Source organism: Amborella trichopoda, chromosome 2, assembly GCF_054954075.1.
Source record: "Amborella trichopoda isolate Santa Cruz 75 chromosome 2, AtrichopodaSantaCruz75HAP2 v2.0, whole genome shotgun sequence".
In the NCBI taxonomy this organism is placed as follows: Eukaryota; Viridiplantae; Streptophyta; class Magnoliopsida; order Amborellales; family Amborellaceae; genus Amborella; species Amborella trichopoda.
The window spans coordinates 57934172-58052603 of NC_142337.1; the positions used below are offsets into that span (position 1 = coordinate 57934172).

Here is a 118432-nt window from a genome sequence, read left to right on the forward strand (position 1 = left end):
CTACTTTTATAATAGGACGCCCAAAATTTCATCCACAAAATTTGTGTAGAAAAATAATGAAAAATAAAATAGTGTTTCGCACGACATTGTGGTGTAAACAATCATAGCCCCTCGATTTAGATTGAACGTTGGGATCAAACAAACATTTCCCAAGATTCAAAGCCACAATATAATAAAGCAAGAAATTTTCTTTTCTTTTTTTTGGGAAAGAGCTAATAAGCAAAAACTACAAAATACAAGAACAAATTTGCCAATATTTACACGGCAAAAACTCCACATGTGAGGTAAATTTTATGGGAAGCTTTCAATGTTTCTATAACATAAAACTTATATACTTTCCCTTATTCAACCGTCCATTATGAATGGAGGGTTAAGATTGTCCCAATCACAATATCATGTCCCAACACTATTTTATTTTTAATTTTTTTCTATAAACTATTATAACACCAAATTTTTCACGTCCGATTCTCTATCAAACTCGCACTAGAGAAAAATATATAAAAAATATTTTTAAAAAAATAAAATGACCAAAATACCCCTAAAATTTTCAAGGGGTATTTTGATTATTATATTTTATCAAAAAATTATTTCTAATATTTTTAATAGGTGCGCCCCAATGAAAAGATGACGCGTATCAAATTTCATATTCATAAATTTTGTATAAGAAAAACTAAAAATAAAATACTTTGAGACGTCAGATCTAAGACCAAATGGTCTCTCTTGATCAAAATTGGACGGCTGGATGGTAGGAGAATGATAGTTCTTCTATGCTGTAGGGGAAGCATAGAAACCTTTCCCAAATTTCATTACAGGAAAATGAACTCTTTTGTTGATGGTGGGGTTTCTATGAGTCAACAGACTCATACTATACATATGCGGGCCCCCTTTTAAACCATCTTAGAAATGGGTTTTGATTCTAAAATTTTAGGGATTCATGATCTAAGTTAAGATTGTTATGAACATAAGAAAATAAAATAATTTTTTTTTATATTTAAAGTTTTTTTTGAAAAATTTTCTACATCGTATAACCCTTGTGATTTTATTACGACATCCATCTTTAAGATGGATGTTGGTGAATTAGGGAGTTATTGCGCTCCTCATGAAGGACTTTTTCCAAATTAGATTTAAGAAAATTGTTTCATGCGGTTGGACCGCATTTCTACTGGTCTAGAGATATAAAACATCAATCTTAAATATGGATGCAAATAGGTGGTCCATCTAAAAACAAGTGTAACCGATGGTTCAAATGTTTTTTTAATGTTATTATGATTTCTAATTTCTATTTTTTTTTTATCATATTCATGATCTCCATATTAAAGAATATATATTTTCTAAAAATTAAGATTAAATTCTATTTAAAAAATGTATTTATCGTCTACAATATGCAGGCTGGCCGTATAGAAAACGTCTCCTTATATTTAAGAGAACAATTCAATCAATGAATGTGAGTGACCAACAACTTTGGGCCATTTGCCATGTGTCTATTTTTGTTTCCTTTCCCTAATCTCTAATTTCTTACCTTCATGTGAGAGGGCGGCACATGGGCAAGCATGGAGCAGAGAGAGTATAAATCTTAACTACCAAGCTTTTTAATTTAGGAGTTCAAGCTTTGTAGCATGGGTGTGGTTTCTATAACGTTGCAATCTTAAACAATCCAATTAATGTGCACCTCCCAATTTTATCATAACATATATTTTTGGTATAAAATTTTTTTAGAAGTATCTGAAAATCTCTTTTCATATCTAATTATAAAATTTTAAACTTCAAAAATGGTTAAAATCAAGTAGATCTATAATGAATAAAATGTTGCAAGATGAACTATTTCTGAGACGCAAATTCATTTTTTTTTTCCATATTCACACATCTCGGTGTCAAGATGATCAATTAAAACGTTTTTCAATATTAAAACAACTTTTTTCCATGGATTTTTCAGGTGCATGTGTAATTCTACATTTTAAGGTTGCAACCTTGTATAAACTTTTTCCTTCTAACATTTATGTTTGTGTGTTAGATTTCGTCTGTCCTTATTCATAACTTTTCACATAAACTTTCAATAATAGATTTTTCTAAGCTGGAGATGTTTCCCCATTTACTTTTTTATTTAATACTTGAGATCATTGGCATTAATGCACAAGTCCTTTCATAATAGGAGTAAATTAAAAAAAGGTTGAGGTGATGATGATGATGCTTTGATTGGGAAAGTTTAAATTTAGATATAACCCACGGCTTGTATCCATCTTATAAAAAAAATGGTTTTGATGTCTCTCGGGGCATGATTGATTTAGGGTGTTGATGTCTTGATTTAAAGAACCCAATTAATTGAAAAAAAGTTGTGATGATGATGATGCAATAATTTCAAGAAGCGGTGGATTAGGAAGTGGCCACTTCATGATACTATACCACTTCTCATGTTTGAAAATAGATAGTTATGGGAAGTGCAACACTATAGTTATGGGAAGTGCAACACTAGTTTGGAAGCTGGAGCATCCGGCAGCCTCCAAAATCACGTTAAAAATGGGGGTGACAGCGGGTCCTGTCAGGCCGGACCCGGACCCGGACCCGGGCCCGAAAGAATGATATGAGATCCGAATTCATTGTACCCGGAGCCGACCCAAAATTAAAAATATGTATGTACTTAGCTAAATTTAAATATATCTCATATATTTGGACCTGAAAAACATTATGGGAGCCGGACCCATTGCATGCTGACCTTTGATTAATGCTCATATATGAAGGAGAGGACAATTGATTCGGTCATACGGCGAGATAGAGAGAGAATGGAGATCTACCAAAGCAAATCTAGGCCTGCGCTTACCCTTCTTCACCCATTGTTGCATCTTGAACGTTTAAATCAATGTAAAGAAGATAGCAGAGAGAGGATATATATATATATATATATATAGACCTAAGCCTTCTCCACAACTCCTTCCTTCTCTTGGGAGCCTCCAACGATCTTTTCCGCCTTCTTCTCCTCCGGGACCTCGAATGCCGACACCGGGAAGCTCCTGGAGAGACCAGCCGGCGTCTTAAACGTGAACTTTCCGGTGGGAGGATCATCCACATAAATCTCACTCAGCGTAATCCACAACATCAACTCCTTCACCTTCACCCCTGTGACCTTCTTCATCCTAAACTTCTCGACATATGCAGTCACCTCAGGAGCATAGGAAACAAGCTTCCCAACCTTATCAAAATGGTGCTGCTTACTCTTCTTCTGCTTAAGCCACACAAAACCAGTCTCCTCTATGTACCCACATTCAAACACATCCTCTAAAGGTAGGAGGCAATTGGGCATGCCCACTTCTCTGAGGAGTTCTAGGGACTTGGCCTGGCAAATTTCATCGCCATGATAGATTTGGGCCTTTTCTTTGAGTTCTTTAGAAAGCAGAGAAGACATGGTGGAGATAAGGGGTTTTCAGGGTGAATTTTGGGAGGGTGAGGGGTGGACTATTTGTAGAGGGCAGGGGGCATGGGGTAATAAATATGGGGGGTTGGCGTTGGGGTTTGAGTAGGGGAGGTGGGCCTATCAGTGCCTAACATGGTATGATTTGGAGTGGAAGTTAGAGAGAAAAGGTATGTGGGGGTAGCTGTCGGGACAGTGATGAGGTTTTATTAATGGGGGCTTGTTTTGGTTAGGGAACATCGACTGTTTAGCGTTGTAGGAAAAATCGAATCGGAACGGTTAATCGGATATAGTTCTTGAAGCGGTTTTAATTGAATAAGTCCTCGGCGTTCAAGAAATATTAAAATTTTTTTTAATGAAATATGAAAAGTATATTTAAAGAATGATTAAAAAAATTATTTAAATAAAGTTTAAAATTAATGAAAAAATTGATTGAAGTTGAAAATTAATGAAAGTTTTAATTTTAAAGAATCATATTGTGCGTATGGGTATTTTTAATTTTTTTTTTAAAAAAGATGAAAAAAATGTAAAAATGAATATTAATGACGAAAACAATTTTCAATCTCTTTGATGAAAACATTAAAAATACATCACAAATAAAATTTATTATTTTTTAAGATTTTATATATTTTTTTAATTTTTTTTTAAAAATACTAAGATAGTCACCAAAACGGCCACGGGTTCTGAAACCGACCTGATTTTTTCTTGAATGCGAAGTAGCGTTTGGACAGTCGGAGAGAATTTAGAGGGAGTTTACGGTTTACTATTTGAGTAGAGAGCTAGAGAGAGAAGGGATTTTATATATTATTGTTTGTTTGGAGAGAGAGTGTTACGTTCCCTTTACTATATGTTAGCAGAGTGCCTGAGGAAGAAAGTGGTAGTTTTAGAATGTGAATTTAAGCGGAGATGTATAAAAGTTTTTACATGTAAATGGCATTACTTCTTGGCGTTTGTGAGCGAGGAGACGCAGAGTCCTACCAAGAAAAAAGTGGGAAACCTACTTTTGGGAGAGAGATTTTCTGAGTGAATTTGGTAAGAGAGAGAGATTGAGATTTAAATTTATAGAGAGAGAGAGAGACTTTGGTTGTTTTAGACTAAATTCAGATACAAGGGAGGGGAGGGGTAAGGAATCGAACACTTGCAGCTTTTGTTTGAAATTAATATGGGAAAAGTGGAAAGAACGATAACGTTGTAACGCTAAAGATTCAAAGCCACCGTACGTATTGTAATAAAAGCTTTCTACGGATGGACACCTTTTTTTTTTTTTTAATTATTATTATCATTTAAATGTTATTTTCTTCTAAAATTATGAGAGCACCCCTCGATGCGACGCTTTTTTTGCCTTTTTTTTTTTTTTTTTTGAAGTTGTCCTTCTGAATACCAGGTAGTTGATGAACCCCAAATGCTATTTAAATGCAATGTGCTTAAATTAAAAAAGGGGGGTATATAAGTTTACTTGGTAAAAATACTTATTTGGGAGATTTTTTTTTTTTTAATTTAAAATTTTGGAACCAAATAATTATTATTAGATTATTTTTTTAGAAAAATTTCGTAATGAGCCTTAATTCCTCATATTATTTCATGGTAGACCCTCTTACCTTTTTTCTTTCAAGCGGCATAAAGAAACTCTTAAAGATTTCACAATGCCCTATTATCTCTTATCTCCATTTTTTATTGACTTTTTTATCATAAAAAATAACCTAAAAAAATCAATAAAATAGGAAAATAAGAGATGAGGGGGTGTGGTGAAATATTTAGTGCTTCCATATGCCGCTTGAAAGAAAAACAGAAGGATAGTCTACCATAAAATAATACGAGGAATAGGGTTCTATATGAAATTTTCCTTTATTTTTTTAAACGTTAAAATTTGAGTTTTCTAACACTTAGATTTCACCCTCTAAAAATTTGAGGGTCTCTGCTCAATCTTGAGACATTATGTTTTTCAAGTGTGTAGAGGGTGCAATTAGGAATTTTTTATTGAAGTAAATGGTTGAAGAGGTTATATCCTCACAATTTGGATTCTTTAAATTAATCCTGGTGGTTTTACAAGTGGGAGTAGATGAGCAGTATATTCCCAAGGGAGTATAAATTCCTTGTGTGATTAAAAAACAATATTTTCTCAAGATTGAATAGAGATCATCCAATTTTTAGAGGATGAGTTCTGAAAGATGGACTATGTGATAACGCTCGGTGTGTATATTTAAAAATTTATTTTTATTTCACCAACAAGGTCACTCACAATGTCCAATTACAATTAAATTTCACTTGAAATAAATAAATAAATAAAAATAGGATCTCACTTGCTACAATCTAAAACAAAACTTCCACAATAATAAAAAATACCTAGACTCTTTGCTTTATGGGAAAAGAAACATAACATGAATAGAACTTTAAAAAAAGTAAAATTGCCGGAGATTACCTCAACCGAGCTTAGTATACCCCACGTTGAGTCTTTTTCTTCCGATGGTGCTCCGGATCTTTGATCGGTCTATAGATTTTTCTTTTTTACGGTATAACCCAATCAATACATGTGGATCTCGATCTAGAACCACCCACATAAAGTGTCAATACTTTAATCTAATTCGAGCCCTGGCTTGACCCTTATGAGAGATAGAAATCAAAGAGATGAGAGAGAAAACTACTAGCTAAAGGAAGATCCCTTTGCTACCCAAAATCACAAACCAATTAGCTTGATGTAGAACCCAAGAGATAGATAATCAAGCTAACCTAGGGTGGGGCATGCCCTTTAGAGAGGTAAGAGAGTTCTTTCATAGATTTTTCATGCATTAGGGTTTGCCATAAAATCATAGGAGAAAATCTTGACCGTCGATCTAAAGAGACCTGTGTAGTGAGAGATGTGAGCCATCCATTTTCTAGATCCACCATCAAGATGCTAAGGTAGGTGCCAGAACCTTATCCCCCACTTCTTAAACCTAGTCCCATCAAATAAGTAAAATAAGGAAAGTATTTCTTTACTTTTTTTATTAGTAAATATGCATTCCTTATTTCACAATCAAAACTTTATTGATTATCAAGTTTTTTAAAACCACATATTTCATTCATTTAATGCAAGTAAGCTTCTCTCCACAAAAGAAAAGCCAACTAGCAAGCAATGTGTTTCTAAAATCTTTGGTAGCCACTCATGGGCCCCACCTAATTGTCCCATGTGATTAAATTGGTCTCCACTAATTATGGAGGGTCCCCATATTTTTCAAAAAAATTATTTTTAATTTTTAAGATTTTTTAAATAAAAACTTTAGAAATTGAATTTTTCTTTATTTATAAATCCAAATGACAAAATTAACATATCAATAGATTCACAAAAAATTCAAATAAACATTCTAAAAATAAAATAACATAAAATTAATTAAAAAAAATTAAAATTTTGATGGGAATCAAATCCGAATAGGTCTAGGATTTAATCAATACATATGAGCACTCCATCTTCAGCAGTAGACTATGATCCACATTAGCTTTCTCAAATTGACACAGCAGTTCTCATGACCCACTATCTACTGCAGGGGCTCAGGAATAGACTATCAAAGTTAATCAATGAGCTAGAGGACATAATCTCAGTATGTGGATTTCAGGTTCTCCCTTAGAGACAAATCATGTTCTGTCAGATCATGACACAACCATGACTCTATGGTGCATAAGGGTAATCTCTCACACATGTACATGCTTCACCCTCAATGGTGGATTACTATCTCAGTACGACTAAATACATTCTATGTACATACCATATGATGATATAACGATGATATTTTAGTCTGTCATTATAAATTATTCATCACACACAAAGGTCACACAGTCCATCGGTTATCATCTGAGCGTACTCGGACCTCATCAAAGACTAACTCACTAAACTCTCCTTGATTTTATCTCTATGCCTAAGTAATTTAGGTTTTCCAACTCGGCTGTCCTAGTATGTCAAGCCAAGTCCGAGTATCGACAAATTGCATTTGCCTAGTATGATCCACAAGAGAAACACACTATCACGGAATTTATGATTCATTTATTTAAATGTTTATAAAATCGCTTTCAAGGCTTTTAAGGGCTGCATAAACCCAATAAGCACTATGTATTAGAAAACTCAATTTTAAAATTTTAACTTGAAAAATAATCATCTAGTGATAAGAAGTGTGTGGTGTAGTGTGGTTATTGCTAAACAAGAGGGAAATATAAGGAAAGAGATAAACACCATGGTGGAATGGGTTCTCCTCGTAATTCCAAAAAAATTAATTTCAAGTGGTAATAAAAGTACACACACAGGTGTCTACCTAAAAATCTTTTATAATAAAGCAAGAATTCAAGAAAAATATTTTTTTTATGTGGAAGAACTAATAAGAGACAATTCAATCAATGAATTAAGGTAACCAACAACTTTGGCCATTTGCCATCTGTCCATCTGTATTTCCTTTCCCTAATCTCTAATTTCGTGCCATGTGACCTTTGTGTGATAGGGTTGCACAAGTGCAAGCATGGAGTAGAGAGAGAAGATATCTTAACGTCCAAGTTTTCTAATTTAGGAGCTCAGGCCTTTTGGCATATATGTTGGGTTGGCTTTCTAGCATTTATGTTGTATTAGATTTCACGTCTCCTTTTGTACAGCTTAAACTTTGAATAGCTTTTTCGAAGGTTGAGATGCTTCCCCAGTTTTTTCTTCACTTATTCTTGGGACCGGCGATTTAAAAAATGTTGGGTCGGCACGGAATCGTTCGGTTCATCCCGGGAATTGATCACCACGCGCTAATTCTATCAATATATAGGAAATCATCCAGGTATATAATAAAATTGGCAATTTGTTGAAGTAAAACGACGTTTTGCTACAGTAAAAAATACCGATTCACTGGTTCGGACCATTTTTTGGCCAGTTCACTATTTTTGCACGTGTTTTTCTACCAGTTCATTATTTTTTCCGCACAATAAAACGGCAATCCGGACCCCCGATTCCCTTATATGACCCAGTTTCTACTAAACCCGATCTGGATCACCGATCTATGTTTTAAACCATTGCTTGAGACCATTGGCATGAAGGCCCAAATCCCTTTACAAATGGGAGTTTGGAGGCTATCTCTTGGCTGGTCCTTTTTGCTTAATTGGAAATTGTAAATTTAGATCGAACTCCTAACTCATATCCATCCTACAAAATTTTTTTGGTGTTGATGTTTCTCAGGGAGTGATTGATTGAGGGTGTTGATGTCTCTCAGGGCGTGATTGATTTAAGGAAGCGGTGTATTAGGAAGTGGCCACTTCCTGATACTGTAGCACTCCAATAGATAGTGATAGGAAGTACAACACTATCTTGGAAGCTGCAGCATCCGACAGCAGGGAATGCTTTCATGCCCCAAATGGAAGCCGCCATTTTGGCAGTTGACGAAGATGCGGCTTCCAAAATTCTGTCTTCCTAAAATCAAACACACCTTAGTAGATAACTAGATGAATATGTTGAGTAAATCCGGTTTATGTGCATTGGTACCCCAGCTGTTAAATGGACTAGAACTTCAGTACTATGATTAAATGAGCAACTTGATTAACCTCTATTGTGCACAAGTCCAACTAGGAGACACTCCTAATCCGTTTCAGATTTTGAGCCTTCTAAAACAGTACAAAGCGGTGTTGGAAAGAGCGGGTCAGGCAGGGTGCTCAACACCCTAGGCACTAATTTCCAATCAGATAATTGGACTAGATAATCCGGTCCATTATTGAAAACTATAGTTTTAGGACCCCCAAATTTTGGAATCTGACTTACTCAATGTAGGAACCTAAAAAAAAGTTAAAAGAGTTGCATGGGCACTTTGGAAGTGCCTGAAAGATCTCACACCCCAAAAAAGGCATATGGTCCAACTTTTAGATGGTCAAATATGGGAATATAATTCAGTGATTATTTTTTGAATTACTTATCAAGTGATTCTAAAATGGATCCTAAAATCCCATATTAAAAAAATTCTACCGAGTGGGCCTTTTGCTCAATAGAGCAACTTCAAATTTTGCTCCAACTGGAACACGGGATAAGCGTTCCCCAAGTTTTGGGAGCAATAAATGTCATTGTTAATAGGTCCCAATTGACCCCTTCAAAAAAAACAAATGCAACGTTGATTGCCATCATGTAAGCCATCTTTCTAAATTTTTAACTAATCACTACTCTAGTATTGGGAAATTAATGTCACATCCCAAGAATTTACAATACTATTATTCCTGAGATGTGACGGACAAAACATATATACATCTATTGATAGGACAAATTTACAGTGGCGAGGTCTTACATAGTAAATAAAGAAAGCTAGCACAACAATAGTATCTTCCAAGGTTGATCTTGACTAGCACTCAAAATGAATCCGTAGTTATCCTGAAAAAATGTTTACCATAGTTTGATGAGTTTGGCTACTCAGTAAGTGATCATCATAATCCTAATAATCATGGTTGAAAGATATCAATATTTTTCAAAATGAGATCTATTAACAGAAATGCATCAACAGTTTCACTTTCAATAAATGCATAATTAAGTATAATCCGAGTAATTGAAATGCTTATAACACTTTTAACGGCAGTACATTATTCAAAGGATTTCACAAAATACCCTACTGACGTCCCAAGTAGGTCACCTATATACCCCATCAGCGTCCTGATGGGTCCACTTAATCCCTATCGGCGTCCCAGATAGGTCCACTTAATCCCTGCAGGTCCACTTATACCTCACCGGCGTACCGGATGAGTCCACTTAATCCCTACCGGCGTCCCAGATAGGTCCACTTATACCTCACCGGCGACCCGGATGAGTCCACTTGCATACTTAAATTATTTCTAAATCTCTTTAAACATTCGAAAGCAGCAATATCATGTACTCAACATATCACTGAAACCATTAATATGAATTTCACTTAAACCAGTAATAACAGTCACTCTCTATAATATTTCAAAAATAACCAATCAAATATTTTGGGCTCAAATTTAGAAAGGTAGCAGTTTATAAAGGCATTCTAGCATAATTGCCAATTTAATATGTATAGAAAAACTCTTATAAAAATTCAAGAATACGGAATTATCGCAATTTATGGAATATCAATTCACAAATAAACATTTCACAACAATACTATAATCAATTACAAAAATGTCAATTTTTAAATAATAAGGCAGTCATTTGCACATGAATTTTACAATGTCTAAATATTCAAAACAGTAGAAAGAAATATCACAATTTTACTAAAAGCAGAAATATCACATTTATTTCTAACAATAGACAAGAAAAATAAATAAATTTATTTTTCTAATTTACAGCATTCAAAATTTCTAACGTAGATAAAATATCACAATTTTTATTAAAAAGATTATTTTTCAAGATAATGAGGTCACGTGCGCATAAAATTTATCGCGCCTAAAATTCATGATAATAAGCAGAAATAATTATTTCATTTCATTTTTAAAAAGAATGGATTATTTTTCGAGACAATGGGGTCACTTACACACAAAACTTATAAAATAAAGATCCTGGACGGAAATATCACTATTTATTAAAAACAAACTATTATTCAGGAAGACGATGTCACTTACCCACAAATGTTTGAGAGGAAGCTTCCGATAAAAAAATTCGGTTCGAGAGAGGAGTTCACTGTGTTTCGACCAGAGAGAGAGAGATCTCAAAATTTTGTTTTAGGGTGGGAGTGCTCACATCCCCTATTTAAATTCTTATAACGTATTATTATATTATTTTATTACGCTCTACCTCATACCTGAGGTGTCGCGTTAAAAGTCTGTTTTTATCGTACGAAAACCACGTCCGCTAAAGGACGTTGCCAGCTGCAAGCAGCAGGAGGCAAAGCAAAAGTTAAACCAAAGTAAAAGTTTTGAAAATAGTGATGGTCCCCAAGGACCATCATACTCAATCAGACCATCACCTATTAAAAGCATTATTTCCCCCTTTTTTTTTTTTTTGAAATTTTAGGATTGTTACAATTAATCACATTACTTTATAAGAGATGAACAATTTAACACTTCATCCGTATAATTTCCCAATACTTTATAAGAGATGAACAATTTAACACTTTCTGTAATTTTTATTTAATTTCAAAATACCTCTATGAAAAACAATCTTGAGTTGGAATAGTTTCAGATAAGATAAATGTTTTCCCTTCTTATATATCATCGAAGAGGGCCTTGCAACATAATGTCACTCCTAAGAATCAATTTTAAGAAAAAGAAATCATCATCAGATGACAAATTTTCAAAATTCATGATAAGCAGTGACAAAGTTTTACGTTTGCTGTTTACTTAACACAATGCACCTCTTTTACTTTGGCTTGAATAGGTTAGGGGAAACATAAAAGTTCTCACCGTTCTTTTTTTAAAAAATAAATACAAAACATTTTGTCTGCCTAAGGTTGGACTGACTGTCTACCTTCTCCCCCATTTTTGGGGGCCTTGTAGTCACATCTGTTTTGCCCTAAATATGACAAACATGTCCTCTTAGATTTTTTCTCCAGCAATTCATGGCAGAGGTTCACCCCAGAGTAGATTGTTTTCTAAGGAGAAGCCAATGTAGGTTAGTATACAAGTAATTTTTCTTTTTCTTTTTAAATGAATCGCTCTGTAATGAATTCTATAGTTTATGTACATTTAAAATATATTGTTTAATACCAATGTCCAGAAACTCGGCTGAGTCCAAGTGAACATGCCAAGCCGAGTACTTGGTTAAAACTTAGGCTAATTAAAAAGACAAAACAATTATAAAAATTATTCAAAATTATGGAACCAATGTACAGATACTTAAGATGTAATTTGGATGTTTTTGACAATGATTTGTGAGCTGTACCCTATTTTTGTATTTTCCTCCCTTTTTGGAATTTTTGGAATAATCAACTTTTCTAAACTCATGTTGTACATAACATGCTATGAACTGCTGCAATGCCTCAAAACACAAAAACTGAAGTGAGAGATTGCAAGTTCTTGCAGCCTCAACAGAAGGATTCCTTAAATTCGAAAAGACTTGGACAGTTCTATCCATTCAAAGCTACAATTAAGTATTCACAAAGAAAAAAAGAAGAAGAAGAAACAAGTTGTGGACATATTTCAACATGATACTTATATATTGGAAAATTCAAAACTTAAACAAAACTTAGTAACAATTTGCTCTTCACTTAAACCATCTAGGTAAATACTGATGCATCATACCACCCAACAAAACCGCACCATCTTATGTCCAAGTAATTGGTTCAAGAACAAGATCATCTAATGTAAGGTTTGGGACATCAATTTCAAGTTGGTCATCAAGATCATAATCTTCTGTAGAAACATCCCAAAACTTGGTTGGCCCTTTCCTGCAAATACCATGAACATTAGGTTCCAAAAACAAGTTCTATGTAGAATTATACAAGGGAAAGCAAGCTATAATCCTATGGACAATAGGACACCCTATGAAGAATGGAACCATAGTTGTCGGGATCTCCCAATATAGCTAGGGCTACAACTATGAAATTTCACTTTGGTGCTGCAGAAAGGGACCTTCAAGGGATACTAATTTTTAAGTTTTGGAATCTCGATCCCCACTATTAGGGATCTTGATAACAACCTCAAAGAACAAGATAATAACCAAACTGATAATTTTCTTAATTTATAGCTAACTGATAACATAATTATACTCTTAATATAGTTGCATTGCTTTATTGGTTACAAATAAAGAGATCCCCACTTTAAAGGTTATAAATATAGTCTGAAACTATGGATACTCTTTAACGTTGGGATCAAGATTAGGATCTCGATCCTTAACATTTGGAGACCTAGACCCCTAAAATTGTAAGGTTTATGTGGCCTTTAAAGGCCTTATGAGTGCTTGTAAAGTGAAATGATATGGTGGAACATGAACTCAGTGGGAGTGTGGTCCCTCGTGGACCATACTAAGCAAACGATGGTTTGTTAATACCAATCTGTGCTTAACGATCTAAGCCAGTCGGTTGGAAAAAACCCATATTACTTGGGCATGTAGAATAAACCGATGAGGATTTATAGGTTAGCCGTTGATGAGGTCGGAGAACATGCCCGGATGAGTGAGCCGAGGGACTGTGTGACCCTTGTGTGATGGTGGCCTACAGAGACAGGGGTCAAAACCTCATTCATGTACCATCACACTGCATGTATATCAATAGATCGTTCAGGAAAGCCAGAAATCCACTTTTTAGAGTGAAGCGTATGCATGTACGAGAGATACCCCGATGCGCCATAAAGCTGTGGTCGCATAAAGCCTTGGTGACCTTGACTTGTCTCTACGGGAGGATCTGTAATCCACAGATTGAGATTGCAACCCTTTGGCTCATCCGTCAGACTTTGGTGGCTCACTAATGAGCCCCTACTTAGACTGTGGGTCATGAAAAACATTGGGTCTATTCGATAAAGCAAGTGTGGTCTGTAGTCCACATGTGAAGGTGGAGTGCCCCATGATTGCAAATTAAATTCCTTAACCATATGGATCCATTTCCCATCAAGTTAATTTAATTATGTTTGTTTTATGATAGAAATTATTTTAGAATTATTCTTTGAATTTTTATGAGCCAATTGATATTTTATTTATACTTTTTTTGGACTTATAAAAATGAAGCTATTGATTTTACAAAATTATAAAATTCAAGTGATGTTTAGAATTTTTTTTGATAATTTAAAATTATATAAAATATCTTGGAGGGGCCCATAGTGCACATGGGCCCACCATGTGTTAAGTGGGTGGCGCCCACATGTGCCACACATGGGTAGCACGCTCCACCTATTGTATTCTTTATTGAAATTTAAGTTCTTTTATGTTTTGGTAATATTATGTTATGGCATGTGATCAAATAATATATGAAATATTATGACCATATATTGACCAAATATTGAAAGTGTATATTGACTTAATATATCTTTGGAATATTTTGTAAAAGATTATGGAATGCATAATATTTTAATTAATTTATCTAATTTCTATTGATGGACAAATGGTTAAGGAAAGGGAGATAATAGTCCATACACCTTCCATAATGTTGATGACCCATCTATGAAATGGATGACTCAGATCTCTCACCCCACAAGTCACCCTTGATCGACGGTTTATGTTCAATCTCACAATAAGAGGTAAGCCAAGGGAAACCTTAAAAAACCCTAATCTTGTTCAAGCCTATAAACAAGAGATTGTCTCTACCCAAAATCTCTACACAGTATCTTTATATCTCTCTCTTAAGAAAGTTTATCTCTCTCATGTTTGATCTCTCTCTACCATATTGTGAAAGAACCTAAGGGTTTAGGTTATGAGTTATTCTCTCTCCTATCTCTCAAATATGGCTAAGAGTTTTAGGGTTTAGCAAAAAGAGAGTCCATCTCTCTCAAACAAGGTTGTTAAGAGAATTCAACTAGGGTTTGAGTTTGTGATCAAAAGGGTTCATGTTCCATTGATGTGACTTGGCCAAAATTTGGTTTCCTGGTTCGAGATTGAAGGTAGACTGTTGATACTGCGCCATCAGATGGTGGTGACTCGGTGTGGGGTGTAATAAGTCCAGTTGAGGTAATCTTCGGGACCCTTGCTTTTGTTTCTTGCAATCTTATCTTTTATTCTCAAGCATAGTGCATAGTTGTTTCAATGACATCAAGTTGTTAAGATCTTGGTTTTATTGTTATGTTGATTTTATTTTGAAATTTATTTTATTATAATAAAGACCACATGTAAGTGATCTTTTACCAAAAAAAAGGGGTGAAGAAAAAAATATATATATAGTCCCCAGTAAAAGATCACATAAGTCTTTCTTTCAAAAATATATGCATTGTAGGGAGGCACTCTGAACCCTAGGGATATACCAGCATGTCAAGATCCCCTACTCTCAATCCTAATCCAGCTCCAGGTCCATTGGATCACCACTCCCCAAAAAACTAATGGTGTACAAAGAATAGGAACACCATTGTGGCCATGTCTTAATCTAGTGAGCCCTACTCTCTATTCATGACCATCCATCATTTCATTGGACAGTAATGACCCACTGGCAATGGTTTTCCAGTGGCTTGTTGCATTATACTATACTTCCCCATGCCAAATTATTTAAATTTTAAAAAAAATCATCCAAAAATGTGCATACATGTATTCCTCCCTCCGCCTCGACATCAAATGTTTGGTTGCATGGACAAATATCAAGTCTTCCTTCCATCACCTTTTGGGTCCATTACTCACGAGCTCACAGATGAGTGAGTAGTTATACCAGCTTCTCTCACAACAAGATGAAAAGGCTTGGTGAGAGAGAAATCTGAATGCCAAAGATTGGAGCAGGGGCATAGAGTATCCATGCTTTGCCCACCAGTGAATGGGCTCATCATTATCTCGATCAGTCGGTATGAGTTAAAAGTTCTCCATCCACTAGCCAGTATGCCAAACTGTCCATGAACCTCAAGAAGCTTTTCAAGATCAGGAAATAGCCTCTTTAAGCATGCAATCCTATTCACTAATACATTGGCATCTTGATGAGGTGCTATCTTTTCCATGCATTTGCCTTCTTCCTTGAGCCATTTGAATCCATAGTATTTAGAATTCAATGAATAGGCATTTCCCATTTCTCTTCAAGGATTTCATTCACCACATTGAAAAAGTTCGGTTTATCGAGAAATGGGCCCTTCTTCTCATGTTCAAATGTAGCCATCTTCACGTTTTCAATTATTTCAGCCTTAGACTTGATGAAGAACCAGTTCATCTCCATTAACATAGTGAAGATAGGTGAACTGAAATCGGTAAGATAATCGATCCTAACCCATCAAGAATCATCCATTATCATGTCCTTGTGATTTGAGTAATTTCCAATTTGTCCTCCACATAAGACTCCCAATTCGGGTCAATCACCATAGGACATAGCACATCCAACTTAAATCGCTTTGCCATCATAGTCGTTGCTGCAAATCCAGTTTCAAGAACTCTTAAAAGGCTCAGTACAGGGTACCTGTTGTACATTATGCATCCATTTGGATTTTCCAGTGCAGAACCCCTAATTAATCTTCATGTCTTGCTCAATTTCCACAGCTTACTATTAGGTGATTTTACTTCCCCACTGGAAGTGCAACATATCCTTTTCAAACTGTACACCACATAAGGGGTCCAGAAAATATGAGGCTGGACTTTCACCGGTCCCAATCCTACAATTTTACAAGCCAATCATTAGCTCTGTTTTTTTTTTTTTTTGATAATGTTACATAGGAATGGAACTTGAGACGTAGTTATATGAAAACCCAACTATTGCCGCCTTGACCCAAGCCCGATTCCTATACAAGCCAAATCGTTATCGGTGATAACTTGCAAAACATTCTTCGCACGAATTTGGTTTATGACATCAACTGTTGGGTTTATATGACCTTTAAAGGCCTTAAGAGAGATTGTATAAACATTTGAATAAATGAATCATACACTTAATGGGAGTGTGGTCCTCTTGTGGACTATACTATGCAAGATACTCAGACTAGGCTTGACGTGCTAGGCCAGCCGAGTTGGAAAACCCAACATACCTGAGCATAGAGATGAAACCGATGAGAGTTTAGTAGGTTAACTATTGATGAGGTCGGAGCATGCCTAGATGAGAGCTGAGAGACTATGTGACCCTTGTGTGCGGTGAATAGCATATAGAGACATGACTAAAACATCATCATTGTATCATCACACGACATGTACATAGTTAGCCGTACGGAGATAGTAATCCACCATTGAGGGTGAAGCATGTACATGTACGAGAGATTACCCCTATGCACCGTAAAGTCATGGTTGCATTTGGCGGATCATGGTTTATCTCTAGGAGAGAACTTGAAATACACATACTAAGATTACGTCCCCTAATCCATTGATTGACTTTGACAGTCCAATCATGAGCCCCTGCAGTGAACTCTGGGTCATGGGAATTGCTGGGTCAATTTGAGAAAGCTAGTGTGGATCGTGGTCCACAGTTGAAGGTGGATTGCTTCTATGCGTTTATTAAATCCTAGATCTATTCGAATCTGATTCTCATCAAATTAATTTAATTTAATTAATTTTATGTTATTTGATTTTTAGAATGTTTGTTTGAATTTTTATAAATCTTTTGATATTTTAATTTTGTCATTTGGATTTATAAATCATGCGAAATTCATTTTTAAAGTTTTAAATAAACTAAGAGGTTTAAAAAAAATCTAAAAATCAATTTTTATTGTTTATAAAATTTGTGAGACCCTCCATAACTATTGGAGGCCTCATTTAAATCACATGGGACAAGTGGGTGGGGCCCATGAGTGGCCACCAAATGGTGGCACACCCCACCCATAGGGGATTGCATTTTCTTGGTAAATAATGTGAGAGGCATCTCATATTAGTTTGCTTTCTTTTTGTGGAGAGAAGCCTACTTACAATAAAAGAATGAAATATGTGGTTTTACAAAATCTTGAGAACCAAGAGGTTTGATTGAGAAATAAAGAATGAATATTTACTATTGGAGAAAGTAAAGAAATATTTTTCTTCTTTAATTTATTTGATGGGAATAAGTTTAGGAAGTGGGGGATAATGTTTTAGCACATTCCTTAGCATCTTGATAGTGGATCTAGGGAATGGATGACTCACATCTCTCACCCCACAAGTCTTTTTAGATTGACGGTCAAGATTTGCTCCTGCGATTTTATGATAAGCCCTAATGCATGAAAAATCTATAAAATAGTATTCTCCTCTCTTGTCTCTACACCTCTTAGTTACTCTCTCTTCTCTCTCTAAAATAGAATATCTCTCTAACTTCTCTAAGCGGCACGCCCCACATAGGTTTCTCTCTCTCTCTCTCTCTCTCACAAACTATCCTAAGGGAGGCATGAGCTTGAATCTCGCTCATGGATTTTAAATCAAGCTAGGTTTTGGTTATGTGATTTTTTGGGCAGCAAATGGATCATCCCTAGCTAGTAGTTTTTTCCCTTATTTCTTGGTTTCTATCTATATTGAATTAGGCCTAAGCATTGGGATCGATGTGTATTGTTTGGGTTTTGTCATAACAAGAAGAAATACCATCGGAAGGAGGATACTCGATGTAGGGTATATTAAACCCGATTGAGGTAATCTCCAACATCTTCTTTTGTTTCTTTCAATGTATCTTTTATTCTATTACTCAATTCCTTGAAATTATATTTCCACTACCAATCGTTTGCTCGCTCAAAAGGCAATGCATTAGCATAAAAACATCTGGGTACTGCCCGATCTTTTGCCTCACAAGAGATTGGGTCCAATTGCCTTGAGGAAGGGTCATCTATCCTTCTCTTGTTACTGACTACATCATGCTTTAATGCAGTTTCTTCAAACAAATTGTCCTTGAAACCCCCCAAAGTTTTTTTAAGAGTTACTTGGTATTTTCCTTTACAAGGCTCCTGCAGTGCCCTATGTTGATTAAGGTTATTTGTCGTAGGGTTTCACAAGCATATTGCAGTCCCCTAAGTTTTTCAAGGGTCACTTTGTCTACTCCTTTACAAGACTGAACCCCTTCTCCTCTGATCTTTAGAAGATGGACCCTCACTCTAGAATAACTTCCATGGAATTGTTTGTGCAAAATTTGCAGACCCAAAGTACTTGATCCACCTCTAAATCTTCGATTCTCTGTTATATTGACATAAGCCCACAAGGGTGTGGCATGGGATTGGAGACCAGCCAAAATAAAACCTACAAGAATTTTACTTTCTCAGAGCTTTAATCAACAACAACACTCAATGAACTTGCATCCTTAACAGAGGAAACATGAAAAAAAATCATACGATTGCGCCGTATTAGATTTCACTGATCAAGCTTATTAGTGACTAAGGGCACGCAAATTAACAGGAAAATTGGGGGAATGAAAATTCCTAGCCTTCTTGTTTGAAATTTCAGGGGTGTCTAGGCCCAAGAAAAGACTCAAAAGTATTGTACCATCAGAAAATGCATGATCATAGGCATTTGAAAGTCGACAAAATAACTCATCTTCTCCCTCTCAACTAGTTGAAGAAGAAAAGCCAGAGAAATCGAGAAAATATGGGGATTTGTTTTACCTGGTTAAGTCTACGGATGAGTTTTTGGCGAAGTTTCACTGAATTTAGTTTCGGCCCGAACTGAGGCCAACACCTCCCTCCGAGAGAAGAGATGTATATAAATAGCTACAGTTTTAAGGGGCTCTGTATGTTCGAAATGAAGGGTTCAATTCAGCATCAGTTGCAGTCGCACAGGCTTCCACTGCGTCATCGTCCCAGCTTCAAAACTTCTCGTGCGGTACAATCAAACCTAATTTTCTCTCTCTTAGTCTCTTCTCTGTTAATATGTACCAGAGAATCTCAATTATCTCTCTTCTTTCTCATGTTCTACTTTTATGGTGATCCATTTCCTCTGTTCTCACTAAAAAATCTGTGAGCTGGTATTGCATTTAGAGATTAAACCTTGGAGTGTCTCCTCCGATGGAAATTTTTCTTAGAAATTCTTCAAAAAGAGTGCTGATTATAGATAAACTTTTCGAATTTCCTCGAAAAGAGTACAGGCTTTCGTGTTATCCGGTGCTCTTGCGATCAAATTCCCTATTTTATTTCTTTCTGGTTTGTGTGATCCGATTCCTGAATATTTCGTTAGTTTTGTTCATTTTCCTCTTTTTTATTTGACATTTTTTATGCATCTTGCTATTGAACAATCTCGCTGTTTAGGATTAATACCTTAATGCAAGCCTTTATGTGTCTGTTTTTCTGTTGTTTTTCATTGTTAAAGAGAGAGAAACAAGAGCGAGAGGATAGAGCGAGGGGTAAAAAATGTTGTTTCCTTGATTTACAGAGAACTGAAATTTCGTTTTCATTATCAAACTAGAGAACTGAAAATCTAGTTTGCCTTGATCCAGAGAGAGACAAAGGTGGAAGCCTTATTTTCCTTGTGTGTGTGTGCGTGAGAGAGAGAGAGAGAGAGAGAGAGAGAGAGAGTCTGTTTCATTGTTGAGTTTCTCAAGATATCAGTTTCAACTTTCACTATTTAAATTTTTAAACCTTGACATTTCTCAGCCTTCTCCTGTGAAAGATGCGGGAAAATTCCAACCAGAGGAGGTCGCCATTAAAGATCATATCCCTGAAAATAACACTCTAGCTAGCTTCTTACCAGAAACCCCAGACCTCAGCCCAGAAACCAGCAAGATTGCAGGTCTACACAAGCAAGAGCGGCACATCTCTATTAACCACGAGAGCAAAGAAGAAGAGGAGGTAAAGGATTCAGAGGAGAAGCTCAAAGAAGAAGAGCAGGTAAAGGATTCAGAGGAGAAGCTCAAAGAAGAAGAGGAAGTCAAGGATTCAGAGGAGAAGCTCGCTTTTACTGCATTTCGTCTTTACAGAAAAATTGATGATGGAGAGTCAATGAGTAATTACAACACTGGTTTGGCCGTGGCACGCGATGCCCTAGCTTGTGCTTTCTGGATGATGGCTTGCTCCTGATGTTCTTCTTTTTCATCAAAAACCCTCATCCCTCTCAATCTGAGTCCTTTGATGGTCCCCCTCTCTCTTTCTCTTTCTCTTTCTCTGTGTGTGGGTGTATGAAAAAGCATCCACCACCTCCTTCCCTCACTTACTCAACGCGTATATTTTCAATATTTTCTTATTGATTTAAATCATTTTTGAAATTTTAAAGTTTTTAATTAAAGATAAAAGTAGACTGTCCGACGGTTATTCTAAAAAACATTTGACACTATCTACCTTTTACCTTGTTTGTTTAATGCTGCAGCCTTTTATAAACCGGAGTTGTATGCAGTGGGACTATTTATCTTTGAAGTTTGAGCTTTTATAAATATCTAATGAGATCACTTTTTATAAATGTTTACAGTGAGACAATTCCATTTTGAGCTTGGTTAATAGAAGAATTGCTGTCCACCTAATTTCACATTCAATGGTCGAGATTAATGTGACCACCTTGTATCAAAGGTTGTCTCATTCGATATTTTCCCGTATAAACCAAACCCTTTGGATAAATTGCCAAGTAACATATTATACTATACACGAGACCCGAATGATAATGTACAATTATACTAAATCTATGCTATGCACACTGCATGAACCGAGGACATTTCATATTTATCGTTAAGTCTGTATTTCTAAGCCGAAAGGAGTTTTTCCGCATCCAAACGATCTCATGCACTTGTGGGACCATACTATCCATTTCCTCCCTCAAACAAAACTCAATCTTAGAGTGTTTTAGGACCCCAATTTTTGGGGATGTAACCTTGTGAAACTTTTTCCAAATTACAATCTTTATGGGCTTGGATGATTAATGCTTCATTGAATAAAAATTATCCAAAATTTGAAGAGTGGCATCTAAGTATTAAAAAACTTAAAATCCTAATTTTTCTTATGAATATAATTATATGCTGATTTTAGGAGGTTCTCATAATTTCGTACCAAAAAATTCTTCCCAAGTTAGTCTTCTACCTAAGGGAGTAAGTGTGCAATATGCATGTGCCGGAACATAGTATACGTGCTTTTCTCCCCATTTCATCTTTAGGTACAATTGAAGTCTAATGCACGCTATATATATAGTTTGTGTAGCGTTCGTAAAACCGGCTGGTTAGAACCGGAACCGGCCGTTTAGATCGCTATAGATGGGGTGGCGAATTCGGTTACGGCTGGTTTTACGGCACACCTCATAAGAAGGCACTCTCAAAAAAAAAATCGGCACCAAAACCGGCCGTTTTGAGGTCGAAGCGGCAGGTTTTAGTATAAACCGACCGGTTTGAGGTCGAATCGGCAATTTTTAGTATAAACCAGCAGGTTTGAGGTCGAACCGGCAGTTTTTAATATGAACAGGCCGGTTTTTCCTAGCCGGTCCAGTTTACCGTTTTAACGCGGGATGTAACGGGGTTTTCAACGCAACAAATAACGGCCGTTATTTGATACATGCCCGTGATATTTCACAGAACAAGATTTTGCAGCTTTTTTTTTGTAGATTTTTTGTCTTTTTCGGTCAACTATTGATGTTATACACCGAAAAGTTTCTATAAATCGTCGATTATTGAATCAAAATTCCAAAAACAAAGAGTTCTTGGCTGATTGAAATGGGGATTTTTGAAAATTAGAAATTTCCGCCATTCTATCAAATGCAGCTTCAATATCTCATAGATTTTCATAAAAATGGAAGGCTTTGATTCATTGTTGAAGGATTCAATGTTCACATAGTTCAAATTTTCCAAAACGATGAAGATTTGAGGTTTTTTTGGGCCCGAAGTACTGCTGCTCGAAGAATTGTTTTTTATCGAAACAAATTGATTTTGGATCGATCAATTGATTGATTTTTATCGATCAATTGATTGATTTTTATCGATAAATTGATCGATTTTTGTCGAATTAATCGCTGAAGTTTGATCATAAAGGCCTCATGTATCAAATACACTAATTATTTTGATTTAATATTGATTAAATGTTTTTATATCAATTTTTTTTTGCTGCTTTTTTTTCTTGAAATTTTCTTGAAGTGAAAAATCCGCAATTTTTTGAATAAAGATCTCAATAGTGAATGAATCTTTATGAAATTTGGGGCATTTGAATCTTCATTAAAGTATCTAACATATCCCCATGTCAATTTGTTCAAAAAATAAAAGATTTGGGGTTGATTTTGACTCTAAAGTTTCTGTATTTTTGGGCTCGATTTTAGGGTTCTTAAAAAAAATTTGTTTTTCAATAAAATTACGTTTTGTTTTTATAAAAATATGTTATTTGTGATGAACATGAGAAAAAAAGAATATATTATTTTCTTTTTTTAATTTTATATATTTTTGGTGAGCATTTTGGATCGTTTTTTATGCTATTTATGTTTTTTACAAAATATGTCTTTTTTTTATGAATATGAGAAAAAAATATTTCCTCCTTTTTAATGTTATATATTTTTGGTGAACTTGTTGGATTGGTTTTAATGTTATATATGCTTTTTATAAAACTATTTTTTTTGTGATGAATATGAGAAAAAAATTTATTTCCTTTTAAGGTTATTTTTTGTGCATGTTTCTGTTGTCTTAGTTCTCAACTTCTTGTTTAGTTGTTATCCTAATTTGTTTTTTATTTGTTACAAGCTATCTATCATTTTTTACAACTTCATACTCCTTAAATTTGTTTATTAGCATCTATGAAGAAAAGAAGTAGAAACTAAAAAGTGTTTACTCATCTCTCATGTTTCCACATGCCGAAATGGACAAAAAATTAACCTTTTATTATTATTATTATTAATATGCATCTTAATTTTACATTTTAAAGTTGCCATCTTATATATAAAAAAATCATGTTAAAACCTAACTCAAAAGGTTACTGAGTAAATGAGATTTGGCCATTTTTAAAATCGATTTGGCTATTTGAAAATCGACTTGGCCATATTTTTTTAAAATATGTGATTTGGCCATTTGAAGCAATACTTAACACCTTGACCCACACCTTGGATTTGATAACCAAGTTACTGAGTAAATGAGGTGCTCTCTCTGACTACCTTGACTCACAACCATTCGAAAAATTGGGAACATCATGCTACAAAAAGATACGCTCTGAAATCCAATTCTAAACCCTATTAAAGGGTTTTTCAACATTAAAACAACATTTTTCATCATGAACATTAAAACATTATAGAAGCATATATTGTTGCATCATCCGTTGTTAGTTGGACTTTGTAACTTCATCAATTGAATTTATATGAAATTATAAGTTGTCTCGCATATCTCTATAATATTCAAATATTAAATTATATAAAAAAGTTGTTTCAATTTTTTTTATAAGATAAATGTAAGTAATATGATAGTGTATACTTAATCTAAGTTTTCTATTTTTTTCTGAGGGTTTTGACCCATTTTTTTTAAAAAAAATCTACTTGACTGGTTAGTCCGGTTAACCACTCCGGTTAGTCCTGTTCCGGTTCGAACCGCTCCTAGCCCCATGACCGATTAACCGTTCTGGTTCGATTTTGCAAACACTGGTCTATAGTGAATAATACTTGGAAAAAGAAGTATACTCCATCCCTAAAATCATAATACCAAATAACTCAAGGTCTATGGGGAATCTATAGACCCCTTTAGGTTAGAAGAAAACGACATTAATCCTCTATTTACCTTTTTTTTATTGTTTGAATTATAGCATTTACGGATTACCATCTTTTTTTTTCTCTAAGAGCATTAATATATAAGTGGAACTTGAGATGGCTCCTTTAACCCAACTTGAGGTTCAAGAGATGAGAGAGAAACGAGAGTTAAGGCGAGACTGTGAGAAAGAGAAAATGAGGAAGAGGTTTACAGGTGAGAAAGAACAAGAAAAAAAAAGGGGGAAATTCTCAAAGGCTTTGATGAACGGTTATTACAAAAAGTTAACAGGATAAATACAGCAATTTAGCCATGAAAAAGTTATAGAAAGCGCTGACTGCCCTTTTCCTGTTAACTTAGGAGGGGGCCATGCTCTTCATATGCTAAGGTGGTCATAAACATATAATTCATAGGAATCGGGCGAGGATCTCTAAGCACGCTGGGAACCAGATCAATTTCCAGTATTGACAAGGACCTAGGCTGGATCAGTGATTCTTGAAACACTGAATGATACATTTGTTTAGTTGGGCGAGAGATCCACCATTATTCGTCTTAAAGTTTTTAATTCATTTTAATGATGGAGTAATTCTTGAAAACAGAAAATGGGATATGGAGTTCTCGAATAACTTTATCTAGCAGTTGAAAAAATTTAATGTTTGTGTTCAATTCAGTGTTGTGAAATTTGCTTCGTTTCCGTCAAAGAGATCACAACGATTTTAGGCCTAGATCGATGCGAAGCTTGGTACCGTCACTTCGATCAACTTCGGGCCGATTTGACCGAAGCTTCAGTCTCTTCAGTCGAAACAAAGAAATATCTCTATTAAAGTATTTTTTTATATATTTTTAAATTTTTTATAATATATATATATATATTATTTATTGGAAAGGCGTTAAGAATAGTAAAGTGTCCGTAAGGAAGTAGGCGGATCCGGGAGATGTATAGTTAGAACTATAATGCCCTCCAATTGAGGCATCGTTGGGGATGTAGCTCACATGGTAGAGCGCTCGCTTTGCATGCGAGAGGTACGGGGTTCGATACCCCGCATCTCCAGAATGAGCCAACCGGACCGACAAGATTTTTGGACTTTTAGGGTTTCTATAAAGACGCAACCTTATGCGACATTAATCCCGACTTTTTTGGAGGGACTTTTTTGGAGGGTGCGGTTTCTATAAGGATGCACCTTACGTATCATTAATCCCAACTTTGGAGGGTGCGGTTTCTATAAAGATGCAACCTTATGTATGCAGCCTTGTGCCGACAGGGTTTTTGACTGATTTTTTTACTTTGGATGGTGCGTTTTTTATAAGGATGCAACCTTACGTATCATTAATCCCGGGTTTAGATGGTGCGTTTTTTATAAGGATGCAACCTTACGTATCATTAATCCCGGGTTTATATAAGGATGCAACCTTACGTATCATTAATCCCGGGTTTATATAAGGATGCAACCTTAGGTATCATTAATCCCGACTTTTGACTTTGGAAGGTGCGGTTTCTATAAGTATGCACCTTACGTATCATTAATCCCAACTTTGGAGGGTGCGGTTTCGATAAGGATGCAACCTTACGTATCATTAATCCCAACTTTGGAGGGTGCGGTTTTTATAAGGACGCAGCCTTTCTTACGTATCATTAATCCCGCATTCCTTATGTATCATTAATCCCGGTTTCTATATTGATGCAGCCTTACGTATCATTAATCCCTTGTGTCTCTTGTGCTGACAGGATTTTTTACTTTGGAGGGCGAGGATTATTTCTTTTCTTTTTCTATGAGGGTGCGATTTCTACAAGGATGCAACCTTACGTATCATTAGTCCCTTGTGTCTCTTTTGCCGACAAGATTTTTAACTTTGGAGGGTGAGGATTATTTCTTTTCTTTTTTTATAAGGGTGCAGTTTCGATAAGGTTAGAACCTTTAACAATCCAATCAAGGGTCACCTTAAAAATTTATCATAACATGTAATTTTGTTATAAAAAATTCTTAGTATTATCTTAAGAGTAATGATCCTACGGGATCCTCCTTCACCCATGTGTGTAGGACCCCAAATGATCACCATTAAAGTTGGCATGGATCTCTATAAAAGGTATCACATTGGTGTGAGACTTGACTTTTCTATAGATCTGTGCCAACTTTAATGGTGATCCTTTGGGGTTCTATACACATGGGTGGGGGAAAGTCCTATAAGATCATTTCTCATATCTTAAAATCTATTTTCATATGTAATTAGAAAATTTTAAATTTCAAAAATATCCAAAATCAAGTAGATCTATAAATATATGAAAATCTTGAAAATGGACAGTCTATATAATGTGTTGCTATATGCACTATTTTCGGGACTCAATTTTTTTTTTTTTTTTCATATTCATACATCCCAATGTCGAGATGATCAATTAGAGGGTGTTTTCAACATTAAAACCAATTTTTCGATAGATTTTTGAGGTCCATATGTGATTCTACATTTTAAGTATGCAACCTTATATAAACTTTTCTCTTTTTATAATCCCTAGGCCTTATAAAAACTATAAAAACTGCATCTTTTTTCAAAGGCAAATATTAATCTTTTGAGCAATGATCTAATGCATCGGTTGTATCATAGTATAATGCAACAATACTTCTAAAAAACCATGTTTGTGGCATTTATATGACCTAAAATTTTGCACACACACTCTCTTCATCTCAATAATCAATCCCCCCCCAAAAAAAAGGTTCAATTTGGATCATAGATATAGTCAAAATGAGTCCCCTCCAAAACAAATCTAGACTATTCATCTTGTGAATTTCAAGATCTTAGCCTTTATAAACTCAAAATCATTTTTTTTCCTTTTTAACATTGTTCAACTAGTGATAATAAAGCCATCCAAAAAAATTGGAAATGAAAAAATTCTTCTAATGCCTAGATCTAAGCATCTCACCAAAATGAACGGCCAGTATTAGTTGGGCTAAAAAAGTACTTTCTAGGTTGTGTTTTCAAATTTTTTTTTTTTTTTTGTGATTTTTTATTAGAATAAAAAAAATGTATATTTCAAAATTTGTATCAAACAAATATCCATAAGATGGTTTTTTAAGGTTGTTGCATCATATTACTATACAACGGTTGCATGAAATCATTGCCCTAATCTTTTGAGCAATGCCTATGCCTTGTAAAAACTGCATCTTTTTTCAAAGGCAAATATTAAAATCTTTTTTCAAAGGCAAATATTAAAATAAGGCTAAGGGTTGCATAAAAAAATAAAGCCTCAACTCAAAACTCATAAAAAATTATAGATTTGTTGTTGAAAAACCTTCAAATCAATCATCTCAGCCTTGATCACTATGAGTGTGAAAAGAAAATAGGATTTCACGCTCTGATTTCGGGTTGAGGCCTTTTTTTTTTTTTTTCATATGGCTTAGGCCTCATAAAAATTGCATATTTTTCTAGAGAAAAATATTAAAATCATAAAAATTGCATATTTTTCTAGAGAAAAATATTAAAATAAGGTACTTTATGGAAAAATAAATAAAGCTTCAACTCTACCAAAAAGTATAGTTTTATTATTGAAAAACCTTCAGATTAATCATCTTGACCTTGATTATCATGGTTGCAAAAACAAAACAAGGATTGCAAGCCCTAAAAGTAATGTAAATCGTAAGAAGCTGCATGGACAACCCATTCCCAATTGTTCATGGATTCACGAGATCTGCTATATTTTAAGCTGCAAATTTCATCCTCAAAAATAGATTATAGAGCCATTATAGGGATTTCCACGGCCCAAAGTGTTTCCAGACAAGATTTGAAAGTGAGACTTCATTTTCTTTTTTCATAAGTCCTAGACTTATTGAAACTGCATCCTTTGCCAAAACACGAGGCTCTGTAACGAGTGTTTGTGAGCGAGATATTCTCTGTAACGAGCGTTTGCGAGAGAGGGAGAGAGAAGGGAGGGAAGTGGTTGCATGATTATGGTTTGGTTGCAAGAGAATTGCCCGACAAGAATGAGTGAATAAGCGCGAGTGCTTCACCGGGCTTATTAAGCGGCACCAAATGACCCGCCCCTCTCACCGTCACAAACGTGAGCCCCTCGAATTCCACAATTCTTCCACCCACCTGCATCCATATCAATACTCTTAAGCTCGCTCCTTTTATGGGTGCAACCAACGGGTCAGTCCGACCCGACCTGATTCAAAATTAAAATATTTATATATTTAAATATATTTCATATTAGGATTCGAAAATATTACCAATGCATGTGACCGGACCGGGATTCAGACTTAGACTCAAATAGTATTCGGCTCTAAAATTTAAAATTGGACCTGACCCACCCGCCGGGTCCCATTTTTGAACCCATACCAAGACCATGATCCGATCTGACTCCTTTCCTCTTCACTTTACAACTATTATTTTTAAAAGAAACTAAAAGCTAGTGAACCTTGCGAGAAGAGATGATTAGGTTGATCCGCCAAGTGAGAGGGACGAGCTCATCCTAGCAGCGTTTAAAATACCGGATTCTTGAATGTTAAAAAAAAAAAAACAAATAAAATAAAATTTAAGAGCTAGGAGTAAGTCTTGGATTGGTCCTTTGGTGACCCGATCTCAATCCAGATTTGGCCAATTCTCAAAGGTCAAAAAATCATAAATAAGGTTTTGACAAGTCCATCGGCAAAATGTGATAATCATAACCTTGTTGGATGATTTATATGGAAAATAAATCAAAGAAGAATGTTTTAACTGAAAAATTACCTGATTGTTGTGGTACCAGGTGCGCCATGGTGTCTTAAGAGAGAGGGCCATGGACTCTAACCAGTATCTCGTCCCGATCACTGGCACTCGACCGTCAATATCCCCGCTGCCCAGACACAAATGTAATTAAATTATTTATTTAGGCATAAAAGTTCCAATAGTTTTCTTTTTATCAAATAAAATGGACCTGCATTAGCTTTGAACCTCTCCTTCTTAGAGTTGCAGCTATAGTCGTTTGATTTTGCATCGAATAGTTAAATTTAATTGTGATATCTTTCTATCAAAGGAAAATTGTTTCATATAACGGGGATCGCATTTCTACTTTTACGGTCCCCAAGCTATAAAGAATCCATCTTAATGATGGATGCAAATAGGTGGTCCATCTAAAAACAATTGAAATTAAGGGTTCAAATATTTTTTTAATAGAATTATTATTTGTAATTTTTAAAATTTATTTAGTTATTTATATTCATGATCCCGATGTTAAAGATTACATATCTTTAAAAAATAGGTCAAAAAATCCATCTCAAAAATAGAAACCGTGTCTTTTATCAAAAGCAAATAGTCTTAATTGTATACTCCAGTTTAAGAAAGGGAAAATATTTCCATACCTTTTATTTTTAAGTTTCATTTCACAATAGACCCAAAATTTTAAAAGATATTTTGGGGTAAAAAAATTGTAGATTTTATTTTTTCTAACCCTCTTGAGTTAATTTAAACTTGTTTTATTTATTTTTTGCTTCATTTCACAATAGACCCAAGGTTTTAAAAGATATTTTGAGACATAAATATTGTAGATTTTATTTCTTCTAACTTTCTGAGTTAATTTAAACTTGTTTTTTTAAGCGAAACAATTCTAAAAGACTTGTTTTTTCTAAAAGCCATCATCCCAAACTTCTAGAGAGAGACAGAAAGGCTTCATTGAGGTGAGAAATTACCGGGAGGGGAGAGAGGTTTTTGGAAAAACACAAGAGGAGAGAGAGAGTGAGAGACACAGGAAGAGAGCTATATAAGTGAAGAAAGAGAAATGATTGGGTTTAAAAAGAACATATCTTTCTCACATTTGTTTAGGTTAAAAAATAGGTTTAAAGTGCCAAGGGGTTAGAAGATATCTTTTGAAGCCTTAAGTTTATCAAGAAATGAAACCTAAAAATTGAATATATGGAGATATTTTTCCTTTAAAAAAAAAAGTCAAGCCGCCATTTAAATGGATCACATATATACTCAATATGGGCGGGTAGAGTTTATATAATAAACATTTCCTAATATCGCCAACGCCAAATATTGGCAAATTTGAGGTTTATAATGGTTGTTATTATCAGCATAACGCCGATATGTTTGTTGAAATTTGAGAACAAGAGGCGATATAAACCCCCTTATATACATATTTCTCAAGACATCACCCATCGTATAAATTTATTGCATGGATATATTAGTAAATAAAAATTAACACTACCATTGTCTCACTTATAACGTCTACCATCATTGCTATTTTTCCAAATACGGCCCCCTTTTTATGGGGCTCCCACTGCAACAAATCTTTAATGCCAATTTTGAGATTATTATTTCCTTTACATGTGAGATAGGGTTGACAATTTACTCGATCTGGATTTGAAATTCAAATTTTGAATTCTATTCCGATCATGGATCTAAAATTTGGATCCAAATCCAAATTTTAGATTTTAATAGTAATTTGGATCGGATTCAGATACAGGGGGATCAATTACAGATCTAGCCCAATTTTTAAAATAGTATATATTATATGGATCTGAATATTTTGAATCTGATCAGATCTGGATTTATATCCGGATTCCATATATACTTTTTTTGGATCCAGATCTGATCTATGTGTAACCGAATCCAATTACAAAAATTCTGAGCCCTAATGTGAGAGAGAAACATCTCCATGTCCATTAATATAGCAAATAGGGCCAATTTGGTTGGTTCCCTGTATATGGTTTGTATTTTCAGGCGAAACATTTGATTGATTTAGGAAACTCAAAACACTTGATGATTGGAAGTACCTGTAAACCCATATTTTGAGGCCGGCTTTGATCAGCTTGGTATAGATGGGTAGAACAGTAAGCACCACATAGTTGTACGCTTCAAATATCGAGTTGCTATAATGACCAAACTAACGGAATTAATTAGAAAATAGAAAGAGGATGTATATTTTTAGCACTATGATTGTTGCAATGAACCGAAATAAGTTAAACAAAAAATATTGTATACTATGAGACCATTTATTTTTGTTTCAAGTAAGTCACAATTGCTCCTAGTCATTACATGTTAAATTGGACGACTTGGGGTGTATCACAAAGTTTGAGAAAAAAAATTTGAACTTCAAATCTAGTGGGTGACATGCTCATAACCACTTGATTTGAAATTTGATTGACAATAGTGATTGTGACCTTCTTGTATTAGAAGTAATTGGTCTCTTTGATATTTTTTCTAAACAAAAAATATAACATATATATATATATATATATATATATATATATATATATATATATATATATATATATATATATATATATATATATATATATATATATATATATATATATATATATATATCACGTTTGGGACAAGAAGGTCACAATCACTACTCACAGTAGCGTCGGACATAAAATCAGGTGGCTAAAAATGTGTCACAAAATTTAAAATAGATTTTGTTGAACTTTGGGCACAGTTAATAGTACTTCTTTAACTGATAAGTGATTGTTGAAGTTTACATCTACCTAAGTAGAGGGTGACTGTAACCTTTTTGTTCTAAAAACTTTAATAGTCTTATTATATAGTTCACAATTACCTTAAATAAATAAATAAAAACCAGTTGTCTGTTTGCATGCATTATATTTGTATAGAATAACATTGGATGAGATTTACTTGCAAGACTGCCAATGTACACGGATAGGGGATTTGGAATGGAAAGCTTCTTGTACATCATCTCTGTTAAAATATGCTTCGGTGTGCACTTCGTAACATGGATCATACCCCCCCAATATCCTCATCCTCCTCAGCTTTACCTACATAGAGTATTAAAGCTATTATCCTCATTGCTTTTGTGAACAAAACATAACTTCTTGCCTATAGTGTATAATTTATGTTCCTTCATTCCATAATATTTATTTGTGGACCAAAAAAAAGGGAAAAAGTTTATATAAAGTTGAGGCCCTAAACAATCAAACTAAGGCATATATCAAAAAGTTCACTAGATGAAGTTGTTTCGATGTCAAAAAACCCTCAAATCTGAGCATTTCGATTTTGAAATGTATGTACATGATAAAAATAAATTTTAAGTCTTGGAAAAGGTGCATATTTCAATGTATTTTCCTGGACTGTCAATTTTCAAGATTTTCACTGTTTATAGATCTGCTCGGTCTACAATATTTTTGGATCTTAAAATTTTATAATTAAGATGAAAATAAACTTTCAAGCCATCACAAAGATTTCCAGTATTGAAACGACATCTTTGGATACTATTTGAAGGTGCACCTTACTTTGATTGTTTTGAGCCTTTTTTTTTTTTTTTTTGCATACAGATACAAATGAGAATAATTCGGATAACCATCATGATTGAAGTAATTTGGAAAAAAAATGTTAGAGAAGTAATAAATGATTAAAAATCCCAAAATACTCTCTCTCTCTCTCTCTCTCTCTCTCTCTCTCTCTCTCATTTTGAACAAAACATGCATATTAAGCCTATAATGGCTGAACTTCTTTTAATTAATTAACCCTTTTAACAAAAGTTTTTGAAGAGTCGGGCTTGGGCTTTAGTGGTTAGAAATTGATGATAGCAAGCTCATGTCAAAAGTTCGATTCTTACTATTAAACTACAGGAAAAGAAAAAAAAAAAAAAAGAACTAGAAAGTTCTCAACTATTTTTGAAAAAAAATATATTTAATTAGAACAAGTAATGTAGGCCCAGTTATAAATTTATAAGTAGCAATGTCTATTTGACAATGGAACCAAAAGTTACCTTATCATCACTACTTCGAGAGGAAGACGACGACGTTGGAAGTGATGATGTGCGGCTGAGAGTGCATTTTGGGGCATAGATGTTGTATATGTCAATCTCCTTGTACTGTTCGAAAAGCAGATTAATGGCATTTGCACACTCCCTCGTCCAATTGCTGAGCTTAAAATTGCAGGCATGGTTCACTTGTTGGTACAATTGGTCGGAGATCACTGAGTGGCTCCAGGCATACTCCACAAGCCCCTTGCTATCATAAAAGTCCTCAGTCTCAGGATTCCCCACCTGGACGTATGATTCATGAGTAATTTTCTATTGGGATTGTCTTTAAAAGAGACCATTTATTTTTTATAGTAGTGGTCATAATCATTTTTACTCATTACATGTCAAACTGGATGGTTTGGGGTAAGTTACGAAATTCGAAAAAAAAAATTTAGAACTTTATGTCTATTCAATGATACTCTTACAGCTATCCATATTGAAATTTAAAAGACAAGAATGATTGTGACGTCCATATACAAAAGATAGATGATTTCTTTGTAGACAATCTCTTTTCTATTTTTCGTTGGATCATAAGTTTTTGAGAAATTAACCAATTATTGGTATTTAAGAAATCTCCCCCAATTTTCCTAATTTATTATGTAAATGCCTTTTTTTCAAAAGTTTATATAAAGCTGCAAGTTGTAACTTTATTTGTAGCAATAAAGTTGCAGTAATTTACATTGTCTATTATATTTAGACGGTGTAGATTAGGTACTATATATATATATATATATATATGTCATATATTGATATTGTCTTAAAAGATATGTTAAATCAACATCATCCAAGTAAAATGGATGATGTATAGTACCGCAACCTTATTTCTACAAATAAAGTTGTAACCTTATACATTGCACTCTTTTTAAATACCATCTTAATTCGCAAATTACCACCACTTCAAATCTTTAAAATCCATGATGACTAAGCTATTTTAGGACTTTAGATCTTGTTCTAAGCGAGATTATGACTTTAGAACTTGTCAAGCCCCCATATACCCCTATCTACCTCAATCTTTTTCTTTTCCTAATTTGGCACCACTTCAAGATCCAAAGTCATGAATATGGGGCATGACTTTGAATCTTCAAGATAAAAAGTTATAGATGCCTTTAGATCTTAAGTGACAGCAAAATAGGCTTGATTTTAAATCTTCAAAATCTGAAGTCACATAACTGTTAGTCTTGACTTCACATCTTAAAGATCTAAACGGGTGTCTTTCCAAAATATAGTACACCGGTTAGTATAGTCCACTATATAACTTCACAACAATCCTCAAATTTGGAAAATCTACATAAATATGTCGGCACCAATATAGTGCAGTGCATTGGGGTCTCTCGGTCAATTTGATTTAATTCAAGGATCTCGCCATAGGAGATTTAAGTGTGGGCCTAATATTCATGAGGATTATTTGATAAGGGTTTGTACCATATACTAGATTTGGTGTTTACCCTTTTTTTGTGTGGAATATATAGGGACCCAAATGTCACAATGTATACTTTTTTATATATATTTTTGTGCGTGTGTTAGTTATATAGAAAGTGCATTTATATAAGGGTGCAGTTGGCATACGGATGCATCCGTAGCTGTAGAGGTAAGGAGCACCTTCAAATTTTATTTTGGTATATAATTTTGATATAAAATGTTCTTAGGATTATCTCAAAATCTATTTTTATATTTAATTATAAAATTTTAAATTTCAAAAATGGTTAAAATTAAGTAGATCTATAAAAATATGAAAATCTTGAAAATGGACGGTGTAGATAATATATTGTAAAATGCACTATTTCTAATACTTCAAATCTTTTTATTTTTCATGGTCACACATCTCAATGTCAAGATGATTAATCAAAGGGTTTTTCAATATTAAAACTACCTTTTCCGATAGAGTTTTTAGGTGCATTCGTAGTTCTACATTATAAGGTTGCATCTTTATATAAACTTTTTCCTTTATATAAAGTTGTCAATCTTAAAGTATCAAAATAAAGTTCACTTTTAAATTTTGTTAAGATACGATTCTGGTGTAAAAAAATCCTGTATACAGCATAAAAAATTATTTTCGCTGCTAATTATGAAATTTAAAGCTCCAAAGATGACCTTTGACAGGTTTAAATGGTAGAACATGATTCGTATAGATGATCATAAATTGTTGGATAAAACTCATATTATAATGATGATGATTACGATAAAAGCTCCAAAAATGGTATAGATCCAGTAGATCTCTAAACACTTAATAATTTTGAAAATGGACGGCCTAGATAATGTGTTACTAGATGTTTTTCCTTTTTGTCAACATTCATACATTTCGAGATCGAAACAATCAATTGTAAGGTTTCTTGGCATTGCAAGAACCTTTACGAGGTGAATTCTTGAGGTGCACCCTGCTTCTACACGGTTGACACCTTATACAAACTTACTTCCTCGTAAAAGATAAATTGGTTTTCTAGGTCAAACTTTAAGGGTTCGGATTTTTTGATGGAAGTCTTTTGTGCATCTATGGACTCATGCACCCCAAAATATTTTGCCAGAATTAGGACTCAAGATGCATCCCAAATCTTTGAAAATGTATCAATGCTTGAGACCCATGAATTTGGATATCCAAAAATATTGCGGATTTGATGAACTTTGCATAATTAAAGTTATCAAATGAAATAAACACAAATCAACTATACTTCCAAAAAAAGAAAAACACAAAATAGACTATTGGTAGGGCTGAAAATTCATTTTCTTTTCTATTTTTCCCTCAATCCATGACCAGGGAGCTTGAGATCCTAAATCTCTAGAGTTTTGGATAGTCAATCCATTTATAATATCAAATTAGGAAGGGTGGACCTATAAGTCCGCATGTGACCTTTGAGAAAGGGGTTGGGATGGTCGTGGTAGCCCCCGCACCCTAGTCACTATATTGTGGTTTTCATTCCCACCGCTAACAATTTCAAAATGTTTAACTCCTAAACCACTTGAAAAAATGGGTAAGGGCCTCTCTTTCCCACTGAGTTATCGCAAAAAAAAAACGACGACCCTTAGCTTTTGTGGCTCCCTCACCCAAGCCAACATGTCTACCATTAACATAAGACCAATGGGACATCTATGACCTACGACACTCAGAATACGAACTTCTTATATCATACATGTATATATATAATCTATTTTCAGGCATTTTCTAAAATAAGTCTTGAAAGAGAAATGCAGAGAAAGAGAAGAAGCTCACGATGAAGCCTTTGAGATTTATGAAATGATTTCTTTTATTTTTGTTGCCGTCATATATAAGGTCCGCCAGTTGAGGCACATAGTGACCTACAGTACCCGAAACACGAGTTTTATCGTAGACAACAAAAACAATAACAACAACAACAAAAATAATAATAATAAAACTCCATGAGGAAATAAGCGAAAAATGTGTACCTGCATAGCTTTCTCCCGAAATAAAAAAATCATGGCCTTGATATCGAGGAAACCTTTTCATCCACTTTAGCAGGAAACTGTAAGCATCTTTGGCTATGTCATGTACCGAACAGCGCAAAAAAAAAAAAAAAGAAAAAAAAAGAAAAAAAAGAAAGAAAGAAAGGAAGAAGATATCAATAACCCATTAAAAAATTCTTATGATTTTCTTTTAGAAAATTTTGTCTAATCGAATTAAATCTTAGAAAGAAAATATAATTAATGATAACGGGGAGCTTACCTACGAATTTGTCGTCCAAATTGATGAAATCGGAGGATGTGTTGCTGTAGGAAAACCCAACTCCAATGGGAGATTCCAAAAATAGCACATTTGCTTCTGCGATGATTATATAGGGGCACTATTGTCATTTTCTATAGAGGGGCAAAATAGTCATTCCTTTAGAGAGTGGGCATTTTCATGGGTTGGGTCCGGGTTCAGGTTCAGGTTGGGTCCAACTCAATTGGACCTAAACCCAACCCACTAGATTAGGTCTGGTCCAGGTCTATAAATATAGTAAGTGTAAAAATTATTTTATATATTTTATTCTATAAACTTCATATTATTTATAACCAATTTGTATTAGTATATGTGGATCAAGTTGGCCTTGACCTCGACCGAGACCCAATCAGGTCAAGGTCAAGTACGCCCAAACCCAACCTGGACCTTCTAACTCTCAACGACAACAAAAAAAAAAAAAAAGTCGAAGTGAAGAAAGAGAAACCTTCTCCCTAAGAATCCCTTTAAGCTTATATAATAAGTACATTATATTAAAAACTATATCATATAGCACACCTTAAACATACCTCCAAATTTTATTATAAATATAGTTTTGTATAAGGTTGCAACCTTAAACAATAAAATTAAGGGAAAATATCTTTTTATTTTTTATTTTTAACTTCCATATCTTATGAGATCCAAGAATAGAAAATATTACTTGTAAACAAAATATTTCCATCTTTTCTATCTTACAACCCCTTGGACTTTTTTGACTATAAATTTTTTACCCAAACAAATGACGCCCAATTCAAACTCCATCTCTCTCTCTTCATTTCTCGGTGAGTTTACCAGCCAAGAAGTTTAGCTTGAGCTCGAGCACGAGAACACCTTTTTAAGTGTGAGAGAGAGATGGATTTTGGGTTTTAGAGAGAGATGGAGTTTTAGAGAAAGATGGAGTTTTAGAGAGAGAGATGGAGTTTGAGTTTTAAAAAGAGAGATGAAGTTTAGAGAGAGACAATGATGTGAGTGTGAGAGATGGAGTTTGGGTTTTAGAGAGAGATGGAGTTTTGAGAGAGAGAGAGACGATCATGTAAGAGAAAGATGGAGTTTTAGAGAGAGAGAGAGATAGAGTCATTTCATAAGTTGTTAAGGTCACTAATATGTAGTCAAAAGGGTTTAGGGGGTTGGAAGATAGAAAAGATAGAGTCATTTTGCTTATAAGTAATATTTTCAATTCTTGAATCTAATGAGATATAAAAGTTAAAAATAGAGAATAATAGAATATTTTCCCAAAAATAAAAGCACACGTCCAAATTTTATCATAAATATAATTTTGATGTAAAAAATTCGTAGGATGGTTTGAGAATCTATTTTCATCTCTAATTATAAACTAAAAAAAACGGTATAAAGCAAGTAGATTTATAAACACTTAGAAAATATTGAAAATGAACGGTCTAGATAATATGTTGTAAGATACAATATTTTTAGGACTCAAAACCGTTTTTTCTTTTCATATTCATACATCTCGATTGAGATGATGAATTAGAGGTTTTTCCAACATTTAAAAAAAAAAAAAAACAAACAAACAAACCTTTTATGATGTATTTTTGAGGTGCGCTTTAAGGAAAATTATTTCATGTATGTACATGTATCCATCTTTATATGCAAGTATGTATTTCATCTAAAAACAATGGAACCTAACGGTCCAAATGCTTTCTTACTATAGTTATTATTTCTAGCTTTTTAAATTTACTTATTTTTTCATATTCATAATCTCCATGTTAAAGATTACATGTCTTTCAAAATTAAGTTAAAAAATCTATCTCAAAAATAGATTTCTTAATAGACCCGCATTTCTATACATGCGTGCTTGGCCACATAGAAACAGGGTTGCACTTTAATTCTACATTTTAAGATTGCAATCTTATATAAACTTTTTTCAATAAATAATGCATATCAAATATTCGGGTTGGGTAACCTAGACCCGGATCTGACCTAACCTGTCAGGTCCTTACTTTTGGACCCGGACCCCATCCATTGACTCCAGAATACGACCCAAACCCGGACCAAATCATGTCGACCCCGTCAAGTACGCGGGTCAACCCGATCGGTCACCCACCCCCTACTAACTGCTAACTACACATTCCCACAACACCGATGACAAAACTCTCTTGATAAAGAAATTTTGGTAAAAAGTAGTGAGCATAAAATGTATGTCAAATAAAAAAAGGATATATAAGCAAACCTTGAATCCAAGAGTATTTGTTGTGGTCAAGCCCATTTCCTTTGTTGTTAACCCTGAAAGGGCCCAATTCCACTGCCGCTCCATAACCAACAGAAGAACAACCCGGCCCTATCCAAATCATGTGAAATAAATAGATAAAATAAAATAAATGACAGATAATAATAATCATAGTCATTTATTGATAAAAAAAAGCGTCCTCGCTTAAAGAATTTTTAAGAGACCTAGGTGTTGTCAAAAGATTATATGGTCCCGACAGAGTATATTCTTCATTCACCAGCTTGGGTAAAACTATATCTACAAGTATTTTTAGAATCTCAAATTTTATAAAAGTAACTACCTTAATGCAGTGACCAAACATAAAAATCAAATGTACACACTGCGTGAAAAAATAATTCCTTAAGATTGAATACACAATACAAAGCGTCCAATTTTCAAAACAATCAAATCTAATTATTGAATAACTCAAAATCCAAATTTTTCTAGATATTATTCTAAAGTGGATATTGAAATTGAGAGCATAGAACCTCCTTTTAGGTAGCTCTCTTTTGCCCCCAAGCAAGTGCACAATACGCTCCCGCAATATCATGTTATATATACACACAAATTAAAAAATAAAACAAAATCATGCTATACACATGCTTGAGTGTTTAATAAATGTAGTTCAAGTATAAGGTCGCACCATGCTTTCCAATCTTGCTGACACCACTCACATACACCTTTAGAATAGCTAACTTTCTAATCTATACAAAAAAATGAGTAGGGAACTGTCTTTCTTACTGAATTACCCAATAAGCAAAAAAAAAGAAAAAGAAGAAGAACATGTAAGGGTCGGAACGGCTAGGCCAAGCCCATCAAACCGGGCCTGTACTAACCCTGGCCCGGCCATAGGCTACTCTTTGCAGCCCATGCCCTACCTTTTTAGGCCCGGGCCGGCTGCCCAGTCCATTGCTAGCCGTAATCAAGTAGAGGTAATAAATCCCATTGAAAAAGGTGGCTTAACCATGGCTCTGTTTATGAATAAATGAGATTTGCTTATATACAAAGAGAGGGGGAGAGAGAGAACCTCCATTGAGCCATAGGAGCAAGGGCTTGTGAGTGGGGTTCGATAAAGCTTGGAAAAACCAGTAAAAAAGAGCTCTCCCATGAGAAGCATTCACAGTGATGAAGCCTGAGAAGTGGCATATGGGTGGGGATATAGAAGGCTGACCAGGTAGCTTTATGACTTTGTCAGGATGTTGGGGGCATCCAACCAATTTTTCTTCTCCATGAGCTTCAATGGCAGTGGAGTGAAGAAGCACAAACACCCACAGGACAAATAATAAGCCATTGATAGATGCCATTCCTCCCTTCATTTGCTCACAACCACAATAATTCGCAGAGAATTTGGAATGAATACAAGATAAGACTCGGGGTATCTTTAGGTTTTATATTATATTTTATGTTGTATTTTAGTGTATTATGTTGTCACTTGTTTGGTTTGTACTTGCTGGCTTATAGCGCAAAAAATGTTTTTACCTTGTGGGGTTTTCTGCCCATACATAAACCTTCTTTTGATTTTTTTTTTTTTTTTTTTAATGCATTTTTGTTGGGATTTTCACAATGGATTTATAATGCAAATAAAATTAGGGTTATTTTATTATTCTTTTGTTTATTTTTCTTAAGAATAAGAAGTAAGTTGTGATAATTAACGGGAGGAAGGATTTTGGTAAGTATTGTTAAGTGAGAGGATTTTGTAGAACAAATTAAGAATAGTCAAAGATCATGTGAGAATAAAAGAACTATTTTGAGGAAGTTTGTGAGATGACGAGAGAAAATAGGGAGAAAACTTGTAATGAGATAGAGAGGAGATTTATGTGGAAATTGGAAAGAGAAAGAGATAGGAAAATGGTATCAGAACTTTAGAGAGATAAGAGAATTTATTTAGGGTGGGTTTTTTATTTGTTTATTTTTTTATAAAGTCTATTTAAAGAGAATAAATCCTTATTGTAAATAACATAGTGAATGAGTTCAGTAAAATTTAGTTTTAAAGATTATTTTTTGGGTAGATTTTTTTACAGACTTTGAGAGATAGTATATTATCTCAATCTTTTTTTTTCTTTTTATTGTTATTATTTTCATGTTATTATTTTCTTGTATTAATTTATTTATATAATTACCGGCTGTTCAAATATGTGAAATAGTTGGGTCTTGGGAGACAATGAAAGTGCACCTGGGTTTGCAAAAGAATTACGAAACTAACCACGTTGGGTTGAGGAGAAGCTCCCAAAGTTTGGGATGTGCGCCATCATCTCTCTGACGGAGAAAGAGAGTTAGAATCATTTAAGAGGAATTTGATTAGGGATTGTGTAGTATGATATTTATCTTTGTTAGAAGGAGATTGTAATTACTTTTAGCTACTAGACGTCAAAATAGATTGTTTAAGTTGTTTTACAATGTTTAGAAATTTTTTTTTGAATTTTGATTTTAGTTAATGGCATTTTTATCGCCATCTTAAAAATTTCACATACAAGAGTAATTTTGACCTCCTTGTATGAAAAGTAAAGCGTGCCCTTGTATTTCCAATCGGTTAATAAGGTATTTATACAATAATACAGTTAAAACTTGGGGAAATATATTTGCAGGCTTGCTTTTCAGGTTTCATTTCTCATCATACCTAAAGTTTCAAAATATAAGTGGCGGCATAGAGATCTTATGTATTATATCTTCTAACTCTTGTACCAACTTTACTCCATTTTTTTAGTTCAAACAAAATTTTAAAGGATATCATTCTTTCTATTTCTTTTCAAACTCCCTTTTTCTATTTGTTCCTGTATTTCTCTATAAACCTCTCTCTTTTTATTCAGAAAAAATATTATTTCAAAAGATATATATATATTTCAATTATTAAAAGATATTTTTTCAATATGAGGTTTAGAAAGGAATAAAAAAGTAAGAGATGTTTGAGAAGAAACACGGCAAGAAAGATGAAGTTTGGAAATGAATAAAATAGATGATGTCTTTTGAATTTTGTTTGGGCTAAATATATGAGGGTCTAGGGGTGAGGTTTAAAAAAAGAATAGAAAAGATGATCTTTTGAATTTTGTTTGGGCTAAATATATGAGGGTCTAGGGGTTAGAAGATATAATACGTAAGATTTCTATATTATAAAATATGTTTTGAAACCTTGGATTTTTTAACAAATATGGAGATATTTTCCCTTAGAACTAATAGATGATTACTAATAAAAGAAGGGAAATGTTTATACGATTTCCCTATAGCATAGAAGTTCTATCCTCCCCCTACCATCTAGCTGTCCAATTTTGATCAAGAGAGCTATTTACCGTTTGATCTTAGATCCGACGTCTTTATTTATAAAATTTAAAACTTCAAAGTATTGTAGATCGAGCAAATCTATAAAAACTTGTAAATCTTGAAAATTGACGGTCAAAAAATGTGCTACAAGATATATTATTTCCAAAACTTAAAATCCATTTTTTTCTCATGTCCATGCACCTGGATGTCAAGATGATAGGATATTCAGATATCAAAATAACATATTCTAATGAATTTTTGAGGAGGGCTTTAATTTAATTGTTTAGAGCCTCGGCTCTATATAAACTTTTCCCTTTAAAATAACACAAGTATCTTTCATTGGTGCGGTTTGCATAGAGCCTAAGCTGTAAACAATCAAATTAGAGCCTACCTTCAAATAGTATCGAGAAATGTGGCTTCAATATTGAAAATCGTTGTAATAGCCTTAAAATATATTTTCATCTTTATTTATAAAGTTTAAAGCTTAAAAAATAGTATAGATCGATAGATTTATGAAAACTTGTAAATTTTGAAAATTGACGGTTAAAAAATTTGATGATATTAAGGCATCAAAATAACTTCTTATGGTAAAAGTTTTGATGTAGGCTCAAATTTGATTGTTTAGAGCCTCGGCTCTTTATAAACTTTTCCCTTCATTTTTTTTACATCCCATCCTTGAGATTTAAAAAATGCACAAATAAATTGTTTATAAGTGCCATTTTGCATGAACGCTGTCCATGGAATGACCTGATCCATAGTAGATTTGGGTTTCTAAGTATCTAAAATCTTTTTTTCTCTTTACCTGGGACTTTTTTTTTTGACAATATTATTTATTTATTAAATAAAAAATAATTTACAAAATACAGCCCAAAAAATATCTAAAGATGGACATTTTAGCCTCACCTAAGACTTTTTTTTTTTGACAATATTATTTATTTATTAAATAAAAAATAATTTACAAAATACAACCCAAAAAATCTCTAAAGATGGCAACGGACTTGAAATGCAAGGCATGCCCCTTGGTCTATACAAGTGGGACTCAGTACGGATCCACTCAATTCAAAACTTAAATATCTATATATTTATGGGAAAAGTTTATATAGAGCCGAGGCTCTAAACAATTAAATTTAAGCCTACCTCAAATTTTCACTAGAAGAGATGGTTTTGATGCTCAAATATCCTCAAATCTATCATCTCAACATCAATATGCATAGACATGAGAAAAAAATGGATTTCAAGTTTTGGAAATAGTATATTTTGTAACGCACTTTTGAACAGTCAATTTTCAAGATTTTCAAGTTTTCATATATCTCTCGATCTACATTATTTTTGAAGCTTTAAACTTTATAAATAAAGATGAAAATATATTTTAAGGCTATAAAAAAGATTTTCAATATTGAAACCATATTTCTCGATACTATTTGAAGGTAGGCTCTAATTTGATTGTTTAGAGCTTAAGCTCTATACAAACCGCACCGTATATTTATTTACGTTTAAATATATTTCATATATTAAAACTCAAAAATATTACCCGACCCAGACCTAACTTGACCTGACCACGACCCGCAAGGTCCAATTTGGGGACCCACACCAGGATGGGATCTAAACCTCGGGTCCGGATCCATTGCCACCCCTACATTATTTTAACCCTTCCGTACATGATGATTTATCTCCAAAACTGTATGTTTTAGACGGTCATATATCACAGTGCCTGTTTATTTTGCATAAAAATAACAAGAGCTCCGCAGGCCGCACGTCAACAAGGAGTGTTGGCGAGACCAAGCAGAGCCGCTTGTTGACATGAGTTGATGAGATCTAACGGTTTAGAAAGCTGTTAGTATTGTGTGTTCAAAAGAACTGATACCATGTGATACTTCCCGTTTGAATAACACGCTTAATAGAGGACCTTTGTTAACCTCATTCTTATGCTTGCAGGCGATACAACCTGAGAGAGAGAGAGAGAGAGAGAGAAAGAGAGAGAGAGATGACCACCCTTCCTGGAAATGGGTTCTCAATGAAACCCATCTCTCACTTCCTCAAACCCTTCAAAACGCCTCCATTTTATTTTCTTCCTTTAACTTTAAGCCCTAAGAAAACCAGGTTTTCATGCTGCATGACCTCTGAAACTTCCACGGTTTCGTCCTCTGAGAAAGGGGCAGCAACTGCGTCTCCGGGGCTCTATTCTTCACAAACATTTGAGCTCACTGCAAAGAACGTGGATTTGGTATTGGAAGATGTTCGCCCTTATCTCATTTCAGATGGAGGGAATGTGCAAGTGGTCTCTGTCGAAGATGGGGTGATCTCATTGCGCCTTCAAGGTCTGAAATTGAAAATATTTTCCTTCTAAATATCCAATCTACTCCATTCTTGTGATCTCGGTTTTGTGGTTTTGTTATTTTGTTTGAGTTTCTGACTTTCTGTCGAAAATTCAGTGCTCTTGTTACGGATTTTCTTTATTTATGTTAATTCTAATTCCATGATGCGAATTGGGTTGTTTTAGGTTTTGGGTTTTTTTCTTTTACTTTTTGTGAAGAGTTGAAAGATCTCATTTGGCTCCATGGATGAAGTTTTCTCCTTTATATTAATTGTTTAATTCTACTTCTATGTTCCAGATTCAGTTTTTTTTTTCTCGTTTCTGCTTCATTGTTTGGAACCTTATAACTGAAATTTATTTTTGAGATGAGGCCTTGGGGCCAAAAGTTACATATTATCGTATTCCTGGATTTGGTTCTTTAGTGGGGTGGATAAAACTTGAATTGGAACTCTCACAAAACTTGAATGGGAACTCTTGAACTTGCCATGAACTTCGACTCCCTTTTGAGAAGAGTTGAACTTTGGTGCACTGCACTTGCAATTGCTGTTGGATGCATTTTGAATATTTGAAAACCCATGTAAAATGACAATAAACTAATGCAATAGCTTGGTCCACTGCCATATCCAAGCAGTGATGAAGGTGTTACCCGGGCTCTCTTTTTCATTGCGTATTTGTAATTCACAACTGAGTTCACAATGGTTTATTTTATTTAGACATAACTGATATGTGAGAAAGAACAACCATAAACTATAAATTATATGCTGTCATTTCATGTCATATGGAATTTTTACTGCTGATTTTGCAATTTTGGGCATCTTTGTTGATTAACTGTTATTAGATGACCATAAAAATTGCTCTATACATATTGAATAGATGTTATGTGGAGACAATAAAATTGCAAGTTTGTGCGCTAATAAACTGTTTAGTTATCTCAGTTTTAGGCAATTTAAATCTAAATACAGTAAATTTCTAGTTACTTGTTATTGTGCACATTGTCAATGCAATCATATTGAGAAATTGGCTATGATGTTGTTTTCAAATTCAAGAAGCAAATGGAAAACTCTGCTGTTTCTCTCTTGACTAGCATCGAAATTCCATGTTTCTGTACATGCTGCCTGATAAGGAGTCTTGCAAGTCAGTGACCTAACTTAGGCTCTCTCATGCCATTCTAGGGCTTATAGCTAATGGTATATATACTTTGTTATTCAGACAAAAGTTCCTATATCTCAGTTTATGTTATCTTCATTTTAAAAGTGAATGTGCCATTTATCCTGGATTATTTTGTTGCCTTATAAATTTTGTTGCCTTGTTTTAAGGCTTATGGCTATGTTATGGTCTATATATTTTTCTTATTCACGCACCAAAAGAGCCTCATATCTCAAGCAGTTCGTGTGTCTTCATTTGATGTATGGAATTTACCTTCTATTCATGGATTATTTTGTTACTTATACTAAGGCTTATGGCTGACGATGGTATTTTATCATTTGGATACCAAAAAGAATCCCAAATGTCATGTAGCTCATGCTATCTTTATTTTAAGTTGAATGTGTCTTCCATTCATGGATTATTTTGTTGCCTTATTTTATAACGTCTCATATGTTCTCTGTATTTATATTTTTTCAACTTACACAATCTACAACTCTCCACATCACCTAGAGTAACATGCTGACTGACCCATATCATCATTCTTTCTCTAGTTTATAATGAAAATCCTTTTATTAGTTAGTCTTCATGCTATCGACATTGCTAAGGGATTATGGTACAACTTTCAATGAATTGAACATTGTTTGAATTCATGTGAATTCATGGTTGGACAAAGGAACCTTAGTGTTTGCAATAGTATTTATATCAATATGGAACCTAGATGCCTACAGTGTGCAATTTGTCCTATGGATTATGCTGCCCATTTTTTATTTCTAATTGTACAAACTCCCACATTGTCTTTTGTCACATCAAGAGTTCCACCACTACTGGTGATTGCTATAATATCTAAGGTGCAGCCTTGGTAAATCAGGAATGGAGAATCAGCCTTCACTGTAGTATTTCCAGCAAGTTTCATAGCCAAGAAAGTGAGTGCTTAATACACTGCCAGGAACTAGGCAATTGCAATCTTGCCGCTTTTAAGCATCATGATAAATTTCTTGCCATGTTGGCTGATCTTCCTTTTTCTCGTTGTATTCAGAAGGTTTAATCAATGTTGATTATAGTTGGCAACCCTTTTAGTAGTTATCTTTCATCCCTTTATATTTTCCATAAGAAGGTTTGGTAATTTGCCTTGTACAGTGATAGACAATTGCTCTGATAACAAGTACCTGATAGTAAGTGAGTCCAGGAGGGTTAAACATAGCACTACACCATAATTTCTTCATAAATCTAGAAGATCAAAATCAGTGTTATAAGATTCACTTTGCGTTGACCAAAGTCTTCGGCTTGAGCACCTAAACCAAAGTGAAGCAAATACAATCCTGAAATTTGCAAAAGCATTGGTGAAAATTATGAAAATAGGCCCTATATATACAAAAGTACGGTAAATATGCCATATGTTTTTAAAAATATCGCGAGAATGACGTAGATTTTCACAATTTTGAAATATAAACCTTTTATGGTTGAAAATGTTTTTAAGAATGCCTGTCATATGTAATTTTTCTTTTCATTATTGAAAATACACCTGAAGACTTCCCCCGCATCAGCTGAAGAGCTGAAGACTTCCCCCAAATCAGCCAAAACCAAGACCCAAAACGAATCTGATAACATTCAATAAAATGTCAAATTGTGCACGGGATTCGGAATGGCCATCTTTATGGTACCTTGATGGGTCTGTTGAAGCCCCTCCCTCAAAGATTGAAGTTCTCCCTGCTAGGAAAATTGTCCAACAGCGTCAGACTGCACATTTCATCAAAGGGATTTAACTGAAAAAAGTAGTGATTTTGATATTATGACCCTTTGATAGAGCAGAAAGGCAAACCAGGATTTGTGTAGCCGACCCCAAATAGTTGGGATAGTTATGCTGAGTAATTTTAATATTGTTAAAAGAAATAAATAGGAAGCATGGAAATTATTGGAAGATAAACCATAATGAATGGGCAAGGAATTTCATAAATAAAGTTTTGTACATATTTCCCTTATAATTTTTAAACAACGGACATTCGAGAGTTGTTTACTTTTATAAGGGATATGTTGATCGCACCAAGAGATTTTTCATAACTACTATCATTTTGGTGTGACATGTTTTGCTTGTTTTGTCTAATTAATGTGAATATTTTAGGTAAAATGGATAAAGTAATCGACTGTTAACAAATATATGAGGTTTCATTTAGCGATATAGAATACTTAACATGATTTTGCTGCATTTGTCATTTCTGAGTGGGTTGGGAGAGGAGACCAGAAGGATTTATTGGATACTACTGGTGTGTGCACAATACAACTCACAAAACCCATGATTATTAAAACTAATAATGTGAAGCTTAGATACATAAATGTGGTTTTTTGTGTGTGTGTGTGTTGGCGGGGGGGGGGGGGATTTGGGTTAGTGCAATTGTACCTTTCATGACTTAAAAGTCATAAGGCAACTGTATTTTCCATGACTTCTTTCTTTTGCTACTTGGTTTTTTGATTGTGATTTAGAGTGTTGCAGATCCTTTCTGTTCACTTCTTCGCTTACCAAATCTATTATCGTCAACATTGTATAGAACCTTCATTTGGGTACAAAGTTGTTGCAGATACTGAAATGGATGTAGCAATAAAGACAGGTCATTTCTAAAAGCTTACCGGCATGCGAGCACTATATTTGTTGTGATCATTTTACCCTAAAAACATTTATTTAAGGTAGGAAGATATTGTGTGAGATCAGATTTTGACGGAGAAAGCAAAAAAAGAAAAATATTTCCTCTTGTCTATGGTCCTTTCATGATTCAATGATTTCCTCACATATTGTTTGTTATCACCACTGTTATACCTTCCACAATTACCTATTTGTCTAGAATGACTGAAAGGCCATGTTATGGTCATAGGATCATCACCATCCCTTCAAATTAGTGACATATTTGTCAGTGCCCTCTCTCCCACCAGCACTATTCAAATCAACGTTGTCCCTGTGATGGCTCCCTTTGGCTATACTATTTCTGAAGTTAAATATTTTTCCTATTTTTTGAGTTTGAATTACATACACTGAATTCTTATAAAACTGTATCCAATATATGCATATGCTTTAGACTGTTTATCTTCTTGTATTTTATTTCATTATCTTGGAAAAAACCCACTTTTTCCTGCATTATATGGTAATCTACTATATGATTTTCATTCTCTTGTTCTTTACTGTCTCCACTATGGGATAGAATTTCCATGATTTTCATTCTACCCTCTCTATAGTGGCTGAGTTTTCCCCACGTGCATTTTTGCAGGGGCTTGTGGGAGCTGTCCCAGTTCAACCACCACCATGAAAATGGGGATTGAGAGGGTTCTAAAGGAGAAGTTTGGTGAGGCAGTGCGAGATATATGCCAGGTTGAAGAACCCCAAGCTGGTGCCACGGTTGAGGTAAAAAAAAAGAACGAAAATTTGCTTTTGCTTTCATCATCAAGGAATAGAATTAATTTAGGATTAGTACTGTAAAGAGCAGATCATGAGTGTTATTAACTGGGTGAGTGTTATTAACTGGGTATATATTGCAGGCAGTTAATGGTCATCTAGACATATTGAGACCTGCTATAGAGAACTATGGTGGTAGTGTGGAAGTGATATCAGTCGAGGGTGGGGATTGTCATGTTGAATATGTTGGTCCGGAATCCATTGGGAGTGGAATCAAAGCTGCTATTAAGGAAAAATTTCCTGCTATAACAAATGTTGTATTTACTGCTTGATTTATAGTTTGCAATATATTCATAGTTGCCATTATACATGTGTATATATGAATGTATGTATGCATCCTGTATATTCATGCGCATCATGAGCTATCCTGTAATATGCATCTAATTTTTGGGTATCAAATGTCCTCTTGATACGCCCACTATTATGAGCCTGTGAATTGAGATGCATGTCGTATGCCTACATGCACGCTTTTCTGTGCATTCATGCATGCAAAGCTATGTATGGATATGCATTCATGCATATGCTATCTTAGATCTTTGAGCATCTCTTTAAATATCCAATTTTTATGTTTATGAAAAATGCAAGTTTTGTAATATTTTGCAAAGTGGCTTTTGGAAAGCAAACTCTATAAACAAGGCGAACAAACCATAATTAATAGGTTGTTTGCTGAGCCTTCATTTCAGCAGAATTGATATTACAGTGCCATTTAGAGTAACAACAGAGTATGTGAAAGTTGAAAGGAAGAAAATTCCAATTCAAATGTGTCTTAGCCATATTTCAAAATGAAAAAATGAGGAAAATGTCAATTCCAGGTACTAATCTACTAAGGAAAATTGTTTGGTGAGTCGACAAAATACATTTCAAATATGTATTTTCAATCTAAAATTTTAGGGTTTGATAATCTCAACTGTGACAACAATCTAAGTTAGGAATTTTCTTTTTCAAGAAGTTATTTTTTAAATTCCATTATTTACTGTCTATTTTAACTTAGTGGATCTAACATTTTTTTAATTTTTCTTTTTCAAAAATTTATTTTTTTAAATCCTTTATTTACCATATATTTCAACTTTTAGTGGATATAACATTTTTGGACAAGGGACTACATGGTAATAGGTGAGTCGGCTGACTCACCGAAACCATGTCCATCTACTAAACACTGGAAAACTGATGAAAAATAGGTTAGGTTTGTGTACATATGCTACGCTCATGTGGAAGTATATTATACATGTACTTCCTCGGACAGGGGACTAACTTGACAGGATTTTTTTATTTGAAATTTTGGGAACCACCCAAGAATCTCTAGATGATTTTTGAAAGAATATTTTGATTTTGAGTTATTTAACCTTTAAATTTCACCCTCCAAATATTGGATGGCCTCTATTCAATTTTTGAGATGTTATTCTTTTCCGAGTATATAAAGTGTTTTGTAATAAAAGTCGATGTGTTGAAGAAGTTACATTCTTAAAATTTGGGGTCGTAAAAGTATTCCTGGATTGGGTTTTACTCTAAGGAGTAAGTAGACAGTATCTCCTGCGGAAGCACACAATCTTTTGGCTCTAGATTTATTTCGAAAATCAAATGAAAATCAAGGATTGAAGATTTGAAGGTTGACGCTTTATTAATCCATTTTATTTAAGGGTGCAGTTTACGTAAGGTTGCAACCTAAAACAATTAAAGTAAGGCGCACCTTTAAATTCCATTACAAGATGTAATTTTGGTGTTAAATTTTTTTAGGATGGTCTGGAAAACTATTTTCATTTTTAATTATAAAATTTTAAATTTCAAAAATCGTTCAAATCATGCAGATCTATAAACAGATGAAAATTTTGAAATTGATATAATATATTGAAAGATTTACAATTTTTGGGTCTTGAAATCTTATTGTTTTTTTTTTTTTTGATATATCAAGATGTCGAGATGATCAATTAGATGATTTTGCACCCATTGAAAAGATCTATTAAAGGGATATTTGAAAATAGGGTGCAATTGGCATACGGACGCCTCCGTAGGTGTAGAGATAAGGTACTCTTCAAATTTTATCATGGTATATAATTTTAATGTAAAATGTTATTAGGATTATCTCAAAATTTATTTTTATATCTAATTATAAAATTAAAAATTTCAAAAATGGTTAAAATCAAATAGATCTATAAACATATGAAAATCTTGAAAATATATGGTGTAGATAATATGTTGTAAAATGCATTATTTCTGAGACTTAAAATCTTTTTATTTTTTATAGTCATACATCTCGATGTCGAGATGATCAATCAAAAGGTTTTTTAACATTAAAACGACATTTTCCGATGGATTTTTGAGACGCATTTGTTGTTCTACATTATGAGGTTGCATATATAAACTTTTTCATTGAAAATATATTGAGATTACTATCTCCTCCAAACTTTAGAATAACAACTTCAGAATAACAACTTCATAGAGTTTTATCAAACAATATCTTTACTCACAAAGCAATGTTATCATTTTTGCTTTGCTTTAGCTAAAGGGGCCAAACTTTTCGGAGTTTTGGTTTAGACTGAAGCGTAGTGATGCCGCTTTGGTGTATCTGCTTCGTCCCTACTTCATGTCGGTTTAATCCGCTTCGGTGTAATTCGGCCTCTCCGGTTGGAATTGTCCTTTTTATTAAATTTTGTATGATATAAATATGTAAATTTTGTATTATGTAAATTTATATTTTATTTATATTAATTTTTAAAAAGAATTTTGAACTTTTCATCGGAATCGGCCAAACCATCAAATTACTTCTTTTTCTAACCAAACTGAAAAAAGCTCTTAAACAGATATGACAACATTGATCCTCAAATTATTATTATTATTATTATTATTATTATTATTATTATTAAATCACCCATTACTACACTAAAAGAAGTCCCAATCCCATTGCAGCCCTTTTTATTTCCACCTTTTTATTTCCCAAGCCCTTCGCCACTCCTCTGCTTAACCTCTCTCTATCTTGCGCCTTCATCTTTCTCCGAATTTGTCAAGAAGGATTCAAACTTCGATATTCCGAATTTGTTCTATCTTTTGCGGCTTCTTTCACCCAACCGATTTCCAGAGCACCGATGAGAGAGAGAAAGTAAAAGGGGTGGGAATAAAAAAAAAAAAGGCTATAATTGGATTAGGATTTTTGTTAAGGGCATTAATGAGTATTTAAAATAAAGAAAAAAACCCTATGCCGTTCGATATTTTGAAGTTTGAAGAGGATACTAGGATGGTGATCCAAACTTTGAGAATCAAGACGCTGGGAGATATTTTCCTTTTTTATGAAGTTCAAAAGTTTAAAAAACTCGAACCTCTTTTTCACCTATCAATTCCTAGAAAAACTAGCCAAATTGCCAAGTTGTTGATGTTTTAAAAAAGATAAAAAAAAGAGAAAAAGGACAAATTTGAACAGTTTAAAATAAAAAAATCAAAACCAGCTATTTGATTCCATCTAGCAGGAGGTATAAATCAACATCAAAATCCAAATATTCAAATAAAGAAGATTCTTTTGAAAGGAAACAATAAAATAAAAGGGGATGAAAACCAATAGTTGGTCTTCAGATGTTTTAGGATCCGTTTAAACCAAGAAAAATTGTTTCATGCGGCGGGACCGTATTTCTACACATGCAGTCCTCGAGCTATAACCATCCATCTTAAAGATGGATTCAAATAGGTGGTTAATTTAAAAACAATTGAAACTAATGATCTAAACATTTTCTTAATAAAGTTATTATTTTTAATTTTAAAAAGTATTTATTTTTCATATTCATGATCTCCATTTTAGAGATTAAATGTCCATAAAAATTAAGTCTACAAATCTACCTAAAAAATATATTTTTAAGAGAACTCATTTCTACATGGACTCATAAAAACCGTGTACTAAAAATAATTTGTTGGAGCGTTTGGTGTAATGTAAACAAAATAGTTTGGTGAAATATGGGTGAAGGATCAAATATTTTTTAGTTTGTTTAAAAAATTTCCATTATTTAGACTCTCACTTTCTCCTGTTTTGATTTTCAAACAAACAAAAATGTTATAGAGGTAAAGCTTCAATACCAACATTTTGAAACAAATTTCAAATTATTTCATTAAAAAACAAAATGCAGGAGCAACAATTGGGCTTCTAGGGATTTTGATAAAAAAAAATCTCACTTCAATACAATTTTAGATTAAAATAAGTATTTGGAAGCTCGGCGTGAGTTTAACTAATGCATTGAAGTTTTTTTTTTTGACAATGAAATACACTGAGCTACTTGTTCATTTCGCATCTGTTCCATTGTCCGTTCAAGGTTTGAAAAAACAGTTTGATGACCTGGATTGTTCATGCAGATTTTTTATTAAGTTTAAATTGATCGAAGACTCAGATCGCCAATATGCTCGTTAACAAAAAAATCACAAGATTTTGGTGGAACCGGCTGGCTCCGGCGTTTAACATTAGCCGATTTGCCTGAATTGTTCCATGTCCGAATCGGAGAGGAACCAACAGCTACGGATCTGAGTTTCTTTAAAACACCCCCCACAAATATATGCTCCGCCCTGAAGCCCGTTTCATAAACCCTAGTTCAATCCCCTCTCTCCCTCTTCGCTGTTTTTGTGGGCCCCTACTGTTAAACCCGAAATACATTTCTCTTCTGCTTATAAGTTCACAGAAAACCCTAAGTTTTGTGGGTTACAGAATCCAATAGGTTTTGCTTACAAGTTCAACGAAAACCCTAATTTTTGTGGGTTGCAGAATCCAATAGGTTTTCCTGCATGATCAAACTTTCTGGCTTCCTCGATCAATGGCGTGGCTTCTGCGAGTGCGACGAACACCATTAATTTCCTCTGCAATTTCTCATGCTAAAACGCTAATTTCACAGCATCACCTCAACAATAACAATGCTTTAATCTATAGACCATTTGCCCCAAAACCCGTGTGTCGGATTCGCAATTACATAGCTGAGATGCACAAAACCGCATTTGAAGGCAACATGTTGCGGATGATTCGTAGGGAAATTCAATATGAGATGGAATATACTCCTCCAAATGAGGTATAGAATGATCTTTTCCAATGATATTTGGGTTTTTTCTTTCCATCTGTTTTTTTTTTCTTTTTTTGCAATTTCAATTATTATGTTTTGTTTTTATTTAGTTGGTATTGCTCCTCTCTCTCTCGCACAGACACACAGGAACCTCGGTGCTTTTACTTTGTTCTGTTATTTTACTTATTTCCTTTGTATTTCCTTCAAAGTTCAAACAATGGACTTGTCTTTTTGCATTTTGATCTTCTAGGTCGGTAATCTCTCTCTCTCTCTCGTGCACGCGAGCAGACACACAGGAACCTCAGTGCTGTTACTTAGTTCTCTTATTTTACTTATTTCCTTTATATTTCCTTCAAACTATGGACTTTTCTCTGGCCCTTCTGTTTCGCTCTCTCTCTCTCACTGTTCTCGATGGCATTCCCCTCAGAGCATTACTTAGTTTTCTTCTGTTCCTTTTATTCCCTTGTAATTAATTGCAGCACTTTTCTTTCAGGCCTCTCTCTCTCACACACACACTCCAGCATGCACACAGACACACTCTTTGGTTGGGATGCTGTTTTCTTCAAATAATTAATTGCAGCACTTTTTTTTCAGGCCTCTCTCTCTCACACACACACTCCACCATGCACACACACACACTCTTTGTCGAGTCTGCTTCTTCTTCTCTGCCTTCCGTCAGTCAATGTACATTGCAAATTCTCTTTGAACATGCTCCCAAATTCTTCTCATTCATGGTCACTTATCCTACAAAAAATCTTTAGTTTGTCAGTGGAATTTCTCTTTCAGCCTGTTGCCGAGTTGTCTTCATTTACAGTGGAGGACAGACCAGGTGAACAATGGATTCGATTGAGGGGAAAATATGGAGATAACGAAGACATTAAAATTGAGGTTACAATGTTTGACGGATCCATTCCCATTTCCAAATCCAACCAAAACACAGGCGCTGATTTCAAATTGCATATTAGCCTCATTGTTGACATATCAAAAGGAGAGGATTGTGATGTTTTGCAGTTTATATGCTCGGCTTGGCCTGACTCAATGGCAATTGAGAAGGTTTTCACTCTTAAGCGCAATGCATTGCCTGGACCACCTTATGTGGGACCTGATTTCAAGTGAGTCTTGGTTATTTATTTAGAAATTTTGATGAACGTTTAGATGACAATGAATTGGAAACTGGGGTCTTTGACTTGAAGGTTTTTCTTTGTTTCAGTTTGAATTTGATGGTTTTGCGTAATCTCATATTGTTTGTATGGGTTTTAATCTATTTTTGAGAATCATAGTGTATATTTGTTTCAATGGATCTCAACAACTTAGAAACCAGTGTTTTTTAGAAACTAAATATGAGATTAATGTTGGTGAAAGTTGTGGTTTCATTGTCTGTTCTTATGGTTTACTTCAAATTATGGTTCCCTGTGTTCTTGTGTCAGTTATATGGAATTTTTTTTCTTTATTCCTTCTTTTATTGATATGCTGGTTGTTTGGGTTTCCTAACTAGTGGGAAGGTTTTTTTGGTTAAAACTGAAAATCATTTAGGTTAAACTTATTATTGGCGGATGATTATAAGGTTACTGTGTATAAGAAATGCTGTGTATTTTGGTTTTGGTTTTAGGAGATTTTTGACAGCAGCTTAATTGCAGATTTTTGGCAACTCAGAAGCTTAGTTGTTCTGTGTATTTTGGTTTTGATTTAGAAGATTTTCAGCAACTTACAAGCTTAATTGTCGACCTGAACATTTGAATTGATGACCTCGGAGCGTAAGTTTGGTGAATGTTGCTCTAGTTTCTTTTTGAGTTCTTTTTCCCCCTGGAATAACAAAAAATTTTATTGATAAGTTCGATTGCTTATGAGTTTGTGATATTGGTTCTAAATTAGAAGTTGACAACTTACGAAAACCTTAATTAATGATTAATTTTAATATGGATTAGTATCTTCATTTGGCGCAAAGCTTGCTCTGTGTGTTTCAAGTTTTTTCTAAGAGGAAACAGGTTTCTTCTAATATCCATTGGTTGGCTCTTTCCTGACATGGCAGAACTTATTTGATTGTGAAAAAATTAAAATCGGTGGAGACCCATCCTAACGAAAGCTACTATACTCTGTTTTCATTTTAACAATGGTGGTTTTGTGTAATTTGAAATGATTGGTTTTAAAGATCGAACAACTTAGGAGCTTGGTTGCTGATTTAAATTTAAATTGGAAAACAGGGAGCCTAATGTTGGCATTCTAAACTCATATTCAATAACAAAGAGTTTAATTCTAAACTCATATTCAATAACAAAGAGTTTAATCTTAGCAAAAGTTACCTTGTTTCATTCAACTCATTTATAATTTCAGTTTGCGAAATGAGTTGCTTTATTTAGCCAAAGTTTCTACATTTTTGCATGGACATCGACAAGGGTGCCAGTGTCTCTGAGTTTCCCAAGTGTCTAGTACATCGGCCTAAAAGGCTGCTCAACTAGACTCATCTGCGTATCTATTATTTATAAATAAAATATATTTTTTCATAATATATAATGTGGTTCTCCTTTCTTCAACACCAACCTAGTGGCAGAGCTCAAAATGAAGTGAGATTGACATACACACGACACGAGGCCAGAGGCCACATGTCACTGTAACTAAGTTTCTCTGCATTAATTTGCTGTGCCATATTGGTTGTAATGGATTGCAACAATTTTTTTTTGAGAGAGTTAATATGTAATGGATTCCAACAATTCCAAAGCTTGATGGTTAAATCACATTAAATTAGATAGTCAAGGGTGAAGGGTCAAAAGTTCAAATAGTTTAATTCTGATATAGATGGTTTGATGTAATTTAATTTCAGCTTCTGATGATTGGAGGCTTGTTTTTGGCAGAGAACTGGATGATGAGCTTCAGGCCAGCCTTCAAGAGTTCCTGGAAGAGAGAGGCATAGATGAAGATCTTGCCATTTCCTTGCATGAATACATGTTGAACAAAGATAAAACTGAGTTGCTTGGATGGTTGGAGAAGGTAAAATCTTTTTTAGAGAGATGAAGCTCTTTTGCCTTCAGAGTCTCTATTGAACTTTTATTCGCCTTCTCTTTTTCCTTGGGATAATATCTGGTTGCACCATGGCAGCAGCACTGATTATTTTTTTCATTTCTTGAAATGTGAAAGTAACCAGAATGAATGTATCTATCTTCTTTTCCATGAAAATCAAGGTTTCTTATCAAAACTGAAAAACATAAATGAGAAAACAGTGTCCAAGGCCATATTAATCGGTGATGTTGAATCATCTATAGATGATTTAAGGTTTTCTCGTGCATGATTTAAAGCATGGTGTTCCTACCAATTTAGCGAACAGAAATGGCATCTTTAATTGCAGAGCCGGCGTGGGCTTTAAAGATATATAATTTAATTGCCTATACATTAAGGCCATAGAAATTGATGACCATTGGGGTTCTTTTGCTTATCCCTCTAGGATGTCTGCTGTCCTATCCCTTTTATTTCTCTGTGTCTCCAAAGTAGGCTGCCTTCTCTTTGCATTCATGAGTTCTCTGAAAATAAAGAAGGGAAATTTGTCACGATCCACCTAGGAAATTAACTATTTGACATCTTACTTGTATGTTTTGATTTAATTTCAAAATAACCATCAAATTACAGATGATTTTGAGTTGGGAGTAGTAAAATAGGGTAAAAGTGTTAGTTGAAATTTGAGTTGTATTTTGATAAATTTCCCCAAAGAAAAATTAGTGATAAAAAAAAAAATCAGCTTTATTTATGCTTATAGGCTAAGCTCGAGTCTAAAGACTTTCTATTGTAAAAGGTGTGGTTTGTATAAGGCTGAGGCCTTAAATGATCAAAGTAAGGTGCACCATCAAATAGTGTCGAAAGATGTCATTTCAGTATAAAAAAATCTTTATGATGGTTTGAAAATTTATTTTAATATCTAATTATAAAATTTAAAGCTTTTAAAATAGTGTAGATCAAGCAGATTTATGAACGTTTGAAAATCTTGAAAATTGGCAGCCTAGATAATGCATTACATGATGCAATATTTCCAATACTTGAAGTTCATTTTTTTTAAGTCCATGTATCTCAATATCTAGATGATCGGATTTGAGGGTTTTTCAACATCGAAACGACTTTTTCTAGTGAATTTTGGAGGTGCTTCTTGGGTTGATTGTTTAGGGCCTCTCAACTTGATCTAAACTTTACCTTATGTAAATGCAAATACATTATTATTCTATGGTGGGTGTGCGTTAAGGGTGAGGCATGTGGCATTCACCTAGAATAAGACCCTCTAGAGAAAAGGCTTTATAGTAGGATATATGCCTTCTCCTGTGGCAAGTATATTTGCCATCTCAATTAAAGGATTACTAATTTTTCCCACTTAAAAATTTTGGGATCCACTTTAAAATCACCCTACACTTACTCCCTTGATTAAGGGGCTTGCATATTTTCTCAATTAGACATGTTGGGATTCACTTTATGATCAGGGTACAAGTATTTTTTAAATAAAGGAAGGATATTTTTATTTTTTTAAAATTTAGGTTTATAATTTAAAAAAATCGACTAGTTTCTACTCAATTGCGGCTTAAATCTTAGCAAAAAATGTTGTCTCAATGCTTGAAATGTATCACATTGGTGATTGATCATCTTGACAGCAACGGTCATGAATCTAGAAAAAGAAATAGGATTCAAATCTTAAAAATATTATATTTTGCAAAGCTATTTGGATCATCTATTTTTGAGGAATTTTGGATTATATATATTAGAAAAGGTTTATACAAGGTTACAACTTTATACTGTTGAAGTAAGGTTCGCCTAAAAAATCCCGGGAGTGTTCCGGCATAGGAGAACTTTCCAACTGATCATCTTGACTTTGAGATGAATGGATATGAAGGAAAAAAAGAATTTTAAGTCTAAAAAATAGTGTATCTTGTAATCAGGTATCTGGATCGTCTATTTTCAAGTTTTTTTGATCTGCTCGATTTGTCCCATTTTTTAAATTTTAAATTTTATAATTGAGGATAAAAATGATTTGTAAGCTAGCATATAAGTGTTTGGACATGGAATGACATCTCTAAGTAAATTTTATTGGTGCACGTTACTTGTACAGTATAAGGAGGCAACCTTATACAAACCTCACCCGTATTCCTAAATTCGCAATATGTGCTATGTGGACGATCTCAGCCCAGATGGGGCATTTTTCCAGTTGCGTATAGGAGTTGGACTTCACTGTTTACCGCCTTGGCCTTGCACTAATCGCACAAAGTTAAAAGATTTTATTAGGATTTACAGTTGGGGTAAGATGGTGACCTTACACTATACAAGTAATGGGTGCGCTTTGTATAGAGCCGAGGCTCTAAACAATCAAAGTAAAGCGCACCTTCAATAGTGTCCAAAAATGTGATTTCAATATTGGGTGCACCTTAAGTAGTGTCGAGAAATGTGGTTTCAATACCGGAAATCTTTGTGATAGCTTTCAAATATATTTTCATCTTTAACTATAAAATATAAAGCTTAAAAAATAGTCTGGATCAAACAGATCTATAAAAACTTGAAAATCTTAAAAATTGATGGTTCAAAAAATGCTTTACTAGATGCAATATTTACAAAACTTGAAATCCATTTTTTTTCTCGTGTCCATGCATCTTGATATCGAGATGATCAATTTGAAGATATTTAGGCACCAAAACAACCTCTTCTAGTAAAATTTTTGAGGTGGGCTCTAATTTGATTGTTTAGAGCCTCGGCTCTATATAAACTTTTTTCTTTTATAAAATGATGTAGTAAATTTTTGAGATGGACTCTAATTTGATTGTTTAGAGCCTCGGCTCTATATAACCTTTTTTCCTTTATAAAATGATGTAGTTGCTGTGTACGTTATGATCTGAAACGAATGTTCAACTCTAATTATGAAATTTAGAATTGGAACAAGTTTATATAAGGTTTAAAATGTATAATTAAGGTGCATATCAAAAATCCATTAGAAAAAACTATTTTGATGTTGAAAAACCCTTTAATTGATCATTATGTTTGAATATATATAAAAAAAAACGATTTAAGTCTCAAAAATATTGCATCTTGTAACACATTATTTTGACCATCTATTTTCAAGATTTTCATGTGGTTATAGATTTACTTGATTTGAACCATTTTCGGAGTTTTAAATTTTTACAATTAGATATGAAAATGGATTCTCGCTCCATCCTAAGAATTTTTTACACCAAAATTATGTCTTATGAAAAATTTTGGAGACGCGCCTTAATTTGATTGTTTAAGATTGCAACCTTGTGCAAACATCCTTTAAAATTTTAGAAATGTTGTAGATTGAACATATTTATAAATAATTCAAAATCTTGAAAATACCGATCTAGGTAACTTGTTATATGATAAATTATTTTTGAGGCTTGAAATTCTTATTTTTTATACTATATATCTCAAGGTTGAGATGATTTGATGTGCATCTTATTTGATAAGGTTGCAACCTTATATGAGATGTTGCCATCCTCCATCTCTAAAGAAAACGGGCAAAAAACTTACCCAAAAAAAAAAACGACAGTGGTTAGCATGCGGCTAGCATATATATTGTAGTAATGCGGGCTTGGCAATAACTATATTTTTTAAATATAATTTGATTTTAATTTTTAGAAAATATCTAATCTTTAATATGGAGATCATGAATATAAAAAAATAAATAAAATTTAAAATTACAAATAATAATTATATTTAAAAAAATATTTTGACCATTAGTTATAGTTGATTTTAAATGGACCACTTATTTGCATTAAAGATGGATGCTTTATACCTCTGAATATTTTAGATGCTTTATACCTCTGAATATTGTAAAATGTGATCCAGCCCGCATGAAACGATTGTTCAAACTATATATATATATATATATATATATATATATATATATATATAAATAAAGGGGTAAAAGTTACGTCATTGTTAGAAAAGATTGGGGCTTAATGCCGAAATCTCCATCTACATAATACAGTGGAAACCCTAGCCCTGGAAGGTATTTGATCGGGGTGGTTGGTTTCTGTCGCGCGCGCCTATGTTCTCAAGTAAACGAGTCTCTCTCTCTCTCTCTTCTCTCTCTCTCTCTCTCTCCTGTTGCAGGAGGTGGGTGTGGCCTCCTTGAGTTTATTGTTTTAACTGACCGAGGGACTCCTAGGTTACAGTCCTTTTATGAAAGGTTTTATGAATTATTTTTGTTTTTTAATGGATTGGAGAATAAGTGCTGGTCCTGTGATGTGGTTATAATCTTTGAGACCTGATTTTTCTCGGATGAAATCTTAGCATGACTGAGGACCTCTCTTTTTCCTTTGCTCTATCTGCCATGTCTTTTCTTGAGGTATCTTGAGGCGAGAATTGGGAGTGGCACGATTTGATTTTTCTGGCTTAGTTTATTTTAACTTATTAATATTTTGTTAATATTCATCTATTTCTTTAGGTTCAGGCTTTTGTTGGTTTATTTTTGGCCCTAGGAATTTGGAATTCTCTGAATGAATGATGAGATGCACTGGGCTCTGAGCGATTTTCGCTTGCAAATTGATGGAAATGCATTTGCCTAGAAAGCATTGTCTGACTAATCCACACTTTCTTTGATTCTCCATTTATTTTGAGTTTTCCAAAACAAAATGTCTTTTTTTTTATTGATAAATCTGGGATTTTGGTCGATTATATCATGACTTATTTTTAAAGTCTTGTTTTCTTAAATCTTGGAAAAACGAAAAATATAAGTAAAGTTGGGCATGTTTGGTCTTTTTTTTAAAGTCAATTACTTGCTTAAATAACACAAATCAATCAATTTTTTATCCAAATCAAGTTTGATATCATCATATATTAATTTTTTATGAGATTTGATAAGTTCAATATCATCAAATTTGGATTTTTTATGAGATATAAAGCTCATGAATATACGCCATAAAAACTCAACCGCCCTTCTTTGATTTTCTCCCTCAAATCACAATGAAACAATTTAAGATTGGTTTTAAATTGTTCGTTTTCATCCCACTCATATTGTGATTTGTCGGATCAAAGCCCCTAGTGAAACGAATCTGGAGTTGAAAATTTTGGGTTCTTTTAACCCAAAATTGAGAAATGTCAAATTTTCATACTTTTTTTCACCAAATTTGCAAACTTGTCCAAACATGCAACATTTTTTAATTAAAATAAATTGTATTTAAGATTTATATTTAAGCTTCTCCAAGATAAATCCAATTCTAGGTTTTGATTTTTATCATCTTATTACTTGTTTGGTTTTTTGTTGTCCGAGTCAATCGTGATGAATCTAACTCGCCAATCAGTTCATTTGACTCGGACGTACGAGTTCCTCATGGTTGAGCTCGCTGAACCGGATTTTCAAACATTGGCTAAAATAACATATAATTTCCGTATTACGGGCTTTGGAAGATCAACGGGAAATGCTTAATGGAGAGAGATTAATGGTCCAATGAACCAAGTGGAAAAAATACATATACAAGGAATTCTACTGAAATTTAAAATAACTATAATTTTCCTTGTACTAATCTAATGGGGCTGAGATTAATGGTCCAATGAACCAAGTGGAAAAAATACATATACAAGGAATTCTACTGAAATTTAAAATAACTATAATTTTCCTTGTACTAATCTAATGGGGCTGTATTTGTTCAACAAAAGAAAAGGAGAGAGAGCTTCTTAAGGGGTATGTATATGTAATTCTACTGAAATTTAAAAGGACTGTAATTTTTCTCATACTAATCTAATGGTGTTGTACTTGGTTTTTTCTAAAAAAGAAAAAGAGAGAGAGAGCTTCTTAAGGAGTAGTTTGAAAATCACTCATTTTAGAACGTCTTTTAATTGCAGAATATTTTTAAAAAGTGGAATTTTCATAAGTTCCTCTATAATTTGTGATTTCATAAAATGTCCTGACTATTTCATATTTTGAACATGCTCGTTTTTGTCGTTTTTTTTTTTTTTTTTCTAGTGGTACTTTTTAAAGTTCCAATGACGCTCTTTTATATAAAAGTTTTAACAAGGGCAAGACACTAAACAATTAAATTGAGGTCTACTTCAAGAATTCATTAAAATAAGTTAGATTCGAAATCCAAAAATCCTCAAATTGATCATCTCGAAGATATATAGGCATTAGAAAAATTGGATTTCAAGATTAGAAATAGTGTATCTTGTAATGTATTTTCGATCCATCAATTTTTAAGTTTTTCAAGTGATCATAGATCTGTTTGATATATATTATTTTTGAAGTTTTAAATTTTATAATTAGAGATTGAAAATAAAATGTCAAGCTATCACAAAGATTTCTAGTATTGAAATGTTAACTATTTGAAGGTACGCTTTACTTTGATTTTTTAGTGCTTCGGCCTTATACAAATCACATCTTTTACATAAATGAGATCTATCGTGGGTTTATGTGGCCATTAAAGGTTTTATGAGAGCATGTGGTCATTATATAGTAGAACTTAAACTCGGTGGGATCGTGGGAGTGTGATTCTTTGTGGAACATGTTATACATGCTATTTGTCAATACTAATGTCGGAAAAATCAAACCGAAACGGTTAATTGGATATGGGGTCGAAAGCAGTTCAATTGGCCTAAGTGGTAAATCTATTGGTTCAATCAGGCAAGTCTCGAGCGGTTAAAAAAAGTGTTAAAATATACAAAAAAATATATTTAAATTTTTTAAAAAATATATATTAAATAAAGCAAATCCAAATGAAGTTAAAAATTAATGAAAAAAATTAGATTTTGAAGAATCGATTTGTGCTCAAGGGTATTGAAAATTTCCAAAACATATGGGAAAATGTAAAAATAAGTATTAATGGGCAAAACAATTTCTGATCTTTGTCAAAATGATGAAAAACATTTAAAAATGCATTACAAACAAAATCTCTTACTTTTTGGGATTTTATATAATTTTTTAAAATTTCCTTTAAAACACCCGACTGAGAATAAGCCAGTGGCTAGATCCGATTAATCGGGTGCTTAGAATTCTAACCGCACGCTTTTTTCCATGTTGGTCAATGCTTATACTTGACTTGATATTTTAGGCCAGTCGAGTTGGAAAACTCCTTACATGGGCATGGAACAAACTAAAGAAAGTTTATAGGTTATCCCTTGAGAAGGTTGGAGTTGCCCATGAGAGTGAGATTGTGTGACCCTCGTGTGTGATGGTTGGCCTTTAGAGATTAGAGCTACATTTCCATCACTGAACCATTGCATGGCATGTATATTGTCGTGTTAGAAAAATGAACCACCATTGAGGTTGTAGTGTATATATGTGTGAGAGATTACCCTATGCATTATATAGGTATAGTTGCATTCGGTCTAGATAACCATTAGTTCGTCTTTAGGGGAAAACATGTTCGTCTCTAAGAGAAAACCTGTTATCTATAGACTGGGATTGTGTTTCATTAACTATTGGCTAACTTTGGTGGTTTGTGATCAATTTAAGAAAGTAAGTATGGATTATATAGTCCACAATAAAAGATTGAGAATTGGAACGATATTATAAATTTTTAGACCTAGATAGATCTAATTTCCCTCAAAATTATTTGTTTTTAATTATTTTGGTGTTATGTCAAACTTTCAATACCAAATTGGATATTGAAAGCTCAAACCGATTTTTGTTTGGCAAACCAGTTTTGAATTAGCAGTTTTCAAACTAGTCCTTCGCTCTAAAATGGGACAAGTGGCCTAGTTTGGAACTTAATCTTCAAAACATGTCTCCTATCTTTTTTAGGAAAAACTTGTTATCTAGAGACTGAGATTGTGTTTCATTAACTGTTGATTAACTTTGGTGGTTTGTGGTCAATTTGAGAAAGTAAGTATGGATTATAGTCCACAATAAAGGATGGAGTATTTGAGCGATATTAGAAATTTCTAGACCTTGATAGATCTAATTCCTCTCAAAATTATTTGTTTTAAATTATTTTAGTGTTATGCCAAACTCTCAATATCAAATTGGATTTTGAAAGCTCGAACCAATTTTTTTTTTTTTGGCAACTAAACCAATTCTGAACTTGCAGTTTTCAAACTAGTCCTTTGCTCTAAAATGAGACAAGTGGCCTAGTTTGGAACTTAATCTTCAAAACATGTCACCTGTCTTTTTTAGGTGAATTGGCCAATTAGAATCGAGAATCGGGCATCCTGTGTTGGTTTTTATGTAAAGTAGGGAATCGTCTGGTTCTAATGAGAACTGGCGATTCTGCATAGTAAATCACTCGGTTTCTTCGTGTCATGACGCCAGGACCCGCACATTCTTCTACAGTCAAGGGCATTTTTGTAAAAATTCGAGAATTTCAAGGCAAAATTCGTCAGAGATCGGGAGCCCACAGGTCCGCATGCTTCATGGGGCCCTTCGCTCTAAAATGAAACAATTCTGTATAGTAAATCGCCCGGTTTCTTCGCGTCATGATATCATGACCCACTCATTCTTCTACAATCAAGGGCATTTTTATAAATTTTGAGAAATTTCGAGACAAAATTCATCAGAGATCGGGAACCCACGGGTTCGCACGCTTCGTGGGGCCCTTTGCTCTAAAATGAGACAAGTGGCATTGTTTGGAACTTAATCTTCAAAACATGTCACATGTCTTCTTTAGGTGAATCGAATGGGCCGAGTCGAATCGGGAATCGATCAAAATTCGTCAGAGATCGAGAGCCTACGGGGATCCCCGTTCCTTCACGCACATGTGCTCACGATCCACATGCTTCGCGTAATCTCGTTGCTTCACACGTGCTAAAAACATTGAGTATAAAGAACTATTTATTCACATAAATTTGCTTCCTCTCTTCGATGTGGGGCTATGTGAAAAGGTAATACCTTAAAATGTTCATATATTATATATTTTGTTAACGATTTTGTTAACACCAAGTTGCAAGCGTTATACCGGTTATTGCATGCGCTCATTGTGTGGACGAACGTGGATTCGATTCCTCTCGTTGAGGAATTGTTTTTTTTCTTCTTTTTTTGTGTCAAATTATTTTCTGATCAAACAAATTAAAGGTGTTTTGTAAAAAATTAAAATAAAAGGTTTTTATCAATTAAATACGATATGTATTTTTGTAAAAATAAGTTCATACAGAGAAAAAAACTCAAATTTTAATAATTTTTTTAGATTTTTTTAAAGCTTAGTCCGATCGATTTGGCCGATTTCCGATCCGGATCATCGATTCACTGGATAATTAAAGGTGTTTTGTAAAAAATAAAAATCAAAGGTTTTTATCAATTAAATACAACAAGTATTTTTGTTAAAACAAGTTCATGTAGAGAAAAAAAACTCGAATTCTAATAATTTTTTTAGATTTTTTTAAAACTTAATCCGACCAATTTGGCCGATTTTTTATCTGGATCGTCGATTCACCGATCCGGATGTGTTTTTGGGGTGCTCGATTCGGGACACCAATCTGTTTTTTAAACCACTGGGTGAAAGTGAAGTTTGGAATTGCAAATCATGGACTGATATTTGTCTTAAAAAAAGGAGATAAAAACACGTATGTGGATGTTTAAGTGTTTGAGATAGAGGAATTTTAGAGAGAGACTCTCTCCCTCTCAAATGCAAATACATTCGTCTATACGTTTGATTGTCAAAAAAATTAAAGGTGTTTTGTAAAAAATAAAAATAAAGAGTTATTATCAATTAAATAGAACAAGTATTTTTATTAAAATAAGTTCATACAGAGAAAAAAAACTGGAATTTTAATAATTTTTTTAGATTTTTTTAAAGCTTAATCCGACCGATTCGACCGATTTTCGATCCGGATAGTCAATTCACCGATCCGGATGGGTTTTTGGGATGCCTGATCCGAGGCACCGATCTGTTTTTTAAACCACTGGGTGAAAGTGAAGTTTAGAATTGCAAATCATGGACTGATATTTGGCTTAAAAAAAAGAGATAAAAACACATATATGGATGTTTAAGTGTTTGAGAGAGAGGAATTTTTAGAGAGAGACTCTCTCCCTCTCAAATGCAAATACATTGATCTATATGTTTGATTGTAATTTTTAAATGTAAGGATTATGTTACGATATTCATACATATGAGTATTTTATTAATATACTCAACTTTATTTTTGCACTTGTATACATTTGTTGTAATATAACTTTTTTTTAATAAAGGCACTTTTTGAAATTAGGGGAATAAGATAGATATTTGTATAAGAAAACTATAGAATAATATCATTTACCTTTGATATAAAGTGGTCACATTATTCTTGACCATTGGCTTGGATGTGAAATTGGGTGGCTGTATTTATTCCATTTACTAAGCTCAAACTTCAAATAATTTTTATCAAACTGTGTGACATATCCAAGCTATCAAATTTCACATCGAATGATTGTTAAATAATTGTGACCATATTGTATAAAAGGTAAATGGTCTCATGATATACAATCTTATTTCTATAAGAAAGTAATAACGGTCATTATTCCATGTGGGTGATGTTACGATGATGTCATATTCTATTATAGATAATAAATATTTTTTTTTTCTATTAAAAATTTTAATTTTACCTCTAGGAAAAAATGTTACTATGTAGAGTAAGGGTATTGAGTGTTTAAAAATATTGAATATGATCAAATATAAGTATTACTACTTTAACATAACCCTTTAGTGAAAGACTTGTTCGGAACTTAACGCCTTCACCGGAAAAAAAAAACAAACAGTGACTTAGTTTGAATCAGTGGCAAAAACTAGGTTCGTTCTTGTATTGTCCGAATTAATCTCTTGCTTAGAAAAACGAAACCCAAGTATCGAAAATGAGTATTTTAAAAATAAAAAATATTGATTATGTTTTTACAAATTATGAGGAATATTACAAGTATTTCCTTTTGAAAACAACCGTTGTTTTAAGTATTATATGCAAACTGCAATGCTATACTCCAATATTTATCTTTTAGAAAGCTAATGAAAAAGAAATGCAATTTTTTTGTAAAATTGAGTAAAAGGGATATTCAAAAGGGTTATGATATAGAGCAATGGTTTAATGCAACGGTTGAATCATAGTATAATGCAACGACGTTTCTAGAAAACCATGTGTTGTGGTATTTGTATGACTTTAAATTTTGTACACACATACGCTTCATCTCAATAATCAATCCCAAAAAAAAAAGTTCAATTTGAACCTGGTCAAAATGAGTCCCTTTCAAAAACGAATCTAGACCATTAATTTTGTGAATTTTAAGATCTTAGTATTTAGAAACTCAAAATCATGTTTTTCTTTTCTAAGATTGTTCATCTAGTGATAATAAATCCATCAAAAAAAATTAGAAATGGAAAATTCCTTCTAAGGCCTAGATCTAAGCATATCACCAAAATGAATAGCCTATGTTAAATTGGGCAAAAAAAATACTTTATAGGTTATGTTTTCAAAATTTCATTTTTTGTGATTGTTCATTAGAATGAAAAAAGTGTATATTTCAAATTCTGGATCAAACAAATGGCCATATAATGGTTTTTTAAGATTATTGCATCATATTACTATACAACGGTTATATGAAATCATTTGCCCTATGATATATGACCCATAGGATTTGGGAGGTGATTTCCATACTCATGGACCCTATACAAGAAATTAGTGCCGAAAAAAGTTCATGTAAGGCATAAATTTGTAAGGAGCACTTCAAAAATCAAAACTTAATGGGGGAAGGTTGTTCAAATGTTAGAAAAATTCCAATTGATCATATCGATCTTGACATATATAAATATAAAAAAATAAACATCCAATTGATCATCTTGATTTTATATTATATTGTCTAGATTATCAATTTTTTAGATTTTCATGTGCTTATAAATATGCTCGATAAGCTTGATCTACGTCAAGAGCTTTAAATTTTTATATCTAAGGGGTGAAAATAGATTTTCAGGCAATTGTAGGCATTTTTGGCACTGAAAATCGCCTTATGATAGAGTTTGTTCAAGGTTGAAGCCTTCTATCACTCACAACCACTAACATTCAAGGCATGTTTGATGCACATAAGATTATATTTGTGAAAGATTATTTACATAAAAGAATTCCCCCGTGTAATTAGGTGTGGATTTTTTTCGCACCCAGTGATCAAAGCGCATCTTGTCACATCAATCGTGAACTACCTGATATGAAAAAGGCTCCTATACCTAATCACACGAGAGAGTTCTTCCATGTAAAAATACTTTCATAAAAATATTTTTACGCGTACCAAATATGCCCCTAGACTCTCTTTTAATGATACAGGTGTGTATATAATGAGCACTAGGCAAAAATACCTCGATAAAGAGAGTTGGTGACCTAAAATTTTCTCAAAACATCTCAGTCCACCCTAAGATCGACTTAAATAAATCACAGGGATTAAAAGTTCTTACATTTATTATCCATCAAACAGGAAAGCAAATTTAATTTTGGAAGGGACTTGATTGGAATCATTTTTTGAAATGGGATTGTTGTTTTTTGAGGTGTGGTGTATATAGAGATTCAATCTTTAACAATCAAAAGTATGTGCATTCAAACCTCGGCAGAAGATCCGATTTTGATGTCAAAACCCTACGATGGCTTGAAATATTTCTGCTCCAAATTATTAAATTCAAAATTTTCAAAATTGGTACAAATCGAGAAGATCTATAAATATTTACAAATTTCTAATTATGTGTTATATAAGATGTATTATTTTTACGAATATAATTTTTTATCTTTTTTTTTAATTTATTTTTTTTCTCCTTTTTTTTTTTCATAGGACTCGAACCTGAGAATCCAACAACACGAATTTCATCATTCGTCGTGCTGGCCACTTTATACCGAGGCTTCTTGTTTAGAAATTTTTCTCTTCTTACTCATACATCTCTAAGTGGAGATCACCGATTTGAGGTTTTTAGTATAAAAATAATATTTTGACCAAAAAAAAAGTCTTTTCTTGGTTCACATAAATGCTTTGTGTGGCCGCAAACTTTCTTGGTTCACATAAAAGGCACCTGCAAGCGGGAAGGAGAAATAAAAAAGGATGCCGCAAACTTGACATCAAGATGATTGGACTTGAGAAAAAAATGGATTTCAAATTTTGGAAATAGTATATCTTGTAATGTATTTTTGGACAGTCAATTTTTAAGTTATTTTAAGTTTTTATAGATATGCTCGATCTATACTATTTTTTAAGCTTTAAATTTTATAATTAAATATAAAAATATATTTTTAAGTCTATTCAAATATTTCCAATATGGGAAAAATTTATATAGAGCCGAGGCTCGAAACAATCAAATTTCAGCTTATCTAAAAAATTTCACTAGAAGAGATTGTTTTGATGCCCAAATATTTTCAAATTGATCATCTCGACATCAAGATGCATGGACACGAGAAAAAAATAGATTACAAGTTTTGGAAATAGTGTATTTTGTAATGCATTTTTAGATCGTCAATTTTCAAGACTTTTCAGCTCTCGTAGATATGTCGATCTGTACTATTTTTGAAGTTTTAAATTTTATAAATAAATATAAAAATATATTTTAAGGCTATCACAAATATTTCCCATATTAAAACTACAGTTTTTTACACTATTTAAAGGTAGGCTCTGATTTAATTGTTTAGAGCCTAGGTTGTATACAAAGCCGCACACTTCCAATATTGAAACTACATTTTCCGACACTATTTAAAGGTCGGCTCTAATATTGATGGTTTAGAAACTAGGCCCTGTACAGACTGTGTGTCCAGGACAAGAAATCGGGGCATTTTCGTCATTTCATAGCCGCGTTTAAAAATTTAAAATCCCGTCCCCGCCCGTGCTCCGTGATTTTTAAACGACCGAAAAAAGTCCTTTCTTGTACTAAATGGCCAAAATATCCAATACCGTTCCATGTATGACAAGCAGGTGCCTCATAATATGAAAAAGTGAAAACTAAGAAAAAGTGCCTCAATTAAGGATCAAACATTTATTAAACCGCATTTTTCTACAGATATCAACTTCGGAAAATTCAGACAAAAAGAAATCTTCCTAAGTAGCTCTTTCTGTTTCGATTCGACCCATCTGAAAAAATTGGCCAGTTATTGTTTGAAGCCGATCATCAGCTCTAATAACCTTTTCTATAAGAATGTAGTTCCTTCGGTTCGGACCGATGGCCGCACTGTTGTTTTATTCTGAAGACCGACCGTCTGGTTCATTTCACAGCCTTCCTGCTGCTCTTCTTTTGTTTAATAGAGCTCGTAGACAAACATCTGTCCCTCACTTGGTAAAACCCGGCACGCTTTCTCTCTCATATTTCACCATGTTATTAATTTCCCTTTGGTTTGCAGTTTGCAATTTGAATTATGCATGATGCATACTAAACAAAATGAAAAAATCAAAAGATATTATATTCCTACGAGAATAGAATGTCCATTTGCTCTATCACGTCAAACCCCATCTAAAATTTATTTTAGGACCCAAAATTTGGGATATAACCTCTCCAATCTATATATTAACCTTAATAAAAAAAATTAAAATTTCTTAAATATACTCTCTATAGCCATTAAAAAAATATTGTTTCAAGATTGAATAAAGACTATCCAATTTTTAGATAGTGAAATCTAAATTTTAGAAAACTCAATTTTCAATTTTTATTATATCTTCTAATCCCTAGATTAACTTTACCCATTTTAATTCTATATTTTTATCCCAAACAAATGTACCCACTAACTCTATCTTTTTAGCCAAATAAATGTACCCACTTTAACTCCATCTTTTTAGCCCAAATGAATGTTAAAAGATATGCATTTCTAAACCCTCCTCTCTTTTTTCATGTTTTTCCTAAAACGTCTTTCTTTTTTTATCTTTTTTTTTTATGAATCTCCCCAAATCTCTCTTTACACATAAGATTTGATGAGAATTATGGAAAAAGAGAGAAGAGAGATCGGGGTTTAGAAAGTATGTCAAATAGATGTAAAATGACGGGATCAGAAGATATAATAGATGGATTATTTATATAGTTAGATATATTTTGTTAAGAAATAAAACTTAAAAACAAGATCTACCAAAATAATTTTTCCAATTAAAAATTATATTTTATTCATTGGCATGGTAAGTTGCTATTTGTTTCCTTCACGACTTCCGTGACACCTCAGCTCCCCTTGTTTGCAACATCCCCTCACAAAAAAAAATAGCCTTATTCTTTTGGGTGCAGTTTGTATACGGATGCATCTGTAGGTGTAGAAGTAAGTTGTACCTTCAAATTTTATCATGGTATATAATTTTGATGTAAAATGTTATAAGAATTATTTTAAAATCTATTTTTATATCTAATTATAAAATTTTAAATTTAAAAAAAAATTAAAATAAAGTAGATCTATAAACATATAAAAATCTTAAAAATAGATGGTGTAGATAATATCTTGTAAAATACACTATTTTTTAAACTTCAAATCTTTTTATTTTTCTTAGTCATACGAGATGATTAATCAAAGGGTTTTTCCCATGGATTTTTGAGGGGGGTAATATACTTTTATGAACTTTTTCATATTCTTTTACGTCATTTGAGTAGAAGATGATGGCTTTTACCTTAACTTTTTCTCTTACTACCGAGACTCATGAATGACTTACCTTTACGAGCGAAAAAACCAGGTGATTTCTGCAACCTTTGATCTTGCTTCTCGCTCTGAGGTTATCTCTCTCTCTACAAAATCTCACATTCATCTTATTTCTCTCTTTAATGTTATCTCTCTCTAGAAATTCTGCCATTTTTATTTCTCTCTTTAATGTTATCTCTCTCTAGAAATTCTCCCATTTTTCTCTTCCCAACTTTAGTTGTATTCTAGGGTTTTTTTACTCTCCTCTTGCTCTTTTCTACGCTTATGTTTTTCTCCACAGATTCCCTTTTTATTCATTTTCTCTCTCTAGTTTTGGTGTCAATCTAGGGTTTAGGTTTGTTTATTTTTGCTTCCTCTCTACACTTGGAGGGCTTTCATGGAAGGCCCTGCCATATCCCTGTTGATTGATAAAGGCCCTAGAAAGGGAATGACCCTAGAGGTTAAACCAGGATCTGACGTCAGAATAGGCAGAATCTTGAGAGAGAATACTTTTCAAATCAAAGATCCTGCGATTTCTCAGAAGCATTTGGTTGTGGAGTTTAGGGATAAGGAATGGATGATCACAGATTTAGATACCTCCAATGGAACAATGTTAAATGAAGTGAGAATCCCTTCAATGGAGCCTTGTACGCTAAAAAATGGTGATACCATCAAAATTGGTGTGAGAACAGCCATAACAGTTAGTATTTTAGAGAGAGAAAATGTTTTGCCTGCAACCAATCTTAGGAGAAACACCAGGAGGCAAGTGAATGCCAAAATTGATGTCAAAAAATGTGGAGGCGATGTTGCGGTGGTAGAAAGGGGTGTGCAAGCATTTGAAAACCCTAATTTTGATAAAGAAAAGGTTTTGCCTGAAACTAGGGTTAGGAGAAACCCTAGACGCCAACCGGCTGCTGCTTCTTCAAAGGTTAATGAGGTTTGTGATTTTAACCATGGAGTCAATACTGAGAAAGGAGGGGAAGACGATTTGGGTGAAAGATTGGAAGAACGAATGTCTGAAAACCCTAATTTTGACACTAATAAATCCCCTGCTAAAGAGAAAAATGAAAGAGGCAAAGAGAAAAATGAAAGAGACAAAGAAATTGTGGGGGAAAACTTGGGTGAACAAAAAGAAATTGCTTTGGAAATAGATGAAGGGGCATCTGATAAAATGCCTGAATCAAGCATTGATATGGAAAATATTACACTAGGGCAATGGTTAGATAGGATGGAGAGATGGTGGCCAAAGCATATACACAACATCACTGAAGGGGCAATTTCGAAGATGAGAGAGCAAGCTAAGGAAATTCGTGATCTTGAGTTGCAACAAGAGGGAAGAATAGCGTGAAGACCTCAGGTTAGTTTGTCAACTTAAAAAGAGAAAAGAGAAACCAAAAAACCTTTGGGTCTCTCAGGGCAAGGTTAATAAGGCCCAATAAATATTGGAATCTCACCGATGGGGGTGTAATGGCTGAGATTTGGCCAAGAGCCCAATATTTTGGGATATTGCCCATGCCTGTTTCCATTTCATTGCCCGATATTCCAGGCTTCCTGGCGGAGGGTTCAAACCTATGTTGGTTTTGAGTGGATTTTATGTGCTCATAGTGTTTTCCATTCAGAATTCACTCTTTACGATGTAAATTTTCCAAGGGAATGTAGATACCCATGCTAGCTTGGTAGCTTTGCTGTCGCTTCTGATTATTGTTGTTCTATATAATTTGAAGAAACTAGTGTTGGTTTGTTTTACATCAACAATTTTTCATTTTTGTATAATGGGCTGTTTAATGTATTCTAGGATGCATTTTTCAAAAATCTCTTGCATTGTTTGTGCCAACTATGAGGATATTCATCATTATAGTAAAGACATGCAGGGCCTCACAGATCTATGAATTTTCAAGTGGTCTTTTGACTTTCTCTACCCTTTTCCTATTATATGAATTAGCAGTGGTTAGACTGGAACTGTATATTCTTGTTTTTGCAGTCTAATTGGTAGATTCCTACCTCTTTGCTGCTCAGTTACTTTTATGGATTTCTATTTAATTTCTCTAGCTTTTTTTTAATGGTACATTTATAACAGTATGCCATGGGCTCAGTGTGTGAATAGTTGATGTGCATGGCTGGCACTCTCATGATTTGATACAATGATCTGCTGAAATGGGTTCAATTCTTGGATTTCGTGGTTCTGAATTATGTTTCTTGTCACTGATGTTTTTTGTATTTTTTGACTGCATAACTTGTGGTTAAGTGAAATACATAACTGGATGTAGTTGTGGTTAGGTTTGGTGATAGTCAAAATCACCACTCATATATTTCCTAAAAAAGAACAAGGGGGTTTTCTTGGAAAGCGAGAAAAAACTCCAATGATTTCTATACAAGGGATCAAAGAGATATAATATTTATTTTTCTTGGGGTCACGCTATTATGGGTTAGGGGAGGGGTTGGCTTCTAGGGAGAAGGTAGGGCCTCCAATAGAGAGAGGAAGGACTCCTTGTAAAGAGAAGCATGTCCTTCAAGTAACAGAGGTGGTATTTAGAGGGGTTTTGGGTTGGTTCATTCTCTACTTCTAGAGAGAATCATTACGTTTCTCTCAAGGTTCTCTTTCCAGTAGTGGTGCAACAATGAGAAATAGGACGATCGATGGTGTTGTTCAGTTAGGAGAGCGGGTTTAGAAGGAAAAACGGTAGGGTTTTTTTCCGATGTTTACAAATAGGGGTATAAAGCTTGTAACCCAAAACTATAGTACTTGTAAGTGTGGACTTGTCTCTCCAAGGACGTGGACATAGCCTATTTGAGGTGAACCACGTAAATCATGTGTTGTTGTGGTATACACTTCACTTTTGCTTTATTTTTCACACTTTTTTATTGTTGTTATATTCACCTATTTCCCATCTAGGCTACCATGTTCATTATTTTGGGTGGGATCCCATTATTTGGTATTCATAATTCTGCAACAGTATGGTTCCCAAGGACTCTGCAACAATAATATATTAAAAAAAGGACCCGCAACAATAACTCAGAAGGTTACAAATGTAAATTCATCTCCATGATTAAGTGAGAGCTTTCTTAGAGGATGGAAAGGTGGCTAATGAATAATTGTGTGCCCTTGTCTATTCCATAGGACATTGTTGGGATGCATCTGTCCATAGTTGGGGTATGGCCACTTTTTTAATCCAAGTAGATTTGCTCCTATTTCTTGGCATTGCTTGATTCCATTCATCAGTGCAGCAATGAGCATGGCTGTAGGTCCTTTGCTTGGATTGTTGGTTGGTGTGACTTGTATAAATTGGCGAATATTGGAACGTAATGTCCAAAGAATACAGAAGTTGTTAAGCCCTGTGCTTTCTTCGGTAGATAATTTGTGGGGCCAATAATCTGCGTTTAACTTGGATTCAGGTTTAATCTTCAACGTCTCCCCATTCTCCATCTTTGTGTGTTGGGTGCTATTTCATCTCCATTTTGTCAACTCCTTTCACTGCCTATAAGGAGTGTGTCCTTAACATACTCCAAAAATTGGTCAATACCTCCATAAAAGTGATCTCTAGTAGAAATCACTTTTGGGTGGGTGATCTTTTGTTTAAATGTTTTCATTCTGTTATTTGTCAAGTTGTTCTATTATTTGGAAATAAAGGAAGGCGCAGATTTGCATCGAGAAGTCATTCAATAAGAAACTCCCTTAGTCATATTTTCAATCTGGTGTTGCTTTTTACCACTGACTTTCTAGTTATTAGAGTGGCATTATCTCAATTCTTCACCAACTTATTCAAATTGACACAAGCTGTATACTTGTAGTGCCCAAAATGACTATATCATCGTCAGCTATATAAACAGTAAACAGTACCCCTGTGTATTGTCAGCCACTTTACAACAGCTGGAGAAGGAAAGGATTGGCTATGGTTATATAGAACTAAGGAATCGTTACAATGAAACAAGTATAATTTTTATACAAGTGTTACACTAGAAAAATAGTTAAAATAGTGTTGTGTCAAAATAACATTAGGTATACCACTTGTTGAGTAGTGGAACTTGGTTTGAATCTCTCTCAGGTTAGGCTCCTGAGTTAAGCTTGCGCAACTAAACACAAAAGGATGACTCCAGAAGAATCTTCATAATGTTGCTTGTAAGCCATAATGATGACATCTTTAACACTTCATTGCCAAAATAGTTTCCCACTATTATGTCTGGTAATGAGTGTTTCTGTAGATCCCTCAAGATCACCAATAATCCTTGCAAGAACACATTCCATCTTTGAAGTGATGGTAGCGAACCCGATCTCTCACAACTAATTCACGATTATAGACTCTTGAAATGATTTTTGTTGCAGAGTGGCAATCACCACACACACGAAGGTTCTTAACAATACGGATGGGCGTTCCTGGAGCAGTGCTAAGAAACCCAAAAGCAATTGCTAGTTTCTCACTGTGGTGACATAATGCACTTTCCTTATCTTCCTCATCTATATTAAACAAAACATGCTTAGTGTTTGGCACATAACCTTCCATTTTCAATTGCTCCATTATCTCCTTCAGCATTTCATGAATTTCCTTCATTTGTGGGTGCATGCCATCTCCCATGACAAATTCATGTATAACACCATCCAAGTCTATGATGCTACACCCAGGGGTTGTCTTGATACCCCTATCTTTCATCAATTTTCTTACATCTGATACCTCATCCCATCTACCAGCCGATGCATATATGTTCGATAGCAGAGCATAACGGCCACTATTTTGTGGCTCTAAGTCAAGCAAGAGCTTCCCCACTCTCTCCCCCAATTCCAAATTGCCATGAATCCTACAAGCCCCAAGTAGAGCTCCCCAAACACCTGAGCTTGGTTCTACAGGCATAGATCCAATGAACTCCTCAGCCTCGGCTAAGAGCCCCGCCCTACCTAAGAGATCGACTATACATCCATAATGCTCCATCATGGGTTGAATGTTGTGCTCTCGTTTCATGGACTCAAAGTATTGAAGTCCTTGCTCTACCAATCCTCCGTGAGCACATGCATTCAAGACACCAATAAAGGTGATGCCATCTGGCCTTACTTTCTCTCTCTTCATCCTTGAGAAGTGTCGGATTGCATCCATGCCATGCCCATGCATGGCAAGCCCTCCAATCATGGCATTCCATGGGGACACCTCTTGACATCGTGTCTCCGTAAAAACCTTTTGTGCCATATCCAAACACCCACACTTGGCATACATATCTATCAGTGAAGTTCCTAGAATTGTGTCTGTTTGAATCGAGTTCTTCTTGAGGTAAGCATGGATCCATCTCCCTTCTTCTACCGCCCCTACTTGAGCACAAGCAGCAAGCACACTTGAAAACACAAATTTCTTTGGTGATATTCCCCTGCCCATCATCTCTCTGAAGAGCATTAGTGCTTCCTTGCCATGCCCACATTGTACATATCCATCTATCATGGCACTCCATGAGACTTCATCCCTTGATGGCATTTCATCAAACAGGTCCCTTGCTTCATCAATCAACCCATTTCTCATGAACCCTGTGATCATAGCATTCCATGACCCAGTACTTCTAAATGGCATGTTCTGGAACAGCTCCTTGGCCTCCTCAAGCTCTCCATTTTTCAAGTGGGAGTCAATCAAACAATTCCAGGACACGACATCAGGTTCATGAATTCTATCAAATAATCGGCGAGCATTTGGAAGCTGCCCGCAAGAACCATACATCTGAATCATGGAGCTATGCACATGTCCATAACTCATGAGCCCATGTTTGATGACGTGGGTGTGCACCTGTTCACCTTCTTTTAGAGCTTTAATACCATTACATGCCTTAAATACAGAGGGAAAGGTGAAATTATTGGGTTGAACATCTTCTTGAACCATGGTGCAGTAGAATAGGATGGCTTCTTCCAAGGCATTGTTTTCTGAGCACCCTCTTATCATGGTGTTCCATATGAACGGGTGGGGGTCTTTCAATTGGTTGAAAACTGCGCGCGCATAGTTAAGGTTGCCTGATGTGGGTTCTGCACAGAATTTTACAAGGGAGGCCATGAGAAAGTTGTTTTGGCTGAGGCCATGTCTGGTTATTTGGGCGTGGATTTGCTTGAGGTGGTTCATGGAGGTGCATTTGGACTCCAAGAGTGTAATGAATTGGTGGGCGGTAGGTGTGGAAATTAGGGCTTGTTTAGTGGGTGAGGTCGATGGTTTGACTACCCCTAGAACACTCATCTTCATCTGAGAGTAGGCAAAGCCACAAGAGTTTGTATGACAAAGGAGATGGGAAGTAGGGATAAATGCACGCAAGGCTCCTCCAGTGTGTAAGATTTGAAGATATGGAGATCGTGATAACGATATTATTGCAATGGTTTTAATGAGTTGTTTGTTGTTTTGTCCCCGCATAGGCTGACAATACCTAACATATCCTTGCATTTTCTCTTAGGACTGTGCAGTGAGAAATTAGTAGAGGAGACTTTTCGTGGCTTGTTACCCAATTTTGCTTATGCCTTGTGGTTTCAAATGTATAATATATGAACTCTCAAGTGATATTTTACTGGTTTACTGCAAAAACAATGAACTAAGACCTACCTTTTCTCAATTCCATATTCAAAGGAGAGAAAATAATACAAAATTAATTACTGCAAAAACAATGAACTTAGACCTTTCTTTTCTCAATTCCATATTCAAATAAGAAAGAATACAACATTAATTACCAAAAGTATCAGTAAATAAATTACAATAATGGATATCTCACCAATTTATTAAAAAAGAAAACCATTAAATGAAATGATCTTTTGAAGCACTGCAACTTGTTTTTCCTATGGCATTATACATCAGTTGGGAGACATAATACTCGCTCCGTTCACGTAGCATGTGAGCTGAGATCTCAACCAAAATCTTGATTTGTATGAGCGAATTTCTATTTATGTCCAGTTCTTCGATTGGCCGAGTCTTAATTTGACCTATGCAGGAGATAAGTGAAATGCACCTAATAACATAAACCAATGCTCGCAATCAAAATATTTGAAATTTGGGGTTGAGATTCTCCTTCATTCTAACTCAAGATAACTTTTTCAGCATCAATGGTTAGGCAGCCATTAGTAGGTAGATGATCAAGTTTTTCGTTACTTGATCCTGTTTGATGATGGAGTTTTCTGTTGATCCATCTTATGTGATGATCGTCGAGTTTTTTGTGATCCCAGATGTTTCGAAGAAGAGAGAAAGAAAGATCATTTTCTTTTAGAGAGAAAAAGCCCCTAGATCGAAAAAAAGCCTTTGAGAAAAAATATTCAAAGAAGAAAATCCTAGAGAGAGTCTTTAGAAGAAAATAGAGAGTCCAATAAATGTTGTTTCTTGGAAGACCCTAAACAGAGAAAGTCTCTAGAAAAAGTAGAGCCCAAGAAAGGTTGTTTCTTGGAAGATCATTGTAACCTGCGAAATTTATCATGGATTTGATTACTATTCATTTTTTTGGCACCTTAGTCTTGTTCAAACTCTAGTTGTTTTGTGTCAAAGCATCTTAAGTTTGAGGGGGAGTGTTAGGATATGGATATCTCGGGTTCTCAAAGCATCTTGAGTTTGAGGGGAGTGTTAGGATATGGATATCTCGGGTTCATATTGATATATATCATTATAGATGTATAGGTATATATCTTGGTCATCAAGTTCGTTTGGTAATAAGGCCTCATATTATTTACATTTATCTCCAAGAATCATATCATATTTATTTCCTGGAATTGTGTGAATGTCCTCTATATATAGAGGTACTTATTGATATAAACATTTATCCAAAATAACGAAGATGTAGCCAGTTGGGCTTTGGATATGTGGACATAAAGCTTCAGCCTGAACCACGTAAATGTTGTGTTCTCTGTTCTATCACCGCCAATGCACCAACAATGTGGGGGGACCGAAGCCTCAAGATTCAGTTCTTCCCAAAACCGTAGTTTAATTGGAGAAGAGTTGGGACCATAAACAATAGTGAATTTCCAAGGAAAGGAATCGAAAACTCTGAAGAGGGAGATGGAAACCGACGATAACAAGTTGTGAAGGGTTGGATCCCATTATGACCCAAATGCCACCCGCTGACATGGTCTAGACCCCCAAACTTGTCGAATGAGGGAGAGGGAAGGCCTAGGGAGTTTAGTTTCAACTAGGGCTAGAACAGAGGGGAGTAGGATGAAGCGAAATTGTGGACGTGCTTGCGTTTGCTAGGGTCACCCAATCCCTTGATATTCCCAGTCAATATCTTCATGAGGGAGGTAGAGAGGAGGGGCCAGATCGGGAAGATTGTCGAGATGAGGGAAGATCCGAAGTAGTCCCCTGAATTGTTGCGACATTCTAATCGTAATTGATCCCAAATTCCATATTGACTAGTTCTCGTTTGCGTTTTGCCATAGTCTTGGGTTGGGTCTCTTGATCTGGAAAAACGTAAGTTTTAAGGACCTTTTGGGGTCCCTTGAAACCCATGCCCATGACCTTCATGACCGAGATCACCCTAAGCTTTATTATATGAAAAACGAGCTAACAGAGGCGGGAGAGTCATCGGAAACAGACTCAACTGATGATAGGTTAAGGCAGTTGGGAGTGGGAGAGCTGCGTGCATATTCTGAGGTGGGTAGGGGGTTATGAAGCTCCATTGGCATCATAGCCTGTCGCGAGACACATGGAAGGAGGTCTACTTCTATAGCAGGACGAGGGTGCCGGGGCTCGAAAGAAGCATGTATATAAACCGGCCAACACGTCTGACGATAGAATTTGTGGTGCCTGGATCCCCAGGCTCGAGTCTTACCAACGCTAAGGTAACGGGATCTTCCCCGCTACAAAGGAAAAAAAAGAGAAAATAAATAAAGTAGAAAGTTGAAGGTTGATGTTGAGAATTTGAGAGATTCCTCGTACTATAATACCTACACTTGTTCTTCCTATAGTTTTTGCATCAAAATTTAACGGTCTCTACCTATAGTTTTTGCAGCTCAAAATTTAACGGTCTCTAGACTCTTGACTGCCAAATCCAATTATGGAATTTCAAGCTTCCAAGCATTTGCAACACATTTTGAAATATTTTAACTAACGAATGAATATTGACAATATAAATATTGATGAGAAAGGGACACCACCCACTACATTGCTTCAGCTCAAAGTTCCCTAGCACAAACTGAAAATAAGGATCCTTATTGCCCTTGTTATTTGGATCGAGGCGGTTGGATAGAAGCAAAAGCAGCAAAACCACGAGGTCCTTCAAAGATTATCCATACATCACTATTCTCATTTTTTGGACTAAATATTCAGCAGCACTGCGTTTCCTTCAATGTATGTGAAGGAAGAAAATTTCTCAAGGTTACAATTACACTAGGATTGATGATCAAGTACATGAATCTCAATATTGATTATCACCTAAAAAGTTGAAGCCCTTGTGACTTCCAGTTAGTTGGATCCATACTTGCATGCCTTGCTTGCCATATGATTAATCCACAATATGGCCAGTCCCCATGATCTACATGATCCAATGTCTGGAAATGGGAACACAAAAGCAATCAATCCAAGACCAGTTTTCAAGCCGCAATTTTCAGAAAATAAATCTAAATCTTTACTGAAAAATAAAAAGAAACTGAAAACATTTAATGGGAAAAGCATCATACAAATACAGGCAGAGTCTTAATTCTCAATGCATGGATCAAGCAATAACTCACATATGCAACTTGGTTAAGTGAACTTGCCAAGAATGATGCAGTCAACGTTCAGGTGATGAGAAGAATATCACTAGGAAATAAACAACAAATCCTGCTATCAAAATTCCCCCATAGATAAATGCCTGGGAAGATTGCACAGGAGCCCTGTACTCAGTGTTACAGCATTTCATCTTCTGCTTCTCAGTTGCTAGAACGCGCTCCACATATCTGCAGAGGAAGTGGAAGAAAAGAAGGGTTGACAGACCAGAAAGGAAAGGAATTGGCCGCTACACATCGTTAGAAAGAGAGTCGTTCTATATGCGTGAAATATATTGATTAGCGTGCACACAAAAACTTTTTTTTTTTTTTCTTTTTGAAACTGTTAGCATTTGCACTCAAGAATACATCGGTACGACATTTACTTCCTTGCGACATAAACCTAATGCACAATGTTTGTGAACTTCAAGATTAATTGTTCTAAGAGAGGAAGTCACAAAAAGTATATGAAGATAGGAATAAAGCCTAAAATTTATGAGATGGCCGCCAATCTTTTATCGCCCTACTGCAATAATATTTCATAAAACATTGAAAAAGATTCACAGAGCCACTCACTGTTGTGTAAATAGAGTGCTTTGGAATATTTCTGAACTGTTGAGGTGCGCGTCTAATAAGCGGTGGTCATATAATAATGATGATAGATCCACAAGTTGCTCCTCAAGACTCTGATGGATGCCCAAACAAAAAATTACACATGGCACTCCAGTCAAAAGTTATGAAAGCGTGAGAGTTATCTTTATGAAGTTCAATTCATGAACATCTTTAACCTTTTCAAGTTTGAGGAACCACTTACATCCAGGTAGTGCTCCAAACGTTCCACCAATTCATGTGGGAAAGGCTCAGGTAAGTTGGTGGTCTTCTTGATAAACTTCTCTAACCATAGTTCTGTGCTTGACTTCTTCTTTCCGCCTTTGATTGGCTCACCAAGTGGAGTTTTTAGATGCTCCGCAGCAAATGATTGAACAATCTATTGAATGAGAAAAACCAAAAAGGATCAATATGACAAGAACGAGTACATTGTATTTGAATTGACCACCAAATTATCATCCATACTTCTGACGTATCCCGTATTCTGCGAAGTGCAGTGTCTACACGTGCATATATGGTGTTCCTCTGCAACAATAAAGTACTGTTAAATACAAAGGTCAACTTGTTGACAACCAATATGGTAGTTTACATTCTAATTCTTTCTTTTTACATTGTCATTCACAATAAGAAAATGTAAATTATATGTACCTACCATGAAAAGTAATGTTCGGTATGCAACTTGCATTATGTACAGAAAAGCAAAGATTAGAAGGATGCATACATCAACAAGACAATGACTACATGAATGTATCCCTCAACATCCATCCAATGTGGAAAGGAAATTTCTTCAAGAATGACACCCATAAAAATGAACAAATATAGTAACTCTGAACAATCAGAAAAATCTTATTGTCCATACTAATTTAATCCAAACCCTTAATTTTGCTTTACATGCAATGCCTCTCCAAGTCCTCCGCGTGTCCTTTTTCTGCGTGCCGTTTTTATTGGATGCAACTTTTTCTTTTCTATGGAGGAAAATATTGAATGACTGTACAAAATGTGTGCAGTAAGAATGAGGAACAACACTTTTCATTTTTATTTTGGAAACAGTAGTCTAGGAATTCTATGAATTCTCTCATAGCCATTTTCTTTTAAATGATTCTGTGTTACATCAAAGGGAATTGCTTGTATCAAGTCATAATTATTTCCCTTTTTGCCGCTGCCTTCTCTTAGCAAATAAAATTATTTGGTTTCTTTATATACTGTGCCAAAGATTCAATAATTTGCTTGTGATCTTAAATGAACTCTCAAGTGGACAGGCTTTTCAATCTCTTAAAGAGAATGGAACTGAAATGAGTTTTAACATACCAAAGCAATATCCTGAAGCAAAATACTAATCTGGGAGGCATTAGAAAATGGCCCAAATGGATGACACCCTGTTGCCCATAGCCAATTCAGCACTGGTCTTTCATGAACATGTGAGGCCTTTTCATAAGGTGCACTCAACCCACCCACTGTAGAAGCAAGTCCAGCCAAAATGTGTCGCTGTGCTAAAGAGGGAACAGCGTGTCTTCTCTCTGTTTCTGAGACATAGCTGTTCCAAGTACCCAAAAGAAATGACATGTGAGATTGCTATCGTAGAGTTTATCTAGTGCAGAGGAACAATATAACATGGAATGGATGCATAATGTGACTGTCTCAAACATGTACTCCCCCTTTCTAATCCATGCGTGTTCATGTTAAGAGATAAGACCACAAGGTAGAGTTTTAAAAGCAGGCTGCGTCATAATAGCTAAGCAGTGTTTATCAGAAAGCCCTGTTTTCATTTGATTGCTCGGGCTGACACACCCTGACATGAGCCTATCATTTGGGCCATGCATATCAGACCTGTCAGGATGCAGACACAACATACACTGTATCATATTTACTTTATGTTCAAAGAAAGTTAGTTGTGGGATTTGAGCATACAACCTCGAAATATGAGTGTCAAGACTCTACCACTATACTAAAAATGGTAGACATAGATCTTTTCAAAATCTTCTTATGATAAGGTTATTAAGAGAAGCATTCATTTGAAATCTAATAAAGAATATTTATTGTTCAATATACTTTATAGTATTATGTTCTCTTAAGATTAGGCACATATATATAGGGATTGTATACGACGAGACTTTATTTTTGGTACAATGAGGTCACAATCACTTTTGGCTATTGGATGTGAAATCCAATATAAATGATAATGCGTCACAGCATCCGAAAAATTTTATTTTGGACTTTGTGTCCAAACATTAACACATCCTCAACCACCCAATTTCAAATCTAATGGTCAATAATGATTGCATAATGTGCTATGCTAATGAAGAAAGTGATGCCCACCTCTTCTTATTATGCCCCCTTGCACAGGAACTTTGGGGTGCACTCCTTCAACTCTTCAAGTGGCAATGGGTCCCACCCCAGTCCATCCCACTCCTCTTTAGGTCCCTCCACCCCTTCCCATGGCCCAAAGCTAGTGTCCTCTTGTGGAAGGCTTCTGTTGCGGCTATTATCTAGGACATTTGGACAGAGAAACAGTAGAATCTTTAGGGTGAAACGTCCCTGCCGGCATCCCTTTTTGACAAGATGGAATCCTTGGTAATTTTCTAGGCGACCAACCACAAATACTTTAAAGGCCTATCCCATGCCGCCTTCTTCCAAGACTGGCAAGCCATAATCTTTTCAAGACGTGCTCGCATACCCTAGGCCTCTCTCTGGAGACCACCAGCTCAAAGGCAGATCAAATTAAACTTTTACAGCTACAACCTCGACAACCCTGGCCCCTCTAGGATCGGTGGCTTACTCAGGGATCACACTCTTGCTTTCTTCTCCAAAAATATCGGTCACTCGGGTTCCCACACAACTAAAGCCCTCTCTCTCCTCAAGGGCATCAGACTCTGCAACCCTCAGTGGAGCCTCTCGTTAGTGGTAGAGGGGGGTTCCAAGAACGTCATCAGCTGGGCCCTTGGGACCTCTCCTCACCCTTGTTCACCTACTCAAATATTTGACGAAATTGCGTACATCTGCAGGGATACAGACGTCTCTTGGAGGCATATTTGGCGTGAAGCCGACACTCTCGCTAAGCGCTGCATTAACAACACCATTTGGCCCTTACCCTTCTAACTAGCCCTTTTACTAGGGGGTTTTTTGTAACTAGCTTATCTTCTATCACCTGAATGGGGAATTTTTGTAACGAGCTTATCTTCTATCACCTGTATGGGGATTTTTTGTAACTAGCTTATCTTCTATCACCTGTAAGGAGATTTTTTATACAAGGTACCCTCTTTAGAGGTTGCCTTGATATTTTTGTATCGAGTTCCCGTTTTGTGGGAGGATTATTTTTTTGTTGAGCGCTCCCAAGTTGTGGGAAGCCCATTTTTGCCCTCTTGTATCTCTCTCTCTCTCTCTCTCTCTCTCTCTCTCTCTCTCTCTCTTAATACCATTGTTTCAAAAAGCGTTAGGCGGCACCTAGGCGGTCGGGGGGTACAGGCCGCCTAGCGCCTAGGCGGGCGCTCAGAACCTAAGCGGCCCAGTAAAAGTTTTTTTTTTTAGGTTTTTCTCTCTCTAAAATAGCCTCTAATGGGTTTTAGGTTAATTTGAAACCTAAAACCCACCATTTTGCACCTTTAGTATTAAAAAAAATGACCCAAAATGACCAAAAAATGGCCTCAACAAGCGGCATTTCCGCCCCTGGGCGGCCCGCCTAGGCAACCACCTAAGCGGGTTCTCGGGCGCATAGGCAGGCGCCCGAGGATACCCGCCTAGGCCTGGGTGATGCGCTCAGGCCTTCTGGACCGCCTAGGCGGTTGCCCAAACGCTGGGCGGTCCGCTTTTTGAAACACTGCTTAATACAAAAAGTTAACACTTCCTTGTATCAAAAGTAAATGGTCTATATCTCATCATCATCATCATAGTTTTTTCCTAATTAATTGGGGTTGGTTACACAATCCTGGTCTGCCATTCTACTCTATTTAAGGTCATACCCTCAATGAGGCCATATGTCCTCATAACTTTTTGGACTACTTCCAACCATGTCTTTTTGGGCCTACCCCTTGCCCTTTTCAATCCTTCCATTTGAACTAACTCACACCTCCTAACAGGTGTTGTACTGAGTTGACGCCACACATGGCTAGCCCACCCAAGTCTACTTTCTCTCATCTTATTGCTTATTGGTGCCACACCTAAAATTTCCTGAATGGATTCATTTCGGATTCTATCCCTTCTTGTCTTGCCACTCATCCATCATAACATCCTCATATCCACTACATTCATTTTATGGACATTGTTCTTTGTCAGCCCAACATTCCATCCCATAAAGCAAAGCTAGTCTCACAATTGTCCTGTAGAACTTACCCTTTAGTTTCATTGGTATGCGGTGATCACATAAAACTCCAGTTGCACATCTCCACTTCGCCTACCCAGCTCTAATTCTATGTGCACATCTTCCTCAATCTCTATTTTTATGGATTATTGACCCAAGATATCTAAAGTGCGGTCTTTTTTGTACTTCATGGCCGTCAATCTCAACTACTTCTTCATCTCTACTCCTATCACACACGCACGCACGAATGCACGCACACACACACAAATGACGTATAAATATATAACGTTTATGTTTTTTATGACGATTTCTATTTTTAATTTTTTCCCCTTTTTTTGGATATTTCTGAATTGTTTCAAGCTATAAATCAAACTTTTCCATAATCCATCTTCTATATATATATTTCCTTCTCTATTTTCATGGATTATTGACCCAAGATATCTAAAGTCCGGTCTTTTTTGTACTTCATAAAGTCCGGTCTTTTTTGTACTTCATGGCCGTCAATCTCAACTACTTCTTCATCTCTACTCCTATCACACACGCACGCACGAATGCACGCACACACACAAATATGATGTATAAATATATAATGTTTATGTTTTTTATGACGATTTCTATTTTTAATTTTTTCCCCTTTTTTTGGATATTTCTGAATTGTTTCAAGCTATAAATCAAACTTTTCCATAATCCATCTTCTATATATATATTGCCATATTTTGTAGACTTTTAATGTTGTTTATAACTTTTTTTTTTTGAAGTGTTGTTTATAACTTCTTCTTTTTTAGTGACTTTTCATTATTTTAACAAATTTGTTGTATTTATTTGGCGTTCTTTGTCTCTTTGAATGGGCTTGTACATGACTCGGGCAATTCCACTCACACTCGCCCAAGTTACACTTGGCTAGGGCAGGGACGAGTCCCGAGCCCGAACCAAGTTTTTGCACACTGCCAAAGACATATAGCAGACACTACCACCCATGTCTGGTTTGCCAGGCCAACCATGCCCGAAAAACTGAACCACAACCATGAATCCTATAGCCTGTGATAACATGGAGAGTAGGTGGAAAGCTTTTGTCAATTCAATCCTGACCTTGTAAAATAGCTGAAATTGTTTGTTGGGGGGGGGGGGCGCTCACAAAAAACCTCTATGAACAGTAACAAAAGGAAATTGTAGCCACAAGCCCACAAAAGGCATATGAAATGATCACACATCGCTTCTTGCAGGATATATTGTTCCTTTGGAACCCAATGGTAACATTGAGTGCAGGCAATGACCTGCAAAGGCATTCATTTTGCACTATGTACACACTTCGAGCAAATTGGACTGTATACTAACAGATTCTTGTACCTCTGGGTCTCCTAGTCTTTAAGGAATACATGTTATATGTGTTACCTGTCCTTGTGTTTTGACGAGTCCCTTGATGGATAGCTAGTGTTAGTATATAGTAAAGGATTCAACAAACGACTAATATATAGGGACAGGCCAATCAGCAGAGTATGTTAGTCATGTTCCTAGTATTTGGAATTTAATTCCAATGGTATGCTTCCATTGGAAGCCATATTTCCTTTTCATAACTTTCACAAATACAATATACAATTGTTAACCTTTCTCGAAAAAAGGTTCTATTCATGGTTCATGGGCCTAGATCCTACCTTACCATGGTTCCTCCATAAGAACTTCAGTGCCAAGGCTATATGTTAAACAACAATAGGTAAGAAAAGAAAAAAAAAAGGAAAAAGGCAAGAACAATAAGCTATTAAAAACGAACATTTCTCAAGTCTGCATACCTGTCTTCCTTTTTGTTTCTGAGAATTATATAATTTCCATTCTTTTCGAATCATCCATCATAAGTAAAATTCTCAGTTCTAGGAACCTAGTAGTTAAGGAGTTTGCCTGCACCCAAACTAACACCATGTTGGGAGATTCCTAAGCGATTCCTAATAGGAAATCCTATATCACCCCTTGCTCCTAAACGCACGGTTGTTTTCCCCGTGTTTCCAATATCCAAGGAAAATTCAAACAAGAATAAGCTATCGAAATGAATTATTTGCGCTAATGACAAGTTTGGTTTATGAATTATTTGCGACAATAACAAGTCTGGTTTTGCTTCATGCATAGTACAAATTATTCGCAGAATGAAGGACAAATAAATAAAAAAGGAAAACACGATTAGTTACCTGAGAGGTATCTTATCACCATCATGCTGAAGAACAATCACAACATCCTTACTTGCCCAAACAAGACTTTCATCCTCCATCAAGAGGTCCACATCCATTCCAGCCAAAGATAGCACAAACCTGCCAAAAGCGCAATTTAAATCACTGTTATTTGTTAGCAGCACGAACCTGCCAACAGCGCAATTTAAATCACTGTTATTTGTTAGCACAATAAATAAATGACCTAACATGCTGGCATCATGAACCTGACAAACCCCACAGTTATGATATGGTAAACGATGCTTGGCATATTTTAGATTGTATGCACTCATAAGATAAATACACATAACACACAATTCATATGATGGTATGCAACAGAGCAGAGGTCTGGTTATTACCAAGTATTGGATCAAATATGTGAAACAAATTCAGCCACCATTGCCGCATCACAGGCAACTAGAAATGCAACTTTAACAACAAATGATCCCTTTAACTTGCCGCGGTAGGCATGGTATTACCGCCTGCTGGTTTGAGTCAATGTAGTACATTCGAGTTCACCACAGGCCAGTTTTGCAAGTTAAAAGTACAAGTACTTAAACAGCATCTGATATAGCATTGGAAGTTCAATTAATTAGCCCTTAATAGCTTCACCAGTGAACCATGTGGCCTGGCTTGTCTCCAAGGAATTATGAGTAATTGTAATAGGCTTAGAACTGGATCAGGGAAACTGAACTTATGTGTGCAGCCATAGTGACTTGCCTCACAAAGAACCGGCTAAAATTCGAAGATCATCAATGCTTAATCTGCAAGGAGTTTTTGTGAATGTCTCTTCTATAACCTCTCATTATCATGGTCTAATGAAACATAAACCTTATCATACATGAAGTTTCTCGCAACATTATACAAGAGAACTTACAGAAAAGCTAGGAAGTTTCTTGTGAGAACAAATTTTGCCATTTTACGAAAAGTAATCTAATTGGAGGTAACAAAAGTGAAGCCATTGCATGCATTTCTGTAAGCAAATCATTAACTATATTTTCAATGGAAACTTGGCAGATACAACAACTAAGGAAAAGTAAACAGCAGTGCAAACTGTGTACGAACATAGCTAAACTATAAATTTGTTAAAAGTACACAAGGATATGATGATGCTCACACAGGAATTACTCTAGTCCCATAGGTTCGATACAGATTGCCTTGCTTTTTCCTTGCCATTTTCTTTTCCTTGGCATACGTAGGGCTGTGAGTTGCCCAAAGAGGACGGTGTTTAATTATGGAGTCCTGACCATCATCTGTTTCATCCATCCAATGCTGGAAACAATATGACTCAAAGTTATAGATCGACAATGCAGCAAGGGCATGATTCACTATAAAAGCTAGTAAGTAATAACTGATAGCATAAGCCAAATGACATGTCAAACAGAGGATAAAAAAAAGACTCTTAACTATATGGATCAAAAGTAGCACAGACCTGGCGAAGGAAAAACTTGCTTGAGAGTGTAGGATCAGAAACATCAAGTAAACCAGCAGCCAGTACATCAGCTGAACGTTCCATTTCCTGAAGATGACATCACATTAAGACAGTATTACAACATACCCAAAATTATCATCAGCCAATCAGCGACAGATGCATAGGTGGAAGAGAATGTGCAGTCAGGCATGCAGAGATCTGGTGTAAGTGAAACAGTGACCTGGCGTGAGAAGGAACATTTCAAGTCACATTTTGAGGATAAGAAGGGTAGCGACAAATTAGGATTCTTGTCCGGGGACCACTTCCAGACACAGTTAGATAACCATTATGGTAACCATGGTTTAGAAGGGATTTACAGAAGGTGGGCACGAACCTACCATGCAGAGAAACAAATAAGGAGGTCTTCTCATCCTGGTGCTTATCAGTATAACTAAAGGGGTCCTGAACGAGAAGGAACAACAAGAATTATGGGTTCATCTCTTCTGCATCAGAAGGTGATACTCAGAGGATCAACTTGATGATAATTTTGTTTGTTTTGGCATGGAAGGAACTAACATTTCCTTCAGCAGAATGAGGTGCATGTGTCATGCCAACTGCCTCATAAAATCTTCACGCAGAGTCAAATATCAACAACTTCTGATCCAGATGCATAGCAGGAAAACGGTAAATAAGCTGCCATGGCATTAGGATCTAAAAAACCTAACATGCACGCTAAAATGAAAAGGCAAACATGGCCTATAATGCAACAGTAATTTAAATCTCTCAACTACTGAGTCAATAAGGGATGATGGTAAACCAACACATAGCAATGATTCCACCACACACCCCCAATGGAGAAAAAAAAATTGCTACTTGAATCTTCAACCTCACATCAGCCAGAAGTGTCAAAGGATGAACTCTAGAATGTAAATGTAAGTTCAAATGAACTTTCTAGAAATAATTGCTCTATCAACAAGTAATGGATGCAAGCATAATCCCCTTGTTCTAGTGAACTGACAAGAAGGGTAGAATCATTTCCATCAGCACAACAGTTTCAGTGAACTATAGAAGGCTGCTATATATACTATAGTACTCAACTTTACTTATGGCCACTCAAAATAATTACTTCTACAACCAGTTCAATGGACAGAAAGTTGATACGGGCATTCAGAGTCTTTGGTTCCAGTAAAACTGCCACTTGAACTGCTAAACTGCACCAGCCAGTATAATCTAGGTGTTGAGGCTTTCTCATAGAATGGCGATATTTGATCCCCTGATATGTATAAACTTGTCCAAACTTGGAGGGTGTGCGGCAAGATGCTGAGGTGCTGGTGCGAGTTCTGGCAAAGAATATTTCGAGCCTAAAATGCATGAACATCTATAAGATAAGGTTACTAGGTATTGCAATTCCTGAGGGTGAGTTGGTAGACTTGGCAAAACCCTAGGGTATGGTACTGATAGACTTCCCGGCACTTATCTTGGCCCACCACTACGTAGAGTTAAACCATTTAAATTTGAAAAGGATGCGATAAGTGTTGAATGTCAAGGAGTCTGGTGGGACTCGCTAGGGTACAGAGACCAAGTCAGGTCCGACAGACTCTTCCAAGTTTGTCAAAAACTCGTTTGCATCCAACCAAAAAAATATTAATATAGGGAACTGGCTAAACACTGTGAGTTCTTATATGTTTGGTTCGGGTTCCAAAAGATGTTAATAAGCTCAAGTGATTCAGGCCGAAATGGAATCCCCCAATTTTTTTTCAACACTGGATGCGACAATAGAAAGAATTGTTAGAAAGTCGGATTGTTAGGAGAAGTTGATATCTATCTTTTGGAATAGCCCTGCTAAAATCTACATAACAAACTCTTGATTTAATCAATGCCCCTATCCTCACTCCTAATATCTATTGTTAAGAATCTTGAGAAACTTACAAAAACTTCATGTGGAATGGTTCGACAGAAAGGAAAGAACTCATTCAGCTAGCTGCGAAAAGGTTTGTAAGTCAAAGTGTAAGGGAGGCTTGGGTACGGAATCAACGATACAACCATAACACTATTGGGTTAGTGGTTCTGGAGATTCAGGGATGGATCCAACCAGTTATGGCAAAGTGTTGTGGCTTGAATATATGGGATAAAGGAAAACGGGTGGCTTCTGAAGGCAAGACAGAGGGTTTCATATTTCTGAAATCTCGAAAAGTATCAATTAGGTGAAAGAAAATTTCATCTAGGGTATGGGTGGGGAACAGAAGGAGAACCAAATTGCATGATCTGTGATTGAATAGGGGAACCATTAAAAACACCTTCCCAGGCATGTTTGCATCTGGAGCAAAACCGAGTAGTACTGTTGCACAAATTGTCAATGACATGGGGAGGGAAGAATTGTAGAACAACAATTTGCATAGAGATTTCGAAAGATGAAGTTGGAGCACCAATAAATCTCTTGAATGAATTACCATCCTTCTTCTTCCCATCTAAATGCGAGGATCAAATATTTTCGATCTGTAAGCACATGCGTTTTTCTGGTGAACTCATTCGGTTCGCCACAAGGGATACCATCCCTTCATCTCAAAGAATTTGGAGCAAGCGCCCAAAACCCCTCCTACCCCATGCCCCCAAGTACAGGCTTTTGGATTGTTGGTTGCCTTGGATAAGGTTATCATAACAGATAACTTTGCAACAGGGGTATGGTTATACCAAATAGATGCACAATGGGTAGCAAGATAGCAAAAATGATATGGTCAGAGGTAGTTTGGTCTACATGGGCAAATCCACAATCTATTGACATACTAATCAGTCAGCCAATCGTACTCCCAACCCCTCCCAAAATCTGGTCTAATCCTGTGGCAGTTAACCATTATTTGGTATGCCAAAAGATTATAACCTCCCCCCTAGAGCATATCATCCATTCATTCCCTTGGGTAAAACCCTATCTTGAAGTGTTTTTGGGACCCCAAAATTCGGGGATGTAACCACCAAAATCTTGCAACAAATCTCAAAATAAAAAAATAAAAAATAAAAATAAAAAAATAAAAATAAAAATCCTTATGTTCTTTCCCTCGATTTAAAATCGAAAAAGTCCTCCTAAGTAGCTCTTTTGCCTAAGGGAGTAAGGGTACAATATGCTCCAATGGTAGTACATGCTATACAAGCTCTTTCGGTTTATATGGCGAGAAAGAAATAGTGAATTGTTCAAGGCTACACATTATGGTATATTTTGGATGAAAGAATGGATCAAGTCTAATAAGGGGCTGTCACTCGATGTGACGGTAAAAGGCTTAGGTAACCAGCGCAAGAGCACGGGCTCGAGTCCTGAGAGCGGCCACTTTGTGCAACAAAAGCCAAAGGTTAGGACCGTTTCCAGCTCACCCCTCCCGGGACCCTGCATAGGCAGGACCAGGACCGGGTTACGGCCCTTTCCTAATGGATCAAGTCTAATATTATTTCCTGGTAAAGGGTGAGAACAGAATTATGGGGTTTTTGAATGTTTCATTTAAACACAGTGACAATCCATAGTGAGAACCACCTTACCTCATTGGACAGGATATGCACATTGGGTTCCCCAACCGAAGTGTGGCCTATGCTGAACTTCGATGGAAGTGAACCCAGATCATCTGGAGTAGGCGGACTAATAAGTGAGCATAGTGGAAGATCACTACTAACTCTCTCAGGACCCTTCCTCAACATGACTCTAAGCAAGGCAGAGGAGAGTGTTGCTTGCACGAATTTGGTGCATGCATCCTGACTGGATGCAAATTCAGGAGGTGATTCATGCGAAGTTGTAACGTGGAGTAGTAGGAAAAAATGAATCTGCAGAGGTTGCTTAACACTTTGGAGGAAATGTGGGATTTCAAGAAACAATCTCACGGTGGTTTTCCACCAAATATGGAGGGATGCAAGTAAAGAGGCTCACCTTTCAGCGAAAGAATAGAAAATCAAGTCTTGTGAACACCAATTTTTGCACGATTTTCACTTTTTGTTTATGGAAACTAGACTTTGTAAAGAAAGTATATGCATAAAATCATTATTTCTATCAATGAAGTTGACAACAAAGCATCACATACTTCTTTGAGAATAGCACCATCTAGATATGTTCTTGTGCGGACATGGAAGCGACCATCGTTCTTCGTCTCTTGAATTGAGTGACCACGCAATGATTTAGAAACAGCAATTGCTAGCTTTTCATGGAGATGAAGTGCATGGGAACCTCCAATAATAACTACTTCTTGGCCAGAATGAACCATTTTTTTCACCTGATAAATATAAAGTATGATAAAATTATTGACAATAAAAAAAAACATGGTAACTTGGACAAAGAATGAGATTAGACAAATAAGAAAAATCATTGCAGCCTAAACTAAGCTACATATATCAACAATTTTCTTATCCCTAAACCAAATCACTGACCATATAAAATAAGAAAGAGGAGGAAAAGAAATGATAAATTCGTCAAACTTTTCAACCAAGTATTGTGTAAACTGTAAACTGAAGATAATAGTATAGTGTCCTAATAGCAAGTATATCATTAGTAGAATCACACGCAGTTTTCTAAATCACGTCATCAAACTGTCAATCACGAATCTCTTTTGTGCTTCATATCAGCAAATTTCCTTCATTTAAAATGGTGAAGTGGTATTTTGACATATACTATTTCTTTGCACATTGATTTGCAATTTTAATCAACACAAGCACAGACAATAGGCCCTAACCAATAAATAAATTGTGGCTAAATTGGCTCTCTTGGATAAATGGTGGTGGAGATTTGCAACCCAACAGGACCAACTTTGGCAGTCAGCAATCGGCCACCAGTACTGCATGGATGATTCACAATAGTTCCCAAGAGCTTCACCACTGCCCAGGCCTCGGGTGCCCGTAATAGCTTCAGACAGCTCCAAGTTCATGGAGCACATGAGATTCAAAGTCGAATCTCGATAGGTGCATTTTCGGAAGAATGTTTGGATACAGGAGACCTTGAATCGGGGATGGCCAAACGTCTTGAGGATTGCTTCCACCCCGAATGCAACTCTTTCCCATGTTTCAAGATCACCAATAACAGAACGGTGGAATCCAACCTTTAGAAACACACTTGATGACAATGAGGCACAGGAGATTGCCCAGATGCTCAAACTCCACTGCTTCCCACGAGAAGACCATGACAGCATCATATGGGCCCCAACAAACTCCTGCAAGTTCATAGTATCCTTCTACAAAGCCCTTAACCCTGAGAGCCCATTCAATCATAACCAACTAGTGTGGTACGTCCCTGTTCCATAAAATTCCAGCATTCAACTTCTTGGTGCCATCTAATAGAACTCTCACCATGAATCACGACTAATGGAGAGCTTCCACCTCACACACAGATGGATTATGTGCAATGAGAATGAAGAATCTAATGATCACCTCTTTCTTAATTGTGCGGTTGTGTCCCAGCCGTCGGCAGATTAGTGCAAACCATTGACTGGGGATGGCCAACATCAAGTATTGACCAGCAACTGTTCCAAGCTCTCCTCTCTCCTCCATACCCTGTGGGAGCGACTTCAAGTATAATGAGCCTCATTGCTCGCAACAATTTGGTCCATCTGGAGGAAAAGGAATCCCAGCATCTTTGGGAGAAAAGAATTGGGCGTACAGGCCCTTTGAGACCTCATCAGGTCGACCACCATTTTCTGGGCATAAAGAACAAGAGGCTCTGCAATTTTTCCAGGAGCTACTTCCTCACCAATTGGAGGAATATCCTACTCTTCAACCCTATTCCCATCCAATGAACGAGCCTGTGGCGACCACCAGAATGGGACCCAACAAACAAGCTCAATATTGACAGCTGCTCCCTCAGCAACCTAGGATCCGTTTGCCCATGAAGCAATCCTTAGAGACAGTTATCGAACACCCTCTTTTTGTGCTCTAGGTATATCAGCATGGTTGATTAAACAATGGCTGAGATCATTCCAGACAGGGAATACTGCTAGGCCACTCACTGTTAAGGGCTTAAGGGAGACTCCAAGAATGTCATGCTCTAGGCTTCCAAAGAGCTCAATGCCCATGGATATTGCTTTCCCTATTCAACCTCATTTTTTATCTTCACAGGCAGTTGAGGATCACCTTCACACACGTCTGGCAGCTACCATGCAGCTGATGCCTGGGCCAGCGAGGACACAGCAGAAGGACCGATGGGGAGACCCACCTCTAATCCCACGAGTTTTTGCAGTTTGTAGCACTTCCATAGGCATCATGTTGTTTATTCTTTATCGATGATCAGCAGATCCCACTTTTTCTACTTTGGGTTCAGTTTATACCCAACTTTTTGATGACTATGTAACGAGCATCTGAAATGTGGGTAGCAAACTTTATCTTAGCTAGTACAAGTCAAATAATTCTCAAAAGAAAAAAAAGGTTATGGCCAAAGAGGAGTGATAAGGATCAGCACTCTTTGCCTAATCACTGCTATTCCAGAAGGTGAGGACACTTGATTCTAGAATTAGCTACAAGCATTTGAGTGATAAATCATACTCGTACTGAACACTAATTATCAGCACAAGGCGGAACAGATCTAACTGCAAATGCAAAAGGACTGCCACGCAACCAGTTATACCCAATATACCCACTCATGCCCACAATTTAGGCTACCTTCTCTTGGTCTAAGAAGGGTGAGGAACTTAAACTTCCCCTTAACTTGTCCCAGACCCGCATAAAGGAGGTGAGTTGTGTTAAGTAAGCAACCAACATAAAACTTTGTCAAAACTTTTCATGTATCCTGAATCTACACTTCTGATGTTTTGGGTTAATAATCCAGGAAAATTGAGATATTGAGGAAAATATCACATATAGAATTAGAGTTGGATAGGCGAAGTAGAGATATGCAACCAGAGTTTTATGCGATTGACGCATACCAAAGAAGCTAAAAGGGAAATTCTATAGGACATCTGTGAGACCACCCCTGCTTTATGGGGTAAAATGTTGGGCGGTCAAGAACAACATACCCATCGAATAAGTGTAACTGAGATGGACTAGCGGCAAGACAAAAAGAGATAGAATTCGAAATGGACAAATTCGGAAGAACTTAGGTGTGGCTCAAATTGGCAGTAAGATGAGAGAAAGTAGACTTAAGTGGGTTGTCTATGTGCAGCAAACCCAGTACAACACATGTAAGGAGGTGTCAGTTGGTTCTAGTAGAAGGTTAAAAAAAGGCAAGGGTTAACTCCAAAAGGCCATGGTTGGAAGTAATGAGAAAAGATATGCGGACTTATGGCCTCACTGAGGGTATAGCCCTTGATAGACCACCATTGTGGATAAAGATTCGTGTAGCGGACCCCAAATAGTTGGGAAAAGGCCCTGTTGTTGTTGCTCTGCTGCTGCTGCTGATCATGATGATCATGATGATGATGATGGTGATGATGACATTGAGGCAGCTAATTTGGCAAACCCTTAAAATAGTATTAGTGTTCTAAGGAGCCATAGACTAAACCAACAGTGCACTTCTACTTTGTAACATCGCATTAACATATCTCACTAACAAAAGCATTCAGAGTGAGACACTACAGGGGTTCAGGCTATTGTACTGGCAATTAGGAGTAAGCGCAATTCAACAAAGTCCAAGGTTCAAATATCAGCTAACCAAACATCAAAAGAAGGAAGAAAATACCTCACACCCAAAGCCCCAAACCCTAGAGACCCTCCATCCTTTCCCAACAAATCAGACACTTCATGAGCTCCTCTATGTACAAGCTCAAAGAAGGCACCAAACGGGCCAATAATCCCAAGAATATCCAGTAAATATCTGCTTACGACCATGGAGTAGAACTGTAAAATTCTCTATAGAAACAATTCTGTTGATGAAAATATATGATGCTTTGTTGTGTATAGATTTAGCAACATATATACATCCACAACTGTTCCAAGCACCCTCAAGGATGCATAGATTTAATAACACACATAAGAACTGTTTCAAACAACCAGAAAGACATAGTTACCACAAAACCAAACATATATCAGGTGAAATGATGTAGAATTGGGCCCAAACATGATATATCATTAGAAGCAATGGCAGAAATGAGGCTTCTCCTTAAAGACATGAAAAGCAAGTCTTTTGCTCTAGCTCTAGCTCTAGCTCTAGCAGACTTGCATCTCACGAATATGCAAAGGTAGGTGCATAATGCAATCGTATTAACCAATAAAAGCAGTTGGCACAGAGTACAGATTCAATGTTCAAAATTTGGAACAAAAAAAAAAAAAAGCCCATATACGAAGAGGTTGCATTCCTCAGTATTGTGAACACAACTATCATCAACAAGAGCTACCTATGAAAAAGGACTATCTTTTATTCTGAAAGAATAAAAGGGACTACATAAATGAGAGTTAAAAGAAAGGGGCATAGACAATGTAAAAGTTCTTTACAATCAGACTATTACCATTAAATTATCACAACGATTAGTAAAGATAAAAACACATCACAGAAAATCTCACCTCCCTTTCAATAGCCAGCATATCAATGCTATAGTTATGCCCGCCTTCAAGGATATTATAGCGATTATGATTCTGGAGAACAATTATAGGTATAAGCAGCCGAGTAGCTAGATCAACAGTTTCAAACCTGCATCCAAACCAGTAGAACAACAAAAATGCCATATTCAACATGGGAAGGGTATCCTATTTACTAATCAAAGAAAAACTTCAACATAGCATAACCAAAAAATAATTCAATCAATAAATGCATTGTTTAACAATATTCTTTATTCTTATCAAAGAAGATATTTCAAAAAACTTTTAAATAGAACACAAAACTCTCAGAGAAACCAATGAACGGTAACCCTGCAAAAATGCTATACAAATTATTTTCTGAGAAATATACTAATTTTCTGGTATCAATGAATACGTCTTTTTCTGACAAATGAGAACATCAATGAATAATGGAAGTAAAAGGTCCTGCAAGCCGAAAAGCCCTTACTAGATCTAGAACAGAGAGCACCCACCATCTAACATATGGAAACAGAATAAAGATTGTCAAATAAATTACCATTCCTCAAATGCATCAAATGTTAACAGGTTTTAATGGTGTATGCTGGTATGAAACACTAATCAAAGTGCAGTTAAGTAAATTGTGCAGAGAATGGAGACTAGTGAGGACATATGGTGCTCAGTTAGAATGCCGGACAAATTAAAGGAAGGGTGCTAAGGTTGCAATTTAGACAATTGTAAAGGTGGCTGCATAGTAGCTCAATTTTGAACAGTAATCAATTCTTTGTCAGATCCTTCATTGTTCTCCAACGAGATGGCAGTAGGCTCCTCAAATCCCCCGTGAACTTTATTTCAAACAAAAGGAGCTCCTCAGTCATGCCTGCTCTGCCTAGGTAAGCAGGGTTTAATCCTGAGGTTCTAATTACAAACATTTTATTCATGAAAGGAAAGCTTGAGGATATTGTCAATTACATGGCCTTGCATAGTGCCTAGGTAAGCTGGGTTTAATCCTTCATGATCACTTCCGAAATGTATTGTGTGATACTGGGATAGTGTCCAACGCACCATTCCCCAAGAAAGGGAAGTTTTCCTGTTATTAGAAGTAAATGCAAATTGCAAAGATCTCTTAGCCAAGTTTGAACGCCAGAAAGAGGCTGAATTAGAGAATTTAAGCATGTAAAATTGGCGCCCTTCGCTCCCTTCTTACCTCATTCAGAGACATAGTAGCAAAAACATTTCTCATAACAACGTCACTATGTAAAAAGTGTTTATCATCATCTGCTTCAAAATTTCAACTCCCACATTGATGACAGATGATAAATTTGAAGGAAGCGACGCACAAAGTGTAAACCATTATTTATTTACTGATTTTGATAAATTTGACTCTGTGAACAATTTTTTATTTAAATATGCTGCAAGCATCCAACCATGTTGTATTGTGGAACTTCACATATTACCCATATTACAAACGTATACATGATTTCCAGAAGGAAATTTGATAAAAAAACAGAAAGAATAAATATGCCCTACGAAATAAGAAAAAAGGCACAGAAACATACCTCACATCTGGAGCTATAACATGCTCAATGGTAATTGAAATCAAAGCTGCAAGTTGCCCGAGGAAAGCATCCTGTGTAGAAGCAGCACTCACGGCATCATGGCCTCTTGGTAATAATAAATTCCGCAATCTTGGGATTGTTCTATAACTGACACTTCCTTCCTCTGTTTCTATTTTTCCATACGTGCAAGGGCCCGCAGAGAGATCGATGACAACAAATCTGCATTGAAGCAACAAAAAAAGAAAAAAGCAGCCAAGATTCTAAGAAAAAGGCAACACAGGGATAGATGATGTAGCAGTCTCTATAAAGTTGGACTGAACAAAAGAAATCATATCACAGCGATATGATCACCTAAAAAACAACTTGCACAAGTTCTGGTCAAAGTAGTGAATAACAACTGATCAGATGAAGTACCTTTTTTGATAGAATTTAGAGAGAACTTATGTACTCAGCAAAAGAAAGATCGGCCGCACACAAAAGAAGAGAGAAAATCAATGTTTATTCTATCAAGAAACAGCAACCAAAAGTATGGCTCTGATTCCAAAAGAGACGTAATAGAGAAACCGGAAAGACTGATAATTAATTTGAGGATAAATTAGAGTGCAGAAATGGCATTTGCTCGGAGCATATCTATAGAGCACGACTTACTTTGACTAAGATGTTAAGATCCGAGGAGCTAATGCACACATAAACAGAAAAGGAACATAAACTAGTTACACAAAAGTTAGAACTTAAAATAACACATAATACTTTGTTTTCCACATAACTCACTTCCAAACGAAAGAAGTTCTTGTGAATTTTTATATGACTAGAAATTTATACACCCGGATAGCAACTCCATGTACAAACTGAACAGTAACTAAGGGTTCAAATTCTACAAAAACAAGTGACCATATGAAACTACCAGAACTTCCATAACATATTATTGACTCTCAAGAAGCTTATCTCAAGATAACTGAAATGCAAATAAAAAAGCTTTTCCTTATGTCTAGATGCAAATAAACAAGAGAAAATAGTTTAATCGATCCACAATATGGTCATTAGCTGTCCACATACTTTTATGAAGAGCTTTAATGAGGCATCATGCAAAATGCTCGTTAACTAATATTACTGTATTGTATGGGAATTCAGGAATATATTTTCTACAAATTTGTATGATTAGATTTAAATTAGAGACACAAAAGGCCTATCAAAAGACAAAAGCATGAAATGACAACCGGAAATCAAAACAGCTCAACTTCTTTTTGGTTTTTTATCTAAGGTCAAATTCAGAATTCTTCTCAAAAAAAAAAAAGGTCAAATTCAGAATTTGATTCTTAAGACCATATCCTACTAATATTTCAGATGTACCACAACAGAATCACCAATCTTTCAAACACATGTTTTATGTGTACGGAGCATGCAGAGACCATGTGAAGTAACCTAAGATCAGCTACTCACTAATCTTCCATTGCAATCCTCTAAAACGCATTTTGGAGGACACTTTAAATAACTAAGGCTAATAATCCACAAGTCCAGCAGGTTTTCATCAACAGAATTAAGTAGAGAAACTTGCAAAATCAGTGTGCAATTTTGGAAATGTATTTTAAAGTCTGGTTGATGAGATTTCAAATCTGTAATTGATTGAAATCTATCCATAAACAAAATCAGCAAAATAAAAGATCATCCCCAGCAAATTTAAAACCAAACTACACAAGAGAGAAGAAATGGGTGTAGTATAATTTTAAATCGATTCCGGAAGCTTTCTACCACCATTTCTAGGGTTTTGGAAATTAATGGGATATAAAAAATTTAGGTTTACTCTAATGATGTAAGAAAATATCAGAGGCTCCATGATTTCATGGGATTTGGTCCAAAACACGTCCCAATGGACTTAACATAATGTTGCAGCCACTTCTGACGCCATTAACATCAGCCAGAGGACCAATAAGCCGCTTGGAAACCAGACCCATGTCCTTCAGTTTACATGTATAACAAATTCATGGAAAACAAGGTGTACAAAAAATAAAGAGCTCAATCCAGATCCAAGACCAGGCTGCCACACAGAACACTCGGTAAGTCCCAGGAACTTTGGGAATGAAAAAATTATTACCCTTGCCCTTCACTTCTATATAGACATAAAAAAGTTGACATAGATTCAGCACTCAAGATAGGCCATATCATCCAGAGATCTTGCCAAGCAGTTCAGAGAACACTACCTATTTAAAGACCTTCATTTTTCAATTTTTCAAAATCTAAGTGGGAATCTATAATCTTATTCGAACTTCTAGGGATATCCCTGATTATTCTTTCTGGTTATAAGTTCAAAATTCCTTTATGAGAAAGACAAGAAGCTTTAAATCTTGTAGCTTTAAATGCTTTAAATAATTTATTCTTGGATTCAGTATTTCGCAAAACTTATCAGGTGACAAGAGTCACAAGACAAACTGGGAGCCAAGGCAACTAAAAAAGATTTAAGTAGATGGAATCCATTAACTTGATTCTTATTACCCACTTATATACACTACATTACAATAGTCTAACTCTAAAGATTCCTAGCTTCACATGTAAAATTTTGTTCCAAATTGGTAATGGAACATCATTATCATCATCCGTGCCTTATCCCAGCTATAAACTGGTAACGCACTATGATATCTGCAAATACTCTACACATTCTGGAAATCATGTAAAACTCACCTGCTAGAACCCAACCAAACTTGAGATGCCCCTCCTCCATGGTAGCGGTAGCGATAAATGTACCCTCCTTCCTGTTTCTTCAACTCTTCACTTGTGAGCTCACTGATTTTGCCATACATAAAATTCTCGAGGTTGGTTTCATTATTGCTAGGATCCATTCTAACCTGTAAAAGTAAAAGCAATGGAACATTTCTCTGTTAGCGGTTAGAAAGAGGAAACCAACAACTGATTCCATTTTAAACAAGTTAAAAAGTTGCAGTAACAAGACTAAATTTTTCTGGTGAAAATTTCCACAAGTTTTGGAGAAATAAAATACATAACAAGATTCCTAGGCTCCTAGCTATCAACATTCCGACATAGTTTAGAATAAGCAAGATATGAAACTCCAGATAGTCCTCAAGTATAAGAAAAATATAATGTAGAAAGACAATGTGATGAAAGATGAATACCTTGTCAAAGTTCACAAGGAATATTGCAGTTGGTACAGGCCTATCCATTTCAGCTGCAGAATATGCACCATGGTCTGTATCAAAAATGAAGTCATATAATTTCTGAAATGTTGGCTCCACAACAGCTGCATCTACCTCGTATAGAGGAACCTCCCTCCCATATTCACTCTAATAGCAAACAGAAGCAGACATTCAGAGTTGCATCCTAGAAATATGAGACTCCAAAGTTTCATGAATCACTACATGTTGTTTATTATCTAAAACGCAAACATAGCCTACCTCCCTAGCAGCTCCTGCTGGAACCATAGCCTCTTTCATTACTTTCTCAAGGGTGATTAATTCTGGTTGTCCTGCCTGGCATCAACACATTTTCCTGTTAAGCATTTGCGCACAAATATGGGAAAATGAAAAGCATGTGATAAGAAACAAAAACTGTGATAAAGTAAGCAATTTTTTCTTACACAGGTGACAAAATAATTCACATGTTTAATCTCATACAGGTCAAAGTAAGCAATACTCAGTGATATAGATGATACAAAATGCAAAATCTGGTCAAGGCATTACAACAGATACCCCATCTGGTCAACCAGGCTTTTTGGTCTAATGTAAGATGCCTGGTTGCAAGAGGAAGGTCTAGAATTGGAACCACCATCATGCAAACAGATCTACCCCTCCAAAAGAAATACATCCTGCATCTGCTATTGACAACTTCTCTTTTTTCCGATAAGAAATAAATATCTTATAAAGAAAACAAAAATAGCATAGAAGGGCACTCTCCACCAAATGCCATGGGTAAGACAAAGCTCCCAACCAAATCCCAAGCAGTTCAAAAAGCTCCTTTTATCTTTTTTGAATGTTAAGCAGCCCAATACGCTGCTGCACCTAAACATTGATCTCTTCCATCTCTCCCTATCCATGTCCATACATTCTGTGCATGCTAAATGTCATAAAGTGAATCATCTATGAAATGCTTTGCACCTCTACCCTAGAAATGTCATTCAGAAACTTCAAAAAAGTATCAGAGTGAGGGCAATCGCCAGTCCCTCAAAGGACAACTAGGTTGGGCATTACTAAAGACTTCTTCATGACCCAGGGGAAAAACATTGTTACTCATCTTCCCTTCGCAAGCAACACTTTGGTCTTCAGTGGAGTGTCTTTGGAGTTGATTGTGAATCTTCCTCGGTGCTCCATACCTTTAAAATCACTTCAAATAAAACTTTGAAATCACTTTAAGCAAAGGATAAATTGGAGAGAATGCTTGGTCATGGGGATTGAAGTTCACAATGCCCAGTTGAAGTTTGCCTCTAGTTTGGTGTGCAATATAGAAGCACTTCTGATCGAGTACTTAGGCAGCCTCTGGATGTGGGAAAGCCAAAGAAAAGAAAAAGACTGAATGATAATAAATTTTGGAAAAGATTCCATGGATGAGCCAATATCTGTCTTTCGCAAGCAAGCTGACCTTGACTAGAAACTTAGTACTTCATGTTATTTGCCTAGATCCAGGTTGTTTTGGCTCATGAGTCAGGGGTAAAATCAAAGAGAATACGATGTCAAGGAACCAGTGGGTACTACAGATTCCATCAAGTAAATGGGGAAAATGATTGTTGATCATAAGTAGAGGGAGAACAGGAGATCAAGAGATTTTTTATGGTAATAAGGCATTAGTGGATATGTTGCACTCGCAGTTTGGGAACAAGGTATGATGGTTGCTGAGTGGAAATATGGCAGTAGCAGGGAGGGAGGTGTAAGAGAGCTGGGAGTATGCCACAGTCTCAGGCTTGTGAGGTATATCATCCATTAGATTTAAGTTCTAGAAGAAATTAAAGTTGAAGCTTTACCTGGAAGTACACTGGGCTTTCTCTGCATATAGGTTATCCCACTAATCTCCTAATACAAGTGAAATACTGTCGTGGAACAGCCAATTCCTATCTATTGGAGGAAGAGCTTATCAAATCTATTGTGAAACATATCATGGATTACCATATGTCTGTTTCCTTATTCTGGCAAGGATGGCAGAGAATCTCAAGAGAAATCAAAAAATGAAAACTAATATAGGTGATTATTAAATCTTACTCCATACGATACTTAGGAGTAGAGGGACTACATGGCCTAGATGAGCGAAAGTGTAAATGTGAAGAAATGAAAGTAAGGATGCTTGATCCGTATAAGAAGAAAAGTATTAAGGCAAGAAAAAGGGAAGTGAATATTCTAATCCTTATTATCATTGTGGAAAATTTATGAACTATATGCTTTTAATGAAACATTACTTATATAACATATTGATATATCAGAGGATCATTTTGGGCCTTTTCTATTGTGGTGGACTCATCTTCAACAAAAAGTAGTGGAACTCACAATTTACTCTTTGAAAATGGTACAATGCATCTCAAAAGTACACTTGATAAAAAAGGAAAAAGTTTATAAAAGGTTGAGGCCCTAAACAATCAAACGAAGGCACACCTCAAAAATTCACTAGAAGAAGTTGCTTTGATGCCGAAAAACCCTCAAATTCGATCATCGCAACCTTGAGATACATGGACACAAAAAAAAGACTTCAAATCTTGGAAATAGTACATCTAGTAATGCATTATTTAGACCATCAATTTTCAAGATTTTTAAGTGTTCATAGATCAGCTTGATCTACACTATTTTTGAAGCTTTAAATTTTAAATCAGCCATCATAAAGATTTTCGGTACTGAAACGACATCTTTCGACACTATTTGAAGGTGCACCTTACTCTGATTGTTTAGGCCTCAGCCTTATACAAGCCACATCCAATAAAAAATACAACAATATACCCCATCCAAGTTTCATGGCAACAAATGCAAAAGATAACGAGATATTTATAAAAATTTTAAGTAAAATATAATCCAACCAAAAAAATTCATAATCTAATATAGAAGTAAGTTAATTGTCTAAGACAATAGTAATCTGGTTCACTAGGGAAAAGCAGATGGTAGATGAGCATGCATATTGTATTTCATAGAAGGCGTGACCACGTTAGCATAAAAAGAAAAACCATGCCTTTTGAACTTAACGTCTCATTTCCTTTGACTTAATGCAGAAGCTACAAGTAGACACACCTAAACATCATTGTTTTTCATTCAGTTATCAATGTTCATATTCAAAAAAAATAAAAATAAAAAAAAATCCAAATGATAAATGTAATCTTACAGGGTAAGTCTTATAGAAAAGATGGTGCTCAATGTCAATTGGTTCACCAGTCTCTAGGCACGCAGGCCTATGTGTTGGAAAGTTGCTCTTCATAAAGTCTTCCAATTTGTTTGCGTCAAGAGAATATCTATAGCCACCATCACCATTGAAACCAATAAGGACTATGTTAACGTCTAGTGGGACTTGGAATGGGACCTGGATAACACCAAAACCAACATTCAGATGCACTCCAATTTATATGTAAAAACGTGGGCATCATGCAAAAGGAAAACATTTTTTTCTTATAACAACGATTTCAATATAAATGAATCATTCAATGGCTAAAAGGAACCAATGAATAAATCTCAAAGCAAGACCAATATCTATAAAAAAAAATGTTTATTCCCCTAATGGGGAACAGTCTTGCAATAAATTGCAACCCGTGGCCTTTGGTCCAGTGGTGCAAAATCTGGTTTGAACAAGAGAGAATGATGGATAGAAGTTTTTCTCTCATACTAACCAGATTGCATGTTAAAAGCTAAAATAAAAATATAGATAAAATATTCATAAGAAATTATACTGATCTAGGTTAAGGATTTGGCTATAAATAGTGAAGGTGTATATGTTTGTGCATTGGATGAAAAAGCATTTATAAGAAACAAGCAGGATTCCTCAATACAAATTCAAAAAGGATAACACTAACACAAACCAAAAGATTTAAACACCCCAAATGGCTAAAATTAGAACTGATTGATTGATGCATGTGTCATTAGACAAGCAACTTATCCAGAGGATCAAAATAACAAGATCATTCTTTCTATTTTTCTACTGAGAACTTAGGGCAAGTGAGAATTTCTAGAGAGACTGTATATCCATATCTTTATTTCATTTTTTTATTTTTTTTTAATTTTTGGGTGGTTTGAGACTTGAGAGAAGGGGGGGTTGGTTTCACTTCAGCAGTGGGTTTGAACTTGGATTAGTGTTACAATCATTGGCACCTTTACCAATCAAGCCCAACCTCAAATCTTAAATCCATCTCTTCCAATATTTTACTAAACCTGTAATTTCCTTTATGCAAAAACAAAAAAAACAAATCTAAACAGAAGAATCAGAAAGGAGCCTCTACTTTGTAATCCAATGATCCACTCTCCAAAATACTAACTCAAGTAACTCCGTAGACTGGTTTGATCTCTTGAATTCAGTACGCATTTACATCAAACCACACAATTAATATGTAAATACCTCAATTGTATTAAACAATTCGGTTGCAAAAAATCTAGAAAGAAAAGGATAAGGGCATTCATCATTTAGAGGGAGATATTTACTAGAAAGGAATCCTAAGCATTTCTCCAACTTAATATAATAGTCTCATCACACTTATCAGAAATCACCTAATATACCAAGTTGCCTCCACCCTAGAGTAATACTACAGAAACATTTTATTGCTTCAGATTGTTCAAATACCTAGCTCCATGAAATCAATTGCCAAAGTAAAAATAGACGAGGATCCATAAACAATCACAAATACATCAAGAAATTTTTCCAGTAATAATTGGATATTATCATGGAATTTTTCAAATAGCAGGATCAAAATTAAACCAAGTGTGATATCTGATCAGTACCTGTGCTCTTGAATGAAGCATGCGACGAACATCAAATCGAATATCTTCCTTAACATCATGAAAGGCACTATGATGCCACTGGGGATGCCCTGGATCTCTTCGAAAGGCGTCCAAAGCCGCTACTTGTGATTGCAAGCAAAAAATAGCCAGAGATATAGCCGATATCAGAAAACCACAATCACTGATCGTCATTGTTCCAGCTGATAGAAGATTAAATTGCATAAATCAGGGCTTCTCAACGTTAGGATTTTTGCCAAAATAAGGTTTGTTTCCTCAAACCTCAGCTACCAAGGAACAGTTGGAGACATAGATAGTGCTAAATTACGCTTTCACAGCCATGGCGGCAATTTCAGTAGGATTTCTGCGAAAGTGAAGTTCTGTGGATGGAGCAGTTTAAGCAAATTAGGTTTTCAACGCCATCGGATGATCAATCGAAGCTCCACCATCTCTAGTCCACTGAGGGAAGGCGTGGATATTGCACGTGTAAATGCTGAGCCCGGATGAATGGAAAGAGGGAAAAGTAGAAAAAAAATGCGTTTTCTTTGTAATAACGAAAGGGCGTGGTTTGTGTAAGGCCGAGGCTATAAACAATCAAAGTAAAACGCGTCTTCAAATAGTGCCAAAAGATTTTGTTTTAGCACAAAAAATATTATGATGGCCTAAAAATTTATTTTCATCTCTAATTATAAAATTTTAAGCTTTAAAAGTAGTATAGAACAAACAGATCTAGGAACACTTGAGAATTTTAGAAATTGATAGTTTGTATAATGTATTACAAAATGCACTATTTTACGATTTGAAGTCTTTTTTTTCATGTACATGTATCTCAAGGTCGAGATAATCCGATTTAAAAAACTTTCAGCATCGAAATAACTTCTTGTACTAAATATTTGAAATGTTTAGGACCTCAACCTTATATAAACTTTCTCCATAACGAAAACACTTCAATGTGCCAAGATTACTCAATTTTGACATTTAGCTGGTTACCTTTCTAGAAAAAATAAAGGAAAAATATTTTTAAAGGGGGTTAAAACTTTTATAAATAAGGGGTCCAAAGGTTAAGTATCTACTTTTCAGTTTTTATTTAACTCTATAGTATCTCTCCAAAATATAACTTAAAAATGCCTAATATTACTTTCAAACTTGAATAGCATAGGCATTTTAGTAATTTGAACCACCCCAACATTTTAGTAATTTGAACCACCCCAGACAAACTAAGGCTCTCCTCTCATTTGGTGGTGGCATTTTATATAGGACAATTTACTAAAATGCTCCTTATTGCTAGGATTTTTACTATGGACAATGGCAACTTTGGTATATTTGAATATATTTTTTGAATAACTTATTTTTAAATGAAAATTAGATAGTAAGTCCTCTTATATTTATTGAGATGCCCTTAACGATTTTATAAGGGTTTTTTTTTACCCCTTAAATGATATTCTCCATAAAAATAATCAAATTGGCTTTGTTTAAAGAATACGAACTCTAGACAAGCAACGAGCCTTTTGGGAATTCGACCCACTTAAGTAACCATAGCTATGCAAGGACAGGGTTTCGACGAGTCCTATGAATTATATGTAGATATGTGGCCGCTATTTTTTATCAATTTTTAAGATGGTTTTTGGAGCTAATTTTTTAAATATATATAATCTCTAACACGGAAACTCTTAATACATAAAAATTAAAAACTAAAAATAAATTTTTTTTTTAATTTTGGAACCGTTAGATTCTTTTCTATTAGGAAGGAGCACAACTTTACATCGATTTTAAAAATGGATGTTTTATACCTTGAGTTGACATGTTTTCAGAGGTATTTGATTGACATAAAGACTTAGAAAGTAACTATCCTTAGTAAGGTTGGCAATGGCCAAGCTACCTTGCTTGGCCTTAAAAACTAGGGCTTGTGCTTCAAAATGTGGCCTGAGGACCAAGCCAGTGCCAAGGCCACAAGAGGACTGGTCCGGCTCACTCAACCCAATCCTATTTTTCTTTAATTTGTTTTTCTTTGATTGTATTTGGCCCAGTCCAACCCAGCCCACACCTGACAAGTATTTGGCCCAGTTCTTTGATTGTATTTGGCCCAGTCCAACGCAGCCCACCCCTGACATGGCCTGGGCTAGGGCTTTTATGTACTTGTATGGGATGGGACAGGCTAGGGCCAAGGCTGGCGCGGTCCATTTCCAGTCTTTCACTAAAATGATTGTACCTCCTATTTTTTAAGGTGGTTTGATCCTTAAATTTTTCCAAATTTACATATGCTCTTAAAGGAGTACACTGTATATTCACTCCCAAAGGTAAAATTAGATCTTGGAGTACTTTTAAAACCCCAAATTCATGTATGTAATAACCTCATCAACTTGAAGACCAATGGGGAAAAAAAAAAACAAAAACAAAAAGTTTAGTGTACATTCTTAACAGCATAGGCCCGCCTTGGATTTTTCATGGATTTATGATATGCGATATCGCTAATCACCCCAAATGCATTTATGCTTTGGACTCGTAATCCTCTTTAGCTAAAAAATATGGTGAAGAATTAAAAATAACATCCAAAAACATGTTTAAATTATACTGTTTCTTAAGACTGTTTATTGATGAAGATTTTTATTCATAATAAGATTTACGAACAGGTATTAGTATTTTTATCATATGCACAATTGAGGAAAAATGGGGCTAAAAGTTGAGATCGATGGTTACATAAAGTTGCTATAATGGATGTTTTCCACATGTTCTTCCTTGCTCAGGAGAAAGGGGGGAGCACCATTGAGTTAACGGCGAGTAAATGGATGCGGGTGTCATACTTTATGTGGATTGAATTGATCTAGTAGGAAGGACCAGAGAGATGACCTGACAACAACAGATTGGTGACAGGCTCCCAAAGTTTTCTTACAGAAGTTCATGGATTCGTCTCTTCTTTGCAAGTTATCAATGGAGGGTTGTACCAAGACGTGTGCCAGGCAACTTCGTTGGCCGCACGTAAACTCATACTGCCTTTGCAGTTGGGTTGAGCAAACCAGAAGGCAGTTGGATTGGGGAGGGGGAGACCAGAACCTGCAATAACATTGTAACAAACCCTGATATTTGAAGCTCCACTGTCTTGTTCCCATAAGGGGAGATCTCTATATTGTGCCCATGTTTTGATATAATGTAGCTATTATTGGAGTTCCAACAATTCGAGCACCGAATTTGGTTCAGGTCTGGTTCAATGAAAACTAGAGTGACTACCCGTCAAATTGGTTGGATCATATTTTTTTAAAAACCTAAGAACAAAAATACTAAGAGTTTAAAAAATCTGAAATATATTTTAAAAAAAAATTATTAACTTTATTTAGCCAATCTAATCAGTTAGAATTGGATGATCCTATTGGCCAAAATCGATCAAATATTGATTTTGACGGAATTTCAACCAATGAGATTTTTGCTTTATATATTGGACTGACCAAAGTCCTTATCGGCAGAATGATTCGTCGAACCTGATGGTAAAGTCCAGCCTTGATAACCATGTTCAAAGGGTCTAATTTCCAAAGCATGGTAGGATGTGGACAATTTTCACCTCTTGATTGCTAAGTCGAAATAGCTATGGAATGCATTGCATGGTGCAGTGTCTTTCCACCATAATTCCTTCTTGAAATAACCCTAAGACCGTCTTCCACTTGGAACTGCAATTTTGAAGAGAAAAGTGGCTTACATGTGGACGCCCTATACTCCCAACATTACCTCAGATCTCCAACCAACATGCCCTTACATGTTTTCACCATTCTTGCCACAGCTGTTTAGGTTGAGAGAAACAATACCACCATCACTCAAACAAAAGAGCCTCTTCACTAATTTTAAAAGCATAATCTCGAAACCCCCTTCGGTTTTCGATCAGGAGATTGTTTCCCACTTGACCAGCATATGTCCCTTCCATTAGGAGCTTTTTATGAGAGCTTCGAACATCTTGCTTATAAAGGTTTATAATGCTTTTACGGAGCAAAGGCAGGCATTTGCAAAAGAGATAAAAAAAACAAACATGTCATATAAAGGAGATTTGGTTAATGCAGCGTTTTAAAAAACGCCGAGTCGAACCGGACTCGCCCGGTTCGACTCGGAAATAGTGAAAAAGGAACCGGATCGCCCAAAAATCGGAAATCGTTCGGTTCTAGAGAGAACCGGACGATTCTGTACAGTGAATCGCCGATTCACTGTACGGAATCGGCGAGTCCGAACAGTGCATCGGCGATTCCGTACGGAATTTTTTTTTTTTTTTTTTTTTTTTTTTTTTTTTTTTTTTTTTTTTTTTTTTTTTTTTTTTGGGTAATCCATGATAGATTTTTTTGTAATCCATGATCGAATTTTTTGGTTTTTTGTAACCCATAATAGAATTTTTTGTAATCCATGATCGAAATGTTTGTTTTCTTTTCTTGTAATCCATGATCGATTTTTTTGTTTTTTTTTTTTTTTTTGTAACCCATGATAGAATTTTTTGTAATCCATGATCAAATGTTTTGTAATATATGATCGAAATGTTTGTTTTTTTTTTGTAATCCATGATCGAAATGTTTGTTTGTTTTTTTTTAATCCATGATTGAATTTTTTGTTTTTTTGCTTTTTTTGTAACCCATGATAGAGTTTTTTGTAATCCATGATTGAATTTTTTGTAATCCATGATCGAACTATTTTTTTCTTTTTTTGTAATCCACGATTGAATTTTTTGTTTTTTTTGTTTGTTTTTTTTTGTAATCCATGATCGAATTTTATGTAATCCATGATCGAATTTTATGTAATCCATGATCGAATTTTATGTAATCCATGATCGAATTTTATGTAATCCATGATTGAATTTTTTGAAAATTTGTGATTTTTTTTGTTTAATCCATGATCGAATTTTTTTTTGTAATCCATGATAGAATTTTTTGAAAATTTGTGATTTTTTTTTTAATCCATGATCGATTTTTTTGAAAATTTGTTTTTTTTTAATCCATATTATTCAAAAAGAAAACGAGAGAGATGATGATTCTGAGGCCACCCTATCCCAGCCATATTATTCACATATCGAGTCCCAACAGCAACAGTGTAGGGATGAGCACGAAATACTGTAAATTAAATGCTGAATGGCGGTTCATGCAGGGAAAGAACATATCAATATTCGCATATTCATTCAAAAACATGAAAATTCTTAATGGAGTACCCTCATTTTTTATTGAATTCCTAAAAACCAATATTTATAATGAATTTTAATAATTTTTTCGGATTTTTTTGAAGCTTTATTCTGACCGATTCACCCGATTCCGATTCGGATCGCCGATTCGCCGATCCGGATCGATTTTTGAAAAGCCCGATCCGGGTCACCGATCCGGTTTTTAAACCATTGGGTTAATGTAATCCTGGTTTTAAAGGAGATAAATTTAGCCTTCCAGCCAGCCAATTAGGTTGGCCAAATATTCCACAAGAATTTTAGGGCAGCCCACCCTAATGAAGCTTAGCTTCAGGTATATCATCATCATTATTAAAGCATTTCTCAAATGATTGGGCCATCTACACGAATCTTAGTTTGCTATTGTTATCTATTAGTGGTCATACCTTTAGTGAGACCATATGTGCCTATATATTTTATCACAACTGCTAACTATGTCATTTTGGGTCTACCTTTTATCTTTTTTTAGCCTTCCACTTAAACTAACTCGCACATCTTAACCGGTGTTGTAATGGGTGTGTGCTACACATAACCAACCCACCTAAATCTACTTTCTCTCATCTTATCGCTTCAGTTATATCAGACTATAACTGACTCAAAAACTTCTAAATAACCATATACTTTTCCTTATTGGTTGTTTTATATTTAGTAGCTACATGAAATTTAGTTCAATATTTCCATGGGAATATGGGATGCTTATGGGAAGAACATAAGTTAGGGACACTTTGCCCAACTCCCAAAACGAGAGAATTCGTTTACTCGTTTCTAGACCTTGCCTTTTAAAAGATGTAGACAAATTGTGGCTAGCGTTCTCAAAACCGGACCAATCATTGCTTTATTAGTAATCTAGTCGAGTCAAAATTAATTCAATGTTAAATCTAGATCAACTTTTAAAAGAAAGAAAAGCAAGAATAATAATTTAAAATTATAAATGTATTACAAACAAGCTGCTTCATCTGGTTTTGTTGGTCTAATCGGTCAAAATCGACTGGTTCAAAACTAGCAAAACATTGGATTTGATCAGTTTTTGCTTTGGAATATCAATGTACTCATTGGTGGTGGGATCTGTCCGGATTAGCCGAATTGAGCTGGTCCCGGTACCATTAATTGTAAAAATATGAAAAAAGAGAATATCATTAAAATGGTTGATCCACCTAAAAAAAAAAAAAATCAATGAAATGGTTTAATCGACATTTTTACCAACAAAATGTTGACCTATTCTTCTTTTTAAAAGAAAAATCATTTATGCACCTTGAGAATCTTATTAAAAATGTCCAAGTTGCTCTTATTCCAAGTTTGTAACCCTAAATAAGTAAGTACATTTTGATGATTTGACTTACTTCATTCACATTAGTCACATGAATTAAAATATCGTTGCATGTTCCTGCTTCCTTTTTTAACACATTAGTCAAATGAATTAAAAATACTTCATCCGGCTTTGAAATTTAGAACAAACGGGGCAATTTCAGCCCATTTAAGCCAATAACTAACGGCTTAAAACCCGGAACTAGCATGATATTCAGGTCATTTGGCTCGAGTAAGTTAAGTGACCCAATTACCGAATCTGCCTCACTCGTTTAGTGTTCCAAACTTGGATCGTGGGCATTTAGATATTTTGTAACAAAATATTTGAAGATGCACGTAACGGAAATGATTCTTGAAAGGGAATTGCTTTGCGATTAAATTAATTTAATTTAATCACCTTATTGTTGCTTTTAGGTATTTTGATCGTTTTATTGGTAGTTTTTAGGAAAATTGATAACGCATGATTCCAAATTAGATATCCATACTTGATGAGAAAACATATCATATATTTTGTTTTTCCTTTTTTTAAAAGGAGAAAATTTATATAGGTGTTAACTATATATAGGTGTTAACCTTATATCGTAGAATAAGGTGCATCTCAAAAAACCATCGAAAAAGGCCGAAGGTTGTTTTGTCATTGGAAAATTCTCTAATTGATCACTTTGATCGTGATATATATGGATATGAAAGAAAAAATGAATTTCAAGTCTTAAAAATAGTGCATCTAGTAATACATTATTTAGACCGTTTGTTTACAAAATTTTCGAGTGCTCATAGATTTGATAGATTTGCACCATTTTCAAAGCTTTCTATATCATTATAGGGGTGAAAAATAGACTTTTAGGCTATGATAAGAGTTTTGGCATCAAGATACGTCTTTTAATAAGATTTTGAGGTGCACCTTATCGTGATTGTTTAAGATCAACACCTTATACATTAAAGTTCATCAAGAATCTTAGTATTTGTTATGTACTTTTTTTTTTGGACATATTAACGTTGCGAAAGGATGGTGGGGTGTTATATTGAGGCATCCACCCCACCTTACCATTGATGCCCAACCCCATTCCCCACTGCGTATTCTCCTTCAACATGTATATGTAAAATATTTGTAGAAGGGTGAGGTTTATATAAGGTGCCAACCTGATATTTTACAAGAGAGGTGCACCTATATATTTTGCAAGAAGATATAACTCTAATGTTAAAATCCTTATGATGGCTTGAAAACCCATGTTGAATTTTAATTATGAAATTTAAAATTTCGAAAATAGTGTAGATCGAGCTGATCTTTAAATTCTTAAAAATCTTAAAAACAAATGTATCCACATAACTTGTTACAAGATACACCGTTTTTTAGGACTTTATTTATATTTCTTTATATCCATACATTTCGGAAAGCACTATTTTCTACTAGATTTTTGAAGTACACCTTATTTCTATAGAATAAGATTGCAACTTTATGTAAACTTTTTCCTTTGTAAAAAGGAAAAAATTATATAAGGTTGAAACCTTATATTGTAGAAGCAAGGCCCACCTTAAAAATCCACTCCATAATGTTGTTCTAAAGTAAAAAAACCCCACAATTCATCATCTCGAACATGGGATATGGACATGAGAGTAAAAATAGATTTCAAGTTCTAAAAATAGTGCATCTTATAACATATTATTTAGGTTGTCTATGTCTAAAATTTTAAAGTGTTTACTGATCTACTCAAAATGCCTCAGTTTTGGATATTTAAACTTTATAAGTAAGGGTCAAATTTTTTTTTTAAGCCGAAAGCCTCAAACAGCGGTGGACTATTATTTTCGGATAGATTTAAAGTGCACCTTACTTCTACAATATAATATTGACACCTCATAAAGGCCGCACCCTTGTAAAAAGGTATGGGATTTTTGTTCAATCCGAGCTTCAAATTTCTGTTATCCATTTTTCGTACACACAAAGAGAACAGAGAGAGAGAGAGAGAGTGAGAGATAAAAGGCATGTTTTTTTTGAATGGATGTGACATGGGCTAGTGAGTTGTTATCGACTCTCCAAACTTTGATGTGCGAAGTGGCACCTAATAACCAAACGAAACCCACGTACTTTTACTTCTCTCTCTTCCCAACTTAAGTGGCTAGGAATGGTCATGAGTCCCCAGTGGGAGAAGCAAGAGTTAAACACAAAGTTGTCTTCATCACAAACTTTTTTTTTTTTTTCTAACTGTTTCGGATCAGCTATAAAAATTTTGTTAGCAAGAGTTGTCTTCATCACAAACTTTTCTTCGTCACAAACTTTTTTTTTTTTTTTCTAACTGTTTCGGATGAGCTATACAAATTTTGTTCTACCATCTTGCTCTATCAAGGCCATACCTCGCTAAGGCCCATAAATTTAAGAGCTATGAAAAATTTTGACAAAGTTTTAAATGTAAATTTTTTTAAAAAAATTGGTGCCTTTCATCAAAGGGTTATGCCATAAGTATGAGTATTTTTTTAATAGGTTATATTAGAGTGCTTACTGAATATTTTATAATTGTATTTAACAAATTTTGAATATTTATATACCATTATTTTGTAATACAATGTTTTTTAGTAAATGTATTTTTTGTGATTAGGAGGGGTATGACATCGTCTATATGAAATGTGATATTACTTACATGAATGATTAAATGTCACTAATGTGCTCCATGTGGACGATGTCACATTTATGTGAATGATGTTATACCTCTCCTAAAGACAAAAAATACTCTTATTAAAAGAAATTCTCATATACAAAACAATAGCATATAAATGTCAATAATTTGTTGAGTACAATTATAAAATACTCTATAGTGTGAGCACCCTAACATAATCTAATATTTTTTCATATTGATTACCCCTTATTTTGTAATACAATTTTATTTAGTAAGAGCATATTTCGGCATTACAAGGGGTAGATAGATATTTCTATAATAAATTAGTGACATTTTACTAATAGTTAAGAAACAATCATTGCTTTATGTGGGTGATGTCACACATGATGTGGATGATCTCATCTTCCACTATAATTAATAAAGTGTGTGGTTTTTATAATGTTGCAACGTTAAACAATCAAATTAAGGCGCATATCCAGATTTTATCATAACATGTCAGTTTGGTGTAAAAAATTA

General features: G+C 35.1%; 8 protein-coding genes and 2 non-coding genes across 16 annotated transcripts; 6 read left to right on the forward strand and 4 right to left on the reverse strand.

Annotated features, from left to right (window-relative positions):
- Nucleotides 1-2905: 2905 nt before the first annotated feature.
- On the reverse strand, nt 2906-3397 carry LOC18436599 (uncharacterized). The gene has a single exon (XM_006846824.4). It carries the CDS (start codon nt 3395-3397, stop codon nt 2906-2908), a length of 492 nt encoding a protein of 163 aa, XP_006846887.2.
- Nucleotides 3398-19542: 16145 nt separating this feature from the next.
- On the forward strand, nt 19543-21197 carry LOC110007007 (uncharacterized). Its single transcript, XM_020665561.2, has 2 exons — nt 19543-19631; nt 20399-21197. The coding sequence occupies exons 1-2, from the start codon at nt 19551-19553 to the stop codon at nt 20819-20821; spliced, it is 504 nt and encodes a 167-aa protein (XP_020521220.2). The 5' UTR covers nt 19543-19550; the 3' UTR covers nt 20822-21197.
- Nucleotides 21198-25407: 4210 nt separating this feature from the next.
- Nucleotides 25408-25480, forward strand: TRNAA-UGC (transfer RNA alanine (anticodon UGC)). Its single transcript has one exon. It is a non-coding gene; the product is annotated as a tRNA-Ala (tRNA).
- Nucleotides 25481-28116: 2636 nt separating this feature from the next.
- Nucleotides 28117-40494, reverse strand: SCPL33 (serine carboxypeptidase-like 33). Of its 5 annotated transcripts, none has more exons than XM_006841411.4 (10): nt 40124-40494; nt 39061-39168; nt 36840-36935; nt 36563-36655; nt 36369-36454; nt 33128-33406; nt 32035-32174; nt 31170-31265; nt 29146-29251; nt 28117-28512 (listed from the first exon to the last, which is right to left on the reverse strand). In XM_006841411.4, exons 1-10 carry the CDS (start codon nt 40410-40412, stop codon nt 28366-28368), a joined length of 1440 nt encoding a protein of 479 aa, XP_006841474.1. In that variant the 5' UTR covers nt 40413-40494; the 3' UTR covers nt 28117-28365. The 5 variants fall into 5 exon arrangements, with proteins under 5 accessions (XP_006841474.1, XP_088714990.1, XP_088714991.1 ...); XM_088858864.1 differs by having other exon boundaries at nt 28117-28582; nt 40124-40463; XM_088858865.1 differs by having other exon boundaries at nt 36563-36639; nt 40124-40450.
- A 3756-nt stretch (nt 40495-44250) lies between these two features.
- Nucleotides 44251-49668, forward strand: NFU1 (NFU domain protein 1). The gene is made up of 3 exons (XM_006841410.4): nt 44251-44669; nt 49066-49199; nt 49334-49668. Exons 1-3 carry the CDS (start codon nt 44336-44338, stop codon nt 49520-49522), a joined length of 657 nt encoding a protein of 218 aa, XP_006841473.2. The 5' UTR covers nt 44251-44335; the 3' UTR covers nt 49523-49668.
- Nucleotides 49669-52756: 3088 nt separating this feature from the next.
- On the forward strand, nt 52757-57498 carry LOC18431283 (uncharacterized protein At2g39795, mitochondrial). Of its 2 annotated transcripts, XM_020665369.2 has the most exons (4): nt 53143-54280; nt 55058-55383; nt 55909-56025; nt 57121-57498. In XM_020665369.2, the coding sequence occupies exons 1-3, from the start codon at nt 54032-54034 to the stop codon at nt 56006-56008; spliced, it is 675 nt and encodes a 224-aa protein (XP_020521028.1). In that variant the 5' UTR covers nt 53143-54031; the 3' UTR covers nt 56009-56025; nt 57121-57498. The 2 variants fall into 2 exon arrangements, with proteins under 2 accessions (XP_006841472.1, XP_020521028.1); XM_006841409.4 differs by lacking the exon at nt 55909-56025 and having other exon boundaries at nt 52757-54280.
- A 4248-nt stretch (nt 57499-61746) lies between these two features.
- On the forward strand, nt 61747-61832 carry LOC148783381 (small nucleolar RNA snoR118). The gene has a single exon (XR_016050736.1). It is a non-coding gene; the product is annotated as a small nucleolar RNA snoR118 (small nucleolar RNA).
- Nucleotides 61833-72688: 10856 nt separating this feature from the next.
- Nucleotides 72689-74560, forward strand: LOC18431282 (uncharacterized). The gene has a single exon (XM_006841408.4). The coding sequence runs from the start codon at nt 73146-73148 to the stop codon at nt 74094-74096; it is 951 nt and encodes a 316-aa protein (XP_006841471.2). The 5' UTR covers nt 72689-73145; the 3' UTR covers nt 74097-74560.
- Nucleotides 74561-76526: 1966 nt separating this feature from the next.
- LOC105420415 (pentatricopeptide repeat-containing protein At5g66520) lies at nt 76527-79492 on the reverse strand. Its single transcript, XM_011623921.3, has one exon. It carries the CDS (start codon nt 79141-79143, stop codon nt 76960-76962), a length of 2184 nt encoding a protein of 727 aa, XP_011622223.3. The 5' UTR covers nt 79144-79492; the 3' UTR covers nt 76527-76959.
- A 2314-nt stretch (nt 79493-81806) lies between these two features.
- LOC18431279 (uncharacterized) lies at nt 81807-109262 on the reverse strand. 2 transcript variants are annotated; one of them, XM_088858869.1, is made up of 17 exons: nt 108830-109262; nt 107229-107423; nt 104333-104407; nt 104054-104221; nt 103605-103768; nt 100929-101147; nt 99379-99505; nt 94983-95171; nt 90946-91032; nt 90631-90785; nt 89496-89615; nt 84333-84558; nt 83490-83549; nt 83230-83403; nt 82992-83101; nt 82428-82607; nt 81807-82220 (listed from the first exon to the last, which is right to left on the reverse strand). In XM_088858869.1, the coding sequence occupies exons 1-16, from the start codon at nt 109049-109051 to the stop codon at nt 82442-82444; spliced, it is 2457 nt and encodes an 818-aa protein (XP_088714995.1). In that variant the 5' UTR covers nt 109052-109262; the 3' UTR covers nt 81807-82220; nt 82428-82441. The 2 variants fall into 2 exon arrangements, with proteins under 2 accessions (XP_088714995.1, XP_088714994.1); XM_088858868.1 differs by having other exon boundaries at nt 82401-82607.
- Nucleotides 109263-118432: the final 9170 nt, after the last annotated feature.

Excerpts from the sequence above, each read along its gene's own strand:
- LOC18436599 (XM_006846824.4), bottom strand. The coding sequence starts at position 3,397 with ATGTCTTCTCTGCTTTCTAAAGAACTCAAAGAAAAGGCCCAAATCTAT.
- LOC110007007 (XM_020665561.2), top strand. The coding sequence starts at position 19,551 with ATGAAGGGTTCAATTCAGCATCAGTTGCAGTCGCACAGGCTTCCACTG. Across the intron at positions 19,632-20,398 it reads GCTTCAAAACTTCTCGTGCG|CCTTCTCCTGTGAAAGATGC; the intron begins GTACAATCAAAC and ends GACATTTCTCAG.
- SCPL33 (XM_006841411.4), bottom strand. The coding sequence starts at position 40,412 with ATGAAGGGAGGAATGGCATCTATCAATGGCTTATTATTTGTCCTGTGG. Across the intron at positions 39,169-40,123 it reads GCTCCTATGGCTCAATGGAG|GGCCGGGTTGTTCTTCTGTT; the intron begins GTTCTCTCTCTC and ends TGATTTGGATAG. Across the intron at positions 36,455-36,562 it reads TTCGGGAGAAAGCTATGCAG|GTCACTATGTGCCTCAACTG; the intron begins GTACACATTTTT and ends CGGGTACTGTAG.
- NFU1 (XM_006841410.4), top strand. The coding sequence starts at position 44,336 with ATGACCACCCTTCCTGGAAATGGGTTCTCAATGAAACCCATCTCTCAC. Across the intron at positions 44,670-49,065 it reads GATCTCATTGCGCCTTCAAG|GGGCTTGTGGGAGCTGTCCC; the intron begins GTCTGAAATTGA and ends GCATTTTTGCAG. Across the intron at positions 49,200-49,333 it reads AAGCTGGTGCCACGGTTGAG|GCAGTTAATGGTCATCTAGA; the intron begins GTAAAAAAAAAG and ends TATATATTGCAG.
- LOC18431283 (XM_006841409.4), top strand. The coding sequence starts at position 54,032 with ATGGCGTGGCTTCTGCGAGTGCGACGAACACCATTAATTTCCTCTGCA. Across the intron at positions 54,281-55,057 it reads AATATACTCCTCCAAATGAG|CCTGTTGCCGAGTTGTCTTC; the intron begins GTATAGAATGAT and ends TTTCTCTTTCAG. Across the intron at positions 55,384-57,120 it reads TATGTGGGACCTGATTTCAA|AGAACTGGATGATGAGCTTC; the intron begins GTGAGTCTTGGT and ends TGTTTTTGGCAG.
- LOC18431282 (XM_006841408.4), top strand. The coding sequence starts at position 73,146 with ATGGAAGGCCCTGCCATATCCCTGTTGATTGATAAAGGCCCTAGAAAG.
- LOC105420415 (XM_011623921.3), bottom strand. The coding sequence starts at position 79,143 with ATGCAAGGATATGTTAGGTATTGTCAGCCTATGCGGGGACAAAACAAC.
- LOC18431279 (XM_088858869.1), bottom strand. The coding sequence starts at position 109,051 with ATGCAATTTAATCTTCTATCAGCTGGAACAATGACGATCAGTGATTGT. Across the intron at positions 101,148-103,604 it reads GTTTGGTTGGGTTCTAGCAG|ATTTGTTGTCATCGATCTCT; the intron begins GTGAGTTTTACA and ends GCTTCAATGCAG. Across the intron at positions 91,033-94,982 it reads ATGGTGCTATTCTCAAAGAA|GAAATGGAACGTTCAGCTGA; the intron begins GTATGTGATGCT and ends TGTCATCTTCAG.